Here is a 144,179-nt window from a genome sequence, read left to right as displayed (position 1 = left end):
CCTTACATTTTAGAAGGGAACATATAATTGAAATGTTGGTGTTTTTTGGGATTTCAATAACTTGCTCAGATCTTAACAGATAGATTCCTGCTACATACACCAGATCTTTGAGCTCAAAAACTGTAATTCTGCAAAGAGTTCTGGTGTGAAAGATATTATTTAAAATGTCCATTTCATTTGAAAGATGGATTTTAAACATGAGATTATGGAGGCTTGCATGGTAGAACATGGATTAGTATTTTTAAATATAAACCACAAGAAACTTCACTTAGAAATACAGCTACTCCATGCAAGGAGTTAACAGAACTAGTGAGCATATGTGAACTGGGGAATTAAAACATCTAACTGCACAGTAGCCATTAACATAATGGGCTATAATAATTTATAAAAGTGGAAAATGTGAGTGCCTCATTCACTTCCATTATGATCATCATTTCTTTGAGGAAGCCATTTTGATCTCAGTGTGATTCTTTCTGTTGAGATGTTGACTCCACAGCAGTCCAGGCAATCTCAAAGGGTCTTAAATCACTCCTAATGGGGTGTAAATCACCAGTATGATTTCAATTATAGTATCAAATGTACTTCTGGCAACATCACAATGGTGCTAGGGAAGAAATGTCAATAAATTGTCGAAAGAAGACAAATGTTAGTGTCAAACTTTTTTTTTTCCTTTTTATGTTCTCAGTAACATTACAAAAGGGAATGTCTACCCTGCAATTGGAGGTGTGATTGCAACACATGTAGATACATCCAAACTAGCTTTAATCTAGCTAGCTCAGGTACTTATAGCAGTGAGTAGCATGGACCTCAACATGGGCAAGCTGCCAAGTAAGAACCTAGGGACTCAAGCTGGCTTCCTAGTGCTGCCGCAGCTTCCCTGCTATAGGTACTCAAGACAGCTAGACAAGTTTGGGTATGTTCACACCTGCTGCAGTCATACCACTGCAGTCATACCACCCCAATGCAGTAGAGACCCTACCCAGCTTTGTTATTTTGACAGTAAGGACTTAACCTACATCTATAGTAAATAAACAGGAAGGCACTTCTTTACACAGAGCTACTTTGGGCACTAATCTTGCAAGTAGTTATGCACTCAGTTGGACTGACTATTCACATGTGCAAAGTTACTCACATGCATAAGTTCATGGTGTACCTAGGGTCTAGATAGTGTTAGACATCTATTGTAGGGCATATTTATATTTACTTGGGACATATTTATATCCCCCATTTTTTTTTTTAAAAAGACCTTATTTCTAGAGCTGAACAAATAGTTCTCTCCCAGTTGAGCTAATGGAAGATCTCTAGCTATAAAGAATTTTTGAATTCTTTCTAAGTTGCAACTGACCATTTAGGGAAGAACAATTGGGGATCAGCGGGACTGGACAGTGCCCAGAACTATCCATAGCAAAAATAATTACAACCTAATTATTTGAATCTAGCCAATGTGTAAGATGAAAAGTCTGAAGAGGAACTAATGTTCCATCTTTGGCTACAGAGAGACAAACGATAGACAAAAATCAAAATTTCATACCAAGGTAATATTTTGTAAAGCTCTGTTAACTCAAAATCACTTTAAATTTCTTTCTAACTTGGCATACACCAGGGGTAGGCAACCTATGGCATGTGTGCTGAAGGCGGCACGCGAGCTGATTTTCAGTGGCATGTGCACTGCCCAGGTCCTGGACGCCAGTCCAGGGGGCTCCGCATTTTAATTTAATTTTAAATGAAGTTTCTTAAACATTTTTAAAAACCTTATTTACTTTACATACAACAATAGTTTAGTTATATATTATAGACTTATAGAAAGATCTTCTAAAAATGTTAATGTATTACTGGCACGCGAAACCTTAAATCGGAGTGAATAAATGAAGACTCGGCACACCAGTTCTGAAAGGTTGCCGACCCCTGGCATACACATTCTCTTGAATTCTGTCCTAGTGCTGTGATGGACTCTGGAAGACCAAAAAATCCCCCCAAAAACAAAAACCTACCAGCATAAGATTATGGATTCCTTAAACTTCTTCAGTAGCAACCCATAACTACTATGTAAGTTACAGAGTGAATGAGTGAGAGCTTTAAATCTCAATTTCCTTCATTTTATCACCTTAATACATGCTAAGAATTACATTTTTATGTGGTGAAACATATGTTACAACCCATTTCTTCTTGCTATTTTACTTTCACACAGTATAGTATGTGTTAAACAAGTAGACACTCATAATGCCTTTAATAAGGTACAAGAACAGAGTTGGTAGATCTGTGAGAAATAAAGATTTTTTTCCTTTTAGTTATACCAGTTTTAAAGGGCAGAAAAATTTAAAGTTATGATTTGAAAGAGTACTTTGTTTAGGGTTAATCTGGGCATTTAACAACTTCCATATGTGTATGGGTATAGTACTGTCTCCAAAAACAATTAATCCGGGAGGTAGATGGCACATTACATTGGTAACAATTTGGGTGTGTTTCTTAGAACTAACATGGCATTTCTAACTTGAAGCCAAGCACAACTTCCCCCGATATATGTTTGAACTACCCACTATTGTGTATTTGGATGCTAACATGGCAACTTGTATTATCATTTATTTTTCAAATATGAGCCCAAATTTGCCCTCACTTGCACCTATACAACTGAGGTGACAATTAGGCATTATCCTTAAATATTGCTTACATTTGTGATTTTTCTTGTATGAGGGACAGAGCTGAATTGAAACTTTTGCTGAAACCACTCTTACACCTCACTAGGATAGAGAAAAATTGAGACTTCTTTATAATGATTGTGCAGTATGAAACAAATTGCTTCAGATTATGATTCCCTCCACTTTAAATTGTTCCTTTGTTTAAATTGGAGTTGACTGACGGTTTCTTCATTTATCTTCTCTGTGCTAACACTGTAGTGAACATGTTCAAGGTATTAGCCTTGTTCAGATTTGTCAACCTTGACCTTCTGCCACATTAGCTCATGGCAAACCTGACACTCTTCATTTCTCAGCCCTACTTTTTTTTTTCCAGAGTTCTCTGAGCCAAGATGAGATACTTCTGTTTGTATATGAGAGAGATGAACCGGTATCAAAAGCTGATATACAGTGTTGTATTCCTTACAATGAGGGCCCTTATTCAACAACCTGTCCTTTAACTGGACTGCTCATAACATCTTCTAGATTAACCATTTTTTTGCTTTTCTTGAGCACATTAAAATCCATAGCAGGAAGTTGTACCATCATTCACAGCTGTTAATCACACTAATGACATTTGAATGCCATCTCTGCTGTAATTTTATTTTCTAGGCTTCTGTGCAATTTTTATTTATTATTTGCATTACCATTTCTGGTGGTGCTTATACAATATGGCAGCCTATCCTTGGATATGTCCTATTGTAATTAATAACAACTTAATGGCAATTGCCAATTATCAGAATGAGGCTACATTGTATAGTGTTGTTTTTCTTGAAAAAATGGGTTGAAAAGTCATTGTTCAACTATATATCCAGACTTAGTTTCAGCTGAGATTTAATTTGACAATGTCAAAATCTCATGAGCTAGATTCGCAAGATTGCAACCAATTTCAGTAAAAATCGAGATTAGATTGCTTGTAGAAATTGAAAGATTAAGCATTGGATCTCTGATTTTAGTCCCAACCAGAACCAAAACCATAGAAGTGACTTCAGCTCAGGAAACTCCAGTACAACACATACCCCCCTTGAAATGTAACCAGTTTCTTGATTCAAGGTTTACATTCTCACTCATCTCTACTTTTCTCATATAATAGAAAAATCCACACTGAAGACATTAGTTTATAACCATCAAGAGAAAAAACAAAATAAGAGAGAGGTTTTTGCATTCCTCTTAAACATTAGTCTGTTAAATATCTAGTATATTGCTTCTAGATGTATAAGTAAGTATGTCAAATATTACCCTATGCTGAGGAGAATATCTCATCTTCATTTTATAGAAAACAAATCTTAACGGGTTTTTTTGGTTTGGTTTGTTTTGTTTTGTTTTTCCTGGTTTTTTTGCAAGCAAATCTTTGTGGGTGAACTGCTTTGATCACTGTGATCTTCAAATAGTATTCACTAATAATTTAAGGTCAAAGTATTTGTTCCTTAAATGAGTAAAACTCCTATTGAAGTCAATTTGAATTTAGTGTGATTTAAATACCACAGAATATGGCCCTAAATTAATTAAATTGGGAACTTGCTGGAAACTTAAATTGGCCCTGAAGGAATATTTTTCCAGTGATCAGCACTATGCTTGATATAGTGATGGACATCCAAAATGAAAATCAGGGTAATCTCCTTTATCTTGAACTGCTGTTTCATAAATCATTTCCCTTTATGGTGCATTATTTCTTAGTGTATGCTGATCTGAAAAAAGGTAACAAGACATAATGATAATTTATCTTCACTGACTAAAGCATATAGGGGAGCAAAATCAGTTTTTAATTAACTACTTACATTTTTATTCATGTGACAGCTATCTTAACCCACACCATCTTGCAGATTTTAGTTTTTCCGAAAGAAAACTTCAAAAGAGGAAACAACCTTTTTAATGAAGGCTGGTATTGCACAGCTTGTTTATGTCACCAATATTGGTGTTGCTTTCTTTGGGAGGTGGTGATTATTGTTGAGCTTTCTCTCAATTTTGTTTGCAGGTGTGAAACAGATGAAATTATATAGGTTGAGAATGAGTGAAATTTAAAAGAGTGAGTATGAATAAATATGAAGTTGGCAGGAATACACAGAAGGGAGCTTGAACATTGTGCTTGACAGCTGATTCCACAGTAGGTCAACTATCTGTGAGCTGAAAGTTGTCACTTTCAGGGTATTCTTTCTATAACTGTGGGGAAATGCATGCTTGCTTTATTCACCTTTGCCACTGTTATTCTCAGCGATTGCTAAGTGCTTAAAACTCATTGCCAAAACCTAGAACTTTAGGTAAAGCAGGGACCACATCTTTTATCTTCCTAACACAGAACTGACATTTTGCAAATAATAAAGTAATATTTGCCAGGAGCATTTGCCAGGAAGGATTTGAAGTCATGAGTGGAAATCAGAAAACTGGAAGTTTATTTAAACCCTGATCTCAAACTGAAATTCAAGTGGCACAAACTCAATACATACCAAAGCAAGGAATTTCGCACATCTCTACAAAAACCATACAAATACAAACTCTCCATGTTACTTACTGAAGCTAGACAGGGCACCTCCTCCCCCTGTGCAGTCAGGTCCTTCCCCCAAGACCTATTCTGCTGGCAGAGCAACAGTGCAGCTCCATGCATAAGAGGCAGAACTTTCTCAGAAGCTAGTCCACAACTGTGGAACTCTGGAAGAGATTGGAACCACCTCAAGTCTAATTGCTTTCTAGTTGATATGTAAAATCTACTTCCTTCATTTGGCTTTCCCCCTACCAAAAAAAAAGTGTGTGTGTGTGTTTGTTTTTTTATAAAACAATAGAAACATGTTGGAGAGAAAAATACAAAGATACAAGACGTTAGATTTTCAAGAGTGTTGAGCTCCTACCTTGATGTTCAAGTTAAGGCTACTTTTTTTTTCCAGTGTACCGAGATGAACTCTGTCGGAAATCTGGCTCTACTATTTAATATCTTTAGAATTCTTAAGATGTTCAGACCACACTGATCAGAATGCTTACCTGGACAGACATGCATTGATTACATTTATGAATTCACTTTTGTGTTTTCCTATTGCTGTCTTTGCCTTTTCTGTGAGTTATGTTTTTTTAAAGAGGAAATTGTTTTAAAATCTTTTCTTGTTGTTTTATGAGAATACAGAAGGCAATACTGAATTGTGTGAAGCCCCATGTGTGGTCAACTTTAATAGCTGCTGGCTTCCCTTTTTGCAGTGTGTGACTGTGAGGATGATGAGTTTTGAAAGCGGCATTACAGAGGAGAAACTTTAAAAGAGAGTGAGCTGGAATGTGGTAGAGTCCCTCTCCTGAGCTGAATGTAGGGCTCAACATTTCTTTAAACTTCTGAGGTTGAAATCTTGGCCTCATTGAGGTCAGTAGCAAAACTCCCATTGATTTCAACGGGGATAGGATTGTTGTGAACAACCCTCAATTCCCCATTATATAGTGCTCATAGTTTTTATTCAGAAACAGCACTGGTAACAGTTCTACTACCACCAGATCATTGCAAGCCTGCAAAAATTCTGGATAGGATGAGGACTGCACTAGAGGAACGGCCCTAGTAATAATTCTGCTACCACCACATCAATTGCAGGAATTCTGGATTGGAAGAGAACAGTCTCCTTCATTTTTATTCGGGCAGTGTTAACTACTTTTGAGTAGATGTGATTTTGATTCTGACACTATATCCAATTCCATTAGAGTTCCTGCAACAAAATCCAAAATTTAGTGGAAGTTATATACTTCACAAACATGGTGTTTAAGTTAGTGCAATTCAGTGTTAACAAAAATGTATCCGGCTTAATGTTTCAGTCTTGCCCATACTGACCACTTTAACCTTTTTTTGTGATTTTTATCTACCTGGGAGCGAGTTAAACCCACCAGATTCCACCTATGCACCTCTTCCTATCACCATCACGCGTGAATAATATTTCAATTGTTTATCCCTATGTTATCTCACATCATACACAGGAAGAAGTGACTTGACATTAAAATCCCTCTTCTGCCAAAATGAAAGTTGAGAGTTGTAAATTACTGGCCAATAGGAAATAAAACCCAATGATAATATCTTTTTCTAGCACTTTTCATCAGCAGATTTCAAAGTGATTTACAAAGCAAGTCCGTGTCATTATTCTCATTAGCCAACTGCTGCTTAAATGCTCTGTATGAAAGCTAATACAGTAACTATAATAAATGCTCATGGTAACTTCATCTAAAATGATAGCTCATTGGCTTGTCATACTTTACATGTGTAGGTGTTCAAATATGTCTAAAAATCATAAAAGATGCTGAACTGTGTGGAAATACCAAGAAGACTGTATTAGTAAGTTGGGTCTTCTAAAACAAAAGCAAACAAACTATTTTTGTACAGCAAGCTCCATAACCACTTTTTCTGATTGCTTAACGCGGAGACAATTTAAATGTCATTACTCTTTTTTTCCCCTCAATGTGGAATCAAGTTCTAGTACATCACTAGTGGAAACCCTGAAAAAAAACTTTACTTGATAAAAACCTATTTAAATGGGTGGCATTAAACTGAACTGTTTCAACCAAAATTTATACACCAGGGAAAAGCAAGATCTTGAATATTCACATTACAGCTCATTGAAAAGGCAATGGGCTATGCAACAAGATTGACAACAAAGGGAAAAATGATGAGGAAAATTGCCTTACTTATCTGCTAGAGTGCTCTTGACTGCCAACTATAATTTTCTGGTTCATTATATATATAAAAAATACCATTAATGTTAGTACTTGTGTATCATAATCATACAAAGAAGAAAAAAGTTAGTTGAAATGTGCTCCATTTTTAATCAAGACACTATAATTGTGTGTTTTTCAGGCATCATCAATTTCCATCAATTTTACTGCTGCAAAAATAATGTGCCGCAATAGTTCTTGTAAAGATCAATTTCTGTATGACGTGCATCAACTGTAGGAATGTAAACTGTAAATAAACTGTGACACGATTTATCTTCTATGCTATCTCTTGATGCATCATGAGCTTTCAGTGAGGAAAATGGAATCACTGTTTTAAAATTCCCATTGTATCAAATAACTTAAAAATAACAGTAACTTCCGTTATGTGAAATGTAATGTAACAACCAATAGTAGTAGTATGGTGAGGAAAAGCCTATGTTTATTTGTCAACCTGTCTATACTATTTCTGTGGTTTCAAAATTCACTAGTCAAAGTGGATAAAATATAGTGAAGTAAAGGGAGGATATTTGTAATAATACTCTGCATGTCAGCTTGAGTCAACCATCTTATTATTTCAAAGCATTTTCACACCTTAATGAATTACGGTTTACAACAACAGATGAGGTAGGGAAGTATCATCCCAATTTTTCAGCTGTGGAAGAGAGATGCTTAACAATTTGCTTTCAGTTTTATATAGGAAGTCTTTGATAGAGCCAAGGTTAGACCAAGATCTTTCAACTTCCACTCCTTTGTTGTATATACAGTGCTGTACTTCTCCTGAATAGAAATGGGTAATTCTTGGATGATGTATGCCTTATGGCTGGATGCTTAAGTCTTTGTATTTTGTAACTATACGAAAGGAACTGACTTTAAGAAACTATTGCCATCTTTTGTGGGGAATATGCTCTGAATTTTCAAGGCATTTTGTTGTCTGAATTTTAAATTGTTTAGACATGACAATTGCCCATACACAGCCTTGTTTTAGTCATTTGATAGCTATCCTCCTCCTATTGATTTGGAATGCTTAGATATAACTAATGAATATTATGGGCCTAATTCTCACCCAGTCTAATTCCACTGTATTTGGTCCCCTTTCTTTTTAAAGAGGTTTCCCATTCTAAGAACTGGTATGCACCTTTCTTTTCCTGTCCATTGCTGTAACCTCTGCCCAAATTTCTGACAAACAAGTACTGCTCTGTATTTCAATTCCAGGAGCTGAGGATTTAGTTGTTTTGCTGTTACTCTCTACCCACAGCTTAGATGCAGACTTTCCACTGTGGTCTCACAAAATATACCAAAGGCAGGAAACCTTGGAACAGTGAGGTATGGGGATAGGATAGTCTGAGGAGAATGGCTGATAGTTCCATCATTAGGTGGATCACAAATCAGTTCCCCACTCAGGGCTGCAATAGTGGCCTGTAAAAATTCTGTCCTTCTACTGAATCCACCCAAGGATCCCTTCGGCATCAAGCTCACTACTTTCATCCAGGCATCAAGGAAAGGCTCATCGAAAGGAAGACAATTGTCCTCTTCTGAAGCAGTGTATCTTGAGAGGGAGATGGTAAGAAGGGGACTTATTTATTCCTATTCAAAACAAGGAAGGTGAGGGCTTTGACTAGCCTCAAAATATTTGACCACCCTGCCCTGAAAGAACTTAGCAAACTCCCTGCCAGTTACAGTAATACACATATTTTCTCTCCCAGCCTTGTCCTAAAAGGATTCACAAAATAAATTTCTTTTAATTAAACCTTGAAAGGCACATGCCACTAGAAAGAGTTTCTGCTAGATAGCTCGTATTAGTGCAAATATATCATCAAAGTGATGTTACTTTGATGATCTATTAGTGCAACAATACTTTATCTGTACTAGTGTAATATACCATCAGACCTGCGTTGCTTTGATGATGTATTATTTGCTAAAATACGGTCAGCTGTCAAAAACCTATTCTAATGACTGAGGCTCTGAAAGTTTTGTTGGGTGTGGGGGAGGGGGAGGGGAAGATACCATTCTATTCCTAAAGAATACATTTTTCAATATAGCAAAGGGAAGGTTAAGACTGACACTGACAAAACATACAGGGTCTGGCAAGTCCTTTTAAAAAAAAATTATAGCCAAAATGACAGTTCCCAGGGCAGTGGAAGCTAAGTCCAATATTAGGTGTTATTGATGTCGAACATTAGGCCTTATATAACTAAAATATGTACAGCAGGCCTGCACAACTCGTAAAGTGGCGAGGGCCACATTCCTCCAAAGAAAACAGCTGAGGGCTGAAACCTTCCGGCCCAAGGAAACACCCCGCCCCAGAGCCGCCCAGCCCTGCGGAAACAAACCCTCCTTCCCCAGCGCCGCCCCACCAAAACAGTTGTAGGCCAAAAAGGAAGGTTGGGGGTGGTGAGGTGATGCTTTATTTTAAATCAACCAGGGGCTCCCAGCTGAAGAGGTGGCTGGGAGCCTTCAGGGTCAAATTAAAGGGCCCGGGGCTCCGGCGGCTGGGGGAACCCGGCAGGGCTGGCTCTAGGTTTTTTGCTGCCCCAAGCAAAAAAAAAATTTGGCTGTCCCCCTTCCCACCCCTGGGCTCCCTCGGTACCCTCCTGCTGCCCCAGTCCTCGGCTCTCCCCCCGCTGACCCACACCTCCTGCCGCCCCAGCCCTGGGTCACTGGTAACTCGCTCCCGGGGCGGGTCATTCAGCTGGAATTTTGGATGTGCACAAAACACAGACAGGACTGGTTCCCATATGGTTACAGAGCTGCAGTAAAGTGGAACAATTTTCAGCTTGTGTGATTGGAGGATATTTGGATGCATATTATAAGACTGTCCTCCATAAATGAGGAAAAGTTGAGGTGCCTTTATTATTCTTTTGTTCCACTCTTTCTTTCTATGGGGAATTTGCCAATGCAATATCACTGTCTTCCTTTCAGACAAACAAAAAGGCAATGGCTGCTGAAAATAGCAATTCCAGTCCTAATAAGCATTTCTTGCTCAATTTTATCCTGCTTTTCCTACAGCAAGTTACAGTGGATCAGTGTATTTGATTTGGGAGAAATGAAGTAAAAGCTGCCCAAACTTAGCTTGAGCACTCCTGAATTTTGAGGTGTTCAAATCTGGAAGGCAGGTGCTGGGGGTGGGAGAGGGCTGTGGGCTCCATGGGGGAGCATGGCAGCAACTGTCTGGAGCTGCAGGGAGCCAGACACGCTGGTCTGAGTGGCACAGTAAGCAGTTTCGGGGTTGGAGATGGAGTAGGGGGTTCCGTGGGGCAGTCAAGGGACAGGGACCAGGGGGGGTTGGTGGGGTCTGAGGTTCGGAGGGGCAGTCAGGGGACAGGCAGCAATTGGGAGTCCCAGAGGTTTATCAGGGGACAGGTAGGGGGTGGCGTCCTGGGAGGAAGTTGGGGGTCTCAGGAGGGGGCAGTTGGGGACAAGGAGAAGGGAGGCTTAGATAGGGGCTGGGGTCCCAAGGGGCAGTTAGGGGTTGGGGTCTCGGGAGCGGGTAAGTGGGGGACAAGGAGCAGCGGCATGTCTATACGGGGGGGGGTCCTGGGGGGCAGTTAGGGGCGGGGTCCTGGGAGAGGGGTATCAGGGGACAAGGACCAGTGGTGCTTAGATAGGGGGTGGGGGTCCTGGGAGGCAGTTGGGGCAGAGGTCCGGGGAGGGGGCAATCAGCGGCCGCGGGCTGGGAGTCAAAGGGCTCTGGGCTGCCGGCAGCCCCGGGGAGCCCTGAGCCCTTTAAATCCCAGCCGTGGCTGGGATTTAAAGGGCTCTGGGCTCCCCGCGGCTGCGAGCAGCCCAGAGCCCTTTGACTCCCGGCCGCGGCTGGGATTCAAAGGGCTCTGGGCTACCCGCAGAGCGCCGTGTGCGGGGGATTTAGAATCCCCCTGCGGGCCGCACAGTGAGGCTCTGCGGGCCGTATGTTGTGCGGGCCTGATGTACAGTATTTATGCCCATGTTAAGGTAAATATCACAGTGGCCATGATCCTTTCGAATTGGGACCATCCACAAAAAAAAAGCCATTTGGTAGGAGATATAGGATTCTGCCAAGTTTTTCCACTTAGCATGAATAAACATCTGGAATGATGCTTTGAAAAATCTCACTGTAGAACATGATTAGTCACAGAGTATGATTATTCATCTATGCATCCCTTTTTATAGATATGTAACAAATGTTACTGTGTAGAATGTGATAATATATTCTAAAGTGATCTTTAACACTGATATTTAAAAATCTGTTCCTAAATACGCAGAGTTGAAATTCCATGTCTGTATGCATCAGATATATTTTTCTGATTTTTCAGCATCATACTGTATGGACAAAAATGTTTCCCATATTTTTTCTTTAATTTTATTTTTATTAATTATGTTAATCTAAACACTACTTTAGTCTGCAAAGTATAAAATAAAATAGTTCTAAAGCAATATATGCTAGCACATTTTTTTTTCTTTTGGTAAATCCCAACACAAATATTTAGATGAATGCATTCTTATTTGTTTTCCACTCAGCACTTTAAGTGACATTTTAGTAAGCAGTCATAATAAAAAAGGATTAGTGAAGGAACGGATGAAATTATTTCTCAGTTAGACAGCAACCTGCTGCTATCTCTAATCTAAGTCACACTGGAGAGAGGTCATCTTTTGATCAATGAGGTGAATTTCATTTTATGATGCTGAAAACAGACAGAGAATGACACAATCAAGTGCTTTCAAACAGAAAACAAAAGCAGTTGGAAAATGGAGGAACCATAACAAAAATAAACAGATTTATTGCTATGTGTAGGATGTTTTACAAGGACTTTGGTGCAGAAATAGGATGTTATCGTCAGATCTACAGAATAATGCTAAGTTTTATTATCATTTTATCTGCATAGGACAATTTTCTAGGCACAAGATTAACATGGTCCATTGTTACAATCAAAGGTTTTCTCTTGTAAACCAAATTGCTTATCGTTTATACAAGTTGAAGACCTATACTTGTTTGTGATATGGGATGACTTAGAGGTCTCCCAATGTAGAAGAAGTGTGCTGTGCCCCTCTGCATGACTGTCAACATAATCTGACAACATTTTTATTTTCCTGCTTTCAGAAGTTCTGTCCCAATCATCAGAGGGGTAGCCGTGTTCGTCTGGATCTGTAAAAGCAGCAAAGAATCCTGTGGCACTTTATAGATTATTATTATAGACTAGTGTTAGTCTATAAGGTGCCACAGGACTCTTTGCTGCTGTCCCAATCATGTTTTGCTGACATTGATTGGCTAGGATGTGTAGCCTCTATGACTGACCTGCTCTGACTCTCCCATGTGCTAATACGTAGCACTCACAAAGATGCCTCCTGGAACACCGTCAAAATACATCTCCCCTAGTTTCTACCATCTTTTTTTTAAAATAAAGATCTTGAATAGAGATTCAGAAGAGAACAAGGTATCAATGGGGTATCACAAAAGGAGTTAGGAAAGATTTCTGCCACTCCCTCCCCAACACACATAAACATATTACCTTTTTTTTTTCATTGTATCCCAACAATTATTTTGTCTTCTCTCGGACCCAAAAGGATTAACAGCATGTTCCATAGCAATAGATTAAAAATATTGCAAACAGATGACTTGATTCTAAAGGTGGTGTGTTGGGGGGGAGCCATTCTAAGACTTTGGTGTGTAACATTCTTTGTATTCCCATGGCTTTGGGATAGCAGAGATGTTGCATCTCAGAAGGCACAGATTTTCTTAAGGTTTGCTTGTGTGTTCTGGTTGCTTTACCTTCACTGGCAGTTAAAGGGAAAAAATGAAGTCTGTAGTAAAGTTACTTGTCATAAGATACAAATCTGACTAATTCTACTCAAATTGGTCTGCCATCGAGGTGTGGAATAGTGTAATGAGTCTAAATCTGAGGACGTCAGGGTGGAAAACCAGACTGAGAAGACTAAGTGGATGGAACACAATGCAGAAGAGGAAGGATTAGTGAAATGGAGAAGAGGAAGAGCTATTATTCTTGATTGTCCATAGATATACACATCAGTAAATAAGCAACTATATATCTGTCCCAATGCATCAGGAAAGCATACATGCCTGACCTGCCATCTGTAAAACAAGTGCTGACAAGAATTATTCCTTGGCTGAGGTTCTCAGAGCAGCATCAAAACCATACTTCTATCTCATGCAAACGTGTATTACTGGAAGGGTGTTCTCTCAACCAAAGTGCTGCAAGCCGTACTGTTGTACACCCTTCTTTGTGCTCAGATCCTATGTGCAGATGCAGTATGTCTGTAAAAAGTATCCTGGTATACCATAAAATCAGATCACAGAGGAGTTTCAGAAAACAGCTTTTCTGCAGTTACACCCTCAAGAGGATGCACACACAAAGAGAATATTTTTCCCCTTTTCTATCGCTTATCAAATTCAGGGTTAGCTTGAGGCATTTCTCATCAGGCAGAGTGGGACATCACTGTTCTACCTAACTGGATAGATATTAGCGGAATAGTGCCTGCTTTAGAAAAGTACAATAGATGACAACAAAGAGCATTAAAGGTCAGATCCTATTCCTATTGACTACAGTACACTTTACTCTTATTACATTTAGAGCCTGATCCAAAACTTACTGAAGTCCATGGAAGAAGTCAAATGTGGCCTATCTACTTGAATGTGTTCTCAATGCTACTTCTGGGGGTATAGTGACAGATCAAAGTACCCTACATTGAGCGGCCAGTATGGAGTGCCTTTGTTTTTTTAATACGATTTTCACTTAAAATGAACACATGCCAATAAGGATTGCAAGTTTAGGTCCATAAACTGTAACACAAAAGAAAAAAAAATGGGCTCAGTGCTATCTAAACAAATCAGAGTATGCACAAACCAAAAGGAGCAAGTTCAGATCAAACGATATTGAAATGTTTATTTAATATGATATTGATGCAAATCACAATCAACTTTCAAATAATTTCCCCAGGTTTACTTGAATGTATTTATTAAACATATCAATCAGCTTTGCACCCAGAAGGTCCCATCAGGAATTGTTCCCATTCTTCTGGATTCTGCATAAATATCAAACAAAAGATATCCCTTGCCCCACACAGCTAACATCATGAACCTTCTTCATCGTAGAAGAGCAAACTTTGTTTTAGAGGGCAAATCCAAGTTAATTCCACAAGCAAAGTCTAAGGAGCACAATCAATGGGATTCTAAAACCGACCTACCTGTCAGTGTGGATTAACCTGGAGTGTCTCTGAATCTTTCAGATCTTTGTGTATCAAAACATCAGATGTTCCTGTAATGACTCCAAACATTCAGGAATTCAGCAAATTGCAAGGTCAAATGGACTAACATGTCTCCAACTTACAACTTGCAAACTTCAAAAAGTGTAATTTTGTTGAATGTCTTTGATCTCAGTAGTGTTATTTTATTGGCTTTGATGTGAAATGCCTGAGGTTACTTCAATGATACCTTAAAGTGTCAAACATCCTATTAATTCCATATATCCATTTTTAAGGTCTGTCATATTACCTACTGACCATTATCTGTTACATGTTATGTGTCGATCTGCAGATATCTTTTAGTTACTAACACAAAGTAACCTATTACAAACTACTGATTTAGTAGTTTTCAGAAGTAATCTGGTAAATGTTGGTTGATCTATCAGTGGTTATTAGTTTTATAAGAAAGCAATCTTTTTATAATGGTTGAGGATGAGTTTATTCTTAACTTCACTTTTCATGACTATGAATTAGCAGAGCTAATTTATGATAAAATGATATTATATCAGGAGTATAGGAAGGAAACCCTCTTGAAGGGCAGAATGTAAAAAAAAAAATTGGAGGATGGAAAAAAGGGTCCTTGGGGGACTCAGTTTCAGGTAGGGTGTTGGGACACTGTGGTCTTTGTGATTTACTGAAGGAATCCCTTAGAATGGAGATTCCAAATTTGATTTTGAGTAAGCTTCTCTTTTTTTCTTTTTCTCCCAGCAGGATGTAAAAACCTTGGGAAGGACCTTGTCTGTTTGCCTGATAAGTAAGTTTGAGTTCTGCACTTGAAGAAGACTATACTCAGGAGGAGTGTGTGTGGCCAAGTGCATGGAGTGAGAAGGATAATCCTGAAGCTTGGCTACAGTTGGCTAAAATAGACTGTTGTGGGGAGTGTCAGTTGGTCTCAACTCATATGTTATTAGAATATGGATTTGGAAAAGGGTTGGTCAAATTAGTTAAAAAAAATTATTTCTCACAAAATATTTATCCAACAAGAGGCATGTTTTTTGGTGTTGCAGATTATAAGGCATGTACATAGATAATACTATAGTGCAGGCAAGATTTATGTGGCACATAGGTTAACAGGATTACGATGTAATGTAAGCGTCATGAACCATGTCCACTACCATAAAATAACAATTAGTTGATGTGAAAACTTATGTTCTCAATGGGAAATCTTTGGCTTTCGAGGTCAAATAAGGTCAGCATTGAGAACATGTCATGGTCAAGTCATTTTATCTGCAATATGCTTTTTAAAAATTCCTGACAAGGGGAAGCCAGGTGTTGAGGTTTTGTTTGTAAGGCTTTTATTACACTAGACTTAATTCAACCACAAGTACATCCCACATTTTTTAGTAGCTATTGTTCCAGCATAGGAACATTATTGTTGCAGTACTTTGCTGTGATACCTGTTCAAGCAGCCAGCAGTAATGGGCTCAGTAGGGTTTATGTTTTGTTTCCCACTTTATGACCATTCCTTGGGACAAAGCTGTTCGCAGAACAATTAAGATGTCTGCTTTTTGCAGTGATTTCTGAAATAATTCCACTTGGGCAACCTTTTTTATTTCAACCTCTAAAGTTTCCCCATCTTTCAAAGACTATCAGGGTCAAAGTCTGACCTATAAATATTGATCCTGTGTCATAAAATGGGATGACTAGACTGACAGTTTGCTTACGTTGTCATCTACTGTTGGGGCTAGAACTTACTTAGCTTATTTATGTTTGTACTTTGGCAAGTGGGCAGTGCATAAATCTGTGCACTGAGACATTCCTTCATTCCTTCGTTGGTGCTATGACGTCCTCCACAGTGTCATGGCCTAAGTAGTGTATATTTAAATAATGAAAATCTTTAATACATTTATGTTAAGGTAACTATGTAGTCAAGATTTGTCCTGAGACTGTTTGTTTATTTTTAGGCATTATATATAATCACTTGGCTGATATTGCCTTTCAGCGAAAGCCTGTAAAATGTTTCTCATAACAGATTTAAATGTGAATTGCTAATATACATGGGTGTTTTACATCTTTTTTTTCATGCTGCAAGAGAATCTTGAACATAAGGAATATTTCATAGTTTCTCTCCATATGTAGACTATTATATAAGATAAATATGAAAGATGTATTATATGCTTATGGACATTATGGTGAGGATGTGTTTACATTTTTAAAGATCATTGTGGCCAGAGAACAGCAGCTTTAACAGTGGTTTTCAGTATCACAATGAGCACAATGTCCCTAGCCTCTGTTTGCCAGAAGCTGGGAATGAGCAATGGGGGATGGATAACCTGATGATCTATTCTGTTCATTCCCTCTGGGGCACCTGGCACTGGCCACTCTCGGAAGACAGGATACTGGGCTAGATGGACCCTTGGTCTGACCCATTAGGGCCATTCTTATGTTCTTATGTAATAGTATATAATATAAATTCAATAGCTTAGATTCACCACTGGCTTAGGCTGGTCTGTGTCTGGAATTGTCAACAGAGGGCCATAGTATTAGAAAGTATATGTGGCAGCCCAAGCTGCACTAATGCAAAGAGGTTGTGACTTCCCGTACAGGGGACACAAGTGGGCAGCAAAGCCCTAACTTCGGTGGCCTCTCTCAGGAGGTCCTGGTAGCAGAGCACCTGTGGAGGTAAAGCTGTGCTCCCTTCCCTCTTCCCCTTGTGGGAACCCAGTGAAAAACAGAAATTCAACCTGCTCTTCACAAGGGGGAATCCTCATAGGGTGCAGAGGGTTTACTCCTCTACGAGCCGCCTGTATTTCTTCTAATCTATAACAATCACATGGAAATATCCTCTTGAAATCTTGGAACAAGCATTTTCAGACTGATGATAGTTTAGGGTGTGGATTTAGTCTCCTTTGAATATACTGATGTTTTCTGTCTCCTCAAACTGCGAACATGTGGGCAATTATTAAGTGTATAATGCTATTCTAGCCAGCCATGTTTGTGTCTCTAAATCACAGGTCACATAGAATATTCAGTAGCTATGTGATCCATTGATGGTGCCTTTCTGTTGTATCAGCACTCTGAAGTCTAATGCAAATGGAGAGTAGTGAAGAGTTGCTTTCATTATAAAGGGGACTATTTCCGAATATTTACAACCAAGATATAAATCATGCTTAACACATCATTCAGTGTAATGGGTTCCTGTAATTAAATGGGAGCTTTATTGAATAAATTACCAGTGGGGTAATTATATGTGTAATACTATTGCTATATCTCTGGCAAATCCTGTGACTTTATTGCAGATAAAACAATGACCTTGTCTATTTTCATAATGCTTGATTATTTGAAAAGGCTGAAAAAAAATTAATTACACATTGTCTGTGAAGTCTTTAAAAAATAGTAGTAGTATTAGTATTGGTACAGTATGGAGACAATATAATTGTGGGTGTTTTTGGTATTCAGTACCATTGATATCCTATTATATTCTGATGCTCGAACATCCCAGTGTGGCCACTGGAGTTTTGTGTGTGCAAGGAAATGCAGGATAAAACTATTAGTGAGTAGAATGATAGCTTGCTGTGTGATGTTGTATTGATTTTTTAGAAAACAGGCTGGAGATTAAAAATCATCAGCACCCAGTCAGAAAGGGAATTGAGAATATTTTTTTGAGGAATTAGAAAAGCTCTGTGTATTTTGATTGGTTATTGGTAACTTGCTTACAACTGATATTTATTGTATATTAATCATTACTTACTAAATTTGTAGTTTCTTCCTACCTTTGGCAGCATTTGTTTTTTTACAACTTTAATGAAACTGTCACATAGGTACACAAACACACCCCTCAGATGTTTGTGTTAAATTCTTGCTGGGCCTGAGGTTGGTTGGTTGTTTTAACTGTCTTCTCCAAATGCATACATATGTCAAATCTTTACAGGGACTGTGCTGATCCCGGTAGGATCACGTTCTGTTTTAGTAATAGAAAGTGGAGATTAATTGTCCCCAGTCACTGCAGGAAGACACACAATGCACCAGGAATATAGTTTAACTAGGCTGCAACTTTAATAGTTTCCTAGATGTAATAAGTTATCTGAAAATGACTTGTCCGGTGCAGGTCATCCTTTCTTCCTTGACCTGTACCACCTCAGGGTGGGGTGCCTTCAGCCCCATCCGTTCCAATCTTTTACACATGTCCTAGCCCTGTTGCTAGGACCCCAACACCTTCCCCGCAGAGAAGGTTTGAGGGTATAGGGAAAAGGTGTTGGTCTCTCGCTGTACCAGACATTAGAATCCACAACATGGTTCCCACCTTTTTTAGGTGGTGATTTCCCCTAATCCTGATTGCAGTTCCATTTTTCAAGGAACCAGACCCCCTCTTAAACAAGAATGTGCACTGGGCACCTGACTAACATCACTCCTACCTAGATTCCCAGACTGTTAATTCCTTTCATAACATAAGACAGAATCTATCCAGTCAACAGACAGGTGTATATCACATCTCCCTGAATAACTCAGGCCTGGTCTACACTACGCATTTAAACCGATTTTAGGAGCGTTAAACCGATTTAACGCTGCACCCGTCCACACTAAGAGGCCCATTATATCGATATAAAGGGCTCTTTAAACCGGTTTCTGTACTCCTCCCAAACGAGAGGAGTAGCGCTAATATCAGTATTACCATATCGGATTAGGGTTAGTGTGGCCGCAAATCGACGGTATTGGCCTCCGGGCAGTATCCCACAGTGCACCACTGTGACTGCTCTGGACAGCAATCTGAACTCGGATGCAGTGGCCAGGTAGACAGGAAAAGACCCGTGAACTTGTGAATATTTCCTGTTTGCCCAGCGTGGAGCTACGATCAGCACGGGTGGCGATGCAGTCCCAAATCCCAAAAGAGCATGGACCGTACGGATGTGATCGCTGTATGGGCAGACAAATCTGTTCTATCAGAGCTCTGTTACAGAAGACGAAATTCCAAAGCATTATTAAAAAATCTCCAGACAGAGGCCTTAGCAGGGACTCAGCACACTGCTGCATGACAAGTGTAATGGAAAGCCAAAGAATCAAATGGAAGACTCATGGAGGGAGGGAGGGGGGACTGAGGACTCAAGCTATCCCATAGTTCCTGCAGTCTCCGAAAAGCATTTGCATTCTTGGCTGAGCTCCCAATGCCTGTAGGGTCAAACACATTGTCCGGGGTGGTTCAGGGCATAGCTCGTCAATTTACCCCCCCACCCCACCCCCAGAAGGAAACGGGAAAAAAATCATCTCTTGACTCTTTTAAATGTCACCCTATGTCTACTGAATGCTGCTGGTAGACGCGATGCTGCAGCAGTGAACTGTAGCATCCTCACCCCACCCCATCCCCTTGGTGGCTGATGGTACAATATGACTGAGATCCATCGTCATCATCAGCCTTGTGGCAGATGGTGCAGTACAGAAGGACTGGTATCCATCCTCATCATCAGCCCATGAGTGCTACTACTTCCCAGTAGATGGTACAGAATGGCTGGTAACCATCTTCATCATAGCACCAGGGGGCTGAGCTCCATCAGCCCCCACCCTTCATGTGTAAAGAAAAGATTCTGTTCTGCCTGGACTATCATAGCAGCGGGATGCTGGGCTCCTCTCCCCCACACTGCTTAATGTCCTGTCTGGACTATCATAGCAGCTGGAGGCTGCCTTCCCCTCATTTTATCTCACTAACAAGTCACTGTTTCTTATTCCTGCATTCTTTATTACTTCATCACACAAATGGGGGGACACTGCAATGGTAGCCCAGGAAGGCTGGGGGAGGAGGGAAGCAACAGGAGGGGTTGTTGCAGGGGGACCCCCTGTGAATGGCACACGGCTCATCATTTCTGCGGGATCTGACACGGAGCAGCTGTGCTTTCTGGTTCTCTGATACACTGGTTCTCTAGTACACTTGCCCCATACTCTAGGCAGGACTGATTCTATTTTTAGATACCATAAAGGTGGGATTGACTCGGGGAGTCATTCCCATTTTTGTCTTTTGCGCCCCCAGCCGACCTCAGCCAGGGGCACCCATGATAGCAGCAGAGAGTACAGTACAGAAGGACTGGTAACCATCATCTCATTGTCAATTTACAATGGAAGCAGATGGTACAGAACGGCTGATAACCATCTCTGCTATCATGCAAAAGCAAATGAATGCTGCTATGTAGCGCTGCTGAATCGCCTCTGTCAGCGGCATCTAGTACACATACGGTGACAGTGACAAAAGGCAAAACAGGCTCCATGGTTGCCATGCTATGGCGTCTGCCAGGGCAATCCAGGGAAAAAAGGTGCAAAATGATTGTCTGCCATTGCTTTCCCAGAGGAAGGAGTGACTGACGACATTTACCCAGAACCACCCGCGACAATGATTTTTGCCCCATCAGGCACTGGGATCTCAACCCAGAATTCCAAGGGGCGGGGGAGACTGCGGGAACTATGGGATAGCTACGGAATAGCTACCCACAGTGCAATGCTCCAGAAATCGATGCTAGCCTCGGACTGTGGACGCACACCACCGAATTAATGTGCTTAGTGTGGCCGCGTGCACTCGATTTTATACAATCTGTTTTACTAAATCGGTTTATGTAAAATCGGAATAATCCCGTAGTGTAGACGTACCCTCAGGTACTGAATATGCAGTTTCATTATGGGCAATCATCAACCTTTCCCACTCACATAATTTAGCTGCCAACCAATTTACACATCTCCTGAGCGGGTTGGTCCACCTGTGAATGCCTGAAAGCTCTCCAGCCAGACCTTTCAATGGGCATCTGAGGGCGGGGGAAAGGACATGAATCCACCCCTAATCTCTTTCCCTTAATCATGAACTCAACCCTTTTATAAAGTTCCCAAATTGTTTTCATCCAGGTGCGCAGTGATTAATTCAGATGGTCCCTCCCTGGCCAAAAAATGTAAGAGGGGCATTTGCTGACCCCCACAGTGTGCGCCTCCTCACATGCCGTCTCAGAACTGCCTCATTGCTGAGACCGAGGTATGAACTCCCAGGGGGAATTGTCTATCTGCTAGGGGGCTCATTGCACAGTACTGTCCCCATCCATCCAAACACAAACTATTATGGCCCATTCTTGTGATCCTGAAAGAAGGCATAACAGCAAGAGTTCAGCACATTTATACCATTGAATTATTATCCTTAACATACTGAATGCCCCTCTAATAGGCTATAATCCTTTGGCCCCTGTTCCCAGCTGTGCTGCGGAGGTAGTCACCCCAATCCTAATGAAAGGAAACCAAATTTACCAGGAGGAATATTTATCTGAACAATGAGCTGAAATTTTGTAAAGTAACTCTCTTCCTCATGAAAGAAAAAGCTGTCACCAGCAGGTATCTGCACTAGGCAAGCCTAATGCTCTGACTGGGAAAATCCTTGCCTTAGCCTCCCCTTGCTTAGCCACTTGTAGTACTCTGACTCAGCTTGTTACCCCCAATCAATTTTTGACACGGAGTCAGGGTGTCTAATCTCTGCGCCCCTTACAGATCCCTAAACTCCAAAGCCCGATCTCACCACTCCCTTGCTTATCATCTATTAGCCACCTCTCTAAGAACCTTCTAACTAATCCAGATGCCTCTGTAGGGGTTGATTTGTCTACCCCTTAATCTCTGGGCAGTAGGAACCAGGGAATCCACCATCCCATCCTGGTCTGGTAGCACAGCTATAGGAGTGCTGGCATCTGAAATCAACTCTGCCAGCTGCTGATAGCTCCAGGAGAACCTACGGGGGAAAGGAAACCCCTCCGGCACCCAATCTTTCTGTGGAGGAGCCTCTAAACCCCTGTCCAAAGGAAACATTATGGACACCATGCACTTAGGTTTCCCCCTCCCTCCAAAGTTCCTCTGAAAGGACTTTCTGGGCTTTACAAATCAGTGATTTCAGCCCACAGGAAAGTCCCTGAGTCTTCTCCCACATCCTTCCGAGCTCCACATCCTAGTCCAGTGGAATTATAGGGGGGAAATAGTTTAGCCAAGGCATCCAGCTGCCCCTAGCCACAGAGAAGGGAGGGGAGGGAGGAGAGCCACACTCATTAATGCCTTCCTGTTTCTCCCTGGGGCAAGTGGGTTTTGGATCATCCACTGCCAGGAAATCACGCTCTGCGTCCTGCAGTGGATAAGAAGCCTACCCACTGCAATGTCCATCCTTCTGCACATGTTCTCTGCTGCTGCCTCTGCTGGGAGCCTCTGGATGATTTCTAGCCAGTCCTTGCTGAGACTCCCACTGGTCATTTTGATGTTACTGGGATTTCCTAACTCCAAAGGGGTGGCTGCAGCTGCCATTGGAACTGTGGTATGCTCCTCCTTTGCTGCATTGCTTCCTTGCAGCCACTGTTGCTCCGGGTACAGAATGGCCCCCTACCCAAGGAAAGGGGTACATAAACTCGAGCAGTGTGGATAACCAATTGAAAAGTGTATTCTCCAAATAAATACTGTTTCAGTTTGACCAAAACTATTCATGAATTCGGTTGCAATTTGATGAATAATTTTGGCCAACACGAAAGGGAGAAAAATGTCCCAAGAAGTCAAAATATTTCATGGTGACATTTTCTAAATGAAACATTTTTCTTTTTATTTTGAAATAATTTTTGTTTTGAAATCTAGCCAGATTTAACTTTAAAAAGGCAAACCCAAAGCAAATTATTGGTTTCGTTGAGATAAAGCTGAAACACTTTCATCTGAGTTGACTCAAGGCTATTTTGTTGTTTTTGTTTATTTTTCAGTTCAGCCTCTGAACCAGAAAGTCAATTATTCACTCTCAATGCTCCTCTTGAATCTGCAAGAGACAGTGGGCTTCCACTACATTTTTCTATACGCACAATCGGTCTAGGAATCCCCCTCCTCCCATCTCAAAGCCCCCTGGAGGCTTAACATGCATAATGTGGAGTGTAAAAATAGGGGAATTAAAGGAGCCTAAGAGTTTCCTCCCCCTGCTGGCCCAGACAAAGCCTCCTTACCCTACGTCTAAGGCTGTGAGGGCATTTCATGGAATAAGAAGAAAGGTACTGCTGTGGCTTTGACTTTGGAGAAATAAGAGCAGATTCTGATCTTAGATATGCTGGTGTAAATGCTGGTGTAAATCCATTGATATAGAGGAATTACTCCAGACTTACACCAATCAGAATCTGGCCTAGAGAAACATGTTAAGAGTTTGAAAAACATCTCCAGTGATTACATTTCAGTCTATTAAAAATAAAATATGCAAATGTCTCCAATTAATAGCATATCATTTTTTTATTAATTTGGAGTCCTCACTCATTATGGCTCATGAGAGGATTACTGAGATTGTGACTTTGTGCTTTGAAAAGTCATAGCAATCATCACTTCAGTAAAAAAAAGAACATAATAACAGCTTTCTTATGGAAATTCACACTATCTCTCAATGTTCAATGGAACGTGAATGTACATGCGCTTTGTATGAATATGGGAATGAAGAAAATTTATCAAGCAAACATACCGGTAGTTCTTCAAGAATTTGTATTGCTTTGGAAATATTATTATTTTTCAGAGATAGCTTTAGCAATCTGTTGGCTGAGGGATAGTTCAAAGAACACAAAGAAAATTATTTTTCTTCTTTTTTATGATTTAAAAAAAAGAGAAGAAAGGAAAAACCAAACATTCCTAAACATTAAGGCATCAACATGTTTTATCTGCTTCAATCCTGATAGGTATGGAGTAAGTGCACATTTTTCACCCACAATGCCAATTGTAGCTTTGCTTTTTCCCCCCAACTAGGGTTTCCTACATTTTCACCCAATGAAACAAATATTTCCATTTGTTAATTCCCACAGGTGATCTCTGACACATTATACAGTTACCAATATAAACTGAAATGACCACCTAAGTATATCAGTGTGCAGTGGACTCTGGCCCAGATTTTTAAAGGTATTTAGGTACCTACTGGGATTTTTAAAAGTTCTCAGGTGCTGAAGTACAACTGAAATTGATCATCTCCTCCAAACTTTGTTGTTGTTTATGTGGCCTATCCATGATATTTTAAGAGTTCTATTATAATACCATATTTTGAAGGATTCTAGTTTTTTATCAATTGTTTAAACATCATCCATGTTTCACAGCCACTTTAATGCAGTCCAAACGTAAGTTTTTAAGAACTGGAATTTAGTCTTGAGATTTATGTCCCTTCTCAACAGTTTATTTTTCCAGAATGTCTCTTTGGCTACTCTTGTAGCTGTGTTGGTCCCAGGATACTGTAGCGACAAGGTAGGTGAGGTAATATTTTACTGGGATAGCTTAATGGTTTGAGCATTGGCCTGCTAAACCCAGGGTTGTGAGTTCAATCCTTCAGGAGGCCTCTTAAGGGAGGGATAGCTCAGTGGTTTGAGCATTGGCCTGCTAAACCCAGGGATGTGAGTTCAATCTTTGAGGAGGCCACTTAGGAATCTGGGGCAAAAATTGGTCCTGCTAGTGAAGGCAGGGGGCTGGACTCAATGACCTTTCAAGGTCCCTTCCAGTTCTAGGAGATTGGTATATCTCCAATTATTACCTTTAAGTTTTCAGGACATGAAGAAGGGCTCTGTGTAAGCTCAAAAGTGTCTCTCAACAACAGAAGTGGGTTCAATAAAAATATATTGCCTCACCCACCTTGTCTCTCTGGTTCTTGCTATTCTGACACTAACTTCAGTATCTGATCTTCCTAAGTAGTAGTAATTTTTTCACTTGCTGTAGAGCTGCATCATTTGCTGGAATCTGGCATGTTTTCCCAAGGTCCTTGAATACCACCATAGTTTTTGTCTTGTCTACATTCTCCTCTAGACTACGTTCCTTGCCATACTCATGTATAATCTCAACTAACTTCAATAGACCTTGTAAATGAGTCAACATCGCTCATCTGCATGCTAAAGATTATTTACCCATTTTCCAAGCTCTTAATACCTTTTTCAGTTTCTTCAACTATTTTAATCAAATAATCCTCTATCAATGTTGAATAAAGTCAGGGGCATTTTACAACCTTGTTTTATTCCTCTCTTGATCACTAAATAAGTAAAATCTGCTTTTTAGGCAACTACATACCATTAAAATTTTCTACTGGCATACAAAGTGAAAATTTTGAACTCGCTTCCAGGAACGTGCCCTCAACATATATCTGAGAAGGTGTAGCTATAGCTGTCACAGTTAAGGGCAACTGTACATGTGTCTTTCTCCCTTCTGCCCAGGGTATTTCCAGGCTGCACAGTTCCCTGATTACACTGTGAATTCTCCAGCGAGTCAAACTGCCTCAGCACTCTGGCTTTGCCTTCCTTCTTCAGAGGTTATAAACAGCAAAATCACCCATAGGGGAGCTGCCACACTGCTCTTTCTAAGCAAGCACATTTATTCTTATGGTGAGAGCATTACAGAGAAAATATATTAAAAACAATGAAAACTTACACACATGTTAATAAGCTTATCAGAGATCACCACAACTCCAACAAGGACTCTGCCAGGTGAATAGCCCTTCAAACCCATCACGGGGGTTTATGTGGTTAAAATATCACAATAGCTTTTGCTCAGAAGAACATATATGAAAAATGTAGTCCCCCTTTTACAAAACCTGAGTCTTTGATCTGGGAATAGGCAATTCATAGACAATGGATTTCTCCTCAAGGCATAGCTTCAAAAGGTTGCGTATGGAGATGAATATTTGCAGTCCCCTCCTCCTAAATATTTTCTAGGAAACACCCTCAAATTTGTTTATCCCAAAGATTCCTTCTTGTCTGGCCAATTGTTTAGAAGAGTCTATAGCACTACCTAGGGTTTACATTAGTCATGTCTACTCCACACAATAATAAATTAATATTTTCCTTTTTAATACAATGAATGCCTAAGATACTCAAAAGTAATTCAGTAAGGTTTAACTTATTTCAATAAGGCTTGTCTGGGATATTGCATGAAATTGCCATATCTGTCACAGTGGCTTCATCGTAAACCTATGAATGCTAGATAGTCAAAAACAACATTTCAGAATGTTATGAGAGACTTCCTTTTGAGGAGCTGAGTGTCTTAACTTTTGGTAGCTCTAATGGCATTTGAAGACATGTTGGAAGATCAGGCCCTTAGCAACAAACTCAATCTCAAGATAGAACAGAACATTAACCATCTGATCACTACAGTGGCCTCCATAATTTCATTTTAATAGTAAAACCAATGAAAGGTGAGGGCATTCAGAACCTTTCATGACTGAGCCTTGATTAATATTACTCTGATTATTTAATGTTTATATGAAGGCCTTGTTGTGCAAGGTGCTCTATAAACTCAGAGGAAGACGGAGTATTGCGCCAAAGGGCTTACAAAACTGGTTGAATGAATTCAAACCCAGACTATGTAAGAGAGTTTGTTATTTCTGTTTGGAATATTAGATTCCCCTTTGCCAGACGCAAGTTTTTCATGAGTTTAGTTTGGCAGCTTGGAGGAAAATATGAGCAGGCTGTGTGTGAGAAAAAAGGTAGGCTGTTCCCTTAAGGACTAGCGTGATGCAGGGAAGGAAAAAAAAGATATATATATATATACACACACACACCCCACTCATCAGACAGAATGAAATCCTGGCCCCATTGAAGTCAACAGGAGTTTTGCTTTTGACTTCATGGTGGGTCAGGATTTCTTTCAAAGATTTAGCAATAGCTTATAGAATCTAATTTCTACAGTGACAGATAACAAAAATTGTGATACTGTGAATATTAATCAGTTCAGTTGCAATTATTTTTTCTTGTCATCTCTTTGGGTTGGAAAAAACTTATTTCTTGCTTAGCATCTCTCCAGTTTCTGGTCCAAAGGGGATATGAAGCCTGGGCTGCCATTTTAATGAAGTATCCTGAATGAAATAAACCCAATTGTCTTCAGCTATCTCAGCATACCAATTATACCGGTGTTGGGTAAATCTGCCGTTGTTGCCATGTACTTGTATTATGTGTACATAAACAATACAAGAGGATACTTCAAAGACACAGTATTGGGCTGGTCTGTCGTTGTCATGTTTATACAGCAAGCACACCAGAAGATAATAAGAGCTGTGACACATCACTAAAATAAAAATAGTTGGGCTGTTCTATCGGAGATGCTTTATTTGTATGATATATGTACCTTTGATTTTGTAATAAATCTGTTATCAACAAGGCCTTTTAATTGTCATTGTGTTCAACACAATGGCTAATTGGAACTTCAGGAGATAAGATGGAACAATGCTGTTAGCCGTAATGGGTCTATGATACAGATGAGCTGTTCTGTTCTCTCCAGTAAAGGGCAGGGGGACACCATACAAGCTAACAATTTTGTTATGGTTGGCGATGGTTGAAAAGACAAGGATGGGAGGGTATGTGAAAGCTTTAAAAACTTCCAATTTTTGCATCAATATTTGAATAGAAAAATTAAAAATTGAAATTTCAAAAAGTGAATAACATTGCCTTATACATATATATGGTTACAAGACACCATGAAAATATCACAAATGTACTTCAAAAATATTTTCTTTTTTCAACATTTGAAGTGCATGTTTAGATAGCAGCTGTGTCCCCGCAAGAAGAATCTGGACCCTTAATGCGATAGGACTAACTCAAATACTTTTAAATATGTTACATATAGTACATGCACATCTAGCTACGAGAGTATCATTAGATTTCAGTGTAAACTTAATATACATGGACTGGTAAATCTGGTTTACCTCTTTTACCATATGTATAATTTGTCTATCTAACAGGGTGCTGGCCAGGAGACCTGGCCAAGACCTGTTAGCCCCAGCTCCCATTAAGGGGAATTAATGGGAGCTGGCAGGGTGTGGCTCATTGCCAGGCTAAAGAAGAAACACCTGTGGCTTTTGTGGGCCGGGGGCTGTATGAAGCTCACAGGAAGGAAGCAGAAAGGGGAGGGGGAACAGGAAAGGGAGGAGCCTTAGGTTAGAGTTCCCAGCTAGCTGCAGAAGCCAGCTGTCTCCCGAGGGGCTACCTGAACTGAATTGAACTGGATATAAAAGGTGGTGGGAACAAACACTGAAAATAAAAGGGCACTGATGTTTGCACAGAGAGGTCTCTGGTTGGTTTTTGAGAGGAGTGGTGAAGAGTGTTGCTATACATGGAGGATTGTCTGGCAATTTGAAGCCAGCGCATGTGGTTGGTGACCCGGCAATGGAGGAGACCCTGCAATGACTCGTCAAGTAGCAGGAGCAGACACAGCAGGCCCACCAAGCAGACAGATGGACTTTTTGGCCTGGCAGGTGGAACAGCAGCAGAGCCTGCAGGATTTTATTTGTGAGCAGACCAGCGTGCAGGGGCAACTCTTGCAACGTATGGTGAGTCCTATGGCAGGGGAGGGCACCCGGCTGCCGGGCTGGGGACTATATAAAATGAGCTCGGTGGATGACCCGGATGCCTTCCTGGGGACTTTTGAGTGAGTAGCCTCAGGTGCTGGGTGGGAGAGGGCAACCTGAGCCCTCCAACTCGCTCCCTATTTGACCGGGGAGGCTCAAGCAGCCTATATGGTGTTGGGGGAGGAGCAAGCCAGAGATTATGAGGCCGTAAGAGCAGCCATTCTGGATTGGTTGTCCTGTCAGCGGAGTGGTACCGGCAGAAGTTCTGGTCGGCCCGGTGGGCATCAGTAATACGGCCCTGGGCATTTACCCAGGGACTGGGCCATGTGCTGGCTGAGGCCAGAGGCGCAGACCCTCAAGGAAATCGTGGATACCCTGATCCTCGAGCAGTTATTATAGAACCTCCCAGACACCATACGTGTATGGGTGAGACGACACCAGCCAGGCACCGTCAAGGCGGCTGTCCGACTCACAGAAGAGTATATAGAGGCTGAGGGAACGCAGAGGGAGGACTGATCCCAGAAGGACAAGGAGATGGGGTGGGAGACAGTCAACCCAGTTTGCTGGGAAAGGACAAGAGAAGAAGGGGGAGCCCTGAGGAGCACCCAAAAAGCCTGCCCAGCTAACATGCTGGCAGTGTGGGAGACCGGGTCACACGAAGCAGGATTGCACGGATATGGAGTGCAAGTGAGTGGACTGAAGTCAAAGGACAAAATAAGGGGCCAAACTTGTCCACCATGCCCATGAAGGTGTGGAGAAGACCCCAAATGGGCCTGGTCGACACAGTATCCAGCTGTACGCTAGTGCAAAAGGCCCTGGTGAAGTCGCACTGGCTCATCATGGGGGCAAGGATGGCCCTTGGGTGTATACATGGGGACAGGAGGTCCTGCCTGGTAGCTGAAGTACCCCTGGAGGTGAAAGGTTGCTTCAGGTGGAAGCGGGTGGGCGTACTGGAAAGGCTACTGTACCTGGTAGTGTTGGTCTGGGACTGGGGCCTGCTGCATGGCAGGAAGCGGTGGGATACCCTGGGAGCAAGCGGGGATGCCCTAAAACCGAGGATCCCAAGACGGGGGGACAAGTGTAGTCCTGTTGACAGTGAAAAAAATCCTAGACAACAAAGCTCAGAGCGGATGGACTCATAGGAAGTGTATATGGGGGAGCAGGTGTTGCAGGATCTGCCAGATGAGGAGTCAGACCCAGGGAAGGAACCCATAACACCCCTCCCCATAGTGGAAGCCCCGAGCCTGCAGGGAGGTACTGGGGAAAGTGAGGTGCAGGGGGCCCTGCTTACAAATGGGGAGAATTTAGATCCCTGATCCAAGATACAGAAGGGGCTGGGGATGGGGTGTCTACTAGGCTGTGACTGGTGTGATGACCTATGGGCAGAGGAGGAATTAGGGGGGCCACCGCCTCCTGGAGAGTGTACGTTTTGTGGGAGAGGGATGGGGGTACCACCAACCATGGGGCTTTCCCTAAAAGGACTCCTCCTGGGTAAAAAGAGAGGGCCGAGGGGCAGAAGAGCTGAAGTAGGCTGAGCCTCGCCCGTCTTAAGGGGGGAGGCATGTAAGAGGGTGCTGGCCAGGCACCTGTTAGCCCCAGCTCCCATTAAGGGGAATTAATTGGAGCTGGCAGGGTGTGGCTCATTGCCAGGCTAAAGAAGAAACACCTGTGGGTTTTATGGGCTGGGGGCTGTATAAAGCTCACAGGAAGGAAGCAGAAGGGGGGGGGGAGAACAGGAATGGGAGGAGCCTTAGGCTGGAGCTCCCAGGTAGCTGCAGAAGCCAGCTGTCCCCTGAGGGGCTACCTGGACTGAACTGAACTGTATATAAAAGGTGGTGGGAACAAACACTGAAAATAAAAGGGCACCGGTGTTTGCACAGAGGGGTCTCTGGTTGGTTTTTGAGAGAAGTGGTGAAGCGCACCATTGCAGTCTAACTTACAAAACTATACTCAAATCCCAAATGGACTCACTATAGCCTAACAAGCTTTTTTGAACTGAGTATGGTTAGACTAACTAGCCCATGACAATATTTACTCTAAAACATGTCTGTGTATATAACACACACACACACTAAAGGCTGGAAATAATATGGTACACTGGGGAGATATTATTTTATATTTTTCTTTACAATAAATTAAAGAGCATTATAAAGTAGATGGTCATTCTTTAAATATTGATTACGTGATAGAGGGCCAACACTATAAATTGAGGGGGATGGAGGGAAGAGATACAGAACCTGCCAAGAATTTTTTTCAATGCCATAGTCAGGCAGTATCCTGACCTGTTGTTTTTATCTTCACAAAAAGGTCAGAGTTCAATATTGGGTAGCTGCTATTTTTAACTATAAATAGAAAAGTCATTTACTCTCTGCAAGAATAGATTTATAAAATTAATACTCTTACATAGCTCAAGAGTCTGATGGCGTCCAAGAGTTTCTTTAAATTTCCTGTGAGTTCAGAATAGCTACTTGTTCTCTTTGATGCTACAGTTCAGAAAGCTCTTTAGCCCTGTTTATTTTGCATATTTTCTGGTGCTTTATTATTCTTGGTATAAGAAAAGACTGAGTTTTTGTAGCAAGGCAATTACAGATTGCAGTTATTTTATTTTTATTTCTTGAACTCCGACAATGGGTGAAATCCTGTTCCCACTGAAGTCAATGGCAAGACTCCTATTAACTTCAGGAGGGAGCCAGGATTTCACCCAATGTGCTTGACCCTACACAGAGGGTAAGGTCCCTGACTCAAGAAGTTCATAATCTAGGGGGCTTTAGGTCACTCGATTAAGGGCCCTCAGCACCTCGCAGAGTCATATTCTATAGTGTATTTAAATATTCATAGATTTTTAAGATTAAATGGGCCTATTAAAATCATCTTTTATAAACTTTTTTGTATAGCATATGCCATACAAGTTCACTCAGTAATTACTGCATCAAACCCATAACTTCTGATGGAACCAAAGCACCTCCTATAGAAAAAACATCCAGTAGTGATTTAAATAATTAAAGTGATGGAGAATCAGCCACATAGATGATACAGTCTGTTTTTATGCATTTGATGATTTAAAATGCACCCATGTGAGTATGTGTCTCAGATTGCCTCTCTTCTGAAACAATATAGTTTCTTCTGCCTTATTTGAAAGATACATTCCACTCCACCAGGAAAGCGTAGAGTTGGCAGGCATTTGAACTCCAGACTCATGTACACATGGTATTCTGGCACTTACATATCCCAAAGAGAGGCATATATTGTTTTCTCATCAGAAAGCGCACCCACAAAGTGCTGAGACCCTCCCCCCAAGTTACTGGGTGCACTCAGTTCCTCACAGAAGGCACTCAGCACATCATAGGATTAAGCCCTCAATGAGCACAGTCATCCTTGTACCCTCTAAAATCCTGCTTTGTTGATGGAAGCTATATAGCTGGCTAGAGGCTTGAGTGCTCAGAATCTCCCCCCATCCAGGCACACCGTCCTGGCTACAGCTGGGCAGATCATAGAAGTATCTAGGACAAATTATGAATTGTACCCAAATGTAATGTGTGCATGTGCTTTGTTTGATAGTTTTTTGTGTTTTTTTTTCTTTTTCTTTTCAAGAAGCCTGTATGCCACATCTCTGGTGTAGTTGTTGGGCTGTTTGATAATAAACAGAAATTATGTGACAGAAGATAAAAAATATTTGAGTGAATATGGCAAGACAGTGTTAACCCCAGTGGGTTCTTCTAATAAATTTGAATGCATTTGATTCATTTCAGTCAATTGCCTCTAATGAATTTGGACTAGTTGAACAGTGAATTAATAGGGTATACATATGCATGTGTGCACACACACACACACTTACAGGATCTCAGCCAATTGCCTTAATTAAATTTGAAACCCATCAGAGCAAACTCATAGGATTATAGGATCACCCATGAAACAAATAGAGATGTCCAGGCCATTTTGCCACTCACAGTGTTTGCAATAAATACTTGACAAAGTCCAGATTCTCAGCTGCTACTGAGGATTGTAAAGTAGAGATTATCAAGACAGAAGGGTCCATTGTGATAATCTAGTCTAACCTCCTGTATTTCAGAGGCCATAGGACTTCTCTGAATTAATTTGGTCGAACTAGAGCATATATATATATATATTAGAAAAAACAGCCAATCTTGATTTTAAAATTGCCAGTGATGAGAAAGAAGCGCAGGGAGCTTCCTGCCCCTCCTTCCCCGCTCCCTCCCACTCCCAGTCACGGGACATCATCCAGAGTAAATTAGAGCAGCCTCTAATTTGTGTAGACTATCAGCAGCCCAAAGAGGCTAACATTGCAGCTGGGATCACCATAAGGAAGTCATGCTATGGCACGTTGACCTATTAATGTGATACAAGACATCCCCATGGCTGTTGATAATCTGGTCCTGAGACTTCATTATATTTTATTTTAGATTGGAACAGTCCATTTGATTAACAGCCCAATTAGATTAACACAGGGTCATTTGATTTGCAATATAGTACTAGACTCATCTAGGATGGTAGTCTTGTCTAGTATCATCAAGCCTCTGGCAGTGACCCAATAGCAGTACTTCAAAGGAAGGCGAACCAGATCCATCACACTACACCTAGCCAATTATACATTACTATATATTGGGCCTTCAGCTGATGAATTTATGCCTCGAAGCATGAGATTCAGTATTAGCTTATTTTATATATAGTCCTTACAAACTCTGGGGTCGTGAAATTATTTAGTCACCGGGTTTGACTTTATGACTGGCTGTTGTATTGAATTCCATAAGCGGATAATGTGCCATACAATGTGCGGATGACATGTGCTATGTACTTCCTGATTCTCATTTACTCTCCTACCCCTTTACACCTGGGAGTTTAAACGGGCCTGTGAAAGAGTGGACTAACCACTGGAGTGCATCCTTGTGGCTTGGTATGACATAGTGACATAGTAGCCAACCGGCACCCCCTGATTGCTACTCTAGGCCTCTGGTCTGCCTGTTCCCATGAGTTGCCCCTCCAATTTGGTCACAATTTAAGACCATCCCTTCTGGGGTGTTAAAGTCCAAAAAAAGGATACTATGCATTCAAAACCAAGGTCATTTGAGAAGTCTTCAACAGGACCCTGTCTGTCTATTCCAGGCTTCTCTTCTTGTAGCCAGTCCCTTTAGATTGTCTTCTGAGGTCTGGTCATACCATCCACCAAGAGGCTCATCCATCAAGCTGTCTCAGACTTTTGGCTGAAACCAGGCTTCCCTCACCAAAAGAAAATCAGAGCTCTGATCTCCTCCCTGGTCAGCCTCCAACCTGAGCTGAATCTCCTCTTTTAACTCCCCTCTGTACTCCTGACATCAGCTACAGGTGTAGCAGTCCTAGGCCAGTTGGGTTCGCAAGCCCTCATTAACCCCTTTTTACCTGCATGGGTCCGCACACAGGTCTTAAAATGAGTCTAAATTACATTTATGCTCACCTTATGGCCTATTTAGACTTCCAGAGTGTTGCAAAAAGCTTTAATGTAAATGAAAATCAGCAGTGAAAGCCTGGCCCCATTGAAATGACTGACAAGTTTTTCATTGACTACTACTACATTGATTCCACCTCTGGCACTCCTCAGTCTTTGTGTGGGTGGTAGCTTCTCCTTCTACTGAATTAGTGTTGAGCTGAAACGATGCAGTGAAAATGAAAGTCACGTCATCTCTTGTTCCTTTTCTTAACCTGTATGTACTGAAAACAGAAAAAAAAGTTGCAGGATGAGGCCACAAGTGCCTTCTGGGTGCTCAGATATTATAGCAGACTTCAGAAGTGTCACAGTTCCATTGCATTCTTTAATAAAGCCTGGCATATAACTTTACCATAATCTGACTTTGCTCAAGAGAAGTAATATTGTGGGTTACATCAATAAGGCCTGAATGGTTCTTGTCACTGTAAGGATTCTTTCTCTGACATGTACACCACTATAAACACACATTGGGAATTCACACTGACTGATACTGAGATTTATTTCTTGGGGTATTAGATGGCACATTTGTTTATGTTCTCTAGGAAGAACAATACATTTTATGGACCTATTTGTGCATACTGGAATGATTTTAGAAATAATAATAAAAGATACATCTCTATATGAGAGAGGGAGATCTTCAGGCTGGCTTGATGGTGGATGACCTGGCTGTCCAAGGGTGTAAAGGGGATGTTATGATCGCACATATTGGCCACAAACTTGCCCCCCCTCCCCCAAAAAGCTGGTCATAAAAAATCAATACTTCCTAAAAAGTTGATGGAATGATGAGGACTGATGGTTCACATGGAAATGGAGCCACTGATCTAGAGCATCACATGTACAGGTTCTCTTGAAGAGTCCTCTACTGCACCCAGGCTACATTTCAATGTTGCCCTCTCCTGCAGAATCTCCAGGACTATGCTTCCTGACCCATCTCAGGGAGAATTCCCCATTGCACAGTACAGTAGTTACTGTTGGTTCAGGAAGGTGAAATTTCACAGTCCCACATTCTCAAGTCCTGTATGTCTGAATCTAGATGAAAGTCTTTACCATGTTGGCTGCACTATGAAGACCATTAAGCAAAGGAAAAGTTCATGTATTCTTGTAAATAGACAAGAGTTGAACTATTTCTCCACTGACAAATTCCTTTCAGCATTTATTTCTTGCTAAACCTCAATATATATGCATGCATGCATTCGTATTGCTAGAGTCTGTTTATTTGTGCTCTTCACTGTACTCAAACACATATCAAAATAATATATTATTTTTCTCTAGTGGCACAGCAGGCTGTATGCAAACAAGATTTCCTAAACTCAGTAGTAGAAACCTTCCTCCCCAATGCACCAACAAAACCATCTGCTTCTCTTATATCCTGATCCTTCAGCCTCTAAGCAAGTAAAACTCAAATTGACTTCAGTAGGAGCTTTGTTCATAAGACAGTGATAAACTCACATAATTCCTGCACCGACCACAGCATAGCTGGGAAATCTAGGGCCAGGGTGGCAAAGCAGAGTACCTCACAGGATGGGGCCCTCAGAGAATGTGGTTAAGCAATTGTACCCTTTTCCCCACAGGATCCTGCTCTATGCCTGAAGGGTAGGGAGCTCATAACCTCCTTCATCCAGTTCCACCTTCTAAGGCCTGAGTTGCACAGGCCATATGAATTATTACCTTCCTGAAAAGGCAAATGTTAGTTTCAGGCCAAATAGATGAAAATTCTGAAGCATCCCAGAGGTGACCAAGAAACAAACAGGATAGGAGATAAATTCCATAAGAATGTCTCAGAAATGTTGGTTGTGCTTTTTAAGACCTAACCTTAAAAAGAGGGCTTGAGGACTGACAAATCCTACATTATGAGTGCCCAGCATCACATCAGTGCATGCAGGTCTTTGACTGTCTTTTCTTTTCAATCTGTAGTATGACAGGACATTGCTATGAAGTTCTCTAGTATGATTTTTTTTTCTCTGTGCATGACAATTGGCAGAAAGCAGTTGGCGACAGATAGTAAAGAAATATTGGACTGTATGACAAAACAGTGCTATCTCAGGTGGCTGCGTCTAATAAATATAAGAGCCTGTGATTATTATTTCAGGCAATTGCCTCTAATAAATTTGAATGCGAATGAACAGTGCACATACGCACATATTACAGGAACTCATCCAATTGCCTTTATTAAATTTGAATATCAATAGCGAACACCCACAAGATTACAGGATTTCAGAATTTGTAATAAACAGAAAAATGAATTAAATGAGGATTACAGGATCTAGGGCATTTAAAATTTACAATTAAGTTGTGATTATGTCCCCTCGCCCCCCGGCCAAAAAAAAATAAATCTTGAGCAAGACTCTCTTTCTCTGAGGGGTGAATTGGGGGATTCCACTGAAGAAGCATAACTGGAATGGAATTCAGCCAAGAATCTAGGCCCAAATCTGTTCAATATGTAAGCACACAGAAATGTCTGTTTTATGATGTTCCTTTTAAAAATATAATGTCATGGCCAAAGCTTTAGCTATCCTCAGCGCTAGCCTCTGATTTTGTGACCACAAAAATGTGGTTCTCATTTGTTCAACTTATCTTATTGATTTAGCTTTTTGGTTCCTTTACAATCCTCACAACACTTGTGATGACCGTGGATTATCTATTTCACATAACAAGAATGTTTGCTTATTCACTTTTGGAGGACAGGAAATTACAGTGTGTCAAATTGTGCTTAGATACATTGAGTTTCAAGGGTGCAATAAAGAACAGATTTTGGCCCAGTTCAATCCTGAAGCTTTATATTTTCGACAAGTGTATAAGAAGGAAATGCCTTTTATTTTTAAGGTACTCACTGTTATCAAATGAAATTCACTCTACAGCAATTCACCAAAGGAATTGTAAAGCCCATAGTTCAAATTAGACCAACCTCACAGTAGCAGAAATTTGCACTAAGTGGCAATGAACCTCAAAGGCTGTTTGGGAAACTGACAATTACATGAGTGCAATGGTACTCCACCCACATGCCTTTCTCCTGTATACAACGCTGGGATGAACTGAGAGATGGGCACTATGCCGTTGAAGAATTCCCTATCCTAGTGAGAGCCTCAGCTACACATTTAAGACAGTTTTAAGTTCTGCAGCACAAAGCAGACACAACAGGGTCAAGAAACTAATCCTCCACCTTTTTGCATGTGATAGCAGTATCTCCAGCTGAAATATATTGAGCTGAAACAATGTAGTGAAAATGAAAGTCACTTCATCTCCTGTTCCTTTCTCTTAACCATATTCCATGTGTACTGAAAACAGACTAAGATTTTTTCTACACGGTGGGGCAATGCACGTTATGGGGATGTGATTACTAAAGTGCACTAGCACATTGCAAGTTAATTTGTCCATGTAGACTGTGCTGGTGCACTAAAGGCTCCCTAGTGAGCGTTCACATAGTTCTCTTTGAAACAGGACTATGTTAAAGAGCACTAAAGAACCTTTAGTGCACACCAGCAGGGTCTACACGGATCAATCAACGTGCAACATATTAGTGCTCTTTAGAAATCACATCTCCTTAGGATGCATTTCCCCATGGTGTAGACAAACCTTCGGAATTTCAGAATATTATAGCAGACTTTGAAATTTGACAAGTCCCATTGCTCTTTTTAATAAAGCCTGGCATGTAACTTCAAGAGCAATCTGTCTTTGCTTTAGAGTGGTAATATCGTGGGTTACATCAACAAGGCCTGAATGGTTCTTGTCACTGTAAAGATTATCTTCCTGACATCTGCACGGCTGTAAATGTTCCGTGGGAATTCACACTGACTGATATTGAGATTTACTTCCTGTGAGAATAGACAGCAAATCTGATTATGATCCTTATCTCTTTATGAAGATATGAATGTAAATTTGTATTATGGGGATTTAAAAAAAAAACACCACACTGCTTGGTTCCCTAAATGGGTGTTTCAATAGACTGGCATGTCTGGTTTCACTGGAAAAAGGTGGAGCTGTTTGCAGCAAAACATTTGCTCTGCAATGATGGCCACGATACATTTCAGTGGTGACCACACCTCAGAGAATCCCCAGGTTAGACAGCTTGAATGCAAAAGTGCCCAGCCTCTCCCAAGCATGAATTCCCTACTCCAAGGGACAGCAGCCCCTGTTGAATCCGTGAGGTGCAGCCCGCACATCCTCACTGTCAGGGGTGACCCAAGCTCAGGATATCTAAAGCTATATTAAACGCTTTTCCTTTGCTTATTAAACAACATTTGCCATGGCACAGCTAACAAGGTGCAGTTAATATATTCTTGTAAATACACAAGAATATATACGCTGAAATATTTATCCACCAACATATTCCTTTCAGCACTTGTCTATTGCTAAAACTCAATATATATTCATGCATTTATGTTTCCAGATCCTGTTTTTATTTGTGCTCTTCACTGTTCTCAGAATACATATTATTATAACAATATTATTATAATTATAACAATACATTATTTATCTCTATTGCCATAGCAGGGTGTAGGCAAACTGGGTTCCCTAAGCTCAGAAATAGCCCATTCCTCCCCAGTGTACCAGCAAAAGGCTCTGCCTCTCGATTACTCTGATCCCGCAGCTTCTAAGCAGGCAACACTCATATTGTCATCAGTGGGCACTTTGTGTTGAAATGGCAGGATGAGGCCGTCCGTGTATTCATACAGACGTTTGGGAAAATATTCCTATGGGAAAAGGCTTTATGGAAATGTTGCTCCCTTTTACACATTCATGGCTTAGGGTGAACTTGGCTTTTCTTGTTCATTCAATGGTATTGTGGCGTCATGACATGAGGTACCGTCTATTGGATACGTAAGAGTAGATTGTGCCTTTAACGTACACCCCTGTGTCTGTGGAGTGGTGGGCAGGGCCGGCTCTAGGTTTTTTGCTGTCTGAATCAAAAAAAAATTTGGCTCCCCTCCGGCTTTTTTTTTTTTTTTGGTTTTTACATGTTTTCACTTTGCAGTTTTGTTTTGACTGTTTTGTTTTAAAATTTTTTAAAAAAATGAAAACAGAGAATTTGTAGTTAGTGAAATAAGACAATTTCCTACTAGTAAAAAGAACAGGAGTACTTGTGGCACCTTAGAGACTAACAAATTTATTTCAGCATAAGCTATCGTGAGCTACAGCCCACTTCTTCGGATGAGCTGTAGCCCACGAAAGCTTATGCTCAAATAAATTTGTTAGTCTCTAAGGTGCCACACGTACTCCTGTTCTTTTTGCGGATACAGACTAACACGGCTGCTACTATGAAACCTTTCCTACAAGTGTAATTTTAACATTTAATTTTAACAAAACCCTCCCGCTTGGCCCAACTCTCACCTTGCTGCAGATCTGGCCCGAGGTGGATTCATCTCCCAACACTGCCGCTCCCAGGGCCAGGTGTGGGGCTGCTGCTGGATCCCAGCCCCGCTCATCCTTGGTCTTTGCCTTGGCCCTGGCACGAGCTGGGCTCAGCCCGGGCTGCCGCTCTGTTCTCCTCTCCGAGTAGGAGCGGCCCACCCGGGCGCCATGTTCCCCCCGTCCTCTACAGCGGCCACCCCCCACCCTCCGAGGCGGGAGCCGGTAGTGCAGCCCTGCCCTGGCTGCAGAGCACACGCCGCTCCTCCTCGGCTTGTCCCTGCCGCTGCAAGTCAAGGAGCGGCCCGTCCTCTGCAGCCGGGCAGGGCCGCGCTACCGGATCCTGCCTGAGGGGTCGGGGGTGGCCGCTGCCTGTGGGAGAGCGGCGGGGACACTTTCCCCACTTAGCCGGCTCCCTGCCCTGCTGCACTCGGCGGCAGAACAACAGGCTTGTTACTGACCCCCGGGGTGGTCAGGCTCCAGCCCGGGACGCTGCTTCAGGTATGAGCTGGGGCCCCAGGATTATGCTGCCCCATATATTTTGCCTCCCTAGGCACCTGCTTGTTTAGCTGGTGCCTAGAGCCGCCCCTGGTGGTGGGGCATGAAGGGATGATGCTTCAGGGGTAGTGCCAGGAGGAATTGTTTCTAACTTGGAATTTGGGCAACCTGTAATGAGAATTCTGCTGTGATTTTCAGTGGATGCAGCAAGTGCTCACCCCGCTCTTTATGGTCAGGCTAGAAGTGGTGCTAAAGTCATAATTCCTGCACTTTCCAGACACTTTGTGGTTAGTCCATAGCCAGGGCTGCAAAGAATGGGAAGGCACTGTCCAAGTCCTTGTCCCTGCCTTTACACGCTCATACTGGACCGGTGACCATCTGACATTTAACCGTGCCTATTAAACGATCAATAAAAAAATGAATAGAACTGTTTAATTAGTCCTGGAATTACTTGCATCAGTAAAAAAGAATGGAGAGTTAGTATCTGACTGATTTAGAAAATTTAGTGGATTTGGCTGGACATTTGTTACTTTGACTCTAGCTATTAAATTATCATTGAAATATTGAAAACCCAAATGGTGCATTCTTATATTATGTATATTTGATCATATTTTTATAGTGAAACATATACAAACAATATGTGTATTGACAATTCCTAAACTATGCAGGTGTATTCATGTGCATAAAACTACGATATTGGCTTGATCCTGCAAGAGGCTGGGTGCCTCCAGTGGAGGGTTTAGTGTCCTCTATTTCAATAGGATTCATTGGGTCTCCAGCCCGTCTCTGGGTGCTCCAGGTTGGGCCCTACTGTTAATATGGAGCAGAAGTATCACTTTGCTGTTGCAATAAGGGATAAAAATCTATATAGCAAAATTATGAGAACATTTAACATAGAAAGCAGAGACAGAGAAGAGAGGAGAATGATACCAAGATAAAGACACAGTCTAAATTGAAATAGCACATACATACTGCTCTTGTTTCTATTACTTCTCCAGCACTTTGCTGCATTGCATATGGTCTATCCAATAAGAATGCTACACACAGTAATGGTGAAGTTTCTAGAAGGTGAGTATATGTACATCAGTAGAAAAAATAACACACATTGATGGATGATTTAAGATTATTCTTTCCCACTTTTGTGAGAGATTGAATCTATTGTAACCTTCCTAAACCTTTGGTACCTTTGTAATTTAAACTGACAGGTTAAATGCTAATGCAATTGATAGGGGTGAACAACTGGTCAAGGAACAACCTGATCTGACTGTATAATGCATCTGAGAATTGCAAAAATATGCAGGTCAGATGTAATTTTGACAGAAAATGGCTCACTGCATGGGTTTATGTTTCCCTGGATAGTCTTAAAAGGATTTGGACTATAGTAAGTACCACATTGCTTGAAAAAAATATCAAGTTAAACTTAAAATCCAGGTTCTCAGTATCCTCAGATTTCATAATCAGTTTTTATTGGAGCTAGGATAATAAGATTATAGAATTAAAAGAAAAGTTATAACCATTTTCTTCAGTCCAGCAGTCTGAATGTGCAAAAAAAAAAAAGCAGCACTCATTTCTCACCATAAATAACTTGTGAAAGCTACCCGAAAAGGAAGTGTGTAGTTACTGTTGGCCTGTCTAGCCACACTGGGTCTGATTTAATGCCCATTGTAGAAGAAATCCCATTGACTTCAATGGGCATTGATTCAGAGTCATTATTGGTAATTGCCTTATTTCCAGAGAAAATACCCTCATAGCAAGTTCATAAGACTCTCAGATTCCAAAGTGATGAGTAGGGTGTATATACCTAAGTAGTTCAACAGAATGTGCTGTAGGAAAGCACATCTTGAAGGTGCAAGAAATTTGCGTTGTCCAGTAACATAGCTAGTAAACCTCTGTATTGTACACTTTATCTGCTGCTATGGCCAATACTAATGCAAGCAGAGTTGGTCTGGACATAGATAACTAATTACCAGAATTTGGGGATATGGAAATTACAGTTCGGTGCCTAACTTCCTCCGTGAATCTGAGTTTAGTACCTAATCTAGGTATCTCACACTGACATCCCTAAGTACCTTTAAAAAAGAAGATTCCTCAGATTCCGAAAGTTTTGCCACAAGTACGTGTAAGATAGGTCTCTATTTTCCTGCATCTTGTGTAGTGATTTACACCTGTGTAGAGTGACTATATAATGTTGACATTCTGATTTGCAATCATGTCACATTTTGCTCAGGTGTAAATGATTATACAAGGTGCAAGGCAGTGGAGAATCAGACTCCATATTCTTTTTCTACTCCCTAACATTGCATATTGTATTTTTAAATAGCAAGTCTATATCCAAAGCAAGAATCTCAGCAAGGGCTCTCAGAAAATAATGGGGGAGGAGGTGGATAGTGGACATAAATACTCCTACTAAGACTTGGAGGGTAAGCATAGTCTCTAACTGGAATAGTCTCAGTGAAGAGAGAAAATCTAAGGGTTCAAGTCACAGCTGGGGTGTCTTCATCAGTGTAGTAGACAAGTATCCATTGAGGAAGCTGTGCCAATTTATTCCAGCTGAGATTTGGCTTATAACAGGGTTGTTGTTGTTAAATCCTGACATAAAAAGGAAAAAAAAATCAAGCAGACTGTGTGATATGTAAGTAACTCACACTTGTACAAAGAGGCTGAGAGGAACACAGTCTCACAAGAAACAATATATAACAGATGGACCAATAAAAAGAAAGCCAATAAACATACAAACAAATAGTCGATAATATCAAGCGGTATCCTCTGGCTAATTATTTCTGTCAACAGAGCAACTATCCCCAGAGCAAATTCTGTAAATAAAAATCAATACAAGGTGAAATTAAAAGGTGAAAATGTGGAAAAAAGTTACTAATCTCAAGAAAGCAAATCTTGTCAGCAAAACAAAGTGGAGAAAGCATATTAAATAGCTGTATTAGAAATATGGCAAGTATGACCTTAATATTTCCATTTCAGAGGCCATTACAAGACTGAATTGGTCCTCTTGTCAATGCAAGATTTTTCCTTATATTCTCCATCCATATAAATGTTCCTAAAAATAAAATAGAAATGTAAATTACCTCTGTGCTCTTTTAAAATCTCAAATGCACAAATAAAATAAAGTGACCAGTGCCATCTATATGATAGGAAACTGCCCTCGCAGCTTTAACCTGCAGAGTAGGTTAGCATAACCTGAAGTCAATTATTGTACAAGACATAAAAGATGTCAGGTTTAATACTTAACTGCAGTATCTCTCTTGAATGTTTGATTTCAAATCATTTGTGTGAAGTTCCAGCAAAGTGAGGCAGTGGACATATTCAGGGGGTAAAGTATGTAGCTGGCAATTCTGCTGTACAAGACTGAACTTTAGGATGAATAATGCACCCCATGTACACGACGCCTTTTTAATCAAACATTTCCTATTCCCCTAAAGTAAAGCAGAGCACAAACTCAAGAACAAACATTGAATTTCCATTCTGCATTGTCAGAATTGTGATACCACCTCATTTTTTTTCTCTCTAGCCTAGGATCAGTGGTGCTTTCTTCTTTAGAAGGTAACACCTCTTACATGTATTTATTTATTTGTACTGGGGGAGTATCTATGATACGGCAGCCTGACCCCTTGATGCCCACATCCTCACAGCTGGATCATTTTCTTCTAAAATAAACCTAAAACTTTTTGATTATGTTTAGTTTTTTCTCCAAGTGTACGCATGATAGTTCTTCTTATTATGGGTTAGATTGTAACCTTACAGTCTGCCTTGAGTGGGGGCAGAGCATAGCTGACCCTGAGGCTACGTCTACATTTGGAGCTGGGGGTGTGATTCCCAGCTCCAATAGACATATTTGCACTAGTTCTCATCAAGCTAGTGTGTTAAAAATATAGTGTAGCCAAAGCAAGTGCAATCATGGGTTAGCTGCCCCAAATATGGACCCTCCAGGCAGGTTTATACTCAAGGCAGCTAGCCTGTACCATCGCTCACGGCTGATAAATACAAGGCATAAATCTCCTCTAATCTCTTGGTCAAAGTTGATGCTACATTGTACTGAAGTATGAACTTCTTTCCAATAATGAGGAAAATAGTTTATTAGAGGGGCAGTGCTTGTGATGTCCTGGTTTTTAGATGCATAGGTTTTGTTAATATTGGGATAGATAAATGCAATATTGTAAGCTAACTGGTCTTTGAAATATTTTTGTGGGTTTGGGTCATGATAAGAAAATGAACAGGAGAAACATCGTGGAGTCCCAAACCAGTTAGACATGATAGTATAAATCTCTGATCAGTGGTATATAATTAGCATGTGCCATCATTTGTTTTGTCATTGCTAATTAAAATTTACCTTTTCTTGAGTTAGCACGAACTGGTTCCTATGACTGAGTTAAACTTTGCCAATATTCAAGAAGTTCTCCTTTCTGAGAGGGCTTTTTTAGACAGACCAGGCATGTGATAATATGAGGAACTTGTGGAAATGCACAGGCGATGAGATAACAGCTCAAAAACACTTCACAGAAAATGATTTGAGGAAAGCTAAGGATCTATAATAATTCAGTATAAGTACCATTAAAGGCAGGTGGGATTGGGCAGGTGATATTTTTATCTTGGCACATATCAAGGATAGAAATGACAATTCCAAACCTATTCATTCTACAAAAGAGAAACTTTATATTTAGTCTTTCTTCTTTTTTAACTGAGACAATATTGATTGATCCACAGGGTCTACACTCATTTTCTTTTGAAGATAGTGTTCTTGATACTGTGTAATCATCATGTGCTGTAAAAATCATGGCAAGATCCTGAATTATATTTTAACCTTCAGGAAACATATTAGTGGCTTGATAAAATCTGTTTTCTATCATCTAAGGAATATTGTCAGACCAGAATTGATTGATGTTATTCTTTGAACTTCAAGACTACAATATTCATCAGTTTGTCAACATCTGTAATGCTATTATCATTCCAAGGAGCAGTATGGTTCCTTTACATATTATTCTACAGTAACCTTAACTAGCTGCATTAATCAGAATCTTTGAACACTTTATATGGCAATTTGGAATAATTCATTCCATTCACTCATTATTGCACATTGCACTTTGCTGGGACCAGTTTAGAACAAATATCTAAGTCCATTGTGCATGCTGACGAAGTACCTATTTCTGCTTTACCATTCTGTGATTTTGGAATGACCTCCAGGTATCGCATAATAAGATGAACTGATACTTCTAGCAAATTTATAGTTCACACTTAAAATCTAAAAAGATCCTTTTAGTTATATCACCATAATAAAATTTTATTTTTCACTTGGGTTATTTTGTTTGTATTTGGCTAGCTTTCTCGTGTTCTGTGTGAAAGCTGTCTCATAAATAGTCCATTCGTTCATTATAAAAGTGTGTTTGTGATATACAGAACAGCTCTGTGTTCTTTCATGGAATGTTTATTCCTGTAATATCAAGTAAGTGCTAATGCATAATACTAGCACTACACATACACTGTCTCGATAAATAATCATGTATATGCTCCAGCAGTTTTGTGCACAAAAGATCCAGTGTCTAAGTTATTACAGCCCTCGTCCCTGCATGGATCAAATCTTTTAAATACAAGGTTATATTTCTTACCTCTGTTGAAATGTATTATGATAGCAGCATTGGTGTTTATCTCAACTCTTCTGATATTGAAGTTCCCAGCCACACAGGCAATGCATACTGTGTTAAGAAGCTATGTAGTAAACTGCTTGAAATATTACTAGAGATATAGGAAGTTGAAAACCTCACATGAGACCTGAGTCCAGAAAGACGATGGTTGCCTTCCTTGGGCTTTGGATCAGGCCCTGGGTGAATACAACTTTTCAAAGAGCAAGCTTAGAGCAAGCCGAACTGATGTTATTTGTGGTTATGCTTCCATACCAGTGGAAGGACCTTTAAATGGGATACTTTGAATTAATAAAAGATTGCACAGAAAGAAAGTGTTTGTTTTGTTTTTTTATTTTAATTATTTAAGACAGTCTGAGGAGATTTATTTGAAATGGAAAATGGCTTAACATTGCACAAAGGTGCACCATATAATTTGCATGGACATGAGAGAAGCCGTGCAAAGTGATATAGAGGAGCTGATTGTTTGGCACAGTAGGGCAGCTTTGTGTTCCTTATGTAAGGGACGTGACTAGGCCTACCCAGCTTCCAGAATGACATTTTAGAGCTTTTGGAAGTCAGTAGATTATAAGGCCACTTTCAACTGGCTATGATTTGCTCCGGGGGGAGTGATTCTAGAGTTAGGGGAAAATAAAGGTGCCTTTAAGCCATTGATGCCCCACTCCTCCATAGTTGTGCCAAACACAGCTCAGCTGATGTGGAGAATCTAGCCACAGAAAATGTAGGTGTATGGGAATATCCTTAAGCCAAGTTATGTTAAGTGAAGTTTATCAGTATATAGGCATCATATTATTTTGAAAATTAGTCTTGTGCTTTTGACACTGAACAAGGAGCCAAATTATCTAGGTCCCTGTCCCAACTCTGCCAAAGACATCTTATGTGACCTTTGCATATCACACAGGCCAGTGAAGCAATGAAATAACTGCCATTGACTTCAGTGGGCATTCAATTAGGCTCCTAATCTCTCTGTGCTTATGGTTTCTCATTGGTAAATTATATAATTATATCTCTCTGGAGTGTTCAAGCTTAATGTTTGCAAAGCTCTTTGATACCCTGGAAAGTGCTATTGGAATGCTAACTCTCATATTGCTGTCATTAGCACTGCGTAGTTGAATACTGATATTACAGTGATGATGATAGTACAGCACTATCTATATCTACTGCTGCTGCGCCCCCCAGAAAGAGAAAAGGGCACTGGGGGAGATTCAAAGAAGAATAACAGTAATGTTGAAGGGGAATCTGATCTCTCACAAGGTACTATATATTATATAGTTCAGGGCATGTGCACCTGTATTTCCTCTTAGTGGCTCAGCAAGTGCATCTGCTCAGGCTTGCAGCTGCCCAGCCATTATCTTTCTTGGGTGGAGACCGACGTCTCTCTCCCTCCTGATCAGGGTATTCCCAGGCTGCACGGTTCCCTGCTTTCACTGTTATTCCTGGCAGAGACAGGCTGCTTTCTCTTCAGACACGGCTAACTGTCCTTGCCCACAGTTATAGATACCACACAGCTCTTTTTATGCAAGCATATTTTATTCTTAAGGTAAAAGCACCACAGAAAAAATATTAAAAACAATAAAAGAACCTGCACACATGCTAATAAGCTTACCAGAGATAACTCCTACCCTAACATAGGAGCAGTCCTTCAAAATCCCACCCAAGGGGTTTCCTTGTGGTTTCAAGTTCATCAAAGCTTCTGCTTAGAACAAGCATCCAGTCTTTTGGAGCCACAGTAGACCACATCCTTCCAAACCTTCCCTAAGGATCAGGTCCTTCCATGGGCCAGGGTCCAGTCTGTTTGCTGGATCACAAAGAAGGCCCTGAGCCAGGCTATTTATCCACAAATCCTTTGTTTGCCTTTGATTCCTTAGAGAATCCAGTTTGGACTAGTAGATGGACACCTCTCCAGGGGTTGGCTTCAAAAGGCTAATAAAGGAAGAATTACATTAGCATCTGCTTTCTGCTAGAGGAGTCACAATAACACATACAGTTGTGTTATTAATACAATGGACCCCAAAGGTATTAAATCTAATTTAATTGAATTCAGTAAAGTTTATCCTATTCCATAAGGCTCGTCCAGGATATGGCAGAGTATTTTCAGTGTGTCACACCATGTACTTCTATTGTTTATGCTATGGCTTTGGACAATATGTCATGTGCTCTTATTGTAGTGCTTACTAAACCACTGATTTCAGTTCACACAGTTAATCAGCAAGTTAATTTTACCTGGGTTTGCAAACTCGGAGGCTGCTTTTCAACTGTTACGGAGCTCTGGGACTTATAATGTTCATATAACGTCTTGAATTCAAAGCATGATAATAGAGAAGAGTTGCTCCCATTATAAATATAAATGTTTGAAAGGAAAAAGTGAAAATTTCAAAGTAACCTTCAGCAGAGGCCCCCAAAAGGACAAAATTGCCAATAGTATTTCACAGAAGGCCAGTTCTGAACATTAAAAAGGACCCAGAAGGAAATCATTAACTCTTAATGATCAAATGGGTTTAATTTAATTTCGTACCTAAAATGTTCATTAACAATTAATGGATTCTGGAAAATATCAGCCTATAGCTTGCAGCATGACTTAGATAATAACTGAATTAACTTAGAGAAGTAGCTTCTGACACTCTTTTTACCCTCAGATTTTCTACTGGACTAGATATTTTCATGTGCTATTTAGAGACAAGAATTTGAGCTATAGGGAAAAATTATGAGTCTAAGTCCCATTTTTATTGTGATTTAGGCACTTAGGCTCAGAACCTCAAAAATATTTAGGTGCCTAACTCCCATTGAAAACCTAAGGGCCTCCTAAGTCACTGTTTTAAAATGGGATGTAGGGTCCTAAGTCACTTAGGCCCTTCTGAAACTGTAACTATATATTTTCTCCATCTTTAAATACATAAGCTATATCCATGTTTGTCTTATTTAACTTGGGGGCCCAATTATGCCTTAAAGGTCCAGCTCTGAGCTGGGTTTGGTGCAGTGCTGTTTCTTCCCAGGGAAGAACTAAGAGAGAGATTGCCCTGTCTGCCTGGAGCACACCGAGAGGCATTGTGCCTACTAGTTAATTGCTTAGGCTGGTGCATCGTGTCCTCCTTTCTATGCCCTGACAGCTTTGGTAACCAGTGTGGGTAGAGGAAAGCTGGATGGGGTTGTGTGTGCTAGGAGAGAACAGGCTCTGTGCTCCCAGAAGACCATAGACTCCAAGTGTCCCTAACTTCTGTGAGTTAGGATGGACACAAGGAGGAAAAGACTCCATGTGACCACCTCTTGTCAGATTGTATAAGCGCCTGGGACAGTGTAGTCTTATATATAAAACATATGTAATAAGAGCCACTTGTGGATAAGAAATAGCTACAGAGTCATGAAACCATTTAACGGCATCAATTTAAAAAAACAAGCCAGTGAATGAGAGACAAAGTGAGTAAGGTAACATCTGTTTTTGGACCAACTTCTGATGGTGAGAGAGACAAGCTTTTAGAGTCTACCTAGAGCTTGTCTTCAGGTCTGGAAACCTTACTCGGCGTGTCACAGCTAAACACAGTAAATAATATTACCTCACCCATCTTGTCTCTCATTCACTGAGACCAACATGGCGACAACACTGCAAAGGCTAGTGGATGTTTGTTTCCTCCTTGACTTAGTCAATGTCAAGTGAAGACGAATAATCCTAAAGCACTGAAAGGAAGAGCCTTGATGGAAGAAGATTTCAGCAACCACGGCCAAAAAGATCATCCTAGCTGAATGTGAGGGCAGATGGCTCACAGTCACTATAATATTTTTCTCATTGCTCTGACTTGCCAGTCATATGAGATAAAGCAACTGCGAGGTGTTTGATAAATTCAGTCAACCTTTGTTATTAAATGCAATGTTTTCCAGTCCTGTGTGAACTAATTATAACAAGCAAAAGAAAAGCCTAAAACTAGTGAAGGGTGAAGGGCATACAGGGAATACGGATAGTGGGTCAAGATAAAGTTGGGTCATCAAAAAATACAGCAATGAATCTTCCATAAAGGTCTAAAATAGACCCACTCCTCGCAATTCAAAATCAATAAAAATGCCTGATTTAATGCAAACTGCTATGGTAAGTTCTAGGGGAAACTCAACCCTGTGACATAACAAGCATTTTAATTGCATAGTCCAATGATACAGTAAAACAAAACTCTATTCCTAACATGTTGTAACTTAGGAAGCAGAAAAATTGAGCAGAGTAGATGCCTCTAGGCACAAAGCTGGGTTTGCAAAAGAAAACATACTTGATAATAAAAAGGCATCAGTTACCTGAGTATGATAATGTTTCCCATAACTTTGAATATGGTAGAAATAGCACTGTTAAAATTGTTACAGATTATAATTAAAATAAATTTCCTGACGTGTATGTTTTGCATTGGCTAAACTCAACAGGGAATTGCTTATAACCCCAGCTGTTTAGGAACGCACGCGTTTAGAATGTTTCTATATATTACACAGGCTGACTAATTCATATTTGATACTGATGAATTAAAGGCTGTAAAAATCATGGATCAAAATTTATATTGCAGCAGTGTCCTACCTTGTCTATATAATTTCAGGGCCACAGGATGAAAAGGAAAACAAATCTAATGACTTATTATTGTATAATTTTATTGGAATAGAATTATTCATATTTTTACCTTCTGGAATTTGAAAAAAAGTAGTTGGGGTGCATTATTTTGAAAAGACAAACAGTGCTGGAAAATGGTTGCATGTATAGTATTAGTAAGATATAGGCATGTTTATAAATCAAGACAACAGCTACAGCACAGATGGATTAACAGGTGGTGAAACAACAGACGACATATAGAACTCTGATGGGGAAGAAATATGACCAGGTTCAATCATTTGGACAAGCTCTAATAGCACACTTTTTGGAAAGTTGATGGCATATAAAATATGTCGGGGACATTTCTGTTCCACCTAGGTTACTTATTAACCACAAAGTATAAAGAGAGTAATTGTTATGATAATAAAGTTGATCAATTGCTTATATTCAGTCACGTCCATTTGAAATAGTTATCATTATCAATTACCTAGCTTATGGCTGAAAATTGGTGGGCATTGTTCAAATTGCAATCATAATATTACCACAGCTTTTGATGTAGCTTCTGTTCAGAAATTAGAATGTTAACATATTGTAAGGCAAAGAATTCATTGTTTTTTTTGCGAAGGATCCCATTATTTAAGTGGAGGGAGAGAGTGGGGAAGAGAGAATATTCGTGAATTCCTTATGGACAAGGCCAAAAAGGCCAAAACAAATTTTGGTCTTGGATTTTATTAAAGGGAAGCAAAGAGAGCAGCTGAAATCAAGGTAAAATTAGATGGCTTTTCCAGCTTGCTAACCATCATCAAACAAATGCAGGGTGAGATCATTTGAGCACAGACTAGAAAAATTATGGAATGAAAAAAAAAGCTGAGTAAATCAACAAGAATGTCAGGTAATAACCAAAGATGGAGCTTCCTTTTTTAATGGACTGAAAAGGCATTTCTATTCTCTTAGGGATAAAGCTACAAGGACTTGCTGCCAAGAAATAGTACTGCATGCACATGCATATGTACACACACAAATTGTTTCCATGACAGAGTTTTATTTTATTCATTATGACACTTTTGGCACACACAGATTTGTGTGTATGTGTCTTTTAGGGACAAATGGGAATGTTTCTATCATGGTAGGTAGATTAAATCATGAATGTGAGCAATGGAATTAATACTGTTGAGATGTTAGCTTTATGCCAGTATTGTGGTTTTGGCTATTCAGGGGTACTGTTTGTGCATCTTCCTGAAAGAAAGCTGCTTGCCTGCCCTGTAGATCATTGAAAGAGAGCTATGACTTTAGGGTTTCAGCTCACTGGGTACCATCTGGAGAAGCCGTGGGCAGATCAAAATGTGTATTTTCTGGAAGATGAGATTCTAGCACTAATAGTATCAACTTTAACATTAGGCAAGGAAATAACCTTTCAAGGTAGAAGGGTTGCAATATAGATAAAATATCCTGATTTCCATAAAAAGTTTTAGTGTAAAACTCTACTTAATATATTCCCATTGACTTCAATAAGACTTCTTATGGGCCTTAATTAAACCCCAGTGACATCAACAGAAAGAAGCTTTAAATCAGGTCTTACAAAAGTAAGGTGAGAAGGATTTGGCTCATATTATTAAGTCATGAGAAATATTAGTATATTGGGCTCTCCTCAGGAAATTGTTACTCATGCACATTGAGAAGTCCAAAACACAGTTTAGCATTATTTTCCCAATGTCCAAAACATCAATCGTTGAAATTTTAAAGCTATAACATAATCTATAATATTTGGTTTCTTTCTTCTGAAGTGAAAAAATAGATATAGAGATATAAAGAAAATTATAATGTTATCATAATGTTTGTTTTATAACAGGCTGACCCATGTACATCTATTTCAAGAATGTAGGAGTCTAACAATACTTAACGTCTGTATTTACACAACTATTCTAATTGATTTGTGTTCATATATGGCCCTCATCACCATGGTATCAGAGTGCCTTCCAGAAGAGCATTAAGCAACCTAACTAGCATGTATAACATGTGGTTCTCTCTTATACTCTTAGAAATGTCTCTCATATTAGTCTTTAGATGTGACTTGGTTTTGATCTAAGCTGCATTCCTTAGTAGCTAGTCCCGTTATATTAAACTGAATGTAACTGTGTACCTTTTCACACGAGGGCTCACTTTTCAAAAGTGCACACTTGAAAATGTGATGCCCTTTCACTCTGCCTGTCCCCCCGCTCCCCGAAAAAAAACCTTGTACATCAGGGTGTACACACTCTCATAAAATGAGTTTGTATGTGTGCAAGGCCTCAAATTAGTTTTGTAAATCAAAATTCAGGATTCTTTGGATTAGGGTTCCACACAGTCAGAACAGTCAATGTATTTTGGACAAGACCGGTGAGGGTAAAACTCTACTAGGAAAATGTGGATCACTAAGATTCCTAACTAGGATTAGTCATTAACATCAGTAAATGTGCTTAATATTGTTATTTTAATCAAGGGAAAATATTTTTATATTGTGAAAACATGATACATGTGGATAAAGCATTCCAATCAATACAAGCAGGCTTTGGTTCCAATCCATTACTCTACAATCTAGGCAGTATCAAGGGTAATGAATGCTTTACTCAGATTAAATGTACATTTATGGCTGATTTTTATTCCATAAATTAGTATTTTAATCACAATATTCTCAACACGTTTTCATTATTTCTAGAAAAGGCAAACAATTTATAGCTGACTAACCTTTATTCGTAACATGTTTCATGTGTTGGAGAAGAGTAACATTTTGCTATCTCCTTACCCGCGTTCCAAAAGAAAAATAAATAATACAAACATAACAGAAGATGGATTCAATGATCTAACATGGCCTTTCTGCTTCCATGTGTAAATGGGATTGGAAAATCCCAATGATGGATACATTTTGAAACCACATGTGCTAGCTGGCCGGTGGTTTGGTTAAACCCTCTAAATCATAGACTGAGAACTCTAGGGTATGTGATGCACAGATAGGAACGAATTTCATCCATATGCAGAGGAGTTGCACAAAATCTATTTCCCACTCAAGTCTCACTAAGCCCTCCAAAAAGGACTTAATTGAAATGCAAAAGGTACATAGGCCTTGAGCTAACCCCCTCCAGAGAAGTGAATTTTCCTCAAAAATGCTTGACCTATATCCTAGCTGCACATTGGTGCTGCCCTTTTCAACCATTGCCCTTGCACAGGATTTAGTCTTGTAGCATAAGCTTGGAAGGGCAGCCAGCACGTCCCTTGGCCCGGGTCGCTTCCTTCAGCCCCCATTGGCCTGGAGCCGTGAACCATGGCCAGTGGGAATGGCGATCGGCCGAACCTGCGGACATGGCAGGTAAACAAACCAGCCCAGCCCTCCAGGGGATTTCCCTATACAAGCGGAGTCCCAAGTTTGGGAAACACTGATTTAAATGAATCCGTGGTTTATTTTGTGCTATATGTTTGTGCTGGGAATAAATCAGCCATGTACGTTTCTAAAAAGTGTTGGAGAAGGGCAACATTTTGCTATCTTCCTCCTACGTTCTTTGTATTCTACAAAGACAAATAAATAAAATAACTTCATACCTTTCAGCAGCCTAGAAAGTATTAGCTTATTCATATCTCCTTACAATGGAGGACAGATAATCATACTGTATGGGGAAAGCAAAATTCAAACACAGGAGAGAGAACATGCAGTTAGATGAATTCCATAAAAAAAAGTATGAGGAAAAAGCAATTCAGTCCTTTTGAGACTCATCTTTTTTAATGCACTATTTCCACAGGATCTTCTAATTGTTTCTTGTGGGACTGAAGTGTTTTCCCTCAAAATCTTGGTTAAGAAATTGGTTACCTTGGTTAGTAGGTCATTTTTTATTTTTTGCTTTAGTATTTTTGGATTTGAAAAATTGCTTTCTGATGCCTTTTATGATTTTTCCCTTTGATATTTTATATTGCTCGCATTTAATTGTTCATATTGAGCTCATCAACATAATTTAAGCCTACATAATGCCCTGAAGATGAATCCCTTTTACATCTGTACTTTCTTATTATATTGTAGGGATGGCAATACAATCTGCCTACTAATCAATCCTGCAGTCTATGTGTGAGGAGGAAGTTGTGCTATTAATTTTTCAGTGAGGTGTAGCCAAAACACTAACAGATTAATTTCCTACTGTCTAACTTTTCTAGTTTATAATGTTTTTATTAGAATCATGTTTAAAAGTCAATGAAATAAGAAAACAGGAAGAGTAAAAAAGTAAAAGCAAAAGATACAGTTATCCATTAGGGTTAAATAAAGAAACATAATATCAGATATAAATGCTATGCCCAGTTCTACAGACCTTGCACACTCAAAAGTCCTATATGCTCCAACATGAGATATATGCATTTAAGGGCTGAAGGTTCAAGTCCCTAACAATCAACAATAAAAAACAAATTCTATTCCTATTTCCAGCAGAGAAACATTGTCTGGGAAAATCACTGGACATAGATTATACTCTCCCTCATGATGTTGTTTTCATTCTGGCCAGCAACCAAAAAGAATATTATTGGTGCCATGTTCCCCCCCTCCTCCCAGGTCAAGGTTAGATTATATTAATAAACCTAACAGTTCATCCACTCTTTTTTTCAGAGGCAGAGGTCAGCTTGCTTATGGTGACTAAAATCAATGGAAACCCAACTGAGACATATTGATATCATTGTTTCTGAAAAGGCTAGTAGTAAATCAAAATCAATAAACTAATCAGAGCAAGCCAACAAACCCCACCTGAGGTCACCTTGACAGCAGAGATCTGCAGGGCTAGGTTCTGCCCAGTCCTTATACAAGTGCACAGTTATGGGGAGACAGTAAAAAGCCTTTCCTCTGTAGCCTTGTACACCCTGTTTAACGGTCAACCAAAACTGCAGTCCTTGCACTCGGGAGATAGCTCCCAACTTACTCTTTCAGGGAAGCACAGCACCTCAAATTGGAGAGTAGTTACATAGGAGCAAAGTAAGCAGAGACATGATAACACCACTCACCCCATGCACCATCCACTTGAAATATCATATGGGCACCTAATGCCTAGATAAAATGCAAGCTGACCAGCTTACACAACACTGAAATATAAAAGCAGGGAGAGTGAAAACAATTAAAATCTAACCAAAATTCCCCTCACACCACTTAAAACAAGATAGTCTAGAAGTTGACAAACTATGAGAGAAGAAGCATTAAGGACTCGGACAATGTGTGTTAGAACCAATTTACCTTTGTTGTCATGCATATTTTCGGGGTTTGTATAAGCAGCAGACATTCAATTTGCTGGTAACAGGGAATAAAAACTCATCATTCATCTGCTACAGTTTTATAATGGACGTTCAGGGGTCTTGTTATAATTAGAGCTTTATGAAGTTTAGGGATAATATTAAAAATATCATGCTGTAAATAAGGCCTGGCTACCTTCGGGAGGATTTTCAGCAGGTGAGACTCGAAACAAAACAAAATTGATTGCTACTGTATTCTTTGTAAGTAGAGATTTACTGTATTTCTGTTCGTCCCTCTGAGATATTTTGTGGTACACTGAGCTCTATCCTTTGATTGCATTGGTATGCTGAGAGGTTCTGTTTTGATTGTTTAGAAGATTTTGCTGACAAGATGCCTTACATTATTTAGCTACAACAACTTTTAAAGTAGAAACCAGTTGTTTTAAGAGTCATTAATTGAACTCTATATATGTTGTGCTAAAACATCAAAGACGCAAGATAGAAAAAAAATTAAAAATGTGTGAGGGTGTATTTATTGCCCCTTTGATGCCAATTCATAACTCCTATGAATCTGTGTGCACTGAATAAGGGGAGAATAAAACATTTTTGTTTGCAAGTGAATGGATCTCTAGCTGCAGATACTAAGAGCAAACCCATATAAAGAGCAGTAAATAGGCTTTTACTTTGCAATTAATAATCCACAAACAGATTTATCCTACAAGTGGTTAACTGTTCACCCAGCAGCAATCTTTTGTCTCCCAGGATAGAATTCTTGTTTTAATTACAGAAGAAATTGAAATATGCAGTTAGGTTTCTTTTTTATCCTGTGATGTTAGGTTGACATTGAAGGTGGCTATTAAAATTCTGTACTGTTTCTAGGGTCAAAAAGTGCACAGATGGAATTATATAAAATTTGGAAGTTTTGCTCAGCAGTAGGTTGTGCAAATATTTGTTTTTGGTCTTACAGCCAAAATTTCACTCTCCATTGGAAGATACCCAAAATCTCAAAGTGAAATCTACTTATGTAACAACCATCATTTTGATCTGGAGATTGAACCCAGAACTCAAACAAGAGCAGCGACAGTCTGAGCTAAAAGAAAGTCCTTGCTACTGGATTTGTATTGTCTCTACATTGGGCACAGAGCAGGATACATAACACTCATTCTTTTCAAGAATACTGCATGATGTTGGTGCTAGACAAAAAAATTGTGCCATGTTTATTCAAAATCTGTCTCGAGTCTAGACTTTATAACAAACCCCGAAACTGGGTAACATTTATCCATACGATTTTCAGGCTTCATTGCACGCCTTTCATGCTGGTCGAGCAGCAAGTGTGTTGGGATGTTTATATGGTAGAACATACTTCTAAAGTGCATGATTTTGCACCACTTTGTTTAAAATTCATCCATGGGAGAGCCTGGGTGGACTCTCTCTTTATTGTTTTTACACTGATCATGCCCAGCATAAAATCTTTATTCATCCCTTTACAATAACACTTTAGTTTTCCTGCATCCATGGTGACTTGCAGCTTCTTCAGAAAACCTCTTTTAAAGTCTTTTCTCCTGCTCTGTACCAAGTGCAGTACCCTTTCTTTTTTTAAATACATTATTTTTCCTGTCAGTTGTAGGGGAACTGCTACTGTTTTTGAAATGTCTTTTTGCACCAAGGCCCCATTCTAACTAATGTACCATATGCCCCTGAATTGAATTCAGTTGAAATAAATCAATCCATTTTTTTTACATCGTTATGTAATTTTTAAATGCTTTCTAACTGTTCTCCACAGCCTATTGCTGTGAGACTGCTGCTAATAGCACAGTACTCAAAAAGTAGCTATTTTGGTAATTTGGGCATAATTACAGTTAGAAAATCTATCTTCACAAATTATCCTGCTAATAGGAGTAAAACATATTTTTGTATCCTCTCCCCCCTCCCCACCCCGTGTGCTGAAAATGTTTTTGAGGCAATGGATGCATAATACAGGAATGATCAAAATCACAAACTTCAAATATGTTTTAAATGGATGGGGTAATAGAGTCAACACAGGTAAATGGAACAAATTGAAAATAATTATGCCTTGTGTGATTTGGTGTACGTGGTACTAATAAAGGATCACATCCTGGCGTTTGGCTTTTATAAGCCGTCTTTGCACCTCTCTTTCCTTCCTGGCTTTATAAAGAGCAGCCTTGAGGCCATTCCTCATTATGCTGGCCACTCACATCTACCAAGGGGCCATTCTGGCAGATGGGGATTATCACAACCCCTGGTCCTGAGATGAATGCTGGGAAGAAAGAAAAATGCAAAAGTGAAAAAAAGTAATTCATTCATTTGCATACAGTGGGAAATAGGTTGGGTGGGGGAGAAATGTAGCAGAAAAGGGGGGAAATAACCACCCCCGAAATTTCATAATATCCAAATTTCAAAATAATAGTATTTTGAAACATTAATTTCTCCCTCCCCCACAAAACTGTTTTTCCTTCTTACAACCACATCTACTTGTATTTCAGTGATAAGGCACCAACCCCTGGGTGGGATAGCAGCAGCAGGTAGCAAATCTCTGGATCTAAAAGTATAAACCTAGTCTGTTTGAACTTAAAAGAGCCAGCTATCTGTGTTCAAAGGCTCATAACCCTCTATGTGGTCCAGCCACAGGAAGGGGACAGAAAGCCATATTGTGGAAGTGGGGGTCACACAATGTTATCCCCAGAGATGTGATGTGTCTTATCAATGATAAGTGTCTCTCCTTTTCCACTTAAAGCAAGTATTTTTGGTTATAATACAAAGATTTGCTAGGAGCCCTCATGGTAGACATTTTTTAGAGGCTCCGTGCCTCTAAAAGTCAAACCACTTAGATGTCTAAATGTAGTAGATTTAGATGCTGAACTGCAGACACTTTTTGACTTTTTTTTTTAAATCAACACTCTGTAATAAACAAATGCAATTTTAAAGATAGTCATTCAGGTAGCTTATAGAGCATAATTGTAAGGGAAAATGTTCTGAAGCAATGACTGTTAGTTTATTTCTCCCTGAAGAGTGTCACTCAAGCTATCATAAAAGTGCTGTTGCTGCACACCACATATTGATTTCAGTATAATTGATTTAGGAGAAAAGCTGTTCTGTAAGCAATGTATGTTTAAGCAAAACATCCACCTTGATTCACATATCTGAAAGCTAGAACCTGTGAGGAGAAAAATGGATTCATAAATGATTTTGCCAAAAGACAGACAGGAAACTGCTCACCCCTGTGCTGCTGAAAAGATGGGGAAAGTGCTAGCATAAACTTCTAATACCAAGGGTAAAATTCACCACACACACACACACACACACACACACACACACACACACACACACACACACACACACACACACACACACACACACACACACACACACACACACACACACGACCTGAGCAGCACTTACCTCTCATAACATTTGGCTTAAAGTAGGACTATTTTTTGAGACTTAGATGGCTTATCGTTCTTGTGCTGTTCCTCAGGATGTGGTAATTTTCACCCCAATATTAATAAGCGACTCACATCCTTGTGCTATGGAATGACTCACAGGGCTAGATTGTCATACCTTTACTCGTTCTAAGGACTATTTTTGCCCTTGCAACCAATGGAATTACTCAATGAATAAGGTACTATTGAACATAAGTATTTCTAATGCATTTATCACCATATTATCTAACCACTACCATAAGCTGCCATGGATGCCCACTTTTTCGCCCTCACCTCCTGGCTCTGAGACTGACTGCAAGGAATTACAACATGAATTCTTGTTTGTACATTCAGGCATCTTTTTAGCACTTCAGTACATATTGCCATTATTGGAACTTATATTTGATTTGTTTTTAAAGATTCTTAAAAACTATTTCTATTGTAGGACTCAAGATCCCTAATTATAACAACCTATAGACAACAGATTAGTCTTAATTCTCTGGTCCTATGTATGACAATAACCCTATGCAAAAATAATTCCACTGAGAGAAGGCCTGATCCTGCATAACTGAGTTCAATGGGCCTACACATAGGCATAAATTTAGGCAGGAGGTCTAAGATTCCTTTTAAATGAGATGTTCAACAGCTAGCAGATTTCTTCTGTGTGTGAAGAGCTACATTCAAGGAAAAATATATGGGAGACAACTTTAAAATATAACTTTTTCAGGTTCACTTTGCCAGATCTTCAAGCCAAGTGATGTTCACCTCTTCACTGTGGATATTTTATTTTAAATTTGTCTTTTCATACAATTTTCCTCCCACGGATTTATAGTAGAAACAACTAAAAACACTTTGTACCTGCTGTATATAGTCAGTGCATCTTTCTTTCTTTCTTTCTTTCTTTCTTTCTTTCTTTCTTTCTTTCTTTCTTTCTTTCTTTCTTTCTTTCTTTTATCAGCCTTAACAGATTTACTTCTTTCCATTCTATCTGAAAATATATTTTTTTTTGTTTAAGAAAAGTTTTTTTCCCTATCTTTGTGACAATTTGCATAATATGTTAATACTGATATGCATCTAGACATCTGGATGGCATTTTAATATCTCATTCTCATTCAAACAACTAGAAGCCACACAGATGGTAGAGACAATTTTAAGAACATTGTTGTAAACAAATAAGGCAGCCAGGAAATCAAACATGCTCCAAGATAGGTTTTACAGCCTTCCCTGCTTTCTGTGGGCGAGTGTGTGCATGACATGTTTTGACTGCGAGACAGGGCAGCCTTCAAAAGTCTTTTTGACAAAATGAGAGGTACAAGCAGGATTTTAAAGTGGGATTGGAGATCCTTTTAAACCAGCCATAGGGTCCGTTTCTGACTCACTTGGGTTGCCTAATACCTTATACCACATATAGCTCTTCTGAAATCAATAGCTACTTGAGGAGTGAGTTGTTACCGGGCAGAATGTGGCCCAGATTGCTTTTTTTTGTTTAATTAACAATAGGAATACAAAACATCCTGATTGCTACAGAAATAAACAAAGGCCAATTCTATTTTGGTAACTTACAAAAATCAAATATTCACCTGTCTCCTTTGTCAGGTACATGAAGTTTGTCTTTGGAACTGACTAATTTGATAGGGTTCTGCTTGTTTTGCTTCTCTTAATGGTTAAATAACCATTCTAAAAACAGGGTGACAAAATCCAAGACATAATCCTCTGAATGGGTATCAGCCCAGTGTGTTTACATAATAGTAAACAAGAACCTTCTCAGCAAGTGGGACTAGATTGTCAGCTACAGTAAATCAGTGGAGCTGTGCAGACTGCAATGGAGCTACTCAGTGGTATTTTTATTGAAATGATTTACTGACTTGTTTGCTTTCTGCTTCATTATGGCTGCACATTGGCTGGAGGGTTAACACTTTTTTGTGAAGCAACTAAGAAATCATAGTTACAGACCTCAGACTATAAAGTTCCACCTGCCCTTATGGAAGAGAGAGTTTTTAAACAGAAAAACAGGAACTCGGTGTTAGGCAGTGAAATCCACACTGTTGGCAGGAGGAAATCCCCAGCAATATAAGTGAAAAGTTATGATTCCTAGACTGCATCTTCTTCACGCAGAGTATATACTTTTAAAAATATATGTAAAGTTGTTTAGCTACGGGCTAAACATCTTAACATAAACAGAGGCATCCTATCCATAACATGTCTGAGCAGCAAATACTGAATAATTATATGGCAAATTGCTAGAAAATCTGTACTTCTCCATCTCATCAGACTACTTCATTTCCTCAACACTCCCCTATGCCATGGGAGAGTGGGGGCTGGTACAGAAGCCAGCTATACTGCTTTAATGCCAACAGAAAATCTGTCCCCCTGCTCCCCAATTGCAGGCAGATTATGGTCCTTTTACACCATTCAGAGGGTTGAAACCTCAAAAAGGGCAAATGGTAGGGAACAAGGGCTGAGAATAAGGCCCAGAATGTCATTCATGTCTCTAATGCATCTATGCAAACTTTACAGGCTATATTTCAAATTTGTGATAAAAAAATCAATAAAACTATTTGGTTTTGTACAGCTGCACTGTTTTGGTGCTTGTACAAGCTTAATCAGTTAGGAGCTAATTGTTCATACTGCATGTCAGTGGAAGAAGCTGCTACCGTGGCAACTGGAATTTATGGAAAGAGTGATGATACTAAATGGTTGAGGGCCCACCTCTGTGTGAGGAACATTAAACTGATGAAAACAGAATAAGAGTATTCAGAGTAAAACCACAAAGATGGAATGTTTTAAAATGGAAATTCATGTTGTGGTCTTAGGCTGATACTGTTTATTTCCCATTCCCTTCCCTCACATATTGGTTGAGGTCAGAGTCTGAGGATCACTTTGGTGTTGATGACATATATTTAAAACCAAACACCAAAGTGTCCCAGCAACCATTGATAGTGTCGTAGAAGAGGCCATGCTGGAACATTGGCAACGATGAGAACCAAATGCCGCCTCTGCTTTCTCCATGGATTGAAATGTAAGAGGCAGATGAGGATCACTCCTGCGGTGAACTGACAGGTGGGGCACACAAAACTTAGGGAGGAACTACTGAAAGGCTGGGCTCTGGGTTGCTTAACCAGAAATTTTCAGAGAAGTAGGAGGAAAAATTTGAACCCACACATCTTACCCGGCTTCTGGTCACATCAACAGCATGCTGCTCTTACTGGCACTTTGCTCCCCTTAGCGTCTGGATCCTCCTCTGGATGTGCACTGCAATGAATCGCCACAGGAAAAATAAATCCGACATACATTTGCTTTCAAATGATTTGCATAAAAAGGTCCTGATTCTCTTCTCACTTTACACTAGTTTTAAACTAGTGTAATTACGTAACTAGATTTATTCAGTTGAATCCTTGTATCCTCTTGGCTCCCGCCCTCCCCTCAACCCCTACACAATCCCCCGCATTCCCTGGCTCCTGCTCTCTTTCTCCTCTACTCCTGTCCAACCCCTCCCATACACACACACACTCCCTGGCTCCTCTCTGTTTGCCCCTCATTCCACTCCCCTGCCTCCTGTCTTCCTCTGTTTGCCCCATTCCTCCATTACTGCCCCCACCCTTTGTTTCTGCAACCCACCTCATTTCTCACCCCTCTGATTTTAGTTCTTGTGCTGGTGCCACAGCGGTGCCTGTTGGCTACAAGAAGCAATTGCAGGGAAAGTCTTGCTCAGCCCCCTAAAGTCCTGGGCTGGACCTTGCCCAGTGCAAGTGGAATATGTGGAGAATTTAACAGACAAAGTCTAAAGAGTGTCTTTTTCACTAACTTATCACTTGGCCAAAATTGAGTGGTTTTTTCATGGGACAGCAAAAGGCACATCTTTGGCCACCATGCTAGATTTCAAGTTCTTGCTTCAGAGCACAGAGGCTTTAGCCCTTCTCTGTGAAACATCTGTAAGAACGTTTTAAACATAGGCAAAACAATGTATTTGTCCCTCATCTTTCCCTTGGAAATGGGGGAACCTCGTTGGCTGAAACTTTCCCAAAAAATTCATCCTAAAGCAGATACTCACTCTGTGAAATTTCAGTCTGACTAATTAAAGTTTGGCACTGTTATGGACGCCTGAAAACAGGTTCTTATCATGGGGAAATGACAAGCAACCTTAACCATAGGCAACACTACTACTAGTTCTGCCTATGATTCTACAAGTCAACTTTTGCTGTGGAAAACGTTGCAACCGATGAGCCTGTTTTGCTTGTGTTGGGAGTTTTGCGTGCACTGGAACGTCAGTATCAGGCCCATGGTTGACACTTCTTTATTGTAATTTCTGAGGCTCTTATGTTGTCTTTTACTATTATCACTAACAAATTTACTTTAGAGAGAAATCAGATTTATCTTCTAAATGCAATGCCCTGCTGGAGCCTTGAAATTCCAACTTGAATGGCATTTTGCTTTATTTATTTGTATTAAAACTCAGTGTTCTTCCACAGCATTCACCCTGCAAAGCAGGAACCCTGCAGTGGAACAAGTGGAATGCTCCACAGCTGGGGTGGGAGAAGCTGATTCTCCTATGAAGAGCAGGAGGTGCATAGAAGAGAATGCTCAGGAAGTTGTAGAGAGGCTGCAGAACATGAGAGAAGGAAAAAGACTGTGACCAGTGGAGTCGCTCCAGCTAGGAAGGACTGGGAGTAACTTGCTCTGGCAGGAAGGACCCTGAGGCACCAGGGGAGTTTGGGGCTGTGCCCAGCTTAAAGCGGGGGGATACTTCTGTGTTTATTTTTGAAGTTTAAGTTAATAAAGCGGCCCCTCAGGAGGGCTGTTGTCATTGGACCCCTGGAAGTCTGTGTGGAGTTTTCCAACAAGCCCCCGGAAGGGGGGTAAATTCAAGAGGCCACTGCAAAGCATCCTCTGGCTGACTGGCCAGGAGGGGGCACTCAGGAGGCAGCTGGCTCACAGACAGGCAGACTTGCTGAACGTGGTGAGAGTTTCAAGTCAATAGCAAAACCCCCAAACAGATTCATTTTGCACAGATCAATTACTGTCTTATTCTATGGGGAGTGCCTTTGAAATCAGAACCTGATGGACCCCCTAATGGCTACTTGTCAAGTAAGCAACCACTCAGCTTAAATAAAGGTGTCAGAATCTGGTCCTATGTGATTAGCAGCAGTGCTGAGTTTATAATGGTGCCAGTGGTGCCATGGAGCCGGGCCCATGCTCAGAAGGGGCCCCAATCTGCTCTGCTTGCACTGCTCCCCAAGACCCTGCCAGCCCACTGGCTCCCCTACCCTCCGCCCACCACTTGCTCCTCTTGGCCGGCCGGCCAGCCAGCCATCCATCCAAGGGCTCCTCTCCACTCCCTGGTCCCACCTGCTGGTTCCTCTCAGCCTCCTGACCAGACCCCAGCACAACTGCGGCTTCGGGAAGTCTCTGCTTCCCACCACCTACAGGGCCCCGCCTGTCTCCCCGGAGCTGAGCCACATGGGACTGGTGGAGAAGCCTGGCCAGTTTTGGCAGTTGTGTGTGGGGGGTGGGGAGAACAGTGTGGGGAGCTTGTCTGGGCCCCTCTGCATAAGTGGGTCCTGAGGGAGCCCGGCCGGAGCAGGCCCTGGCCTGGCTGATCTCACCACTCCTGAGGGGCCGGAGCAATTCCCCACCCTGGGACCAGCCCTGGCTGTGCTGCTGGCTCTGCCTGGCAGACACAGTTGCCTCTCAGCAGAGCTGGTGAGTGCAGCCGGGAAGCAGGGTGTGGGGAAATGAGTCTCTGGGGGACCAGGGGGTGGGGGGTGCTGGGCTGTGAGGGGGTGGGGAAGATCTGTGTGTGTTTGGGCACTAGGGAGTGGTGGTTCTGTGAGGAGGGGGCTGGGCAGTTGTGGTAGCACTGTGAGCAGGGGGGTGCCGGGCAAGGATGGTGTTGTGCAGGGTGCTGTGCATTTGTGGGAGGGTCTGAGGGGGGTGCTGGGCATAGTGGGTCTGGGTGGGCTCTGGCAATAGGTAGCTGCGGAGTGGTGTTGGGTGGGGAGGTTGTGTGGCATGGCCAACCTACAAGGGGCACACTGGCAGCGCAGGGCCAGGCAGGCAAATGTGTGTCTGGCAACTGCCAGTTTGCCCTCGCACTGGGCTGGGCAGAGTAGGGATGCCACCACCGTGCCATGCCTCATTGCCACTGGCCAGCCCCTTGCTCCCCACACCATGCTCCATTGCCTCTGGGGGGGGGGGGCACAACTATATTTGACGCCAGTCCCACAAAAAGTTAATCCGGCCCTGATTAGCAGTAAAAAGTTTTTTTGACTGCACGGGAAAAGAAGTGATTTTGAATAGGTACAATACAAAAGACGCTGCCCTTTTTTTTTATTCTGGGGTGTATTAAGTTCTCCCTTATTCTTCTCCATCATCAAAAAATATCTCAGGCACTACCAACTGAGAGCAGAATTAAAGCAATCACCGTTGTAAGAATTAGAACAAAGAAAAATAATCCACATTCCTTCAACTCTGGTGCAGCATTATCATGCATGCAGGTGAAAATAGTTATTTATGAAGCAAGAAAACAGCTGGAAAGTTGAGTGCTCATTTTGAATTTTTTAAAAGAAATTATTCTTAAATAACATTAAGGGCATGTGTTGCTGCATTTATTTTAAAAGCCTGGCATTGTGTGTGCATCCAAGAGCATTAGATGGAGATATACATCTGTGTATCTGAGATCAGAATTATAACACAAACTGCCAAGCCAATAAAGGAGATAGACTAATTAAGAGGACAGGGACATTATTCACATATTATAGGGGCTCCTTTAAAGACATCCAAGTCTTTATTTACTTACTTTAATCAAGCAGATAAAAAAAAAAGAGGGAGTGAGGGGTACTACTCCATTGGCATGGCTGAACTAGTTCTTTTGGAATAATTCCATTCCACCTAGTAATTTTAGAAAAAGGACATCTGCTCACGCTAGTAAAGCTCATAACATTTCATACACAAACCTGCACATGAGCATGCACAAAACCAAAACTCATTGTACGTGTGGAGTTAGATGGTGACAAAGAGGGGCTAAAATCATCCAACGATCTCTAGGTATGTCTACATTGGCAAGGTTCTGTGCCACTAGTTATACCACTTTTATTAAAATGCTGGAATGAAACCGCTGTTGCGTGTCCACACTGCTCCTTGTGACATTGGACCGCATGCAGGGCTGGGCTTACCATGAGGGGAACTGTGGCGGCCGCCTCAGGTGCCAGACTGTGGGGGGGCACGACTAGGACCCAGAGTGTAGACAATTGTGTCTGCTGCTGGTGCATATGTATTCTCTCTGCTCTAGATGCCCAGAGATAGTGGAGTGCTGTGCTAGAGGAAGGAGGGCACAAGAGACATAACAGGCAGGCAGGAGAAAAGGTGAGAGGGAATAACAGAAAGCAGCAGGAGCTGCAGGGAGTGTGAGGAGGAGGAGCCTCTTATGTACCTCTCTAGCACCTCTAGGAGCCTGGACTGATTAACACCAGCTTCTCAGGGAGCTTCCTGTTTCCTGCTGCTTCCCTGAACCCACCTGAGGAGAACAGGCAGTCAGCTGAAGTAGTAGGAGCCAGTTAGGCCCTTAAGATGCTGATATCTTCCTTCACTCAGGCCCTGCTACCAGCCTGCTTATTTGTCTCCTTCAGTTGAGTGTTGAGATCCACTCTAGCTGGCACATAACAGCAGTCATGAGTGGGGCAGCATTCAGAAAAAGAAAGAAAGCAAAAGAAGCTTTTCTATCTAAGCAGGGAGGAGCTCTCCTGAGATACATAGACACAAATGTTCATGGTGAGCCTTCCGGCCCCAGTGAGGATGTGAGTGGTGAGGAGATGCCTGATCTTCCAGTTAGTCAGAGTGCAGGGACCTGGCAGCTACTGCAGCATCCATATCTCCATCTCAAATGGATGTAACCATGCACATTCCTGAAGAAAAGTGTAGATCAGAAAAGAGTGTGGTGGAGACGCAAGAAACAGCTGCTGCTGAGTTTAGTTCCTTAGGTCTAAATGATCCAGGACTGTGGACCCACTTGAGCAGTAGCCTGAGGGACTTCCTTGTACTGCATGGGCCAAGTGAAAAACTTCATGTTCCCCAAAGACAATGAAAATAGAAGTTTCCATCCAACACGTTACTGGCGTGAAATTCCCAATGATGACAAAGTGGAGAGGCCATGGCTTATGTACTCAAAACCCCAGAATACTGTTTTTGTTGCAAACTCTTCCAGTCTAATGTTCCAGCCATATTGGATTCTACAGGAACAAATGACTGGAAAAATCTGGCTAGAAATCTGGCATGCCGTGAGACAGGCAGCAAATCACCAGAGAGCATTCCACAGGTGGAAAGAGCTTGAAATGAGACTAAGGTTAAAGGCCACCACAGATGATCAGCATCAAGGGAAGATTGCATCAGAGTCTCTTTACTGGCAAAATGTTCTGAAAAGGCTCATTGTCATTGTGTGAATGCTTGCTACCCAAAACCTAGCACTGCGTGGCACTTCAGATCAGCTGTATGTGCCAAACCAATGGAAACGTCCTTAAAATTGTGGAGCTGAGTTTGATGTTGTACTCCAGGAGCATCTAAGGAGAGTCACCACCTGTAACAGTGTGACAACTCACTGCTGTGGCACCTCCTGCTGGTCGTCCAGGGAATTAGCACACCAGCCTCCAGAGCAGCCTCTGCAGGCCGGTGTCTCACCTTGCCACTGGCCCCCGTGAACCTCCCGGACCCCAGTGCCCCTTGTCTTGGGGTTCTGCCCCCTGCAGTACCCCACAGTCTCGCTGGGTCTCCCCTCCCTGGGGAACCCCCAGCCCCCTATTCCCACCTCGCCTCAGTCTTTGGCTACTGCGAGTCACCATCTTGCCCCCGCTCACTGGGGCGGACTGCAGTCTAATTGCCACTCATCATTGGCAAGCAGGGTTTGGACCTGTTGCCTCTGCCTATACTTGGGCTGCCTCTCTGCAACCCCAGTACCTACCTAGCCTTTAGCAAGGCCTGCAGCCTGGGTTTTTTCCAGGCTGGAGTTCCCCAGCTCCTCTGGCCTTCCCAGCCCTGCTCCAGTCTAGGTACCCTGCTCAACTCCCAACAGCCAGGCCCATCCCTCTCAACCACTAGAGAGAGACTATTGAGCTCTGGCCAGCAGCCCTTTTATAGGGCCAGCTGTGGCCTGATTGGGCCATGACCCCAGCTGAGGCTGCTTCCCCGATCAGCCTTTCCCCAGCCACAGCTCTCTCCAGGGCTGTTTTTAACCCCTCCAGGCAGGAGCAGGGTGACCACCCCGCTACACCACCCAAGAAATGTACACACACCATTACACAGGAATGAGTAAACAATTCAAAATGAGATCATACAGTTACTGGCAACAAAAGTCAAACAGAAGATTGTGGCAGATCTGAAGTCAGCAAGATGTTACTGTGTTATTCTGGACTGCACACCTGACATCAGCCATAAGGAACAAATTACTTTAATGGTGCATTTTGTAACAACAACAGAACCTAGTGAAAATGTCCCTGCAATGGTGACTGTCAGAGAGCATTTTCTAGAATTTATTGACATTGATGATACTACAGGAACTGGTATGACAAATGTGCTTCTTAAAAAGCTGGAAGATATGGGAATTGCAATAGCTGACATGAGAGGTCAGAGCTATGATAATGGTGCCAACATGAGAGGAAAGAACAGAGTAGTTCAGACACGGATCCGAGAGTTAAACCCTCAAGGTTTTTTTGTCCCATGCAGTTCTCATTGGTGGTCAGTGATGCAGCATCATCTTCTAGTGAGGCTGCTGAATTTTTTAATGTAATTCAAAGCATCTGTGTATTTTTCCCTGCATCAACTCATTGATGGCAAATTTTGAAGCAACATCTGGGAACATCCTCTCTGACACTGAAACCACTGAGTGCCACACAATGGGAAAATCGAGTGGAGGCGATAAAGCCTATCAGACACCAAATTGGGAAGATAGATGATGCCATAGTTGCCATTATGGAGGATAATGCTATGACAAGAACTGTTCGTGGGAGAACAGTGGCAGAGGGAAATGGAATCACCAGAAACATACATAACTTCAAATTTCTGTGTGGCTTAGTGTTGTGGCATGACATACTGTTTGAAATAAATGTTGTAAGCAAGAGACTCCAAGGTGTTGACTTTGATAGATCTGGAGCAATGGAACAACTGGACAAGGCAAAGTCATACCTACAGTCTTACCACTCAGATGAGGGATTTCAAAACGTTCTGAAGAGTGCACAGAAGTTGGCAGAGGAACTTTACATTGAAGCTATTTTCCCATTCAAGAATACAAGAGTCACCGAAGAAGACGACATTTTGGTTACAAGGCATGGGATAATCCCATAAGAGACCACAAAGAACAATTCAAAGTTGAATTCTTTAACCAGGTACTAGATTGTGCAATACAGTCAGTTGAAGAACGTTTCATGCAGCTCAAAGAACACAGCAGTATATCTGAGATGTTCTATGATATCCAAAACTCCTCACTATACCTGAAGAAGACCTACACCAGCAATGCAGGGCCCTAGAGACAGTGTTGACACAAGATGACATGTGCGATATTGATGCAAGTGATTTAGGTGATGAACCGAAAGCCCTTTCAAGGTAAATTTCAGCAGGATCAACTCCAAAGGCTGTTCTGGAATATAAGTGCACAAATAAGATGACCACCCTCTTTCCAAATGATTTTGTTTCTCTGTGCATGCTTCTAACACTTCCTGTAACAGTTGCCAGTGGAGAACACAGCTTCTCCAAGCTGAAGTTAATAAAAACACATCTACGTTCCACAATGACAATAGAGCATGCGCTGGCCCAGACTGTGGCCCTTCAGCAGGGAGCAGTTCAAATCTTTGCAACCAAGAAGGCACGGAAAGCACCACTTTGATTATTCAAACAGATAAAAATCCCAGCGTTTACTATGCAGACAAGAAAAGTTACATTTGCTGTTCAGACGTTTGAAAGTTAAGTGTTACTTAAAATTTTTGAATAAGGCATTTTAAGTTGTTAGTTCTCCTTTATTGGGGTAGGTAGCAGAGCAGTACCATGAGAGGAGTAGAACAGGAAGAAGGCAGAATCGAGACCTTTCAAAGTTTTGACCCAAGCAAGGGGGTATGGGGGCATCATTTGAGCTCCCCGCCTCCAGTACCAAAATGTCGTGGGCCGGCCCTGAGCACATCCACATTAGCAGCTCTTGCAACAGCAAAGACAGCAGTGTATTGTAGTAACTATCCCACTGTGTAACTGGCCGCCGGGTGCTTTGGGAAGGGTTTGCAATGCTTCATGGGGCAGGCACAGCATCACATGATGCAGGTTTCCCAAGCCCATTGGTCCATGGGCATCCTACTACATTGCCAGCTGCTTTTCAACTGAAGTGTGTGTGGGGGGGAGAAATGTGTGACAGTGAGTGTGTGTGTGTATTGGGGGGGAGAGAGACTGTGTTTTGAGGGACACAGAGTGTGTCAGCAGGCTGTCTTGAAAGTTCAGACAGTGGCAGGAAGCAACCAGTCCTGAGGCAGGGGGAGGGGGAACCCCGACATCAGCCCCCACCTCAGTCCCTGGGCGCTCTCTCTCTCTCACTCCCGCACACACACACACACCCTGCCTCTGTGTTCAACAGCATGAGCATTCCACATTAATGGTTTGCTTTGTGTCCCAGAGCAGATCAGCACAGCACGCAAGGGCTGTCAGAAATGGTGCTTTGAAAGGGGAGGAGCACATGTCTCCAGGGCAGCCCAGTTCAAAACAATGAGCAGAGCAGTCACTTGAGGCATTATGGGACAGCTCCAGAGGCCAATTACAGCGCAGAACGCAATCAAGTGTCTACCCTGGCAATAGAGCCCTGGAGCCTCTGCGGAAATAGCCTTATGACTCTCATCGAGGTGTTTTTTTTTTTGCAGCGCTGTGAGCCTGTGACTGAGGAGTTTCTGCACACAAAGTGGCTTGGCAGTGTGTACACGTCTGCAGTTTGAGCACAAAAAGCTGCTTTACTGAGCAGAAACTTGTCAGTGTAGACAAGCCATTCGTAACAGAGCAGCACAACCCACCTGTACTCAGAAACATTGTGGGTTTTCAGTACCAAAGCACATTCCCTGGAAATGACTGCTGTGGATTGCAGCAATCAGCATGATGCTCTGATGTGTTGGCAAGGAAATAAAAAAAATGGAGCTGAGAGGGGAGATACACAAGGAGATCACTGATGGGGAGAGAGGTTTAATTGTGTTGTTGACTTTCTCTCTACAGGATTCCATCTCCCAAACCACCTTGAATCAAGCAACTGAAGTGCAAATGGTTCAGCTGTATGTATTTATATCTGGAACACAATTGTAGATTCCAATACAGGTTCATTGTGCTGGTGGAGCTTTGTTAGCTCAAGCTTATTTGAGTGAAAGATTAACGTGTGTGTGTGTGTGTGTGTGTGTGTGTGTGTGTAACAACTGTGGGGTAACCACTCAGAAAAATCTGTCTGTTTATGTGCTGCTTACTCATGGACAGCTATCTGCCATAGATAATCCACCTGCAATACATTTACATATCAATTTGCTATCAAGTAATTTGAGAGGGTTATCTGGTGTGCTTTGGAGTCAGTTGTTATTAAGTCTCATACGCTGGATTTCTAATGTCTGTTTCCTTGAATTGTACTTAGTTAAGGTCCTTTGAAAGGTGTTTTATTTAGACACAACCAAGTGTATCTGTGCTTAATCAATCTTCTTATAGTTAGGATCCACTGTCCACTTTTGCATAGCACTTAGGCCTCCCAACAAACAAGCGAGCATCAGTGCTCCATTTTACAGAGAGGAATGCAGACGCTTATGTAACTTGCTCAAGGTCACACAGAAAGTCAGTGGCAGAACTAGAATGAGAACCCAGGCCTCCTAACATCCAGCCTATCTCTAACCAAGAAGTCCACAGACCATTCCAGATAAGTGATGAACTGCTTTGACTGATTTCAGCCCTTGTGCAACCAGGTGCAACATGTGCTTACTTCAGTGGGAGTTGGAACTTCCCCTGCTAGCATTAAATGTGTCTCTAATTTCTCTTTTTCAAATTGGGTATGATATTTCCATACTGATGTGGAGCTGTGGCTCTTCTAAACCTGGCATATTATTAATTTCCACTATGTTAAATATTATTAGCGAGGAGGCAGCCAACTCAAACAAAAAGTGGCTGGTCAGAAAGGCTAGATGTGGTCTCATGGACAAGGCTGTGGGCCTAGGTGTCTGACAACAGGGAGTCTAATTGTGGTTATGACACAAATTTGCTGTTCAACATTAGAAAAGTCAATGACTTCTCAAGGAGCTCAGTACTCCTGCAAGGTGCTGAATATAGTTACTTTCTAATTAAATGATTGGGAGCTGAGGGCACTCAGCACCTTGCAGGATCCAGTCCTGAACTTTAAATTTGAGCAGTGATATTTGTCTACTTCATAGGGCACCTAAAGTGTCTAGCTAGCTAATGGTATAAACTGCTGTATAATGAAAAAGTATAATGAAGGCAAGGCAGGAGCAGAGATGAGAACAGAATTTCAGAGTACTTGCTTTCCAGGCTTGTGTTTCTTCCTCTGGGCTATGTGGTCTCTAGGAAGACAACACATCACTTCAACCTCCTCTAATTTTTGTACCAGTCCTACAAATCCTCCTGGCAAAAATTTCATTGAAAGGGTCATTTTGAGTCTTTGTCATGTGTCTGTGCAAAATATTCAGTCTCCTCAGATTATACAAACAAAGCAAAATACCAGGGATGCAAAGTCATCATGAATGATTTGGGAACATTTTTACCCATGTTTCCCAGTTCTACTTCTAGATTGGAGGAGGGAATGAAGCTCTAACTTTGTGTACATTTTAATTTTGTCACTGATATCAAAGCTGTCTTTTGGCCTTTCAGTGCAGACATTTTCAGTCAAGTCTGTTTACTAGATCAGTTTCATGCATATTCTCAGAGTTTGATCTTTTGATTTCATAATCATATTTTTAGTATTTATAAAAATACGACTTACATTTTATATGCAGAGAGTTTATATAGTGGGTAATCAAGAAGTAACATTCTCCTTTTTCCAAACTGACAATAGACAGAAGGAAGATTGTATTGTTAGATTATATGAAATTTAAATGCATTAGCTGTTAGCTGAACTGAATTTTCATATAAATTAATATTGTTATTGTATTTTAATAAAGCGACAGCATTTGTGGAATTATGTAGACATCAATCATTTGGGGCTGTCTCGGAACAATTATTGACTTCATACATCATCTGCTTCTTCACTTTAAAATTTGTTGTATGTTTCATAAATACCATATATCACTGAGCCATAAAATGCATTTCAGATGCCTTCTAGACCATCCCAGACACTGTTGTTAGAAAAAGCACCCGGAGTAGCTGACATCCTAATATGTGACGGTGTAATTAAAATTTTGACATCTACAAAGAGTTGTAAAATAGATAAAAGAGAATGCATTGTAAATAGAAGTTTGAAGGCACTGAACAGATGGTTTGTTTATGATGAGGTATGGGGAGAGCCAACAAATGACAGGCAGATGGCTTAGGTGTTAAGGACAGACTGGGAGAGCTGTGGGAAATGGGAGCATAATGGAAAACTTTCAATATTTCCTCCAATGCTCAGTGAAATCACGGGGTTTGGATAGCAGTTTTAAAGTTGGATATTTTAATTTACATCTATATAAAAATTTCCACTGGAAAATGCCTGGAAGTAACCATCCAGATGCCTACGTGCCTCACAGACCTTAATCACTGGGCAATCATATTGCTGTCACCCTTGTCCCGTCTCTCTAATCTTCCCCATGCTTTGTTTGCTTCCCATTCCTTTTGGTTGCATCACATCACATTTAGAGTATATGCTTCTTTGCACAGGGGTCATAGCAGTATATCTAAAAGCCCTTATCACATTTTTGAGCACTCAGAAAAATACTACTAATATTCGGGATAATCCTATTCTGTTCCACTGAATTGTCTGTCCTCAACTGTTGCAGAAGAAACTCATCGCCCAATAAAAGAAGTATCCACTCTAGTGGGTTTGGGACATCACTCTTGGATATTCAGGAAGTCCATTGGGCGTATTCTCAGCTGGTGTAAATTGTTGTGGCTTGATTTCAATTTAAAACAACTGAGAATCTATCCTCATGTTTGTGACTATGTCTCTCCCCTGATAAAGTCATAGCCCCTGTCTTGCTACTTGTGCTGGCTTGTAATTTGATATTGAATCTACTGGGAAAAATAAACTAGAGTGTTTCCACATTGATCAGGAAGGAGACACAAATGTGCACAAAGAGGGTGTCAAGGGATAGTTGCTGTCTCAAACAAAGCAAAGGAGTTGAGTGGTGCCCTCATTGACTATTCCAGGCTTAGAACCATAAAACTGGGGAATCAATCCTGGAATTCCATTTTATCCCATAAGAATATTTAACTTGTACACAAAAATACACAGGTTTCTGATGAGTCTGCAAAATGGGAGCATTTGTACACACAAAATGGGCATTTATGCATGTGATTACTTCTTTTGTGTAAGCAAATATTAAGTTTTAGAGGAACCATGGAGTGCATAGGCCTTTCTGACTGCACCTCTTGGGAAATTTTAATCTCTGTAGAAAAGAACAGACTTGGTGAAAGGTTTCCAAAAACCAGTGAGTTTTTTCATGGGCTTGCATTATGAAAGTGGTTATTGAAATTCAAACTGTATCCAGGAAAACTTGAGGAACATCCAAAGGAACTTTGTACTTTTGTCAGAGTTTTGCATTGGGATTTGGGTTACATATGAACCTGAACCTCAAATGAAATTAGAGACTTGTAGAACAGTAAAATGGGCCTTCTGAAAGCCTTGTGCCAACTGAATTGATTGGGTTTTTCAAAGCTGTGAGGGAGGATGTCTGGGAATACTGTGAGGAGAAGTAAAGGCACGGTGGAGCCATTGCACTGTAGGTCTTTATCGAAATCCTGCAGAGCTCTCTTTGCTTGTGTGATGCTATCTAGCAAGCTGCCAGCAGGCTAATTCACTTCCATTCTCACAGAAATCAAAGGAGTGTCAAAAAGCATTGTAATGGGATCAGGCCAATTTACTTGTGCGTGCACATAATTCAAAGGAAATGTGATGGTATTGTCTTCACTTATCTGTAACTTGTTTATTTACTAGTATGTATGACCAGTACTTAATTAACCTTGGTGTTAGTATTGAGATAGGAACCTACCTGATGTGCAAACTTCCTGAAAAACAATGAATGTTACCTGTATTGTTTTCACTTACCCACCCCTATTATAATGAAAAGCTGGCAATTGCATTATGTATATCCCTGTAACTGGATTATTTGTGTATACATAGCAAACAGAATGTTAATTTCAAAGCAAGTGGTCCTCGATGTGGTGGCCTGAGATCAAAGACTCAAAAGGCATTCGTCGTCTGTCACAGCAAGTATTTGCTTTGCTGTTTTTCCTGGAAGTCAGCTATAAAAGTGTGCTGTGGGAACAATCCTTCATCTCTGAACTAATGAATTCTGACAGGGTGGAGTTGTGAGCAATTGGACAGAGATCACAAGAGCCATTCCAGGTAACCCTGAGAAACGTGTGGAGAACCAGCAAATTACTACCCCTCTGCTATCATATTGGATTTACAAATTTTGTTTCACCTGTAATGTATTTTACCTGCTTTAACCTCTCAATAATTCATTTCTTTTTTCTTAGCTAATAAACCTATAGTTAGTTTACTAGAGAAATTGGCTGCAATATTGCCTTTGGTGAGATCTGGAGTATATCTCAACCTGGGATAAGTGATTGGCCCTTTGGGGCTGGAAGAACCTAGTACAATGTGATTTTTGGTTTATGTGACCAATATCATTAAGTCCAGTTTGTCTGGGTGGTAAGTTTGGCTGGAGCGCCTAAGGGGACTGCTTGTGGCTCCATGGGGAGACTAATATAGTAATCCAGGAGCACTCATTTGTTACTGGTTCGGTGAATCTAATTATTGAACACACTGCCAACGAGAGGTGTCTGCCCTGTTTTCTGACAGTCTGATTTGAGATTGACACTCTCACTTTCGAGCCCCTCTGGACACTGTGAATGCTTGGTGTGTAGATCTCCAATGCACTGGTAATCTAAAAGGGTGCTTTGTTACCCAAAACAAAGGGTTTATTTTTAATATATTTAGGTACAAAACAGGCAAATTTCCTAAAAAGATGATGTAAAGCCTAGACTTTCCCCTGAGACACATTTAAACAAAATTATTTCAGCCTAAACTTAGAATTTATATAATCCTTGCCTATTTTTCTGTCCATTCATAAACGGCTATTTGCTGTTGGGAAATGGAGTTTATGCTCATGAAAACGGATTTTTCCAACAGTGAAAACATTCCTGGTGAAGTGACAGGCACTAGCAAAAGGCCAAATTAATCACTAGTTTTGCATTGGTTGGGCAACTGTTTGCACAATTCTAGTGCAGATGTAATCCATAGCTCCTTGTAATATTATTGCTGTCGTAATAAGGTTAAACATGCAACAGTGCTAATAAGAAACTGGTCTTTATACTAGCTATTGTTACGAATATATAAAATTTTTCATGTTTGTTTTATGTCCTCCTTGGTTGGCACTTGGCACAAAGAGTAGTAGCATATGGCTACCATCAAATCAGGGTCTGTTATGCTTGGTAACATTCTTGGAAATGATGCCCACTGAAAGCTCTGCTTTGAGAAGCTCCCCTAAATTGGCCAGAGCTGGTTCTACAATCTTGTGTCCTACCATATGCCAGGAGATGCTGATCTGGTGGATTTCAGAGTAGCAGCCATATTAGTCTGTATCAGCAAAAAGAACAGGAATACTTGTGGCACCTTAGAGACTAACAAATTTATTTGAGCATAAGTTTTCGTGGGCTACAGCTCACTTCATCAGATGCATAGAATGGAACATACAGAAAGAAGATATTTATACATACAGAGAACATAAAAAGGTGGAAGTACCCATACCAACTGTAACAGGCCAATTAATTAAGAGAAGCTATTATCAGCAGGGGAGAAAAACTTTTGAAGTGATAATCAAGATGGTCCAGTTCGGAAGGTGTGAGGATACTTTAACATGGGGAAATAGATTCAGTTAGTGTAATGACCAAGCCATTCTCAGTCTCTGTTCAAACCTAAATTAATGGTATCTCGTTGGAGGTGATCAATTAGTTGGGTTTCAGAATATACCCAACTTTTAGAGGGTTTTTTCCTCCCCAAAGTCTTCCTCACCATATTGCATAAACCTTCTCTTCCCACGTGCTTTTATCCATCTACATTCCTGTTGCTTTTATACAGGTCTCACTGTATAGATAGTTTTTTTTCCCTTTACCTTTCTCAGGCATGATGACCAGTTGTTAGCATCCTCTGCCACTTTCTCTCTGTATCCATCATCTGTACTTATGGTGACATTCCTGTTTCTTGACAACTTCTCCTCTGATTTTCCTATTCAAACATTATCTGTTACTTTATTCTTGTATTCTACTTGGTGCTACAGTCTGCTATCATGTAACATAATTCTCATCATCGATCCATCCCTTTTCCCTGAGACTTCGGTAAATTTATCTTCCATTTGTCTGCAGAGGGACTGTGCATTTGAGCTATATGTCATTCTCAGAAAGATGAACTTGTTTGACTTTTTGTGTGTGTGCTAAGAATAAGACTGTTGCTCATGAAGTCTTTTATCTCCCTCTTGTATTCTAGCCTATACTGGTCTTTCGCCTTGATTTCTTTTATCTGCTGTGTATCAGACCATACCAGCTGTCCAAGGGAGATGTATGTTAGCAGGACTGTTTGTGCCATGATAGTTAAGGTTGTGTCAGCAGAAGCATTACAAAACTCATTCTTCAAATATTTATAATGGCTATAAACATTTGCTCTAAAAGTTGGCATACAAGGTCTTTGCAAAGGAAAGAGTTTTTATTATTTTAACAATTTTTTTGTTAAATATGATTGACTATTTTATCAGGAGAGGAGATAACATACTAGTTTGAGGTTATACTTTTGTAAAACCACATTTGAGATATAAACATTGTATTTGGTAAGTAATTAGTCCTTAGTCATTAAAAGAAACCCCAAACCTGAAACAACAGTTACTAGAGGCTTATAAATCTGCTTCCAAACTTGCAAAAACAAACGTTGTTAATTAGTCTCAAGCCTCTTTTGAGAATAAAAGTAAGAATAGTATGTTCAGAGAAAAATGCAGGTATGTTGGCATTGCACCCAAGACTGAAAGAGGACTACATTAATGTGAACTCTGGACCTTTAAAGGACATGCCCATCACGTCCACACTGGGGAATTACAACACAGCACTTTGGTATGCATTGCTATTCACACCCCCTTAGTCTAAATTGTGGGGCAGCATAGACTATCCCTGACAATAGAAGTGGAAGAATTAAAGCAATTGTTCCCAATGTGACCTGGGCATAATACAAGAGAACAAAAATAACTAAACAGTTACTCTTCTCTCTCTCCTTTCCAATCTTAACATCCTCATAGGTATCAATGCTTCAGGAAATCTGCCCTGTTTTCTTTTAAGTCAGATGCTTATAATATACTTCAGGCTCAGTGGTGAGCTTCTCCTCGCCCTCCCATAGGGTGTGAATGAGAGCAGAATTTGGCTATACTTTTCTAAATGCAGTGGTGATTCTTTTGCATGAGCTTTCCTCCAAAGACTCACTTTATTCAACTATATTCATAATATAAAGGCTTACTTCCACTGGAATCCATCAATGACCTTTAGAAACTGGTTCCTTCATATAAGAAAAAAAAATACCTCAGCTACAATATTATCTGCCTCAACCTAGTGCTTTTTCTTCCTCAAAAGGCTACAGAAGGGATGGAATCATGATTAAAGTAATGTGTAGGTCATTTTCATTTTTCACATTTACCACATAAGTGGATCCATGAATCATCACTTATCTGGGGCCATATCATCGAAGGCAGTTTCATAATGTTCATTGATTTCCATGAGCCCTTATGGTATATTGTGGTAGTGGAACACCAGCATTTGTCAGCCTTTCTGACCCAAATGATGATATATTAGTATTTTATTAGAATTGCAAAATAAACACTATTGTCCTCAGGCTCCTATTGCTCTTAATCTTAATTGATTATAGGAAGAGGAAAGGTGTACTATTACTATGATTATTCATGTCTATAAAGTGCCATATCTACTTAGAGCAGTAAAGACAATAAGAAGGCCCAGTTGCTACCTCCACTTACGATCTAGTTGTATTAAAGCAACACAAATGAACTAGAAATGCCATTAGGAGGGATGACACTTTACAATTGACTCATGGGCTTCTGTAAATAGGTAGTCAAAGATATATATCATGGCAATATAAAACACAAAAGTTCAGGTATGTGTAACAGGTGAAATTCACTTCTCTCTGCACAAAGCCTGAGTGACTGGGCTTTACAGGGGGAGCACCATGGGAGTGAGAGAGGAAGGAATTCACAGTCTCTGCCAAAGATAAGGTCACCAGGCTATATTGCTTAGCATAGTTAGGTGAATAATTGATTTTTCCGTTTGGCAGCTACAACAACAACAAAAAAAATAGTTTGTTTCAAATTGAAACTGATGTTTTGGGGTTTTTTTCTAGCCAGGAAAAGAGAAAACAAATGTTTCAGATTGATCAAAACCTTTTGTTTGGCACAAAACAAAATATTTGTTTTTTCTCATTGTTATAGTTGAGGTGTTTTTCACTCTTTTAAAAACAAATTAGCTAAATCTTGAAATGACAGTTTTGAAAGTCATCAAAATATTTTGTTTCAAAAATGGCAAAATGAAACACTTAATTTCCCCCATTTTTATTTGTATGAAACTATTTGCCAAATTCGAGCTGCATTCATGAATAGTTTTGGTTGCTCCAAAACTACATTTTGGGGGACCATTTTACTATTCAATTGAAAAATTTCACCTATTTCTGCTCAGTGGTGATTGCTGTAGCCTCTCTCTAGAGCCATCCTGGGGCTTCTGCCATAATGAACAGGCTGCTTTGTCCAGTCCTTTAAACTCATGAACAATGTCAACAAACCTCAAGAGCTGGGACCGGAAAAGTCCTCCGCAGTAGGGTGAATTTCACCTTAGTAAACAACAAAAATCAACAAAACTAAACACTGAAAAGGGAGTGGGGAGGGAAACAAGATTCATTTCAGCAAATGATAGCTGAAGAAGCCTCATGTGGATAATTAACAGAGAAAATGTGGATGGATTGCATTTTTGCCATGAAATGTTCAAGAACTTAAATAATGTTTTTACTTCAAGTTCCAAGAAACACAGACACGGTTTTCATCTCCAGACCAAAAGACCAGAATCATCAAGACACTTGACCACGGCCTTTGATAGGCCAAGAGACTACTTACACTTGATCTGAGCGCCGAGGATCCACTCTGCAAACATAAACCAACAAAAAACCACACCTCCTGGCTTGAAGAGGTTTCCATTGTATACAGGGTTACAGTTTGGTTCAATGTCTCTCAGCCCTTCCACTATACAAATTATTCTAGAACCCCTGCAAAGCTGCGGAGCACAATATGACAGTATGACAACAGTAAAAATCAACCAAGCAAGTTGGGAAAACAAGTTTAGTCTAAAAGTGATGGACAAATTGAGGCGAATGAATGTATATTGCACAGATTCAGTAGTCGGACTGCAAAGCGTGTAGCATCAGCAATGTTTAACAATAGAAAAATGACTAACGGGAGAAAGCTGCATAGATTGTATATGCTCTATTTGCAGCACAGATTCATCTTTCTCACACAAGCAAAAAAGAGAGGTAAATAAGATGAAATGATTTTAAAATTATCATTTCAGATAACAAGTGTGATTGACAGCAATAACATTCCTCAATAAAAAATGCAGACATTGCAGGAAATAATTTAGCTCATTTATAAACTCCCACAAAAATCTCTTAATTACAACAGAACGATCTCCAAGTCTTCTAAAAGTAGCAGAACCAGTGCCCTATGCGTACTGATAACACGTCTGAATAATTAACCATCATGAGAGCTTGTATTTACAGTACAGAGCAACACAATTTGACTGTGAGAGGATACAACCCTATCGAAATGCTGCCATTTATTTCCACAGCGAATATTGCAGTTAATGCTGGTTTTCCTTCCTCTTCAATGAAATTGTATCCGTTCCTGTGAAGTTAGCATACACTGGTTTTAAACCAAGCCTGTGAACTTCATTCAAAAGATGACTCCTTTTGAATTCCTAAATCGTTGAGGAGTCTTTCCTTTTTTTCATGTCAAGGTTAATAATTAAATCAGTGCAGTTTAAGCTATCAAACTAGTAATAAAAATACAATATTTTCACCCAATTTATTGGATTAAAGAAAAATCATAAATGGTGTTTGATACAGACAACTGTATTGAACTGCATGTAATTAAAAGATGGCTGCTGGAAAGGGAACTTAAAATATTTTATAATGCTATCAAAAGGAGTTCATTTGAGTCTCCTTTCCAGAAGAGAAATTTATCTTGCATTTCATTTAAGTACATTAAAAATCCTTTATCACTTTAATTTACCTGAGTTGCTTCAGATTAGAATTCCGAATATGCTTTCAACCTCAGAAGTGCGTACTCAAAAACAATGGTATATTATCACTATAAGATTAACAGCTGCTTTGTTCCTGACAAACTCTGGAGCTGGCTAGTACTTTATTGCACAAAAAAGTCTCTGAACAAAATATACAGTATGAGTATGCAATTACTTTTTGATTTACAGCCTCTCCTGAATACAGGGAGAGAGATTTATCAGAATAATCCTCACAAAGGAGAGTGACTTGGGGCGGTATTAACTCTTCTGCGGGACTCATCCCTGCTGTGGAATTGCCCTTGGGCTGGGACCACTTATCTGGCATCAAACCGGAAGAGAACACTCCAAGATGATGTGGGGGCCGAGAAGGTGAAAATCTGACCCCACTGAAGTCAGAGGGAGTTTTGCCATTGTCATTCAGTGAAGCCAGAATTTCTGCCACGGGCTGTGTTCCCATAGCTCTGGCCACCAGTAAACTTCCCATCCATAGTTTTCAGAGTAAATGCCACTCCTCTCACAGAACAATCTGAGGAAAGCACCAAAAGGGTAGTCTCCTTCAGGGTGTTTTCCTGCTCCTTGACATACTCCCATTGGAGGGGTGATCTGTAAGGTGCTAATAACTGAGTTGCATTAAGGACATCAAAATGGTCCTATTAAATGAGCCCAATGGTCCATCTAGCCCCGTAGCATGTCTTCCAGCAGTGGCCAGTGCCAGATGCACCAGAGAGAATGAACAGAACAGGGCATTGAGCAATCCACTCAATTCCAGCATTTGGCAGTCAAAGCATGGGGTTGTCCCCCTGACTATCTCCGCTAATAGCCGTTGATGGACCAGTCCTCCATGCACTTATCTAGTTCTTTTTTTTAATCCAGTTATACTTTTGTCCTTCACAACATCCCTTGGCAACAAATTACACTGATTGACTGTGTGTTGTGTGAAGAAGTACTTCCTTATGCTTGTTTTAAACTTGGTACCTATTAATTTCATTGGGTGAAACCTGGTTCTTGCATTGTCAAGGGGTAAATAACACTTCTATATTTACTTTCTCCACACCGTTTTATAAACCTCTATCATATCCTCCTTAGTTAATTTAGCCTCAACTCTACCCTTTTTTGAGTGTGCATTATAACATAGCCTTTAATTACATGAGCACATACCGTAAAAATGTTGCACAAACGCCTACCTCTTTAGATACCCATGTAGTCCCTGACGATTGTTGTTTAACACATATATCACAGTGGCATCTGGAGGCCAAACTAGCCAGGGCTATACAGTGCTGGATGACATACAAACATTCAGTAACTTATAGTCCCTGCTCCGAAGAGCTTACAGTCTAAAAGCCAAGATGTAACAGGCGGGTGAGAAAACAAGTGGGTTTGAGACAAAACACTTGGTTGTACTGTGAGCCCATAAAAGTCATATGAAAAGGACACAGTACGGCTCACTCACACTGCATACTACTTATGAAGTACAAAACATAGGCAATAGTACAAATTTGGGAGCATATATAGGCCACCTAAATTCAAAGCAAAATGAACTTTATAGTTAAGTGTATCATTCTCTGACTTGTACCTAAGGAAGGCTGACTCACAAAACCCATGTTTGGAGGAAATGCCTTAAATACTTAAACAAAATGATAAATGCAACCTGGTGGATTTTTTTAAAATTAATTATAGCACTTGCAATCAGTAATAGATTATTTTTCTTGTAATTCACTTATGCATAAGAAAAAAGTTCACCTTGACTAAAGTGCATGAAGTAGGAAATAAATGTGAAAGGTATGTCCCTGTTCTGCAAAACAATCTTGAGCCTTCAGCTGCATGTAGAAAATATGTATTTATGCATGACAGTGTTTATGTGCAAATTTTCTGGAAAACCCATACTTAAATTAACCTCTTGTGTTATTAGCCTGCTAGGCCAATGATGGTAATATAATGTTTCAAGACATTCTCTTAATATATATTGCTGCTTTATAGTGAAATACAATGATTTATGTTTTTGTATTTCCAGCAGCCTTGTTTCCTCTCTGGAGAAACAGCTGATGCATCTTACTTCAGGCAGTCTCAACCGGAAAGACAGAAACAGCTAAAATGAACTGGGAAATAACATAATAGGAGCTATTTTGCTCTCCTCATATTTTGAAAGAGCTCTCCAGCCAGCATGCTCTTAAATTCCATTGGATTCTATTCAGAGAAATAAAATCCAGAAGCAAATTTGCATAGGAATTACCTGGTTTTCAGCTGTGCAGCTCTCATTTTTAGAAAGTATTGTTTCAGATGAAACTACTGTTGTATCACGAAAAATCGCATACTTGAAGAATATAATAGAAAATAATGTATGCTCTGTGCATTAGTGAGGTGTTGATTTCTCCAGCGTCACAAGTTTACATGATTCTCTTTGTATGACAATGTGGAAAATAAGATTGATATTGTCCTTGTTTGGTAAACAATGATTTCCTATTACCATAGGAGCCATTGACCACATTGTCTTGGTCAACAGGACCAATTAGTTCATCTCAAGACAGTACACAATATTTTAGGAGCTGCTATGTAATAACCTAAGATCCTAATAACTTAGTTATTGAGCGAAACTATATAATTTATATTGGAGTAGTAAAATGTTTATTAGATGCCAGAATACCTGAATTCAATAGCATCTGTGGGAAGGACAAACAGGGAAACAACATAGTGGCTTCCCATATAAGAACATATAGGTACTCATCTGAGGGACAAGGACCAGCGTAATAGTCCCAGTTTAGGCCGAATAGTAGAGAACATGTTCAGGTGATGAACTATGAGCATCTAAAGTATCACTGTAAGCAGAAATAGGCCTGCCCATTTGTCAATTCTTTCTTTCTATCTTAATTTTTATACTCTATGGAACTGTGACATAACCTTATGGAACAAAATTTGCAGCTGGTAAACTGAAATTTGCAAGGCAAACTTTGCAACAGACAGGATCCCCAAGCAAGGCTGAGTCTCCAGGGGTCTTGACAAAAGATCAGACATGGATTTTCTGTCACTTCCTCTTCCTCCTTCCTACCCGGTTGGCACACGCATGCGCATGCACACACACACACACACACATTTTTAATTAACAGTTATTGTATGATGGAATAATGGTGAGTATATGGTGTCTTCTGTTCACTGACACATGCACTATTATGGAAGATCAAAGGAAAGTCTTAGCAACCCCTGCACTTCCCTGAATTTAGGGATTATCTCCATTCAGTTCTAGGATAACACTTCACCCCATGAGGACAGCAATAGATAGGGAGTGTCATGTGGGGGACTGTGCCTTTAAATACTGATTTTTCTAAGACCGAGGGTCTAGGTGGGGCAGTATGAAGTTCTTGTTATGCACAGCAAGTTCAGTGTGTGATCATTAAGGCTAAGCTTTAGTAAAAGTCACAGACAGGTCACAGGCAATAAACAAAATTCACGGCCTGTGACCTGTCCGTGACTTTTACTATGAATACCCATGACTAAATCTTAGCTGCTGTTGGGGGCCCCAGGGGCTGATGGCCAGCCCCTGCTCCAGCGTGGGGGGCTGACTCCCCCCAGCCACCCACTGCTCTGAGTCCCCCAAGGACTGCTGCTCTGATGGCCTCTGGAGCAGCTTCTGGGACCACTGCTGCTCTGATGGGCCCCAGAGACCTGCACCGGGGCACCCGAGCAGCAGCCAGTGCGGCCGGCCTTGGGGCCACTCCAGCAGCGGCTGACCCAGGACCATCCCAGCAACGGCTGGTAGGGCTGGCCTTGGGGCTGCTCCAGCAGCTAGCCCAGGGGCTGCTCCAGCAGCAGCTGGTGTGACCAGCCCCGAGTCCACCCCAGCTTCTTGGGAAGCCCTGGGGACAGCCGCACCAGCTGCTACAACTGCAGAAGTCACGGAGATCCTGGATGACATTCCATCACCTCCATGATAGATGCCAGGACTTTCCGTGACCTCCATGACAGACTCGCAGCCTTAGTTATCGTTGACCATTTCAGGGAGCGGGAGGAGCCAGGGCTAAGATCCAGTGCTCTCATGCACACTCTGGTCTTCAGAATGGGCCAGGCATTTTTGTAGCTTAGAATGGGGTTTTGTTTTCCCCAAGCTGTGTCTGAAACACTATGTGTCATGTTTTGGGGTGCAATTCAGACCACCTCAAAATGTAGGATGACAGGTTGTGTCATCCCCTGCCCTTTAACCCTGGGTGCCTTAAATGTTCTGCTGCTGGAGCTCACTGCTGGACACCAGCAGACAAGCATGCAGTTTCCTGAGTGAGTGTGTGTGTGTGTGTGTGTGCTGTGCAGCCCTGGTTCAGCACTCTGGTCCTAGCAGCCTGCTTACAACACAACAACCCCACCCTCATCTCCATCAGCCTTGGTTACTACTTGCAGAGTGACCCCAACCCACTCCCAGTCCCAAATTTCCCTAAAGCCATCTGTCCTGAAGTTCCAGCCCTCTCCTGAAACTCTCAACAAATGAATAAGGGTTCTTGATCCTTTAAAGAGACATAAGCAGAATTTATTACTGTAACTGAGATTAAGAATCACTTTAATTTCAAGTACAGCACTGGGTTGGTTTAGACTGAAAAGTAAAACTAGTTTAATAGCAAAAATAGCGGGTTTAAGGGTTAAAGACAAAATGGTAACAAGCAAGAAAAACCTAAATAATTTTTGAGTGGCTAAGACTTAACAAGCTACAACCTTGGTTTAAGGTATTTTTTTTAACCAGTCTTTCCTGTTACCAGCCAAGGCTGACTTTTTCTCAGTCAGGACCTTCCACAGAAGTACAAAGTGCTGGTTTCCCTTGTCTTCCTAGGTGAAATATCTTTGGCCAAATAGATTTATCACCTCTATTCAGTGCCAAGAGACTTCAACACTTTTTGGTTGAAGAACTCATATTTCTGGCCCCTTTTGTCCAGCGATAGATGCCAAGATGGTTTCTTATTTCTCTCCATAATCCTCCCAAACTCATTGTTTTGTCCCTAGACACAGTATGACCCCATGCTCTTCTTTCTGCCCCTGGGCTTCTCATCCTTCTGCTGTAAATGAGGCTTCTTCATTTCACTGGAGACAGGAAGATAGCTGACTTCCCTCCTATCTGAGAGGGAATCTGTTTCTCCCTGTGTTTGGTCACAGTCTTTAAAGCATAATATCATTAAATATCCATATTTTCTCATGCAGTTTCAATACATACATTTCCCAGTGTTATAAATCCCCAGTGTGTCATTAGTTTTCAGAAAAGACCTTTCCTGATAGACTTTTATAATACAGTGATATTGTAAATTGTTGATTAAATTACTTATCATTTGAGCTTCAGTCCCCCACTCTCTAGGTTGATGGCTTTATTTACCTTTTATGTAAATGTGCCTTCATTGTCTCTGCCTGATGACAAGCAAATACACATTCTTTTCTCTAGGGTGAACTGAGTTTATGCATTGTTTGCCAAACATAATTATTGCACATATCCATAAGTCTTTGTACATACCCCGTACATACATTTTGTTAGGGTTGGTCCTGCTTTCAACAGAGGGTTGGACTAGATGACTTCCTGAGGTCTCTTCCAACCCTAATCTTCTATGATTCTACATCACACAAGAATATTAATGATCAGTGAGTTTTTAGATTTGCAATGATATATTACATGCCACTTCTGCGGTACGCATCATGACAACAGTGTGTATTGAATATGTCAGGCCTGACAAGAATTGCTGAAAAGGAGTAGTGAACCACCAATGGACCTCTGTCACATTGGGACCCTGCACCAGATGCAAAATAGGCTGCATATAATAGGCCCAATACATGTCAGTATGGTTTACTGTGGGTTTTTCTACAGTGCAGCTGGAGGCACTGGTCAATAGACTCATGCTAGGTCACCTTGAGCTAGCACAGTAAAACTAGAAGAGTGGATATTGTGGTACAGGCATGGCTTGGGATAGCCACCTGAGGCCAAGCCTGCTGGATCTCCTGGATCTGATCTCGAGCAGCTAGCCCAAACCACCACCCACACTGCAGTGTCTTGAGCTATGCTTGAGTTAGCCCATGTCTGACTACCTATGCTGGGAATCATCTTCTGGTGCAGACACACCCTTAGGGGGAGATTTTCGAAGGGGACATAGGAAGGGATTGTTAAAGACTCCAAGGGCAGTGAGGTGCCAATTCCTTTTGAAAATCAATGGAACTTGGACACCTGAGTGCTCACTAAGATTCTACTATTAAAAACTTTGCTTTTGTTTAGCTAAAAAAGAAAAAAAAATCCACTTTTTTTTAAATTTCCTTCAACCAAGTAACTAACAAAACAGGTCAACTAGCCCAATCCTTCTTCCATAAAAACCTCAAGGAGAAACTTTTCATCTGTTAAATCCTCATATGCCCTGTTGTAGCCCAGATTGTATTTATTATTGACCTCCTTGGATCTTGCAGTGGAAGCACAAAGAATATTAAGTGTTTTGGTACAAATTAGTCATCATGTTCTATATAATGCATAGTAATGGATGATTTAGAGGGCTGGTAGTGTAGGCCTTGCATGAACAATGAAAAAAAACAGAAGTAAGGGAAACAGAAGTTAACAATGGTCAAGAGATGAATTCACAAGTGGCCTTTTAAGTAATATGTAGCTAGTAGATAAAGAAATAGCTAGAAGAAGAGTAATGTAATAAGCTTGCAGCTACCGCTTTGCTTACTAACATGCTTTGTAGCTCATGAATAGCTCATAATCTGTACAGGGATTGGCTCACAAAATGAGTAAACTAATCATAAAGTGTGTAGTACAATGTAGAATGTAATGTGCATGTATTAGTCTTTTTAGAATATGTATATGATCTGATTTATAATTATGTACTTTGGCATTGTGGAGCACCCTAGCACACCTCTCTACACTTGAGCCTGATCACCTCTTTTGCTGTTTTACGAAATGCCAATAAAGAAACCTTAGTGATGAGTCTGGATTTAAACTAAATTTTTGGATTCCAGAGAAATGGATAAAGTGTTCCCCCAGAACCGAACAAGGTATTTTGGATAAGCCGAGAGGAAAAGGTCTCAGAGGAAATCCCAATAGTAGTAGAAATGACAAGTATAATATGCAATATTTTTATTTCTGATTGCTTTAAGAGTACCAGAAAAGATAACCAATGAATAATTATAATGATGTTCATGTAACTAATGTCACAAATCTTCCTAGTGTAGAAAAAGCTACAATTTATTTTCAAAGTGTTGAAAGTGCCCAGCCCTTTGAAAATTGATTTGAGCTTAGTGTTGTCCCTTGAAAATCAAATTCATAAATTTTCAAGCAGCATGAAATTCCAGTGGGAATTAACACACTTTTATTCTAGAGAGTTACAGCATAATATTCAACACTGACAATATCTCGCAGAGTACAAACTGCAATAAATGTTGTATTGAAATTCAAACAGTGGGTAGTCTGAGTGTTTGTGTCTGAAAAAAATATTTGGTTTAAAAAATATATATAAGCAGTGAATGCTGGTTATAAAAGACCTATCCAAGTCCCTATTACATGCTGTATTGTAACCAAATAATGACTGGAGCTCATGTGACCAGAATATTTTTCCTGTGTTGGGTGCCTCTTTCTTCTCTCTCTATTAATGGAAGTTTCATGTCCCACATCATGGAACCAATCAATATGTGGGACACCCACTTTGGGCAGCTGCACAGATGAGTATGATGATTCACAACTCATATTACAAGAAGTAATGTGAGGGGAGCAGGTGCTGCAGGCTGGTGGGTTGGCAAGAACACTGTGGCCAGAATACATTGAGCAGCTGCCTATAAGTGATTATTTTTCATGGGAACCACCAGAAGCATTTGTGCAAGTGGCTAGCTCTCATGACTGCCTCTGGATTCATTTCATTCTGAGTGCAGCTCTTAAGCACACTCAACTGAGCTACAGTTCCTAGAAGGTAAAAGGAGTAACTGAAAATCCTAAAGATTGATACTAAACACGCATTTTCTAGACACTGGTTTGTGCGTTTATATCGGTGCCCTGGAAATGCCATGTATTCCCCTGGCATCACATTTCCTATATTTGCTACTAAACAATTTTCTGAGTGCAGAAGTAAAGTGACTTTCAGATTACTGAGCACTGTCTGTCTCTGCATATTTATCCATGCTATGCAGAAACCTCTCATTGTACAAGTGCTCAATAACCACTGAGGGCTCAGTACTGGTGCTTTGACTATCTTCACTTCTCTCAGCAGCCTATAGGATTAAGCCTTATATTGCCAAGAGATGCAATTAAAGAAGATGGTGAAGTAGAGGAAGAAATAAATTAGTATTATTATTTACATTGGTCCAAAGAGTTGAGGGAAATGGAAAATTCCTATTTCACTTTTCAAAGGAAACAAGTGTCTGATCTTAAGAGAATTACATTTCTAAAGATAAAGCTAAGGAGCCACTTGAGAAACTAAAATGCAGCAATCTTGTGAGATCCTGAGTATCTTTAACTCTAATAGAGTCAGTAGAGCCTGATAGGACTCAAGATCTCAGAGCATTAAGCCCTTAATCACCAGGAACAGATGGTATGTATACAGGAGTTCTTAGGGAAATGAAGTGTGAAATAGTGGAAGTATTGCATGACATTGTTCCATCATCAACATGGTACTATCTGAAATTAAAAGAAAGCAGTTAAGTGAGAACCTAAGAATTATATATTGGAAAGACCAGTTCAATTCCTGGGAAAATCACTGCAGGTCTAAGGACAGAAAAGGATAATATTTGGTTAAGGATAACCCAGTAGAGGCACATAACATGTGACCGTCATGTCCTTCAGAGGCTTACTAATTATTTGAAAAACTTCAATAGTTGATAAAAGTGAATTTGGGTATTCGTGATTTGGTTGGATTTTCAAAATGCTTCTAATAGGGTAATTTATAAGTATCTATAAAGGAAGAAAGATTTAGATGAATGATAAGAAACAAAGAGTGGAGGGAAGATAACAAGTTCAGGAATTGGCACTGGGACCAATGCTGTTTTTACATATTTGTCTCCCACGGTTCATTTAATAATGATTGGCAAGAGGAAGTGGCCACCAAGTTGGTGAGGTTTACTAGGAATACTAATCAAATATTCTCAGAGCTTCAACGAAAGTGTGATTGAAGGGGATAGTCAAAGTCCCTAGTTCTTATTTTATCAAAACTACTTTGTTGTTGCATAATTTCTGTTATAAATTAAGGGCCAAATTTTTAGTGGTGGAGGATTTCACATTTACAGGGTGAACTGCAATGCTGACCCATCTTGGTTTTGTTCTCCCTAACAAGTTCTCAGGTCTCTAACTATCACCTTGTTTCCAGGTAGAATTACACAGTTCTTCCACTCTGAGACTGGGCTCTGGGTTGCAGTCCTCTGTGTGTCACACATGATTTACTTCAGGAGATCTGACTTATATCCAGACCCTACAACTCTTTTCTCTCTGGGGTAAGGGCAGTGGTAACCTGCGACCAGTCAGCACCCTTAAAGCCAAATATTATTTTTTAGAGCACAAGCATTTCAGAGAAAAAAATCTTTAAAACAGTGAAACAGAGAATGCATGTCTAGTTTCTTCCTAAGGTTGACCATTCCCTGGATCTGGGGAAGTTCCTTCAGGTTCCTCCATGGCCTGTGTCATCTCAGCTCTTTAGACAGCTGCTGACAAATGAGTCCCTTTGTCCCCCTCAGAAAGGGATTTTAACTCTTTAGTCTTCTTTTGATCTGCAGGTTCCTAGCTTTGGCAAAACAAGATTTGTAAACCCCTGGAGATAGAGGAGACAGGATCTCCAAAGCTAATAGGCTGGTTCTTGTCCTTCAAATATGTACCTACATGTTCTTATCTGGGATGCCATTGTATTTTTTCCCTCTTTGTTCTTCCCACAGCCCCTATTCTGTTGCAGCAGGTTGGCATATAATGAACATTCTATTACCCCCAATATAAATGAGTCTTTCTGAATAACTAGGTTACATGTCCATTCTTACCTTCTTACACAACAGCTCCTAAAGTATTCATGACATTACTACCTATCAGCTCCACTTCTGTCACAATGGGCACCTGCAACTCCCCCTAGAATCAGTTAAAACTGTCATCACATCTGAACATCAGGACTCTGAAGTAAGTATGTCTAAATCTAGACTGAGCGCCCGCTGAAGGAGAGTTGATGGGAGCTAATGTTGCCCGGCACCTTTGAAAATTATTATTATTTGGTATTGAAATATAGACTTAGATGCTTAATTTTAGGTTTCCAAGTTTGAACTTATTGGTCTGAGCTCTCTATACTTAGTATGGATAAATGTTCTCTTTTAATAGCCACATTTGTTATTTTAATGAACTGAACTATTAAGAACAATGGTTATTGTTTTTCTAACTGTGCCTTATTCAGATTAGTTAAAAAAAATCCAGAATTCAGTCTGTTTGCACATGCCATGAAACACTTAAAATGTAAAACAACCAGATTCCAGTTTCTCAGTTGCACACCAAATTGCATTATCTATAAATATTTAATGAAATATAAAGCTGTAGTCAAATCTCATAAATAAAACTTTAATTAAAATATTCAGTGTGAAACATCTCTCTGTGGCCATTATGTGTTTTGATTTTACACTCACCATAGATCACAAACTTTAAGTGTAAAATGTCTCCATTAAACTTGGTGGAGTGATTCTACGAAGTAGGTAACCTACTTCTCCTATATGATTGGAGATTATGCAGTTTGGATCCTGCAGGCCTGCAGAAGTTGTTACTCCTGGCTGGCATAACCTCGTCTATGGAAACAGCAGGTTAGTATGGACCCAGGCTGCTGCAACATGGCACAGAAAATTGCAAAGCCACCAGGAAATCGTTTGTCATTCCTGGATCAATTTTTTTTAGGTCACACATGACCTCTTTTAGAAACAATAGTTATCCACTCTAGAGATTGGTCTGAGTTTAAAAACAGAAACCACAGGTAGCCAATTTTATGTGTTTAGTATCTTTAAATCAAACACCCAGAGAGAGAGTTAGAGGTAGGTCATGACTTTTCAAAAGGATGTGAAGCTGTTTGTATGTCCAGTAGTAACCATCCTTTTTCTTAATGCTGAGTATATTTCACCATTATGCCACCTCACCCTCCCTCTGGTCTTTAGCTGGAGTTATGCACCAGCTGAACTCTCTCTAAAATTGCTGTTGAAATATATATCTTACTAATTATGAGTGAACAGGCATGTCTTTGGAGGAATGTATTAAGGGTACAGAACTCTGATCAGATATTTCATGACAGTTGCCCATTGGTGGGGAGGGCTTAAAGAGCTGCATATTTCCTCAAGAAAAGGGGCTAGTAAATAGCCTATTTCCCATCCAGCCTGTTTTTTCATCTCTGTATCATAAATTCACTGTTGAGCACATCCCATAGAAGATCCCTCCTCCACAGATGGAGTGCACTTAGTTTGATTCCACCCCTCAAGGAGATACCATGTTGGGAGCATGCACAAGGGGATATGTGGATTGGCCATGACACAGCTCCGCTGAGATTTGTCGCCAAAACAACAGTCCACTGTGCTCATCTGCTTCATGAATGCCAATGTATTCTGATGTTGTTTCTTTCCATGGCACACAGCAAGTCAGGCAACTCTGATTTGTGTTCAGCATGGGAGTTCCCACAACTCCTAGCTGCAGAAAGTGGCACATAGCACGGTGGGATAGCTACCCACAGTGCACTGCTCTCACTGTCAATGTTAGAGCACCAACTGTGGACAGGACAGAGGGAGTGTTGTGTGAACATGCACAAGCAATGAAATTATGCCGTTTTTTTATTGTCGGCGTAACTTGCGTTGACATAATTGTGTAGTATAGACAAGCCCTTAGAAAGACAAAAGCAATGTTACTGATGAAGGGAACATATTAGCATTTTGCCTCTCACATCCCTCATAGACCAATTCCAGCAGCATTTATTAATGAAGAGTCACTGATGCATGAACTAATTCCTTTGTCTGCAATTTTGTCCTTGCAAATTGGTGTTTAATTGTCTGCATGAAAAAAAAATAGTAGGTGTACTTTGTAACTAAAGACAAACTCATTGATTCTCATCAGAGAAAACAATTACAAGTCTTGTTTATTTCCATGACAGGGCCTGTTTTGAGTATTTATTAAAGAGAAGGAGCTGCTTTGCACCCTGAGCTGGCTAGGCCTGGTAGTTCCCAAATACAGTGTTTTCAAATATTAGATTATCTCCAGTTACAATTATAGTGATGGGCCAAACCGAAATGGTTGAGTTACCTCTAATGCTACGTCTTCTCTGTGAAGTTAGCCCAGGTGATTGTCAGCTGGGTATGAAGACCCAGGGGAGCCTAGCCTAGGTGTGAGCATTCCCACAGCAAAATCCTACCTGCATTGTTATGTTCTCACTGTTTTTGTACTCACCCATGTGTGTAGCTGTGGATATATCCTATGTAACTTTGTGCTGAAATGTTCTAGGATTATTTCCCAGTAAATTGTGTCAAATCCAGTGAGAATTATGGGAAGGGCATCGAAGGAATATCAGCACTCAAGTAATTTTGCTTGTATCCTCACTGAAAAGTGGACAGGTTCCAGCCTGAGTGAAAACAGCATATTGGCTATAACCTACACCCCGACTGGGTAAGCTTGCATGGACTTAAACCAGGGGCAGCTCCAGGCACCAGCACTTCAAGTACGTGCCTGGGGCAGCAAATCGGGGCAGCGGCCTGTTGGTCACCATGAGGGTGGCAGTCAGGCAGCCTTCGGCGGCAAGCCTGCGGGAGGTCCGCTGGTCCCGCGGCTTCGGCGGCAATTCGGCAGCAGGTACGCCAAAGGCATGGGACCGGCAGACCTCCCGCAGGCATGCCACCGAATCCGCGTTACCAGTAGACCTCCCTCAGGCATGCCGTCGAAGGCTGCCTGACTGCTGTGCTTGGGGTAGCAAAATACATAGAGCCACCCCTGCTTAAAGCACCTCCAAGGTTTTTCTTTACGGATAGGGTGCGAGGGGAGGGATTGGGCTAAAACCTATGAAGAGCCAAGGTTAACTTTTACAGTGTAGACACTGTAGTTTGGGAGTGTTTTCTTACTAGACGGTACAGAATGAGTCTAACTCCATATGGAATTGTTGCAAATGTTAGCCTTAAGTTAGGCCCAACTTAAATGTATACCCCTCATTTAAAAAAAGAAAAAAACAGTAAAAGAAAAGAACTAATAAAGAGCCACCATGGCTTAACAATCATGTAAAAGAAGCAGTGAGAGATAAAAAGGCATTTTTAAAAAGTGGAAGTCAAATCCTACTGTGGTAAATAGAAAGGAGCAGAAACACTGAAAAATTAAGTAAAAATGTAATACGAAAAGTCAAAAAGGAGTTTGAAGAACAGCTAGCCAAAAACTCAAAAGGTAATAACAAAATGTTTTTAAGTACATCAGAAGCAGGAAGCCTGCTAAACAACCAGTGGGGCCCCTGGACAATCGAGATACAAAAGGAGCACTTACAGATGATAAAGTCACTGCAGAGAAACTAAATGAATTCTTCGCTTCAGTCTTCACGGCTGAGGATGTTAGGGAGATTCCCAGAGATGAGCCGTCCTTTGTAGGTGACAAATCTGAGGAATTGTCACAGATTGAAGTGTCATTAGAGGAGGTTTTGGAATTAATTGATACATTTAACAGTAACAAGTCACCGGGACCAGATGGCATTCACCCAAGAGTTCTGGAAGAACTCAAATGTAAAATTGCGGAAATATTAACTGTGGTTTGTAACCTGTCCTTTAAATCAGCTTCTGTACCCAATGACTGGAATATAGCTAATGTAATGCTAATATTTAAAGAGGGCTCTAGAGGTGATCCCGGCAATTACAGACCAGTAAGTCTAACGTCAGTACCAGGCAAATTAGTTGAAACAAAGGTAAAGAATAAAATTGTCAGACACATAGAAGAAATAAATTGTTGCGCAAAATTCAACATGGTTTCTGTAAAGGGAAATCATGTTTTACTAACTTATTAGAGTTCTCTGAAGGGGTCAACAAACATGTTGACAAAGGGGATCCAGTGGACACAATGTACTTAGATTTCCAGAAAGCCTTTGACAAGGTCCCTCACCAAAAGCTCTTATGTAAATTAAGTTATCATGAGATAAGAGGGAAGATCCTTTCATGGATTGAGAACTGGTTAAAAGACAGGGAACAAAGGATAGGAAAAATTGGTAAATTTTCAGAATGAAGAGGGGTAACTAGTGGTGTTCCCCAAGGGTCAGTCTTAGGACCAATCCTATTCAACTTATTCTTAAATGATCTGGAGAAAGGGGTAAACAGTGAGGTGGCAAAGTTTGCATACGATACTAAACTGCTCAAGATAGTTAAGACCAAAGCAGACTGTGAAGAACTTCAAAAAGATCTCACAAAACTAAGTGATTGGGCAACAAAATGGCAAATTAAATTTAATGTGGATAAATGCAAAGTAATGCACTTTGGAAAAAATAACTCCAACTACACATACAATATGATGGGGGCTAATTTAGCTACAACTAATCGGGAAAGAGATCTTGGAGTCACCGTGGATAGTTCTCTGAAGACGTCCACACAGTGTGCAGTGGCAGTCAAAAAAGTAATCAGGATGTTAGGAATCATTAAAAAAGGGGTAGAGAATAAGATGGAGAATATCATATTGCCCTTATATAAATCCATGGTACGCCCACATCTGAATACTGCATACACATGTGGTCTCCTCATCTCAAAAAAGATATACTGGCATTAGAAAAGGCTTAGAGAAGGACAAATAAAATGATTAAGGGTTTGGAATGGATCCCATATGAGGAGAGATTAAAGAAGCTAGGGCTTTTCAGCTTGGAAAAGAGGAGACTAGGCGGGGATATTATAGAGGTATATAAAATCATGAGTGGTATGGAGAAAGCGAATAAGGAAAAGTTATTTACTTGTTCCCATAATATAAGAACTAGGGGCCACCAAATGAAATTAATGGGCAGTAGGTTTAAAACAAATAAAAGGAAGTTCTTCTTCACACAGCGCACAGTCAACCTGTGGAACTCCTTGCCTGAGGAGGTTGTAAAGGCTAGGACTATAATAGAGTTTAAAAGTGAACTAGATAAATTCATGGAGGTTAAGTCCATTAATGGCTATTAATCAGGATGGGTAAGGAATGGTGTCCCTAGCCTCTGTTTGTCAGACAGTGGAGATAGATGGTAGGAGAGAGATCACTTGATCATTACCTGTTAGGTTCACTCCCTCTGGGACACCTGGCATTGGCCACTGTCAGTACACAGGATACAGGGCTGGATGGACCTTTGGTCTGACCCAGTATGACCATTCTTATGTTCTTAACTTCTTATGTTTTCCAAGAGTCAGACTAAGATGACTCCATTTTCCACTCCATTACTTTGTTTATTGTAGAATATGACAATAATTGCAGAAATTTTGGAGAGCAGGTCATGAAGCAGAAGGAATGTGAGAGGAGTGAGAGGGAGATGCTTTGCGAGAAGATTACAGAAATGGCTACAAGAGCAAATATCATGATCACTATTGGAGAACGAATACTTGCCAAAATACCGACTGGAAATGTTGATGTTTTAATGGCAGCCACCATTTGCGTCTCATCTTTTTTTCTGTTACAACAAGACTCTTGTACGCATGAAAGTAGTTACATACAGTTTGAGCAAGATCCTGATATCTTGCTTACTAGGGGTAGTATTTTAGTAATTCAGTGAGGGAATTGATGGTGCAGCACACTACCCCATCTGAATGAGGGTAGAAGAATTTGGTCATTTATGTTGTAGAAAAAGTGTTTCTCCTGATATATGATGAAAGCCACTTATTTTATCCAAACAATGTGTCCTTCCCCAATGAAAACATCTTCACTTTAATCTCAAAGGATTTTGTGGTAAATTCCTATTGAAATCAATGGTAGATTTGCTAGGTAAATATCACAGCATACAGCCCCTTAAATTAGCATGGCAAAAGAGTGGGTGAATCAAAGGAGTTTAAACTGATTTCAGTATTTAATGATTCGGGCAGCTAAGCTGTTTTTTACCCACTCCAGCAATAAGGATAATTGATTCATCTTAATGTGCTAAGAAATGGGTAAATAGATACATCAGCTAATTAAGAACGAGTCTCTATCTTCTCCACTCACATGGAGAACACAAGAATGATTTCCCAGCTCATTAAGTCAGCAAATGGGGAAAAAAAAAAAAAAAAGCCAAGCTGCATGTGGCTGAAGCTGGTAGTGGATACAGGGCTGTGTCACAAAAGGCAGACATTTCTTTGTCAATCCACAGGTTAGGTCAAGGCCAAGTGGAGCAGATTATTGAAGAACGTATTTTTGTAAAGCATGCAGTATACCAGCAAATATTTATACAAACAATGAAGTGCTGCTATTAATAGATAGATTCATAGATTCTAGGACTGGAAGGGACCTCGAGAGGTCATTAAGTCCAGTCCCCTGCCCTCATGGCAGGACCAAATACTGTCTAGACCGTCCTGGATAGACATTAATCTAACCTACTCTTAAATATCTCCAGAGATGGAGATTCCACAACCTCCCTAGGCAATTTATTCCAGTGTTTAACCACCCTGACAGTTAGGAACTTTTTCCTAATGTCCAACCTAAACCTCCCTTGCTGCAGTTTAAGCCCATTGCTTCTTGTTCTATCCTTAGAGGCTAAGGTGAACAAGTTTTCGCCCTCCTCCTTATGACACCCTTTTAGATACCTGCAAACTGCTATCATGTCCCCTCTCAGTCTTCTCTTTTCCAAACTAAACAAACCCAATTCTTTCAGCCTCCTTCATATGTCATGTTCTGAAGACCTTTAATCATTCTTGTTGCTCTTCTCTGGACCCTTTCCAAGTTCTCCACATCTTTCATGAAATGTAGTGCCCAGAACTGAACACAATACTCCAGTTGAAGCCTAACCAGAGCGGAGTAGAGCAGAAGAATGACTTCTCGTGTCTTGCTCACAACACACCTATTAATGCATCCCAGAATCATGTTTGCTTTTTTTGCACCAGTATCTCACTGTTGACTCATATTTAGCTTGTGTTCCACTATAACCCCTAGATCCCTTTCTGATTTTGTTAGTTATTTAAAAAGAGCCTCATCCACCTCTTTCACCTGGTTAGGTGGCCTGTAGTAGACTCCTAGCATGACATCACCCTTGTTTTTTACCCCTTTTAGCCTAACCCAGAGACTCTCAACACTTCTGTCTCCTATGTCCATCTCCACCTCAGTCCAAGTGTGTACATTTTGAATATATAAGGCAACACCTCCTCCCTTTTCCCCCGGTCTATCCTTCCTGAGCAAGCTGTACCCATCCACACCAACATTCCAATCATGTGTATTATCCCATCAAGTTTCGGTGATGCCAACAATGTCATAGTTGTATTTATTTATTAGCATTTCCAGTTCTTCCTGCTTATTACCCATACTTCTCACATTTATATATAGGCATCTAAGATACTGATTTGATCTTGCCTCCCAGTTTTGCACTGGCCCTCCTTTCTCTTTGCCATTATGGCCCATGCTCCCTCCTATTTCTGACCCATCTCCCAGGTCTCCATGTTCCCTACTTAACCTGTGGGCTTTGCTCACTTGTCCCTGTCAAACCTAGTTTAAAGCCCTCCTCACCAGTCTTTGTCCAAATAGGGTCTTTCCCCTCCTCAAAAAGTGAACACCATCTCTGCCTAGCAGAACTTCCTGGAATAGCATCCCGTGGTCGACGAAGCCAAAGCCCTCCTGGCGACACCATCTTCACAGCCAGGCATTCACCTCCACAATATTATTTTAATGTAGTGCCAAGATCCTCAATCAAGAACCAGAATCCCTGCACAAATACAGAACAAGAAGACAAAAAGCTTACAATGTACATATCAGACGATACAGACCGACTGGGGAGCACAGTGAGAGGAATGGGAGACAATTTTGGTCAGCAAGATAGGCAGAGGTCTTGGCACTCCAGCTTTCTAACCATTGTCAAGTTTTTTGAGCACATCATGAAAAAGAGTTTTTAAAAGTTTACTGAAGGAAAATGGTGGGGGTGGGCAGTGGGCAGCATGGGGAAAAGCCTGAAGGTACTTGCCTGAACATTTAAGAAGTAGGCAATGAAGACTCATATCATGGGCTGATTAGAGGGAGGAGCTGGTATTTCAACAGTGCATGAGAGATGACAGGTAGAATAGGAGTGGGTTGAGAAGGGTCTTGATAGTGAAGACAGGTAGCTTATCATTGATGCAATGAAGAAAGAGGAATTAGTGAAGGCAATGCAAAGAGAGGGGTGATATGGCCAAAGTGATGAGCTAGGAAAATTATCTTTGCAGCAACTTTCTGAATGGATATGAGCAGGACAAGATGGGATTTGTCAAGGCCACAGAAGAGGATGTTGCACTCTTTACCTAGTCCTTACTAAGGCAAACCTCCCACTAAAAGTCCAGAGGGACTAAAGTACTAATGGGAGTTCAGCCCAAGTAAGGGCTGCAGGAATTTATCCCAACTGCTATATCTTATCAGTGATTTTGTAATAATTATTTTAGTAGAGAAAGCTCTAGCATTATAGATCATCTGTAGAACTATGATACATGAATACCATTAGAATAACTCCTCTGAATACTGGTAAATTGTCAGCTACAGCACACAAAAAGAACTATTGTAATTCAATAGGCCAAAATACACCTCACATAAGCAAACTCAAGACCTCATGTGTTAGAAGGTAAACCAAAATCTTAGGGAAAGAACTGCCAGGTTTGACTGACAGCCATTTTGATGTTCTACAAATATCAAACAAAATAAAATTGAAAACAAAATTGCTGATGAACTGATATGTGAAAACAACATGTTTTATAAAACATCCTGAGATTAGCATGGTGCATTGGGTTCAAAAGAACAAAGATACTATAGGTACAAGATGCACAATGTTAAAAATAACTATTAAAGGAAGGCAGAAGTACAAATGGATGGAGAACAAGCTACTGAATAGAGGGGACTTAACTGATTATTACTGTAGAATATTTAAGATTCTGTACAGTAGAAGGAATATAGCAAAGTTAAGGAACAATCCTGCAAACCTTAGTCACATAAATAGTAGCAGTGGGTTCCCATTGAGTCCAGTGATTTTTCTTGATAGGTAGAAAAAAACCTATGGAAAAAGATAAATAATTTCCCTAATTGTATCACTCATTATTTTGTATAACTTTCTCATGTCCCCTTCTACTCATTTCCACTCTAAACTTAATACATCGGGCAGAAATTTTGGAAAGGCGTTATAGGATTAGGATGTCAAATTCCAATTTAAACTAATGGACACTGGACATCCAAATCTCAGAAGCAGCTTTGAAAATCTCTGTCCTAATCTTTCCAGTCTCTCCTCATCAGAAATTCCTTCCATGCCTCCAGTAATTTACGTGGAGGGTAAGGCCTGGGGGAAGAAGAATGGATGACAACCTAAAAGTTAAATGATTGCTACAAAATACTGGCAAGGAGGTTATATAGTGTTCAGGTAACCTAGCGTCATATATGGTATGAAATAGGCACCTGCAGAAAGCTTTAGAGAAAACAGAGATCCCAGAGAGAATGCACAGACTAATTAAAAAAGTACTACAGAAAGATGTTACTTTTCAAACATGTGTAAATATGAGCCAGTTCTCCAGAGAGCAATAAAAGAAATGTCAAAGGCAGTGAGAAATAGTAGAAGATGCTAGGCTAAGGGATAGGAAGAAAAATAGCTGGGTAAGCATGGTAGACAAGTTGTTCATATCAAACGCAGCTCTCTAATAATTTCTGGCATGTCATATTAACTCACAGAATACAGGCATTTTCCAACTTGCAAGCTATAGGAATACTGAGCAGGGATTATATGTGTGCATGTCTCTTTCTCTCTCTGCAATAAGACTACTGAACATGCAGTTTTGTTGAAGATTAGTGTTACACAGAACCATACTTCAACCATCCTTCCCTTTTACATCCCCAGATAACTCCTCCCTCCAGGACACTCCCTGCTCACTCACCCCTTTTCATTGCCTTCTGAGGTTGCTAATCATTTCCCCATTCTCTGTCACCCCAGCATTCCCTTCTCCTGACCCCTTTTTACCAGGTCTTCTGAGGGGTGCTGGATGGGCCACTCTCCCCCTTTCTTTGGAGGGCTGTCTTTCAATGATAGGTAAGTGCCTAACTTAATTTGGGCCTTTGGGAATCTCCCCCTAAACACTCTCCTAGTCTGTCCTTTCTTCACATTGCCCTCCCTGCCAAATATTCAAAGGTAGTAGGTGACCATGTGTGGCTTACATTTAGCTGTGAATAATGTTCCTGCTATGTTTGTCTATATATGGTAATAAGCACTGTAATGTTCATACGCAAGTGAACATGTTCCTGCCCAATATGCCCTCTCATGTACCTGTATACAGCGATGGATGCTAAACATTGTTGCTTTTAGATATGCAACTCCCTCTGCAGAAAATACAATGGGTCTGAGCCTGTTTTCAGTGACACTGATGTAAATCAGGAGTAACTCTACTGAAGTAGATGGAGTTAGATTGTTACAAAATAGTAAGTGACAATAGGATCACATCCAGTGTTGGCTTTGTTGATTTCCTTGCAATAGACATGTTTTAAAGGACGTCCTATGATGTCTCTGTCTCCATCATGTTACTGAATGGCTTTAAACTAATAATATAGTTGAGCAAATCCTAATCTATGATCATTTAAGGGTTATTTTTCATTTTAAGTCAATAAAATTGGTTTAAAAGCCAGCTACTCTAAAACAGTTTTTAAGTGTCTCTGTAAGTATTTCATTTCTGTGTTTACAAAGTCTTTGAAAGATAGGAGGCATATAAATAAAATATCTCCATGGGATGGTAGTTCATCTCTCTTTATTTAATTCCTGAAATACAATTGTGTGATACACATTATCTTCCAGCTGGAAGCATTACTTTACATTTACTTCTAACCCTTTCAGTATTATGCAGCTGTAAGAAAGGTTTTTTTTCTCCCCTAATTTTATAACATGATTTGTTCAGAGGGCTGACCTCACATTCTGTCAACACTACACAAGAGCTACTTTTCCTCCTATTCAGCAGTATTCATTTTTCAATAGTATCTTGAAGAGCTTTCACTCCAACCAAAAGAACTAAGGTTGTGGACAATATTGCATCCTAAATGTTGTGAAACTTCTCACAGTGATGTAAAGTGAATTCCTGAGTAATAAAAAAGGAAAGGTTTGGTTTCATTCATACTTAGTTGTTTGTGTAGCGATGAGAGAGACATCATGGTTGGGGTTAATGCTTGAACCTTCTGGATTTATTCTGTCCTTTTAAGACAAAGGTCTACTATTCCTTTGATCTCAAGATCTTAAGTAATCATCTAGGAATGTAGTAATCAATCTATCTCTAGCGGACTATCTCCTCACTGGAACAAGGTCTGGAAGACATGGTGGTGGTTTTATGTGAGTAGGCAGGGTATTGTTTGCAGGTTAAGTCTTGGTATAGCACTCAGGATGTGCTGAAGGTCCCTGTCATGATGCAGCACCAGATCTGGAGCTGACCTACTTTTCAGCCTCCTGATTTCACTAGGATAAAGACCCCTTTCATCTCACCACTCATAAGTAAACAGGTTTGGGGACACTTCTGTGGAACAAAGTTTCTGGGCAGACTGCTGGGATCCTGCACAATCCTTGTGCAGCTATTCCTCCACTCCATAGATGTGGGAGATTCTAGTCACTGGATCTGTAGAAGTCAAGTGCATCCCATTGGATCAGCCTACTCAGAGCCATTGTGGAACCCTCTTCCACAACACTCTCTACTCTGGCTTTCCCTGCACCTGGGTACTGGTTACTTGGTGCACACACAGCCTTTTGTTCATCTTCCACAAAAGGGTGAATGTCATCTTTTGGGAAAAACTAAATTACAATTCAGCAAAGAAACTTGAGTGTATTTACTTATTAGTGTTGGTGTTTCCCCCCCATCTTTAGACTTTTGAGTGGTTTAGGGTTGTGATTTAAGGCCCACAATTTTGATGACCATTTATTTGCACTGGATTAACTATTTAATCTCTAATATATGCGTTTACATTGATGCATTTTTTAAAAAATACGAAAAGAGACTTAGAAAACCCTTTTTTTCTGCCCATTGCAGTCAAGATTTCACTTGCATCATTGTGTCATGTTACGAGTCATGTAATATAATGAGATTGAGACTGACAGCATTTGACAGAATGCTTAGTAAATGAGCCCATCAGCATCTCCCTTCTTACCTCTTACCCCCATCTCCAAATTGAGAGTCTGGAAAGGGTAGTAGAGTCTTTAGAATTTAACCGCCCTTGAATTATTTTTGCTTTACAGAATTTCAAGTGCATTGTGAAACATGATGCCAAAGACCAAGTACATTTAAGCATTTTTATGGGCCTGATCCAGAGCCCAATGATGTCAATAGAAAGACTCCCATTGACTTCAATGGTTTGGATCGGGCATTTAGAGAACTCTGGGAATTCTTATATGTCTACTTTATTCAGGAGCCTAAATGGGAGAAGACTCTTTAGAATACCTTTTTGTTCTACATGAGAGGAAAATATGCAATGTATCTTTCCAGTGGAAAAAAGAGTTCCTTGTGGAAGGATATATGAAAATAGCAGTATGTCAATAACTTTTCCATGCTATATTGTGTTGTTGATACATTTGTTCTGAGTCTTTCTCTTTCTGTTTTAAAGGTTCCCAGGCCTATCTGGACCCCTCTCCTTCCTTCTGCCACCCAAACACCTGACTGCTCCTTCAGCAATCATTTGTGGTGCATTAGACACTTTAACTCACTTTCTATTTAGAAAAAAATTAATAACATATTGGGAATCAGGAAAAGGTTCCAATTTGTAGCTGTCCAGTTCTGCACAGCCACGTTCATCTGAGCCCTTCCATTGACCTCAGATGGTACATAATATACACACACACACACACACACACACACACACACACACAACTTACTGGAGAAGGGATTTCCAGGGTTGAGTCATTTGTTTTTGTTTTTCTTCTGAAGAGCTGAGTATTTTCCTCTCACTAGCTTATTCTGGGCTGTGGCCAGTTCATACTTCCATTTACCCTCTGCCTCCCACATGATGGCAGCATCACCTAGACAGTCCCTCCCTTTAGAGAGTCCATTGCACATATGTATGGCAGAACACCAATGGGCTACACAACCTCTTCCATTAACCCCCATAACGTTCTGAGGCTACTGCTATAAGAATGTCTTTAAGCCAAAAGAGCTCAGATCCTTTCCTGGATCTCTCAAGTGACATTGGACTTGGCCCTGTGATTAAATAGTGGGGGAGGGCGGGTAGCTCCTTTTATGGACACCCAGCCAGTCATAGAATCCTCCTTAGCAGCTGTACCCTAATTGCCTTAACTGTCAAGGGTTAAGAGAAGCTTAACCTGAGTTGGCACCTGACATGGAGAACAAATAGGAAGGTGTGGGGGATTTCAAATTGGAAAAACTGCTGGGTGTGGGTTTGTTTTTTCTTTGTCTCTCAGGCTGGAGAGAGGGGAAGGCAGCAACAAGCTGTAAGCTTTAAGCCAGGTGTGGGAAATCATTAGCATTATACCTAGAAACTTCTCATTTGGAACCCCAGAGATGTAAGTAGCACAGGAAAAGTTAAGACAGATGCAGTTAGGAACCTTTTGGTTGTGTTGGTTTGTGGATTCCTTTGTGCTAACTCCAGGTGCTTTTGTTTTGCTTGTAACCTTTAAGCTGAACCCCAATAAAGTTATTTTTGGTGTTTAATCCCTAAAGCCTGAGTTTTCAGATGTGTTTCTTTCTTTTTCAATAAAATTTACCTTTTTTTAAAGAATCCTTTGATTCCAAAGTCCTTAGACAAGGGATTGCTCTGTGCTCACATTGCTAAGGCAACTGGTTGGTATTTTATTCTCAAGCCTCCCCAGGAAAGGGGGTGAAGAGGCTTGGGGGGATATTTTGGGGGGATTACAAGTGACCCTTCGCTGAATATTTGTGAAAATCACTTGGTGGTGGCAACAATATCTGTCCACGACAGAAGACTGTGCCTTGGAAGAGTTTTAACCTAAGCTGGTAGAAGATAAGCTTAGGGGGTCTTTCTTGCAGGTCCCCACATCTGTACCCAGAGTTCAGATTTTGGGGGTATACCCTCACAGGCCCTATTGGATATTTTAACACACAACCTTTTAAAAATAGATGACCAGCAAAGTGGATGAAACCAATAGCTGATAGATCTCAAAATTCAATAGTAAATGGGGAATCATGATTGAGTGGGTGCATTTCCAGTGGGTTCCCACAAGGATTGTTCTTGGCCCTATGCTATTTAACATTTTTATCAATGACCTGAAAGAAAAAATCATCACGGGTAAAGTTTTGAAGGTGACACAAAATTTTGAGAAGTGGGAAATAATGAAGACAACAGGTCACTGCTTCAGAGCGATCTGGATCACTTGGTAAGCTGGGCAAAAACAAGCAATCTGGGTTTTAATAAGGTTAAATGTAAACATACACATCTAAGAACAAAGAATGTAGGCCATACGTACAGGATGGGGAACTCTATCCTGAGAAGAAGTGACTCTGAAAAAGATTTGGGGGTTGTTGTGGATAATCAGCTAAACACAAGCTCCCAGTGTGGTGATGTGGCCGAAAGAGTCAGTGTAACCTTGGGATGATTAAACAGGGGCTCTCAGTAGGAGTATGTAGATTATTTTATCTCTCTGTTTGGCACTGGTGCAACCACTGCCGGAATAGTGTGTCCATTTTTGGTGCCCACAATTCAAGAAGGATATTGATAAATTGGAGAGGTTCAGAAAATAGCCACAAGAATGATTAATGAACCAGAAAACATGCCTTATACTGCTAGACTCAAAGAGCTCAATTTATTTAGCTTAACAAAGAGAAGGTTAACAGGTGACTTGATTACAGTCTATAAGTAACTACATGAGGAACAATTATTAATAAGGGGCTGTTCAATCTGGCAGAGACGTGTATAACCCGGTCCAGTGGCTGGAATTTGAAACTAGACTGGAAATAAGGCATCAATTTTTAGCAGTGACAGTGGTTAACCATTGGAACTATTTACTGTGGGTTGTGATGAATTCTCCATCATTGATGATGATTTTGTTTTTCTTAAATGATATACTCTGGGAATTATTTAGGGGAAATTCTTTGTCAGTGTTATGGAGGAGGACAGACTAGATGATTACAATGGTCTGTTCGGGCCTTAGAATCTATGAAAGCTTCATGAACCACAGATATTTTGAAGTGTGGTAATACAGATGTTATAACACTTTCAATCTCAGCCTAGTTTGTTTGAATCTATAATGCTATCTCTCTTGCCTGTTTGTTTGAATCACCACACAGGTGTCAGTACTATTATTTCAACCTTTAATTACACTGTCATTTAATAGAATGCAACATTTAAAATGCTTTTGTACAAAACAAGGTTACAATCAACTCCCCAGGGACTCCCCCTGAAATGTTCCTGTTTTTTCAAATCAACAGCTAATTAATATGCCTCATTACTCAATTTAAAGACCACAGGAATTTAAACTATACTTTTCCTTTTTCATTATATAGCATGAAAAATACATTTTAATTTTAATCTTTTCGTCATTATTAAGTATTGCCAGTGTAGGAACCAGCCAATTACCTTTTGAAAAATATATTTAAGAAACAACAGTCTTATTTGACATTTGACATGAAGAATAGTTACCACGTGTGCAGAGCGCTAGCTATAGTAAGATTTGGCAGAATGCAATCTTTTTTTTTATATATCTTTTATGGATAATATCAAACTGTATTTTTTAGTTTCTTCTATTTAAATATTCACAATCCCAAAAATTGTGGTGAAGCACTTTTTTCTATTTTTATCAAGTTTTCACAGTTGTGGGAAATTATGGGGGGTATGTCAGACAATGTTAATTTAATGATAGTAGACATTGAGATTCAAAAAAGTAAAGCTTTATAACCATTAAAAGACAAATTGTCAATATCATATGTCAAAATAGAAAAAGTAAATAGCCTTAAATCAAACTCTAATAAGTCCTTAGACAGCCATTTCTTACTTTGCCTGTCTGTAAATTTTGTTTATTATAGATGGAAATACTTTTTCATTGGTTTGTGTATACGGTGAAATCAACATTTATACCAGTGGTGGGCAACTGGCAGCCAACCAGTGCCGCTTCCCACAGCTCCCATTGGCCGGGAACGGCGAACTGAGGCCTGTCTTGATCTCATCTTAAGTTATTTTCTTTTAGGAAATACTTTTTCACTGGTGAAATTTGTTCCTGCCTGGAATACAATCCATGGAAGGTCCATATCATTCTCTAGGCTTCTAGCACTTTTACTGCTATATTATTAACTCTCCTTACCACCTGCATTTGTCTAATTCTAGCAAAAACAACATCCTTGTCAATGACCTCACTTTTGGAAATGAGGAGAGTAGAGTGATGCAGCCTAAGGGAAGGTGAAAGCAGTGACTCAAGCTCAGATGCTGAGTTTTTTGTTGGGAATATGTATCAGTAATTGGACTGCCTGGGAAGCTGCAACAACGGTGAGTAATCTACCCCCTAGAAAAAAACCTGGATATTGTTGGCTTGCTACTTTATAGCAATGGGAAATAAGGTAATTACTGTATGTGCCAAATACACAGGATTGAATTTGTGCCTGTGCAAAGCACTCCATGTGCCATTTGCCTTTCTGAGGGTGGTTTGGAGAAGTGAATCCTTTAGAGAGAAAGTCTGCAGAGAAGATATGAAACGTGTCCTACTTATCCCACTCGCTTAAAAAAACTCCACTGCTTTTAATTAAACTAACCAGAGGGTGGCAAACCCAGCAACAATAGAGAACTTTACAAACAAAACTTGTTCACTATTTACAGTAGCTGATAGTACATCTGCCTGCCTGGTTTGCACCAGCACAGTCTGCATACTAATCTAAGGGCCACGTTCTGAAATCCTTGCTCCCTTTACTCCACTGGGAGGTTTGCCAGTGTACAGAATAAGCTAGGCATACTGAATTTGACTCTAGCTGAATATACAGTATAATATTATTCCATATTTTAGAAAGTATTGGGAGATACTCTCCTTTGTGTTCACATCTTTTCTTTTATGCTTCCCATTTGGCAGAGGGGCAGCACAATATGTGCCACTGCTGAGGAGATTTTCTGCAAGGACATTTTAAGCTCCTAGGTATGAAAGTTGCTCAAAATCTACTATTATTATTTCCCTTCAGGAAGAACATCTGTGAAAAGTCTGATTGAATTTCATTTTAAGACTTACTGCGATATCTATAAACTGAAATGCTGGTGGTTTTGGTTTCCTGTAAGCACATTTTGCTGTTTATCTGTTAAAGAAGGGATGGAGGGGGAGAAGAAGAAAAGGAGATGGGGGAGGGGTAGTACATTTCATAAGAATGTCTTTTAAACAACTAGAAGAAAAAGTTTTCCATCTGCTGCAACTTCATTAAATGCTGAAATGTGATATTTTCAAGCCTGAGCTTTCTGTGGAAATGGTTTATGTAGTTATATTCATAATTACAATTTGAATTCATCCAGACATATGATGTGGGTTGTTTACAGATGCCTGAAAAAGCTTGGATTTGTGTGAAGAGATAAGCAAATTAATGAATCATAATTACACATAACCATGCATTTTGAATTTCATACATTTCTGAGTAGTCAAAAATATGTATGAAATTGTGTGGGGAAGAAATATTGCATTATTAACCATATATTACTTTTAAAATAATGTGTACTGAGCCTCAGCTAATGTAAATCAGTGTAGCTTCAGCTTATGCACATCTTCACAGCATTTTTCAGTGACCATATTTCTTCAAGAATTAGTTCAGTACCATTAAATTAACAACCATTACTTCCGTCTTGCCTTTCTTTTAAATATCCTTTTGGTTTGTCAGATAAGACAATGGAATAGTTAACTGAACTCTCTCCAAAAATGATGGATTATATTTTTATCCTTGTTCACTCCTAGCTCATCTTCTCTCCGTTTGTAATACAAACAGCAGAATGTGAGTTACATAGAAGGTAAATTATTTTCAAACCTCATGATGATGCCATCAGTTACTTTTCACGAAATGGCTTTTTGTTAATGGAGAGCACACCTCATTTCTGAAACATTCACACACATTCATTGCTGGCCCCTAAACCTGTATAGGTGCATTCAGAGTGGCATTTGCTAACAGAAACTGCATACTTGGACAGCCAAAGACTCATTTGCAAACCTGCATTGGCCTATGCAAATTGGGATTCATGCATTTAAATAGCCCATTTGCCAATGTGGGAGTCTTTGAGTTACATTAGCATGTGTATTGTTGCTAACCCACCATACAATTGCTTGACCCAGGTCTTAAAAACATGCCAATGCGTCCACATTGCACTATGCAGACCTTCTGACTCAGATCTGAGGATTGAGCTGTGTCCACCAGGGGCAGCTCTAGACATTTCGCCGCCCCAAGCACGGCGGCATGCCGCAGAGGGGCGCTTTGCCGGTCGCCAGGAGGGCTGCAGGCGACTCCGGTGGACCTCCTGCAGGCGTGCCTGCGGAGGGTCCGCTGGTCCCGCGGTCGGTCCACTGAAGCCGCGGAACCAGCGAACCCTCCGCAGGCACGCCTGCGGAAGGTCCACCGGAGCCGCCTGCCGTCCTCCCGGCGACCGGCAGAGTGCCCCCAGCGGCATGCCGCCCCAAGCACGCACTTGGCGTGCTGGGGCCTGGAGCCGCCCCTGGTGTCCATCATGTAAAATGACAGGGCTTGTACCCGAGTCTCAGCAGGACTCAGATTCAGACCCATTCTTCCAGGTGGGTCCTAGGACTTGGGTCCTGAATGCTTACTGGCTTGAGTCAGACAGATTTGTGTGTGGGCGGTAGCTGGGGTTGGACTCAAACCTGAGTCTGAACCCAGGTTTACAATGCAGTGTAGACATACACTTAGCTATCCAAATCGAACTGAATTTCCCTGGGAATTAGATGCCTAACTCACTTAGGAACCTTTGAAAACCCTAGCCTTGGTCCTTAGCATTTTTAAATTACAAGTGAAATACAATATTCTATGTAATGTGTTATTAAAAAGAAAACAAAAACACCCACCGCAAACACATAATAACCCTTCTTTTAGTTATGAAGAATAGGCATAGTTCTGTGGTGATAAGGAAATGAACAACTGAACACACTTTTTTAATTGACTAAGAAAAACTGGTTTCATCTCTGGATACGCATATAATTCTGTCAAATTTCAGATTCGATTAGAGATAAAATGCTAAAGCAGAATTACCAGCCTGACATCATGATTCTTTCCATATTACTAAATGTTAACTATGTATCCGCTGTTGTGGTGGTTTTGTTTTAATGACATATGCAGAAATTTCACTAAATGTCATGGAGTTTATACCGTAAGATCAAGAAAAAGTCACAAGGCTGGATTTGCTCCAGTAGATGCCATTACAGCTAAGGTTGCCAACCACTGAAGGCAGAAGGCCTTCTGGCGCTGGTTTGAAGTGACGCAAGTCATCTCCAATCTCTGCTATTCTGAATAGCTGAGCCAGCCAATGAAGCGCCAAATGGTAAGGGAAGGGATAGTGTCAGGACATCCAGGAGATATGCTAATCTAACATCTCTTGTGGGCAACTTCTGCTAGCAGACTTCCTCTGGAAAAGCATAGCAACCAGAGAGGTAGGGTGAACCCTCCTACCAGTGCAGATACCCCCACAGAAAGAAGTTGCTAATTGCAAACTGAATCTCCTAAACCTGTGGAGGGGGAGTGAATTCAGACCACTAACAAGTCATGTAGATGGTTTAAGGAATGGCAAGATTTGGATATTTTTCATACCTGGAAGTATTTAAAGAATCCAGCTCTCATGAGCTTTGCGCAGTGATTTGTGAGCAAAATTGTCCCAGAAAAGTGCACCTATGTAGGTAGGTCATGGATGGAAACATAACTGCTGATATATCTACGTCTTGACCCACTGATGGCTTTGAAGAAAAATTATCATGGCTTTGAATTGACAGAACAAGCAGAAAGGGAACCAGTGGTCAGATGAGAAGACAGAGTGGTCTATTCCATTCGCAAGCTAGAATCACCGCACTGCTCTATCCTTCAGTTCACTGAATACAGAGAGCTGCAGTAATCCAATCTGGAAGCAGCTTTACCTGTCATATAATATGGAGTTTGATAATCCTACAGAGACAAATTATAGTTCCATAGATATGAAGTCAGTGGGCTTCCAAGGGTATGTTAGAGTGGAGTAAGGCCCCAAAAGTGTAGAAACACTACTGCATACCACTAATCACCCACAAAACTTTTCAGATGCTTAAAATATTCAAATAGTATACATGCCAACCTGTTTTTTTCCTAAATTACACTTGTGGCATCACTGTGACAGTTTTCTGCCTCAGGCAACATTTGAAATTCTATTGCTTATGGCTTCTTCCTAGTCTTCTGTTTTTCTTCCTTTTCTTTTTTCTAAAATAGCATTTCAGTTATTTCTCTCACACCTGTATTTGAAATTTTCTCAACCTGCTTCACACCATGTACTGTATTGAGGCTCTTTTCTAATACTGCCTCAATAAAACCACATGCAAAACTCTAATTATGTTCAAATCTTCCATTTGTATTCCCTGGTGATCCATATTGATGCTGATATTTGCCTTAGCTTGCGGGATTGGGAAAATAATGGGGAATGTTCATGTTGATGCTGCACTTTTCTTTTTGATTTACTTAATGTGTAGTATCCAGCCAAACTAGCACTGTAACTAGATTATGGATGTGGGACAAAATGTACAGTAAAATTAATTCAGTACTTCTGGATAGACTCAAAAAACATTATAAGAAATCTGTCTGCCACACCATAGGATCACAGAACTGGAAGGGACCTTGAGAGGTCATCTAGTCGAGTCCCCTGCACTCATGGCAGGACTAATTATCTGGACCATTCCTGGCAGGTGTTTGTCTAACCTGCTCTTAAAAATCTCCAATGATGGAGATTACGCAACCTCTCTAGGCAATTTATTCCAGTGCTTAACCACCCTAGGAAGTTAGGAAGTTTTTCCTAATGTCCAACTTAAACCTCCTTTTCTGCAATTTAAGCCTATTGTTTCTTGTCCTGTGCTCAGAGGTTAAGGAGAACATTTTTTCTTCCTCCTCCTTGTAACAACCTTTTACATACTTGAAAACTGTTACCATGTCCCCTCTCAGTCTTCTCTTTTCCAGACTAAACAAACCCAGTTTTTTCAATCCTCCCTCATAGGCCATGTTTTCTAGACCTTTAATCATTTTGTCACTCTTCTCTGGACTCTCTCCAGTTTCTCCACATCATTCCTGAAATGTAGCACCCAGAACTGGACACATTACTCAAGTTGAGGCCTAATCAGAGCAGAGTAGAGTGGAAGAATTACTTCTCGTGTCTTGCTAATACATCCCAGAATCACATTAGCTTGTTTTGCAACAGCGTTACACCATTGACTCATATTTAGCTTGTGGTCCACTATAACCCCCAGATCCCCTTCTGCAGTACTCCTTCCTAGGCAGTCATTTCCCATTTTTTATGTGTGTAGCTGATTGTTCCTTCCTAAGTGGAGTTTGAGAATGAATTTGTCCCTATTGAATTTCATCCTATTTACTTCAGACCATTTCTCCAGTTTGTCCTGATCATTTTGAATTTTAATCCTATCCTCCAAAGCACTTGCAACCGCTCCCAACTTGGTATCCTCTGCAAACTTTGTAAATGTAATCTGTATGCCATTATCTAAACCATTAATGAAGATATTGAACAACCGGACCCAGAACTGTTCCCTGCAGGACTCACTCGTTATGTCCTTCTAGCATGACTATGAATCACTGATAACTCCTCTCTGGGAACAGTTTGTTTATGAGAAGGTCATGTGAGACAGTATAAAGCTTTACTAAAGTCATGATATACCACATCTACCGCTTCCCCCCATCCACAAGGCTTGATACCCTGTCAAAGAAAACTATCAGATTGGTTTGACATGATTTGTCATAAGAACATAAGAATGGCCATACTGGGTCAGACCAAAGGTCCATCCAGCCCTGTATCCTGTCTGCCGACAGTGGCCAATGGTTCACTCCCCCAGGGGGTATGAACCTAACAGGTAATGATCAAGTGATCTCTCTCCTGCCATCCATTTCCACCCTCTGACAAACAGAGGCTAGGGACACCATTGCTTACCCATCCTGTCTAATAGACATTAATGGACTTAACCTCCATGAATTTATCTAGTTCACCTTTAAACCCTGTTATAGTCCTAGCCTTCACAACCTCCTCAGGCAAGGAGTTCTACAGGTTGACTGTGCGCTGTGTGAAGAAGAACTTCCTTTTATTTGTTTTAAACCTACTGCCCATTAATTTCATTTGGTGGCCCCTAGTTCTTGTATTATGGGAACAAGTAAATAAATTTTCCTTATGCACTTTCTCCACACCACTCATGATTTTTGTACCTTTATCATAGGTATAAAGTCTCATCTTTTCCAAGCTGAAAAGTCCTAGCCTCTTTAATCTCTCCTCATATGGGACTCGTTCTAAACTCCTAATCATTTTAGTTGCCCTTCTCTGGACCTTTTCTTATGCCAGTATATCTTTTTTGAGATGAGGCGACCACATCTGTACACATTATTCAAGATGTGGGCATACCATTGATTTATATAAGGGCAATAAGATATTCTCTGTCTTATTCTCTACCCCTTTTTTTATGATTCCTAACATCCTGTTTGCTCTTTTGACTGCTGCTGCACACTGTGTGGACGTCTTCAGAGAACTATCCACTATGACTCCAAGATCTCTTTCCTGATTAGTTGTAGCTAAATTAGCTCCCATCATATTGTATGTATAGTTGGAGTTATTTTTTCCAATGTGCATTACTTTGCATTTATCCACATTAAATTTAATTTGCCATTTTGTTGCCCAATCACTTAGTTTTGTGAGATCTTTTTGAAGTTCTTCACAGTCTGCTTTGGTCTTAAGTATCTTGAGCAGTTTAGTATTGTATGCAAACTTTGCCACCTCACTGTTTACCCCTTTCTCCAGATCATTTATGAATAACTTGAATAGGATTGGTCCTAAGACTGACCCTTGGGGAACACCACTAGTTACCCCTCTCCATTCTGTAATTGCCGGGATCACCTCTAGAGCCTCTTTAAATATTAGCGTTACATTAGCTATCTTCCAGTCATTGGGTACAGAAGCCAATTTAAAGGACAGGTTACAAACCATAGTTAATAGTTCCGCAATTTCACATTTGAGTTCTTCCAGAACTCTTGGGTGAATGCCATCTGGTCCCGGTGACTTGTTACTGTTAAGTTTATCAATTAATTCCAAAACCTCCTCTAATGACATTTCAGTCTCTGACAATTCCTCAGATTTGTCACCTACAAAGGACGGCTCATCTCTGGGAATCTCCCTAACATCCTCAGCCGTGAAGACTGAAGCAAAGAATTCATTTAGTTTCTCCGCAGTGACTTTATCATCTGTAAGTGCTCCTTTTGTATCTTGCTCATCCAGGGGCCCCACTGGTTGTTTAGCAGGCTTTCTGCTTCTGATGTACTTAAAAAACATTTTATTATTACCTTTTGAGTTTTTGGCTAGCAGTTCTTCAAACTCCTTTTTGGCTTTTCAAACATATACCCCCTCATATCATTGTTATGGCCATAGTTTTCAGACCCCCAAATCGTAATAAGGGCATGTTAGAAGTTTATACACATTGGGTCAAGTTCTGATGTCCATACAGTATAAAGACTTAATGGAAGTTTTATTTAAGTTTGAACAACAAACTGTAATTTTAAAATGGATTCTCTTCCCATCAGATGTCTTTCTAATCCAGAATGATGTTCACTTATAAAGCAGCCTCTCCATGTCTCAGTGGTACTTTGGGGAATTTTCTAGCTTTCACCCCTTCGCTTTTCAGGAAATAGCAGCAATCCAACCTGCAGCTCTCCAAGGAATACTTATTTCTTCCTTCCATTCCATGAGTTACAGTAACCCAAATAGCCTTTTTTGAATGTGGCTTGTAGGCCTAAATGTCTGTCAATGGTCATGTAGGGTCCTGTTCATTAGTTACACTTATGCATTCTAGAGTTGCCAAATGCATGGATTGCTGTAGCTAGGTCCTTGTCTGGCAGAAAGGGATGAAGTTTACTGGTAAGATGAAGGTGAATGAAGACATTTTAGTACAGTACTGCTACCTGGTATCCAAACTTAGCGAAGAGTAAAACAGAACTCCAAATCTTCACACCACTTTGAAGAAACTAAGCAAGGCATTGTCTCCAGCTTCCACCAAAGGCATAAAATCTCCTTTCATCAGTGTCTCCCCTTTCTGACCAGTATCACTTCAGTGTTGCTTGAAACCAGCTTGAGCCAGATATTCTTCATCCATGAACTAATTTCTTGTAAGCTCCATGAGCCTCAGAGAGACTGTGAGAAGTTTGCAAAGTGGATACACAAACTTTATCTTTATTACATGCTAAAATGATCAAAGTCTAATTCGTTGCTATACACAGGGCATCATATGCTCTGCTTGATAAAGCAGACAAATGTGTTAGAGAATGAAACAAGTTAGATCTGCTATTACAGAATGTATCTTCACCCTGTTAAATCCACTGCATTAGAGCCATACTGCTGATTGCACAATGGAAAAAGAAGAGTCTGCTTTCACATCCCTGAATAAGGGAACTTAGACCAAGCTATGGAACGATGGATTAGAAATAGCTGAGAGAAAATACAGCCATTTAAACCACAAATTTGAGAACAGATCCTTCACTTCTCATTGTGGTTTTTGTAAATTATTTACGTCTAAATTGCTGAATCATGAAATTTAAGTCTCAGGGAAAGTAGTCTATGCTAAGCAATTTAACCCTTTATTGCTTTAGGCGTCATGTGACAAGCACTATTATTTTAATTCTGTCCTGCATTTTGGGTCACTCTGTTCCAGTGTAAACTATGCAGCTGGAGGTGGCGAGAGGCAGGATTTTGGCTCTAGTATGACAAACATTACTGAAACAAACAATGCTGGTGTACTTCCCACTTCTAAAACAACAACAACAACAAAAACAGCATGAGACAACTAGAAAGATAGAAAAAACTGATTGGTCTATAATCACTTACATGGAGGAAAAACTGGTTATGGGTTTTCAGTCTGGCAGACAAAGATATAACAAGATCCAATGAAGTTGGAAGTTGAAGCCAGGCAAATTCAAATTGGAAAAAAGGTGCCTTTTAAAAAAATTGATGGTAATTAACCATTGGAAGAGTTCATGAAAGGCTGTGGGGGATTCTTCATCACTGGCAATTTTAGAATCAAGATTGGATTTTTTTTTCTAAAAGATACACTCTGTCTAGTCTAAACAGGAATTAATTCTGGAAAGCTCTTTGGGACAGTATCACGTGAGAGGTGAGTTGAGATAATCACAGTGGTCCCTTTTGGCTTTACAATCTATTAATCTATGTCTAGTAGCTTCTCTTGCATTTTTATAGGAAACTAGAAACATAAGAAAATAGAACCTATGGTTCAATAACCACTCCCTCCGGTAGGACATCACTCAGTCAAATGAAACATCAGGTTTTCTTAAATGATAGCTGGCTCACAGAATTAGCAAACTAACAAATGTAGTATCAAATTAGAGAATCGATGTACTGCTATTACAACAATGAAGCAAAATAGAACGTCTTTTAAAAAAAAATCTATCAAACTATGTTATATTGGATAAGATTCAATTTTAATTCCAAAAACCATTTGATATAAAAGCCAACCTTTACAAGTAGATTTCCAAGGTTTAATTGTGCACATGTTATGTTGTGGCCTTAGGAGACTTAGCATTTCTTTAATATCTTCTTCATATATTGCTGTCTATAAAACAATAATTTTGGTTTGCTTGAAGAATACTCTGAGGATAGCTACAGAGAAACAAACAAACAAAATTGTTGGGTGTTAAGTGAAAGATGTGTACTGTATATTAAAGACATAGGGCCAAATTTTCAGCTGGTATAGCTCCTTTACAGTCAGTGGTTCTACATTGACTTACACCAATCAAGAATCTGAAAAACAAACAACAACAACAAACCCAGCTTTTATAATGCTACTGCAACTTAAAATATATGTGGGAAAACAAGAGAGTGACCTATATTTAGTATACTATTGATTCTATCTCTGACAGTCACACAGTATATAGAATTGCAAAGGTTTTAATCAGGAATATGAAGGTTTAAACCAATGTAACAAGATTTCTTGGACTTTAGACATCAAAAAAGGAGGCCAAATGCTTTTAATTTCTACCAAGACCAAGAAAATGGCCTTTGCATTGGGGCATAACATGGGATTGGGTGGGAGGGGAATCATATCCAACAAGGCCACAAACACTTGTGCAACAGTTCCACTTCAATGGGTGGAGGCAGGGCTGGCTCCACAGTTTTCGCCACCCCAAGCAGCACGCCGAATTGCCGCCGTGAGCGGCGGGGGCAGTCCGTGTGCCCTTAGGGTGGCAGGCGCGTTTCCGCGGTGGCGGCAATTCGGCGGCAGCTTCTATGTTTAGCTGAAGCCGTCGCGGAAATGTGCCTGCCGCCCTAAGGGCACACGGACTGTCACCGCCGCCCGTGGCAGCAATTCAGCACGCTGCTTGGGAGCAAAACAAGGGGGACTGCCGTCCCTTGCAGATTGCCGCCCCAAGCACCAGCTTGGAATGCTGGTGCCTGGAGCCGGCCCTGGGTGGGGGAAGTCAATTGGCTAGAAAAATGCATGCAGCCATCTTCCATATATAGAGGCAGTGTGAGGGTTGCACAGTGGGTTTGCATAGTCTTTGTGTATCTCTTCTTTTTGATCTGTCCCTGCCCCATCTACCCTGAAGCATCCCAGCATGGTGACATAATTTGACTCCACAGGGGGCAGTGTTCCATGGTGTACAACAGAACTCACCTCCTTCTGTGAATTGTCTGCAGTCTATTTTGTTCTATGTTGTGCAACTTTGGGTACCTTTGTGGTCCAAAGATGTGGCAGGATTTGGCCCAGTAATAAAATTAATTCCCTGCGGGAGAGTTCCAGGAGAGTGGTAGTTTTGCCATTGACTACAATGTGACTTTAATTTTGACTATTGATTACAATGTGATTCTAATTTTGCCTATGGGCCAATGAGAGCTGGTGGAAGCAGTGGCCAGTAAGTCCCTTGGTCCGTGCTGCTTTCAGCAGCTCCCATTGGCCTGGAGCAGCGAACCGCGGCCAATGGGAGCCACGATCAGCCGGACCTGCGGACGGAGCAGGTAAACAAACCGGCTCGGCCCACTAGGAGCTTTCCCTACACAAGCGGCGACCCCAATTTGAGAAACACTGGTTTATCCAGACATCAGCATGGGTCTGTGTGGTTCAACAAAACAAAAGGCATTCCTGATATGGCCACTGAAGTATTGCTATATTCAGAATGGATTAACTATCATAAAAAGCTCTGTAGAGCTACTGAAAATCCCCAATAAAATGCTCTAGACTCTGTCTTCTAACTTTTTTTATATAGTCAGAAGAACCAACAGAGAGGGAAAGATGCCAATAAAAGATTGTTATCAAACACTTTTAAAGCTGGCCTGTTTAAGGTAGGGGAGGTTAACTGGGAAGTACAGTTTTCAAGCTTGGGTTGCCGTGTATGGAGAGCTTTTCTGTATTTGGGGTCTGATAGTGTTAGATGCTGAGCACTTACACACCATTAACGTCAGTGATTAGGCCCTCAGTGCTCAAATCAAGCCAGCATTTAGGTGCCAAAAGTAGTAAGGTTGGAAAAATGTCCTTGAAAAGAGGGAAACTTTTGTTTCCCCAGCTTTCTGACCAGCTCATGTTTTTAGGTGTCCCAGTCTCCGTATGAATACTGCAATGTGGAATCATTCTCACTGATGATCTTATTATATTATTACATGATCCCCAAAACTACATATTTAAAATAAAAACAATTAAGAAAACATCTCAAGTTGTCCTGCAGTATTTGATTTGCAGGCATTTCCTATTTTATTTTCCAAATGGCAAGAAGTAATGACAAGTATCCATAGCACCTAAATATTTAAGAACAGAAACTGAAACATTGCATTATTTTATATAGTCAGCAGTAGTGATAGGAAGCTTCCATAAAATTTCCAAGAAAAAAAGAGAGACTGCATTAGTTTCTGGAGTGGAGATTTTTGTTTCCCCCTTAAAACAGTTAGTGCTAGTGGTGGAAAGCCATGTTTGAGAGGCAAAAGAACCCAACTAGTTATTCTACAATGTATGGGTTCCCAAGTATATTCAGGGGGCAATCTTTGTCTCACTGAAGGGGAGTTTTGCCATAAAATGTCACCCTTAAGTGTTTAGCCTCTGACTTCAATGAGCTTTGGATCACAAGCCTTAAATGAGGTTCTTTCATTCTTTGGGGATGTCTACTCATTGAGATTAACCAAAGTGATGTAAGAGAGAAACAGTTCTGAACTTTTGGGAAAGGGTCTCTCTTTTCTTTTGAGGCGTCCAGATATTTTCCTCTTCCAAAACACCTCTTTTTGTCATGATACATGGGTGAGGAGCAATCAATCTTTGGCAAAGTAAAAGATGTTTAATATTGATTGCCCTCCTGATGGATGAGCAGCATTTTATAACTGTCTTTTTGTTTTTATTTGTTTGTTTATTTATAGATTTGTTTCCCTCTCTGTATTCCCAAGGAAGTATGGAAAAGATGAGGCTATGATAGATTATAATTCTGTAAGGAATGACTAATGAGTAAGTAAACTACTTTTGTAACTGTAGAGAAGGTGGTAGTAACTGGAGTCATTGAGTTCATTGGGTTTCTGCTTAGCACAGATCCAGGCCTTCCTTAAACATTCAGTTCCTTCACATCATTTTTAAGCACTATAGTTCATTCCTTTTTTTTTTTAGTATCCCAGACTTCAGTTTATTTTGCAAACAATGACCTTGTATTTTTACCCTTCTCTGCTCATTCTGAATAGTTTATCTTCTGTATTTGCTTTCAATAACTGTTCAGCCAAATAATCTGAGTAAGCATAATATTTTAGTCAATAATGCTTGTTCATGCCTGAATCAAAGGATGAGTCCACATTAACACAGCCCCCTATAGCTAAATGTACTCTTCACTCATGGATTGATTCAGTAAGTGAAATAACAATCCAGTATTTAGGGGTAGATTTCGTAGACATTTATGCCCACGCTTCATAAGTCACAATGGCACTTGTTTGTTGAAAAAAAATTATAATCACCCCTATATTTAGCTAAATGTGATTATTTTTTTCAACAGGTGGCATCTAAGATAACAGCAAGAGTTATATTCAAGTGAGAAAAAAAGTTACTTTTTCTGCAAGGTTTTGAACTCCTGCTGTGTACATCCCTGTCTCCAGCAATGTATTCTTGCAAACAGAAGACACATCTCATATCTCCATTCCACTTCCCCTAGTCTTACTGTCATGAGACCCTACCAAAAACAGTTCATCTGGGCATAGAGAGGCACAGTATTTTGTGTTCCTGAAGCAGGGTAGTCTGAATGGAGATTTAATTCCCCTTGCGATGTCATCTACTCTGCCTCCTCAACAAATCAACGGTCTGGGTCAGGAGGCAGAGATCCCATTCATTGGTTATTAGTGAAGAGGGAGTGAATCGAGCAACACAAGGAAACTTGTGAATAAAATAACTAAGTCAACAGATCTGCAATTTGTAAAGGGGTAGCTCAAGGTATCTTATTTCTTCTCACACTTGGCATCATCCCTTCATGACTAGAAAGTCATCCTCTGGAAGGTCTGAATCCCACCCACAGTGTCTGTTTTGTCCTCCCTTCCCATCCTGGCCCTATCAGGAGTCTACATCATCTATATGTAAGATAGCTCATCTTCATACAAAGTAGATGCCCCTGTACTTCTTGTTTCTCTCTGTCTCTCTGCACAATGGGCAACTGGATGAACTGATATAAAATGTTCTTCAAGCAAGACAACCTGCCAGTTGGCCTTGTTGTTATAGAAGGTTCCTGTTATACATGACAGCCTGACAGTTTAGGAGGAAAGGACCTCTTTATGCTTGAACAGAGCTGAGACTTCACAGAGGGTGAAATTTGCCTTCCTTCTCTCAGTGTGCATGTTGTTGGGATCAGATCTGATTCTATGTGACATTCTCTATCAAGGGAAAATTTAATACATTTCATCTAGCAGTTAATGGACATCTCAATTAGAATACTTAGCTACCTGTTTCTGTTCATGCTCTGAAGCATCTAGTTGACAGTTAGTCACACCACACTGCAAACTGGCAGTGTCTAAAATAAGATATTTCAACCTTGTTGAGGTTGCATAACTAAGATACCACTCAGTCTGGTCATGTGCGGCTATTCATATGTGATAAAAACAGTTTTGTTTTGGATGTGGCTATAACTGTGGTCAGTCAGAGGCAGGCTTAATGTGTAATACACATCTCTGAAATTGTGCTCATAGACTCCTAGACTTAAGGTCAGAAGGGACCATTATGGTCATCTAGTCTGACCTCCTGCACAATGCTGGCCACAGAATCTCACCATCTCACTCCTGTAACAAACCGCTAACCCATGTCTGAGTTACTGAAGTCCTCAAATCGTGGTTTAAAGACCTCAAAGTGCAGAGAATCGTCCAGCAAGTGACCCGTGCCCCACGCTGCAAAGGAAGGCAAAACCCCTCCACTGCCTCTGCCAATCTGCCCTGGAGGAAAATTCCTTCCCAACCCCTAATATGGCGATCAGTTACACCTGAGCATGTGGGCAAGACTCACCAGCCAGTACCCAGGAAAGAATTCTCTGTAGTAACTCAGATCCCACCCCATCTAACATCCCATCACAGATCATTGGGCATACTTATCTGCTAATAATTAAAGATCAATTAATCGCCAAAATTAGGCTATCCCATCATACCATCCCCTCCATAAACTTATCAAGCTTAGTCTTGAAGCCAGATATGTCTTTTGCCCCCCGCTACTCCCCTTGGAAGGCTGTTCCAGAACTTCACTCCTCTAATGGTTAGAAACCTTCGTCTAATTTCAAGTCTAAACTTCCTAGTGTCCAGTTTATATCCAGTGTGTAACTTACAAAAAACAAATTAAACCAATTAGATATAGTTTAAAATAAAGGTGCGATTATACACCTCTACCCCGATATAACACGAATTCGGATATAACGCGGTAAAGCAGAGTTCCAGGGGGGCGGGGCTGTGCGCTCTGGTGGATCAAAGTGAGTTCGATATAACACAGTTTCACCTATAACATGGTAAGATTTTTTGTCTCCTGAGGACAGCATTATATAGGGGTAGTGGTGTATTTTAAAACTCATACCTTTACATTCATTAAAGGCTGATTTCAATGGGAGTTCTGTTCCTAAATACTTCGGAGAATCTGGGCATTAGTCCACTTAAACTAAAGTCAATAGAACTATTTACTCCTATAGACTTCAGTGGACACTGGATTGATCCCTAAATCAACTCCTCCTTATGCTTGTGAGCCCGTACTCAAACATGCAAGCATTCCCATCACTGTGTTTGAGTAAAGGCTCATCAGTATAACAATTGCACAGTCAAGTCCTAAAATGGTAGTAAAAGGCAATAACACCCATTTCCTTAGGTTTCCCAACTTCCTATGACACTCTTCACTAACCATGAATAAGATCAAATAGTAAATACCATACATCTTTGGAAGGAGGGAGTAGAACAAACGTATTTCTAGTTTTTTTAGAAAGTTAATAAAGATACGACAAAATTAACCAAGACTGATTTTGTAGCTTCGAGAAGGGCAGCTTTCAGTAACCTTCTTCACTCAAACAATAGCTACTGAATTATTTGTTTTCAGTCGCTCTTGGTCTGTCTACCAAAATTTTACTTAAATATTTCCCCACATCTATTAACTGAATACCTAAAAGCCTTTCAGATCCATGAGTTCTGAATGCAAAAGCGGCATCAATACACACTGCAGCGGGTGCTTTCAATTATAGCATAATCAGTTGTGTTAGGGCAGAAGGACTGAGGAAAATAAGTATAATAGCGATTGTATTAGGCCAACAGGGTCAACAGCTAATCCTGCTATATTCTGAACAAGGTTTTTTTAATTCCAGTAATTGGCCACAACCACCGGCATCAATTGACATGCTGCCACTTTTACATTTTTCTTGCTCTCCATGTTCACATGCGAGCTGCACTGTAAAATGAACACAAATTGCCCACTAAAGTCAATGAAAGTGATTGCTTTAGCTTATTCAGGGGGTACATTATTGATCAATTTTGTTCCTTCTGAGGCAGCTTCAGTCACTGCACCACCTCTAGCTCACAGTGTATGAGCTGTTTATAAGTAACACAGGTTTTGGAAAGCAAAGGGCTAAGCTTCTAATAACTAAATGACTGGCATTTAGACAGAGCCTTTTATGCAACGATCCCAAAGAATTTTGCAAAGTTTCAAGAGGATTTCAAGAGGATCCAGCAAAACATGCAATCATTATTTTTATATATTAATTATCTGCATTGTGGTAGTGCACAGGGACTCCAAATAGAGATCAAAGACCCTGTCCCTAATTTGAAATTTGTGAGTAGTCCTATTGGGGCCTACACACAGTAAAGGAGTTATTGTTGGTGGGTTCCAGAACCCACCAACAATAACTGAAAATCAAGGAAATCACCAATTAAGGCAACCTTAGTTCACATGCCTTAATTAACATACCTCAGAATAACCAAAACGACTTGCACACTCACCTCGAGAGGTTTCTTTGCTCTTCTGACATGGACCACAATTCATACACCAAATTCCTCCACAGCACTCTCAAATGAACAATCTTAATAGCAAACTCACACTTTCTAATACAAAAAATAACAATCCATGGTATACTAGTACACATACTTCTATAAACTATACGTCAACTTTGCTGAGGTCAGTTGTGCATTTGAGTGTAATTTATAGGAATTCAGAAAAGGTGTGACAGATGGAGAGTTCATAAAACATCCACCAGGTGGCACTTAAATACCTCCTTACTGTAGAGTCAGGTGTATGAATTCCTAATAGATACATAATAGTGGATATATGTAGAATTTACTGTACTGCCTCTAGTGTTGCTCTTCCCTCTGGGCATTCACTCTGACTATTCTGTTCTATTTGAGATGAGCAAATCATTCACAGCCAATAGCTGTTTCTATTATTTTTGTCTTTTATGATTATGATTCTTGCTGTTAATTTGGGAAACAAAGCTGAAACATGAGCAATGGATCTGTTCCACAGAAATGTGAATGTTGAGATGGATGAGTGGCACAAGCAAGAGAAAACCAGATGAGGAATTGGTATGTTAGAGATATGCTCAATATAACATCCATAAAAGGAAAAGAAAAAAAAAAGAGGAAAAGATTATTTGGTCATGTAAAGTGCAGACCTGACTACTATGTCGGTAAGAAAGTCCAACAGATAAAGACTGAATTAGAAAAGACAGAGAGGCCGATCCCAGAAGAAGTGGTGGGATGTCATAAAGGAAGACATGTGGTGCAATAGAGGACATGGCATTGAACAGAGGACTTTTGAGGGAGAGGACTCGTACAGTGGACCCCATTTGATGGGATTAATACAAGGAAGAAGATTATTAACTATTTGTATTGCAGTAGTGCCTAGGTGCCCTTATCATCCCATTGTTCTAGACACTGTACAAATACAGCTTGTGTCAGTTTATTCATCATTTACCAAATATTGTTGTGGATAATTCTAGGTCAGTGGATTGTTCATAAGCAGTCTATTGTGAATATTCAAAATTGTGAGCCATGGGTAGCTTTCACTGGACACCTAAGTCACAAGGTATTGTTTCTGTTACCTGACTATGGCCCCAGTTTATCAAAGTACTTGGGCATGTTCTTAATTTTAAGTGAATTATACTGGCATTAAAATCAGTTGGACTACTCATATAGTTAACATTATGAGTGTGAAACTGAGACATGAATTGTCATAACTCTAGAATCATGTTCCTGGTGTGAACACTTGAATTTCTAGCCAGAAATTTGCTCTCCATGAGTATTTGATAAGATTAGAGTAAAATGTGTTCTTTCAATGAAAATTTCTGCCAATGAGCATGAATGTTGGGATAGTCACAAAAAAGTGACCTAAAAGGAATGTGAATTCATTTTTTTTTAATTTGAGCAAATATTCACAGTCCCTTCTTCTGAGGTCTTTACTCAGGTGTACCTACTGACCACGCAAAGTAAGCAGGCTACAGAGAAATAAACAATAATCAGTTAAGATACAATAGGCACAATTATTTCTTCATATCATTACGGCTGGAATGAGGGAGGTCACCTGTGATAGCATAATTCTTAACCTGTCTATGAATAAATTCCCTTAAGAAGCATGATAGAGACGGGACTCTTCTGATTTAGTTGACCTCTACTCAGCAGCAAGATTTCAGTTTTCCCAGCACTGAAGAAAAGCTAGTGCCAATTAATGTAGCTGGTAGTGTCAAAGAAACGTTCCTTGTAACATAGACTTAGGCCCTGTACCTGCACACATTTATGGGAGTGATTAACTTTAATATTGTGACATGTTTGGAAAGTTAAGTGCATGAACAAATGCAGGTTTGGGGCTTTATCCTGTAAAGTATACAGGGAAAAAGATATACAATTTTGTACCCTCAATGTACAGCTAATACACTCTTGGTTTTTAGAAGTGATGCTCTTACCAAGCAGCTTCCTATCTCCATTGGGAATGTTTGGATGTTGATCTAATGTGAACCTGGACTCCAAACCTTGTAAAGTGTGTTCATTACTGTAAAAGTATCAGAGGGGTAGCTGTGTTAGTCTATAAGGTGCCACAGGACTCTTTGCCGCTTTTACAGATCCAGACTAACAAACATATTGGAGCATGAGCTTTCATGGGTGAATACCCACTTCGTCGGATGCATGTAAAAGTACATATGGTTAACAACTGATGTTTTTTATTAATATTAGAGATTGGACTGTTCATTAATATGAAGAAGAAAGTTGAAAGAAACAGAAAAAAATGAAACACAAAGTGAGAGGGACATTTTTGTTTGTCACTTCACCATTGAAAGTGATGACTAAGTCTTACCCCAGTGGACGTGTGCCGTTACAGTGCTTTGAGGATAAAGCATAATTTGTATCATGTGGCAAGTCTTGTCAAAGCTTTAAGAATGGGTTTTCACTCTTTTTCAAGATAAAATTTTAAATATTTCCCTGAGGATCTGGGCACTATATTTTGTCATCCTGTATACCATAAATGATTACAGTAAATCTAGATCCTTCGATAAATGTCCTAACTATAGGGCTGAATAGATAAGGTCCATTTATAATTTTTCCTCTTGGGAAAAATCAGCAACTATCCTTCAAAGGAGTTAGTTAACCTCAGTAAGTTCAGACTTCTTCAGGTATATAAATTTTAGGTAACTGCTGAACTTGTCAATACACTTCTCTCTAGCCTTGGTTGGTGTTCCAAACTATGCCATATACTGTATATATATAAGAACTATCAATAAGAATTTGCTGTAGTTTTGGAAAGCAGTTTCAGGAGGTGCTGAACTGTAGGATATTCATAACAAAGCAGGATTCCCAGGCAGATGATCATTATGAGCTGCACTTCGATGCCCAAAAAACAGCCGTGCAAAAGTATAAGTCCCTAGTAGCACATAAAACAGGAGAATGGATTTCAGGCCTTGGATATCTGGTAATAGTCACGCTTATTTCTTGGAAGTTAAAGTTGAGTGTTGCCAGGCAATGTTTGTTCAGTCCCAACAACTATATGTCATGTTTTCATTCTCTCTGCCATGAAAATAAATTCAGTAGATTTACACCTCAATCCTGCAAAACCGTTCCATGCAGGCAGACCCATGCATAGTCCCACTGAAGTCAGTGAGACTTTGGGGGTAAGGAGGGGTCTGCCCTCTGTGGAATAGTTTGCAGGATGACTTAGCAGTGATGATTGTTTGAGTATGTACCACCTCACTATATTTCTTGTCCCCTACTTGACAGATCAAGGTGCTACCAGCAGCTTGTTACAGTCCCAAGATATATTCTAACTTCTTTACTACATTGTGGTTCAGCATCAGGCACTTTGAGTGCTATGATAAAAGTAATTAATTATAGAGGTATTTAATGTGGCTAAGAGAGTTTCATGGGAGTTTCACTGGATTGGTTAGGGATTTGTGAATCACCATACATGGAATATGTTGTTTTAAAGAGTACTCATTTAAGGTAAAGTATTAACTGTAAATACTGAGTAATTTTACACCTTATTATGAGGTGTAAATGAAAATCCAACAACCCTGCACCCCGTTCTGCAATGATACTTGTCTTCCTTCTTTATGGATATTCAAAGAGAGTCAAAATAGATATTTGCAGACATTTTTTTTTCTGCCCGATTATGTTGGCCAGTTCCACATAGCAGAGATAAGAACAATATCATCTTCATTTTTCATATTACTAGTCTCTGTTATCCTTTTATGGGTAGAAAAGGACTCATTTTCAGCAGCAGCATTTCTGCCTAAACAGTTGGGTTGTTTTTCTTTTTTTTTAATTAAATTAAAAACTCTGGTCAGCATGGGGGAATTTAGTTGCCTATCTCCAAGCAACACACAAAATGAATGACACTGCTTTCTAGTTTTATTGTTAAGCCCTCTCTCCCAGTCTTAGCAGGAAGAAAATAAAATTAAATAAATAAAAAAGAGTAATGGGTTCCATTTAATTTTTTTGCCAAACGTTGCAATTGTCTAGAAATTCTGCTGTTAAACTCTGCAATTTCATGTGTTTTGAAAATAGGCAAGAGCAGGGATCTCAAACTCAAATGACCACAAGGACCACATGAGGACTAGTACATTGGCCCAAAGGCCGCATTACTGACACCTTCCCCCCGCCGCCTTCGGCCCTGCCCCCACTCTACCCCTTCATTGAAGCCCGCCCCTGCCCCACCTCTTCCCACCCCTTCCCTGCCCCCATTCCAACCCCTTCCCTGAAATCCCCACCCCAACTCTGCCCCCTCCCTGCCCCCAGGGGGTGTAGGAGGTGTGTGGGGTGTGGCAGGAGATCAGGGCAGGGAGTTGGGGTGTGGGGTGCAGGAGGGATGATGGGTGTGGCAGGGGGTCAGGGCAGGGGGTTGGGGTGCAGGAGGGTTCAGGGGTGCAGCAGGGGGCTCAGGGCAGTGGGTTCGACTGCAGGAGGGGTTCGGAGGGCGGGCTCCAGCCCAGTGCGCACCGGAAGTGGCACAGACTCCCTGCCTGCCTGCCCTGCCCCCATGCCACCTGGGAAGCGGCTGGAACATGAGGGAGTAGGGGCACAGGTATATGTGTTGCTGTTGCTTCAGGCACCACCCCAAGCATCTCCCATTGGCCGGGAACGGGGAACTGCGGCCAATGGGAGCTGCTGGGGGCGGTGCCTGAAGCAACATCAACACACACACACACCCGTGCCTCTCCTCCCCCAGGTTCCATCTGCTTCCCAGAGTGGCCTGGGGGTAGGGCAGGCAGGCAGGGAGCCTGCCCTGCTCCCGGTGTGCACGGGCTGGAGCCGCTCTAGGTAAGTCAGCTGCATGTTTGAGACCCCTGGGCAAGAATATGGAGGATTCTCTGCATCTTGAAGTCTTTAAACCACAAGTTGAGGAGTTCAATAGCTCAGACATAGGTCAGGGGTTTGGGTGAGATTCTGTGGCCTGCATCATGCAGGAGTTCAGACTAGAAGATCATAATGGTCCCTTCTGACCTCAAAGTCTATGAGTCTCTAAATGTGGGTGGAAAAGGTAAAGGTTCACTGTTTTTATTTCATTTTATACACTGGCCTGACTGCAATGCTGAGGATAAGAGATGGGACTACTGACAAATTTAAATATTGTTTGTATGGTTTGAGAAGAGTGTTGTCCAGATGGGCTGAGCCAGGGGACAAATCCTGTTTCTTTCACTCATACAGGTAAGCACAGTGAAATCCCTTTTGAGCAATAGAAATTATTTGTGCAAGTAAAGTAATCAGGATTCGGCTCTGGGATGACACAGACTTCAGTTACTTCCAAACTTTGCAGTAGCTAGTGGGGTTTTGTTGGGTGGATAGCTAATTATTAGCAGACGATTTGGGCCTTTGGGGAGCTGGTACCATCCTGAAACTACTATTCCCCCACCCCCAAGTCACTTGTTTTCCATTACGTTATAGCACTTACTAAAAGGATAAGACTGGAATGTAATTCACTGAAGTTCTGCAGCAACAATGTCACAGTACAGCTACTGAAAAGACAACACAATTGATCTTCATTAGACCTTTCATTGATGTTTTATTGTAACTACCTTAACATGTCTCCATCACTATTGTTGCTATATTCCAGATCTAATTTTGAATTCACTTCAATAGGTAGTGCCTAGTTTCATTTCACTGGTTGTTGGAAAGAGGTTTCTCTGTGAGGGCAGAGCTGGCCTACCCTGTTGAGTTAACTATGCAAGGAATTTTTACCCATTGCTGGTTGGGTATTTTGGTTCTGAGCATATATATGTGTCAGTTTTGCCTACACATTTTCAGCGTCCCCTGTTATTGATTCTTACTATATCTGATACAATTTTCTCTTAAAATTTGTACTTGTCTCTAACTTCACAAGCATTTTTCTTCAATATGATTTGGCTTCACTGGCAATAAAGAACAATGGAAGCATGTAATATTAACATCTGCAAACAAACATGTTTAATAAAATTCATTCTCAAATCATCTTCTTAATATAGTTCTTTTTATCTATGCAAAAAGCCCAATTTTAAAAACCATTCTGACGGGCATAGGAAAGAAGAGAAATGGAAAGGTAACTTAATTTATAAATATTGTTCCATGTTTAACTGCAGTGTTTTTATTTGTTGATTTCTGCCTAATTGAATGTAGGTTTAATGTAGATTAAAAACCAAAACCTCTGCTAGAAGTATTCACATTGGTCAGCTGGGTAAATAAAAGTAACAAAATCCAGCAATATCATGCTAGCAATATTTTATCACCATTTCTGCTCTTCATAATTAAAAAAATCAATATAATTATGGCAGCTCCATATTTCAGTTAGTCAGAAGTAATTTAAATTTGTTTTGTTTTTTTAAATTAACAACTTAATTCGTAATAAAAGTAAATTACTCACATTCAGTTTGTGTTCACACCTATAGCTCTTTTACCTGGGAATATTGTAGTTCTGTAGGATTTTCACAAACACATTCCAGGACAGACTTCTGTACTCAAAAATGAGTTGTTCTAATAAGAAACTATGTAGCTTAGCAATAATAATGCCCAAATGCACCATTCAACCAAATTATAATTGATTAATTAAAGTCTAGTATATTTTCATTACGTCTTCTAGAATGTTTTACTGCCTTTATAAGTGCTCTCAGTATTCTGACTTTACTATAGCTCCTCTGATGTCAATAGAGCTATGCCAATTTAAATCAGCTGAAGATATGACAGATTGGTGTGTTTTGGGAGCAAATATCATACACCTTTTTACTTTAAATGCATTTTTATGACCAGAAATTTGCCACTGAGATCTGTGGGCAGCTGTGCAAATGTAAACAAGCTGTCTGGCAGCCTGCCGGCGGATTACCCTGATGGGCCGCATGCGGCCCACATGCTGCAGGTTACCCACCACTGATCTAGACCATTCCTGACAGGTGTTTGTCTAACCTGCTCTTAAAAATCTCCAATGATGGAGATTCCACAACCTCCCTGGGCAATTTATTCAAGTGCTTAACCACCTTGACAGTTAGGAAGTTTTTCCTAATTCCAACCTAAACCTCCCTTGCTGCAATTTAAGCCCATTGCTTCTTGTCTATCCTCAGAGGTTAAGAAAAACAATTTTTCTCCTTCCTCCTTGTAACAGCCTTTTACATACTTGAAAACTGTTATCATGTCCCCCTTCAGTCTTCTCTTTTCCAGACTAAACAAACCCATTTTTTTTCAATCTTCCCTCTAGGTCATGTTTTCTAGACCTTTAATCATTTTTATCGCTCTTCTCTGGATTTTCTCCAGTTTGTCCACATCCTTCCTGAAATGTGGTGCCCAGAACTGGACACAATACTCCAGCTGAGGCCTAATCAGTGCAGAGTCGAGCAGAAGAATTACTTCTCATGACTTGCTTATATGTATGCTATGATAGGTATGCTATTAGGAGTGAAGAAGAGGTTCTGGGCCTTTTTATTTTTTCAACTTGAATAATATATTTCACTTGATGCTTTGATAAACTAGATTAAAAGTGTGTGTGTGTGTAACTGTACCTCAGCCTTTCCTTAATCTGGGCACAATACATCCATGAAGGAAAGCCACTCACTTTGGCCCACCAACTCTATTACTTTCTCAAGTCTTCAGCCAAATGAGTCAACATCTCAGATTACAAATCCATATTCTTTATTTTAATTATACCATAGTCTTTTAGAGGTTCACTTACTCCCTGGTTTGAAAATAGGTCACACACTCTTCTTTACGTAGTCCTTTCATGGAATTAGGTACCTATTTTGTGAAGCAACAGACAGTGATAAGACTATTTTCTGTGCCATTCAAAGTGATGGATTGACTAACTAGAAGATCATGACAATGATGGACAGATATCTTCCTGGAAGGACCTGATTCTTGACACAACGGTAGACGTGATGAATGGCCTTTTATCATCATGACAGGTTAATGAGTGAAGTCTATCTCACTGCAAGACCAAAATGTAACGATGACCTCTTGGGTAATTGATTAGCAATATATTCTCCTCATCTGCTTAGTTATTTCTGAAGGAGAACAAATACCCTGAGAATTGTTCATAAACATGTTTTTAGTTTTTCTTTGATTGTTCAAGGTTTTATTAATGAAGACATCAGCAATAGTAATTTTTATATTCTGCATTGTTTTTGGAAAACAGAAAATTCCCCCTTTACTATTGATCATGACATCATTTGTGTCATTGTCTTTTCTAGAGCAACCTCTTTTTAAAACGTTACCTTATTCTTTGACTCTGTCCTTCCTAATGACTATAGGTAGTGAGCTGTTTAGACAGCCAGGTGATCAGCAGTAGCTTGAGTGGGAGCTGGAGCAGGGGCAGAAACAGTCTGTCAGAACTACCAGATAGTAGGGAGAATCCCCAACAAGGTACCAATGTTGAACAGACTGGAGTAGCTGCTTTCATTAGGAGACCATATACCTGACTTGGAGTCACCTGGCTAGACTCTTGCTTGCGATTTGCTGGACATTTAGAACTCACAGATAATTATCTCAAATGATTCCTCAGGCTCAGAGCACTCAGGATCAGAGATGACTCATCAGGCTCAGAATTCTCATCACATGAGCAAGTTCTTGAGCGTGAAATTAGTGACACTGGTGAACATGCTCATAGAGCTCCTCACATGCCCTAAACGGAAAGTGGGCTGTTCACCATCTGACTGGTCTGCCTGATGATCTCCAGTTGCTTCTGACCTCCCTGGCATGCTACTTATTATTACCTATTCTCTGAATCCTGACGACTGACACAGGAACAGAGTGGGAGGTTTGACTTTGATCCTTTCCTGGTGGCCCCAATAGGACTGGGTTTTCTTAAGGCTTCACTTCCTCATCCTAAAAGCACAGAGACCCTAAGAATGGAAAGCTCCCTGACTTCATGGTATGTGGTAGTGTTGGGGTGGAGGTGATGTTGATAAGCTCGAGAAAGCAGCCAAAAGATTTGATTGAGGAAGCTTGACTAATGTTTGAGACATAGGTTTATAATTTATATCTCTCTGTACATGTGTATATGTGTATATAAAATTTGGTGAAATTGACGCAGTTACTTCACCTTATTTCTCAATCACACCCATCCAGAAAATTAGGTTAAAAGTAGGACCCAGTGAAAGCAAGCTGCTGCAATTCATCTTGGTGTTCTGTGGTAGACTTATTTCAATAAATGTTGCAAATAAATTAGTTTGTCTGAAGGCAAGAATTTTTTTTACCAACCTGTATTGTGAAATTGCAAAATATTATTTTTAAGGGAATCTATACCAGCCCTTTTAGACTGTTAAAGTGGGATATTAATGCCACTTGGATCCAAGTTGATATAGTAAATTAAAACCTCTCTGGGGGCTTTGGGAAATGATCCATGGAAAGTAGTGAAGGGCTAACTCTCCTGATTTGGAAGTTCAGTTCAGATAAGCAACTAAAGTGAGAATACCTATTTAAATGCTGTCTGAAGTGTCCAGAGTTTTTGGGTCTGTAAAACAGGTAGTAAATCTCCTGAGAATAGACACTTGTGAAATTATTAGCACTCTCTGCTTCTAGTTTGGCTGGCACAACTCCTAGTATGAACTCTCAAAGCATTTTGGCACTTACGCTTCTGGTTCCAACCAGGAATTGCAATACTTTATGAAGATGAACAATGAAATACAATTCTGAACATTTGGAATCCAGGAAAGTTCAATTCAGAACCATTTCAAACTTTTGTCAATCAGTTCAGGTGGTTCCTATTTTGTTCAAACTGGTTTCCCCATTAGTAATAGAAAGCAAATTTGGTGCTGTTATTTGGTGTTGTTCTGTGGCATTGTGAACTTTACCCTCTTTAAAACTCAGCAACATTTTTAAGATTTGCCAAAAATGACACTAACATGATTTGATACCATCAGCATCATTGCTTGCATTCTTTGATGACATGCCCTTTAGAAATATCGGAGACAGACAAAATCAGTTTTTCTCACCAATGGTATAAAACACTTTTAATCACTTAAATATTTTTGATTGGGCCTAAATATGTGTCTAACTTTAAGCATGGGAACAGTCCCACTGAAATACATAAATTTAGGCATGAGCTTAAGAATCTTGCTGAATGAGAGCTTTAATTATATAGCTATTTTGCAACATGATGAAAGGAAAATAATGAGTTTTATAAAGGTTTTTGCCAGTTTGGTAAAAAAAAATTAGAATATTTGCCTTAGCTCCAACTAAAAGGATGTCCTTGCCTTGCCAGCCATTAAATTATCCATTAGTCACTCATATCTCTATTTTTCAGATTAGTCAGATTTACTCTAATATTTAAGAAAATCCAGAATATTATTGACTGTTATTGAGACTGATGAGTTTTTGTATGGTTGTGCTAAAATTGCTTAATATTCCACATATCAGTGAGAAGGATGTGGTAACTATGCCAGAGCTCTTAGTGTTTATCTGGTTTGCCTGATCTTTTAGCAGTTAGCTTAATATCAAGAGTAAAACGCCATGATGGATCAGGCCCAAAATTACTACTAATGATAGACAGACACCTCATAAACTAGTGGGTTCCCCAGCCCTCTGACAATGCGTTAATTTTTACATGATTCACACATTTCTTGCCATTAATCCAACTCGTTCTAATTTTGCCAGTGTTCATCTTAATCACTCATTCTTCCTTGATAGAGCCAACTTTTAAATGTCATGTGTTTTCATTCCCAGAATGCAGAATCAATCTTATTATATCCTTTAATACAGAGCTTTTACTCTTCTATTCTCTTCCTAAGTGAATAAATCAATTTATATTTAACTAGGAGAATGGTATCTTTCTCCTGCTGTTGCCAAACTGGAAGAGTGGTTACATTTATTCTATGTTAAAAATGTCACCTTGTTGGGTGCTTTTATAGAGTTTGGTGCTGAACTGGTTGCTAATTTACTCTGTCAAATCAAATTAATCTTACCTCAAAATTCACTCGGCTATGTTAAATGCAATAGGAATGAAACAAAAGTGTTTCAGTGGAAGGCCATATCCAAATTAAATAATGTATTACAACAAAACTGCAAGGAAATTCATAGCATTTAGCTCAGCCAGTAAGAAAGGTTTATATTCAGATTTTATTTTCATAGAAAATCATAGTGTTTTCTATGTTCATCCACAAATATTTCACATGCTTACATATCTTCACCAGTAAAATTTCCCCTCCTTTAATTATAATATGGAAACTACATATCATAACATTATATGTGCAAAAGGGGCCTTAACGTAGTGCTTGTCTACAGAGCAAGCTTCTCTGTGTCAAGCCATGCTAGGAAATTACAGCACACCAGCTTGTTGCACAATAATGTCTCATGCGGACACTGCTGCATTTCACTGAATGTTCCAGAATGTGGCTTGATAAACCGTTACTTCAGTGTTTCTCAAACTGGGGTTGCTGCTTGTGTAGGGAAAGTGCCTGATGGGCCAGGCCGGTTTGTTTACCTGCCCCGTCCACAGGTCTGGCTGATCGTGGCTCTCACTGGCTGCGGTTCACCTCTGCAGGCCAATGGGGGCTGCTGGAAGCGGCGGTCAGTACGTCCCTCGGCCTGTGCCACTTCCCGCAGCCCCCATTGGCCTGAAGCAGCGAACTGTGGCCAGTGGAGCCGCGATCGGCCGGACCCATGGACAGGGCCGGTAAACAAACCGGCCCGGCCCACCAGGTGCTTTCCCTACACAAGTGGCAACCCCAGTTTGAGAAACACTGCATTACTTGAAAGCATGGTACACCAAACCACACTCTAGGACTTTCAGTGACCTGGAGCAGGGTCCCCATGGGAGATTAGAGCACGACAAGCAAGCGTGCTGTAGTTTCACTCCCTGGCTTGCTGCACCAAAACTTGCCCTATTGACAAGTCCTTAGTTGTTTATAAGTCAACATACTTATATTTTAAGCAACTGGGAGCAGGAACTTTCTTTTTGTTCTGCGTTTGTACATCACCTAGCTCCTAGGCACTATGGTAATACAAATAAATAATATATTCCCTTATATTGATGAAATTGGTCAAGCCAAACCAAATCTCCATTATTACAGATGCTCTTCTGCAGTCACATATGATAATTCAGAGGCAAAACAAGTGGTTTTGGTTTACACTGTTTAGTGCTCTCCCAACTTTTTTTGTCCCAGATCAGTAAGAAGTAATAAAGACAGCATGCAAAAGTTTCCAGTAGGGTTTCTAAGCTAACAGAATTAACAGGAGCAGTTATCAGGACCACAGAGCAATTTTGTCAAATGATACAAAGCAGAATTCTTCATAAAATTCGTTAGGTTATTTTCTAAGTTGACCCTAACAAACAGAAAAGAAACAAATGTAAACCAAACAACCAAACATCACCACCACCACCAACAAATTAAAGTTACAGAGAGAGACAAAGGAGAGGCTACATCCAATTTCAGGATTACCCAAATAACTGGTGGATTGATGGTCACATCTGAGTATTTTTTTTTCAATATAATTTGAATTCTTTATTAGGAACTTATCTATGTTTCACTAGATGCACAGCTGTAACATAAAGTAATGCACATAGACATATTTATTACATTTACACTGTGTATTTCACCATTTATATTAGATTTTATTTTATATCTTTGTCACGCATGGATGTAGGAAGATTTTATTGTTTGCCATTCAAGATTCAAATAAATGGGTATGGGACTTTTCCCCCATGTAATAGTTTAAAATAATAATTACAAAAGGAGCAGAGAAGTTGGGCATTTTGAAGCTTCAGTCATCATTTTTAACATTTTCATAACCAAATGTATTTGTGCTAGCAAAAATGGAGGTGAATTAGCCAGCTTCAGAACAGTCCGTCACTTAATTTCTAAATGCTGTTTTTATTCCTTCACCCCTTTGTAACAGGAGAATGCAAATCCCTAAATCTAGGGGGAGTTCAGGGTGCCCATTTTGATCTACAAAGTGCTAATAGTGGGTTTTCAAAAGCACCTAGTCACCTAACTTTCACTGATTTCAGTGGGAGTTCGGCACCTAGGTCCTTTTGAAAGTCCCACTATAAGTGATTTGAGGCCTAGCTACCGGAGAGGTGCCCAGTGATGCTGACACTGAAGGCAATTCAGCACCCTGAAATATGTCCACAAGCTATGTCATCAGCATTGCTATAGTAATCCAGTTCCAATGGTTCCTCCTCTGAATTGGGTATAAATGTACACCATAGAGCTACTGCTCTTTCCCTGCAGTCATGTTAGCCTTCACATCTTGCTCAGCTGAACACATGTAACACTGCATCTAAGAGCTGGTGGAACACCCCAAGGGAAAATTCAGCTTTGACCTTTAGCTTCCCAAACTCCTTTGTCAATATTTAGAATACCTGGGTGAAATCTTGGCCCACTGAAGTCAATGGGAGTTTTGACATTGATTTCCATAGGATCAGCATTTCTCTCCCTAAATAACGTGGCCAGATTTTCAAAAATCCTGAGCAACCAGCAGATCCCATTTATTTCAGGAGGAGAGACTCTCTTTTGAAAATCATAGACCAATTATTCACAAGCCTTAATTTGGATTTGGGAGCCTAACTTTAGGAATCTTTTTTCTTTATTATTATTTTAAATCTCAGCCATTTACATGATAGCTCCTCCTGAAATTTGGTGGCTAGCACCTTGAGGACTCCTGACACAAGCATTCCATTGTTACCACTCATTTCGGTGACTTTCAAACTTAAAATTCATAATCAAGTTTGTTAGAATTTACTTCTTCTTTTTTGATGGATGAGACATGAAATGAATTTCATGCACAATTAAAAACCCTGCGGTCTATGGTTTGTCATAATTTATGAGCCTTTTCTAGTAGCACTGCATTAATTGTCCTATACTAATATTACATAACAAAGCTTATAGGGTACAGAGACATATTAAAATGATGTCATGTTAGGCAGAACAACCCTTGAGCACTTTTTTATTGGTAACATTTAATGGCCTTTATACTTCAACAATGAGTTAGATGTGCTTGTATCTGACACTTAAGGAATTAACCAGACACAAATCATCTGTAGAAGTCTCTTAATTCAGTGACAACTGATTAGAACTGTCTTCACTTGAAAGGGAGGAAAATTACTTATTAGGGTGCAATCCAGCAAGGTGCTGTGCATAGGGAGAACCCATTGATTTTACAGGAGTGTTGAGCACTTTGCAGGATTCAGTCTTTAATTCCTACCCTGCTGGAAGGACTTGGAAGAATTTGCTTTAACAGAACCTGTGCAGATCTATTCTATATGCATAGTCCATTGTGCAAATGAACAGCGCTAGATGTTTACAATATATCTAAGTGCAGACATGAACCCTCGCAACTGTATCTTGTTTTACTAACATGGGACCTCGTTTTCTTAATTTATGTCAAAGCAGTTGCTGTGGGGAAGATATTAATAGGCTATTAAAAATAAAATCAAAAACTTTAGAATTTATGGAGTTGACTGTTTTAATATTTGTTTCCTCCATCAGGAAACTCAGAAGAAAGCTTAAGATAGAGGCCCAATAAATATCTTTATATGACACATTGTCTTATAATCTTAATATTACTGGCACTTGATAGTAAATGGTGTTTTATGAGAAAAAAAAGCTTCAAAGTACTTCCTAGATCAGTGCCTCAGACTAACTGCACAAATTATAGCCATTGATCTTTAAAGAATAATAATTTAGAAGGTGATTCCCTCCCACCCCCCGCATCCCCCACCTTTAGGACTTAAACAAAGGGCTTCGGTGCTATGGACCAGATCTTTATCTGATGTCAACTAGAGTAGCCCCATGGCACACAAAAGAACAATGTTCATTTACACCAGCTGAGGATCTGGCCCACAATTTACAATAGTGGGTCAAGTAGAAACTGGAATGCTAGTAGCTTCAGTTCATATATATGGTGACACCAATATCTTATATAATGTTCATACAATACATTATTATTCACATTAGTTTTTAAGCTGCTTTTCATAGTAGGGTGTGTAGATTAGATGGGTTTTAAAGTCAACGATTCTTAGGTGTATTTAATATAATGAAAAGACCCTTCAAATCCTGATCCTGCGCTTCCTACTTGTGCAAAACTCCCATTGAAGCTAATCTTCCCTCTTTGTGCTTTCCTTTTTTCATGCAGTATTCTTCAGTAGTTTGAGTTTGATTTCTTGGTCTTGAAGATTTTAGGACAGATCTCCAAATGCAAACCCAGGCAAGCTTTGCAAAGATTTCTGAAGTGAACCATGTTCAGAATATCAGCACTATCTTATATTGTCTCTTATGTTATGCTCATTATAACGAAAGGGATATTTATTGTATAAAAAGTTTGATCTTACAGTCTACATATAGGCAAAATTCTCATTGAAATCAAGCTCACTGTCCTTACAAAGAATAATGAATGAAAGGAGGAAACCACTGCAAAAAGACAGAGGGAAATGCAATTAATAGCATTTTCATCTGTAGCCACATGAGCCAGTCTCACTCAGTGTATTATCTATATACTTTTGGAGGTGAACTGTCACTTTCTAAATGAAACACTTTCTAAATGAAAAGCTCTTGAGTATCTTCCTTAATTTTTCCGAAGGCACAGCAAAAACTGTTTAGTGGATTTTTGTTTGCTTCCTGCTTTAATTGAGAATTAAAGGAGAATGTCTGAAAGCGGCAACCATGAGAGAACAAGGGCACATGAGGGGATCAGGCTTGCTTTAACTCTGTCCTTGTATATGGCTCTGCTAAGCTTTGTTTTTCAGTCTCCTCTATACACTGACCGGCTGTTGCGAGTTATTCTGAAAGCATTCTTAACTGTCCATTAACTGTTTAATTTTATTTTTTGCTAGAAAAATATATTCCATCCTGGCATAGGGAGATGTACATATCCTTGGCCAAGTTCATCGCTGGCATATGTGCATGAAATTCCCACTGATCTCAGTTTAAATTAGTGATAGGCCCAATCTATGTAGTTCAGTCCCAAACATAGATCCAAATCCAAGCTTCCCCGCCATATAGAATTATAGAATATCAGGGTTGGAAGGGACCTCAGGAGGTATCTAGTCCAACCCCCTGCTCAAAGCAGGACCAATCCCCAACTAAATCATCCCAGCCAGGAAATTTGTTGACCCTGACCCTTTCCCATGAAATTTTGACAAATCAGCATTTAAAAGGTTTAATTGAAAAAATCCTGAACCATGTCCTGCAGTCCTTATTGCATCATTTTCTGCATCTTCTTTGTTCTTCATTCTACAATCAATTGTTTTAAATACTCAGCCAGGTTTGCCATTGCTGATTACGTAAACCAAGCAAGTTCTAATTATGAAGGGCCCAACCTCACTGAAATCAATGGAAGTTTTACTGTCATTTTCAATGGAAGTAGGATCAGTCCCCTATGAACAGTGCTAAACAATTACTGCTTTTCAGGTGTACAGGTATTACAGGGGGGGGGGGCAGTTTCAGTTTGATCGATGTATACATATTTATCAGCTTCTCAGGTGTGCAAGCAAACAGACTAAAACTCTCTCTGTTGCTTAGGGATGGAATGTGTTGACTGGCATGGGAACAGTGAGACTGAAGAGCCTATCTGGACCAGCTTCTATTTTTGAAGACAATCATGACCAGGGAGAGCCCACCCACACACAGACAACCAAGGACTCAACCACACCCCCCCAAATGGAGTGATATGCCCACTCCCCACCTGCATTCTTCCTATAGCTGGGTGCTGTGGCTGTGTCTTGCTTCCCATCTGATAGGAGAGGGAGGAAAGATCTGCAGGATGTCCTCTACTGACACCGATGTTGGCACTGCTCCACGAACCAGCCAGCAGGAAGACCCCTGTGGAACAAACCGACTTCCCCTCCCCTCCTGCTGTTCATACACACCCCAGGGGGACCAGCACAGTACCTGTTTTGAATTAGCCATTGGGTGTGAAAGCATCTTTTGTTTCTTCAGGTCTGTTCCAGTATTCTCAAAATACTGTAGGCCCCTTAATGAAAAGTTCACCACCTTTGCCATCTAAGCCGGGGGTCACCTGGGACACGAATCTGCTCACTAGAGAAAAAGACCTGTAACATGAAGTTTGGATCAGGATTAAATTTATTTCTCCTCTCCCTGAAACGAAAGAAGTTTGGATTTCCAAAGAGAAGAGCAATTATTACATGGCTACCAAGGATTTCATGGTGGTAGACACCATAACTACTCATAACTCTTTGGATCAATGGTGATTGAAGATTGTAGTTTTGGAGAAAAGGGATGCAGGTTCTTCTATCACTTGAGCAAACTAAAAAAAAATCTCCTTTAGTTATTAGCGGTATATGGCCTACTAAACACATCTGATAAAATCTGATTCACTTCATTGGAGCATACTGATATGCATACTCACTAACCAGTTATCACAATACAAAATAATGTTGGGCCCATGTCCTTGTTTTTAATTTTAAGTTAAGATCCAATCTATTATTTTGCATTATCTATAGACTCTTATACCACCCTCATCACCATAGAACCTGAGTGCTTCCAGAAGCATGTTAAGCAATATTATTCCACAGATTCATAGATTCAAAGGCCAGAAGGGAACATTGTGTACTTTAAGTACATTAAGAACATTAAGTACTTTCCCAGTACTTAAGTTAAGCACCAATGTGGACACAAGAACAAATGGTTATAAACTGCCCATCAACAAGTTTAGGCTTGAAATTAGATGAAGGTTTCTAACAATCAGAGGAGTGAAGTTATAGATCAGCCTTCTAAATACCAGGGAAGGAGAGGAATTATTTCAGCTCAGTGCTAATGTGGACACGAGGACAAATGGATATAAATTGTCAGTTAGGAAATTTAGGCTAGAAATTAGACGAAGGTTTCTAACTATCAGGGGAGTGCAATACTGGAACAGCCTACCGAGGGAAACAGTGGGGGCGAAGGACCTCCATGACTTTAAGACTAAGCTAGATAAGACTAAGCTAGATAAGTTTATGGAGGAGATGGTATGATAGGATACTGGGCTTAGTCAATAGGTTAATTAAGTGCCACACTGGTAAATAGTACAATGGGTCAATGATATGTTATTCTTAACCTTTTTCCAGAGGGTATGGCTAGAGAGTCTTGCCCGCATGCTCGGGGTTCAGCTGACCGCCATATTTGGGGTCGGGAAGGAATTTTCCTCCAGGGTAGATTGGCTGTGGCCTGGAGGTTTTTCGCCTTCCTCCGAAGCATGGGGCAGGGGTCGCTTGCTAATGGAGTGGGGGGATCGGCTAATGTGTCCTGCATCTTGCAGGAGGTCAGACTAGATGATCATATTGGTCCCTTCTGATCTATGATTCTATGATTCTAGGGGCAGTGGAGAAAAAAAAACCTAACTGGCTTCAAGACTGAGCTTGATAAGTTTATGGAGGGGATGTTATGATGCGACTGCCTTCAATGGCATGTAGCCAATCTGCGACTGCTAGCAGCAAATATCTCCAGCGCCTGGTGACGGGACACTAGATGGGGAGGGCTCTGAGTTAGTACAGATAATTATTTTCCAGGTGTCTAGCTGGCAGGTCTTGACCACATGCTCAGGGTCTAACTGATCACCATAGTTGGGGTCAGGAAAGAAGTTTCTCCCAGGTCAGACTGGCAGAGACCCCAGGGTGTTTTTTTGCTTTCCTCTGCAGCATGGGGCACAGGTCACTTGCAGGTTTAAATTAGTGTAAATGGTGGATTCTCTGTAACTTGATGTCTTTAAATCATGATTTGAGGACTTCAGTAACTCAGCCAAAGGTTAGGAGTCTATTACAGGAGTGTGTGGGCAAGGTTTTGTGGTTGGCAAGGTGCAGGAGGTCAGACTAGATGACCATGATTGTCTCTTCTGACCTTAAAATCTATGAGTCTAGTTGAATGGAAAGAGTGTTATTATCACTCTCTGATGAGACTATATCACCTGTTTTTTCCCCAGATACACAATAGAATTATTTATTGCACGCTTCTGCCTTTTCTGAATTATTATGGATTATTTTACCATTTACATTTAGTAATAGACAGAATCCTGGCAATCATATTGTTTTGTTCCTAATATATTTTAAAAAGAACTCCTTTGACCTGCTTTCTCCAACATAAATGCAGAACAGAATGCACATTTAAAAAATTTGGTTAGAATGTGGAGGAATTAAGGACAATAAGAAGGAGTGTGCCTGGTGCTTGGAGTTCAAGGTGGTGGGGTTTATGATGGACAGGCATGCTTGTGGCAGTTTATTTCACAGTCTGTGATACTTCTCTCAGAAAACTGTCTCCTTCAAAGATGAACTTTATCCCTCTGGTAGAAAGTTCCATTATGCTCGAGGAGCGGAGTTGTCAATTACAGTCTTCATCACAGAACTTTAGATGATCTTTCAGATAACATGGACCCAGGCCATTTAGTACCTTGAAGATAAGGACTTTGAACTTGACTCAATGCCTGGGAAGCCAGTGTATAAATTAGAGGACAGATTTGTTGTGCTTCCAGTAGCCTGTATTGCAAAGGAGATGTTTTGCAGGATTTGCAGTACTAGTTGAAGTTTTCTAAGAGTTGATGGTTTTGTGTTCACATATTTTGGCATTGCTATAAATCAGATGAGATGATGCCAGGATGGGACTGAATCTTGTAGCCAATTGGCTCTGAGTCTATGCAAATGAGTGAGGAAGCTGTGTGTTACCTGCATATTGCGGGCACTGGAGTCCATGTCATCTGACCAGTTCACTGAGTAGCTGCATATAGATATAGAAGAGAGAGTGGATGTTGATTTTTCTGGGAGTCCACAAGTGAGGGGGTCTAGTGACGAAGGTGCAATTTCTTATCACTCTCAAGTTAAGAATCTTTCTTAAGATTCCTATTACTCTTTGAAGCATAGTTAATCTTTTCTGGAGTAGTTTTACCTTTGATTCTCCTTTCTAAATACATTTGAAGAAAAAAAATGGTTCAGTAGTCAGTAGTGAGATATTTTGCTGCTCTTACATTTAAAGTCAATCCAGTCTTGTGTATGTGCAGAATAATTTGCAAGATTCTTTATCTTGAGAACAGGAACTAAAGGAATTGGCACAAT

This window comes from Mauremys reevesii, linkage group 7 (genome assembly GCF_016161935.1).
Source record: "Mauremys reevesii isolate NIE-2019 linkage group 7, ASM1616193v1, whole genome shotgun sequence".
Lineage (NCBI taxonomy): Eukaryota > Metazoa > Chordata > Testudines > Geoemydidae > Mauremys > Mauremys reevesii.
This window is presented reverse-complemented; position numbering follows the sequence as displayed.